We start from the raw sequence: 144,179 nt of genomic DNA, 5'->3' as shown, positions 1-144,179 counted from the left end.
TGAATTCCATTTTGGATGAGATAAATTTAATGTCAGGAATTCAAAGGATTTATAGTTAGTTTTGACCTTAGGACTAATTAATAATTCTGACTGAAAAATAGCTACAGCTCATCCAGGATGGCACATCAATGTGAGCTGTGGCAAGACGGTTTGCTGTGTCTGTCAGTGTAGTGCCAAGATCATGGAGGTGCTACCAGGAGACAGGCCAGTACATGAGGAGATGTGGAGGAGGCCGTGGGAGGGCAACAACCAAGCAGCATGACCGCTACCTCCTTCTTTGTGCAAGGAGGAACAGGAGTAGCACTGCCAGAGCCCTGCAAAATGAGCTCCAGCAGGCCACAAATGAGGATGTGTCTGCTCAAACATTCAGAAACAGACTCCATGAGGGTGGTATGAGGGCCAGACGTCCACAGGTGGGAGTTGTGCTTACAGCCCAACACTGTGCAGGATGTTTGGCATTTGCCAGAGAACACCGATTGGCAAATTCGACACTGGCGCCCTGTGCTCTTCACATGAAAGCAGGTTCACACTGAGTACATGTGACAGACGTGACAGAGTTTGGAGACGCCGTGGAGAACGTTCTGCTGTCTGCAACATCCTCCAGCATGACCGGTTTGGCAGTGGGTCAGTAATGGTGTGGGGTTTCTTCGGAGGGCCACACAGCCCTCCATGTACTCACCAGAGGTAGCCTGACTGCCATTAGGTACTGAGATGAGATCCTCAGACCCCTTGTGGGACCATATGCTGGTGCGGTTGGCCCTGGGTTCCTCCTAATGCAAGAGAATGCTAGACCTCATGTGGCTGGAGTGTGTCAGCAGTTCCTGCAACACAAAGGCATTGATGTTGTGGACTGGCCCACCCGTTCCCCAGACCTGAATCTAGTTGACCACATCTGGGACATCATGTCTCACTCCATCCACCAACGCCAAGTTGCATCTCAGACTGTCCAGGAGTTGGCGGATGTTTTAGTCCAGGTCTGGGAGGAGATCCCTCAGGAGAACATCCGCCGCCTCATCAAGAGCATCCCCAGGCCAGGCCACACACACTACTGAGCCTCATTTGGACTTGTTTAAAGGACATTACATCAAAGTTGGATAAGCCTGTAGTGTGTTTTTCCACTTTCATTTCGAGTATAACTCCAAATCCAGACCTCCATGGGTTGATACATTTGATTTTCATTGATCATTTTTGTGTGATTTTGTTGTCAGGAAATTCAACTATGGAGGGAAAAAATATTTAATAAAAATATTTCATTCATTCAGATCTACAACGTGTTACTTTAGTGTTCCCTTTATTTTTTTGAGCAGTATATATATATATATATATATATATATATATATATATAAATAAATAAAACTCCTCCCTCAACCACCCCTCCCATCTCCCCAGGGTTGGGCGGGTGGCTGTTCATCTCTCAAACTTGGGCTCTCTACCAGAGTCCTGGGAGCTTGAGGGTCCTACATGCGTAGGACTTAGTTGTTCCTAGGACTGCACTTTTCTGGACAGAGATGTCTGATGTTTTACCAGGTATCTGTTGGAGCCACTTCTCCAGTGTGGGGGACACAGTCCCCAGTGCTCCGATCAATATGGGTGCTACTGTTGCTTTCACCCTCCAGGCCTTCTCCAGTTCTTCCTTGAGGCCTTGGTACTTCTTCATTTTCTCATGCTCCTTTTTCCTGATATTTCCATCATTGGGGATGGATACATCGATCACTACGGCTTTCCTCTGCTGCTTATCCATGATCACTGTGTCCGGTTTATCTGTCTGGATCTGGAAGTCCCAGAGGATCTTAGCTTGGATGTTTTATTTTGGACAGTGGCTTTGATGCTCACTAGCCCCCTTCATTGCACTTAGTGTATCGTCACTGTACACTGGACTTGGGATGGAAGCCTCCATGCATGGTGAGCAGCTTCCGTGTTTTAACATCTGAGGTCTGAGCTTCCTTCTTTAGCCAGCATATTAACCCAGCAGGGTATCTGATCCCTGGCAGGGCATCGCTGTTAACTGCCCATATCTTGTTTTTGCCATTGAACTGACTTCTCAGTACTAGCTTCACTCGTTGCAGGTATTTAGCTGTGGCAACTTTCCTTGTGGCTTCTTCATGGTTACCCTTTGCCTGTGGTATGCCCAGGTACTTGTAGTTTTTCTCCACATCTGTTATCCTGCCCTCTAGGTGTCCAATTCCATGGGGGGAACGAAGCATAAGGTTATTACACACAGTTTCTGTTTTCAGGCAGTGCACAACAGGAATTTAGAAAAAGGTCCTCTATTTAATTGTAAACTAACAATTACAGATGGTACTCACAAGGGTCACCACTGCAAATGTTGACATAAAATAATTCATCTAACATATATTCACTGTAAATACATGTGGAATTTGGTGAAATTGGCTTTGAATGCCTTGTGTCATTCTGCATTACACCATTTCTTCTCTTAGTTCATTTTTATTTTTGACCTTCATGTGCAAACAAAGATCCATTAAATTTTCCTGTTACAATGAGCAGTTGAGGTTACAAAAAGCATGTTGTGGATAAATTAAATGCCTCTGTCAACAATGCTATTTTTACATGGGCCGCCGTTTCGATTAAAATGTCATTGCCTCTGTTCATTTTCTTTGATGTTTCTGTTGAACTTTACACACTTGACTTGTTCTGTCCATGAAATATGAATTATTCTCACTGGCTTCACACAAGACCTTGTGCATCTATTCACACATGTGACCGCTCCGCTCACTCACAGATGTACATATTCCTCACTGTGAGCGGTGGGATGGACCACACCTGGAAAAATTAATTTTCATGATGGCAGTCAGCAAAACAATCAAATATGTGAGATATGTCTGTGGAAGAAGTTGTATGGAAAGTAAGCCCTCAGGGTCATAAAAAAATTGACCTATTCTTAATACATGGCTGAACAACAAAATTGTCTTTTTGCTATAGAAACAATGCTGACATGATCGTCATCATCTGAGAAAAATCAGAGTTTTTCCTGCAAACTTTGCTTGTCCTGTTTCATACAATTCACTGGCTCCAAATAATTGTGATGTTTGATGTTTAACACAGTCCACGAGAAACATCATTTAAGACCGAAAAATGTAAGTATGAAAATCTGAATTAGGAATAAGGACACATTTAATGATGGTGAATAAATGGTGCAGCACCTCAGACAGGATGACAAAAAAAGCTACGCCCCCCCCAAAAGGACAGCTTGAAGAAAAAGCCGTGGCAGATACTGGCTGGAAAGTCGTCTTTAGATTGGCACAGGTAAGTGTTCCTGCAGCAGAGGAGCCGTGTCAATTAAGGTTCATAGAGGACCACTGTCTGTCGGCGAGAAGCTCATTAACACCAAGGTCAGTTTCATCAGGCCTCCAAGCTGTCATTATTTTCATATTACCAGGGTTGCTGGAAATAAAGAGGGGTACCGAGTATGCATTCACATACATGCAGGTTCTGTGTTATCGATGCAAATATGGATGCAGTTCATACAGAGAGCGAAAATATATTTCTTTAGAAACCATTGCCAAACCTTCCCCAGAAGAGCACAAATTTGTACACAAAATGTGTGTGCTGTTTCCCAGAAAAGGCTTTCAAAATGCATAGCAGGATGCTGGAGCTTGTTAAAATGAATAATACAACTCTGTCTGTGCAAAACAATTTTATCAATAGCTGCACATGGAAATGAAACTCCCCTTTTTCTTTTTTCTTTAATGACTTAATAACAGCTTGCGATTTCAAGCAGTTCCACCTAATATCCCAGTTTCCTTTGTGACAATGAAACTTAACAATGTTTCATCATAATCTTACATTTTCTCTCCAAATACCAAATCTACAATACAGTCAGTGGTTTAAAGCTGGGATAGGTGATGTTGGGAAGCTAGCAAGATGTGAAAGTGGCACCTTGTGTTGGCTCCTCCCTGCGTTATGTTTTTACTGGCATTTATCTGTTTGTGTTCAAGATAGCTGAAAAAGTTATGGACAGATTTTAATTAAAATTTTATGAGTTGTTGGAAATGTGAAAAGGAGGAACTGATTTAATATTGGTGGTGGTCAAGATCATCATTTGGATCCAGTAACTTTATAAAGGCCTTGGCGGAGGTTTGCGCTCTCTGAGTGTTTTTCTAGTTGGCAGCTTTTTCCACCAACAGTTTTCTCTTTCTCGGTCGGGGAAATCCTTCCTGCATTTTCTAAGCCATGTTTGCCTTCTCAGTTTCTTCTCTACTTTGTATTTTCATCCTAATAGCTTTTTATATGCAGGGCATGCGCTCCTGGAGGGGGAGGAGGAGAGCAGGGAGAAGCTGCTTACGAAATATAGGAAATGAACAATTCTATTTGAGCCCAAACGTTTGGATTGGTCAGAGTTTTTACAGACTTATACTAAACTGAGGGGTCTAACTATATTTCTTATCGTTCATGATTACAAAATGCATAGACTACTATCAGGAAGAGGAACCACTTCACCCAGAGTGAAAAAAAAAAGTCTGAGCAACATTACCTGCCCCAGCTTTAAAAGGTTGATAAACCAATTATTCAGTTTAATTTGATTTATAAAGCCCATTTGATACATGGGTGACACTCTTACCTGGTGTAAATATAAGATTCTAATCTGGCTTGATGCTGCTGTAATGGAACAATGCTACACAATCCGTCCACACCAAGAACCAAGACTAGAAACAGGCCAGGGTCCAAACCAAAATTACATGGTTAGAGTGGTGGACCCCTGAACCACCCAGATAAAAACATTCCCATGGAAACAACCAATGCTATCCAAGCAGGAAAAGCTCCCGACGTGAAAGATGCCCATGAAGAAAATACTGAAGTTAAAAATGTCAAAATCGAAAATCAAACTAGAAAAGCACCCAGAGAGCGTAAACCTCCGCCAAGCACAATGTTAAAGAATCCTATAAACAGTTCCTCGATCCAATCGGTGATCCGGATCGCCACAACAATTTGATTAGTTCTTCCTTTTCAAATTTCCAACAACTCCTGAAAACTTCATGAAAATCCAGAACTATAAAGGTGACAAAAAGGATACTGTCCTACATGTCAAACACAATCTTGATTCATTCAAGTCTTTAACCCAACCCCATACCAATTTAGGAGTAAACAGAAAAGTGAAGCTGAATAGTCTTTGCAGAAGCACAGGACGCTTATCACTCAATGTATGTTGGTTGCATGTGTCTTCCTCTAACTCTTTTACGTCTCTCCAACATTATTGGAAAGCACTGATGGGAAATGCAAATAAACAAACAAACATCCAAACAAATCACCACCACTTCACCTAAACCCTAGCTCTCAACTCAGATGTCAAGAGCCAAAAGACAAGAAGCTTTGCAATCCAACGTCCCGGTGCATTTCTAAAGCTCAATATCTTTTCAGAAGACAGATATTCAGAGTCTGAGCGTCACCTGCCTGCATCCCTTTGCTCTCTTCACTTTTTCTGTGAATTGTCATTCAACTTCTTTTCCTCCATCTTCTTTCCCAACCTCTTTTGTCATTCTGTAGGTATTCCTGAACAGTCTGTGCCTACAGGCAGCCGTTCCACTTGTTTATCCCCTTCTCTTTCAATAAAACATTGTGGAGGACAAATTCAAACTGTAGTTGACTTTTGCAGCCAAATCCACTTTATTTATTGAGCGTACAGGTCTTTTTTTCTGTCTTAATCTGAACAAGGAGAGTACAAACTTGAAAACAGAGTTCACACGCTGATGTGTACAAATAAACATTCAATTTTTGTGTTTTTTTTGTATTTAGTTTTTCCATGTAGCATGATGGCTGGGGTGTCATCAGAATCTTGAAATCATTAGGAATTAATTGACACTAAATATACGTGATTGCTGCGGAAAAGCTAAAATATCCACACAAAGTTTAACTGTTTGGCATATTTACTGTCAAACAGTTACTAAAAATAACTTTCAGATATCAATTTGTTCTTCTGAAATTAATTGTAACTTGCTGCCTTCACTCTGACATACCGGATATCATGGAGTCCCCAGATGTTTGTAATTATTTCTGAATGGAAGTAACCTGATCATGGTGGATACCCTTCACCTAAACATGACTGAACTTGTTTGAAGTGTTGCTTCGAGATAACATGATGGCGAAGGTACATAAAGCTACACTACCTTTATAGGTGGGTTTAATTATATCACATCGTTTCCACACAAACAATTGAAATACTGAGTGGTCTCCAGTGTGCAAAGATTGCATTTGAACTAGATGCTTTCTTGTGACCACAGTAAAACCAATATTCTTTTTCTTCAATTTCCCCTTTGTAGTTTGCATTTCATTGTTATTTTCATGTTTCTACTGCACAGGAGCTGCAGGAGGGAAGGAGTCTGGCAAAATGGCAAAATGTGTTTTGGTAAACTAGTATGGATTTTTATGTAACTTTACTCTGCGTGTCTGAAGCACCGTGTGGGAGTCTGCATGCTGGTAAAAGCTGTTCCTTCATGCTTTTTTTTTTTTTTTTTTAGCTGACCTGTATCTTCATTTCCAATCGCATGCCAGTTTTGTGGCTTATGTTCAAGCATTTAAAGTATTGATATCACCACAAAAACAGTTCTTAATCATTTGACATTTTCAACATGCAAATTATAGCAACTCCCACTGTGTGATTTATGCTTCATGTCATGACTCTTATGCTCTCATGTTAAAGATTAAATGGTACATCAAGGCCACAAAGAGTCAGTTTTATATTGTAACATGTCAAATTATTATTCATATTGGCTGAGAAAATGCATGTTCGATAGGGAAAACTTGACAAAAGAGAAAGCAAGTGACTAAAAACATCACTTCTTTTAAATATTATTTTTATTAATGTTCAAAGTAGAACAGTCCTATTGTTGAGGGTTTAATTCCACAGCTGTTGGGAACATGGTTGTTCTCAAGTGGAGTAAACAGAACATAAAAAGCCAAAATAAAATTCTATGTTCAGTCAAACAAAATGTTGGTAACTACAAACAGATGCAGTTATTGCTATTACAGTAATTAAACAGGCAGTCAAAGTTGCTGGTCAAACACTCAGCCATGTTCCTAAACAGAAATGTTTTTTTATTCTCTGTAGCATTGAAGAGGAGGTTGTGTTTGCAGCTTTTAGTGTTGCTGACAGTGAAGGGAGCTGAGCAGGAGCACCAGTTAGTTATCTCCAGTGGAGAAGGACTGTGAAGCAGAAAGTACCCTTTGTCTGCTGTTTACAAGTCTGTTGTCAAAATGTCTCACTTCTGTTTCATGGGCTTGAGAACGATTTTTCCCTTTTCCTCTTTTTTTTTGTGTCAATTTAATTATTTGTTTTTAAATAGATTTTGATAATTGAAGAGTTGGAAATGACAGGAAGACAACATGATAGTGATGACCTTTAAATCAGTAAAAATGTGAAAAACATTGAGGTTATCCATTGTTTCGAGTGTTACTTCGGGAATAGCAGACATTTAAATGTTAAGTTTAAATTAATAATTTGTATGAATTAGAGATATTTTGGACATTTGTGGCTTATAGGAGAAACTATGGTTACCCCTTTTGATGTAGATCAGGTTACCGCTGAGGAGAACAACCTGTTACTGTCAATGTGCAATCTATAAATTACTGATTTCATTGCACCACCCATACTACCTCTGTTCTTGTTCACAGTTCCGTTCCCTCCCTAGACTATCCCAACATAAGCCTTCAATGGTCCAGAATCCAGCTGCTATTATCACCAAAACTACTTCCTTCCACCACATCACCCCAATCCCACAGCAGCTGCACTGGCTCATGGTTAAATCAAGAATAGATTTCTAAATCCTCCTGTGCACATTCAAAGCCATCCACAACCTCCTCCTCCCCCCCTTTATCTGTCAGATCTTCAGCACAGTGCCAGTTCCTCCCGCTCACTCTGGTCATCCTCCTCCATCCACCTCACTGTTCCCAGTTTTCTAAAATTAAAATGGGCATGTTTTAAAATATACAGTAATAGCGGGAACTGGAATAAAAAAACCTAACTTTATGAGAGAAATTATATTCATTATGTCCTTTTGAATGCTACTGTCGTGTTATTTTCACCATATTAAAAATAAATGCCTGCATAGCTAGATTTACATGTGGGAAGCAAATCCCATGAGGTGTATGTCACCAGATTACTGAAAAGGTATATATACATATATATATATATATATATATATATATGTATATATATGTATGTATATATGTATGTGTGTGTGTGTGTGTGTGTGTGTGTGTGTGTGTGTATATAACCACAGCATCTTTCTTATTTATGAAGTTTCTGACAGTTTTTCAGCCTTACATTCAGATGGCCGCAGGATGACCTGTTTCATATATTACACCACCCAGTCATGGGGGAGTTGGGGTTCACAAACACCATGCTGTTTTGGGGATTATGGTTTAAAAAGTTTGAGAACCTCTCCTCCAAATTTCAGCAAATTCTTTCCTTAAAAACCTTTTTCTGTGTAGGAAACGTGTATGGGTTTGTTTTATTTCCTTTTGTGTGTGTGTGTGTGTGTGTGTGTGTGTGTGTGTGTGTGTGTGTGTGTGTGTTTCATGATGCATTATTTAAATGTCTGGACTCTGGTCGTCCTCCTGGTAATGCACCATGTTTGTGTCTTTTGTAAAATATTCTGAAATATTAATAGTCTGCTTTCATCAACAGAAAAGTGGAATGTAAAAAAAGCAATTTGACATAAATGCACTTTTGTCCTCTTATTAATTTCTTGAAACTAAAAGAAGCAGGTCACCATGTAATTGCTGATATTTTAGAGGCTGACAAGGACAGCACAGCTAGTTGTGACTTTCTTTGTTAAAATCATGAAAGAACTTTCAAAACAGAAAGGTTTTATCTTTTTTTTTAACAAAGATCTGCTAAGCTATTACAAAACAAGTTTATGCATTTACTTTCTGAAACTATTAAGAATTAGATATTATCATTATTTATTTTGACATCTTAGGTTCAAATTATATTTCCATCGCCCCTTCCTGAGTCCCACCCAGAGTTGCAGAACTAAACGCAATTCCGCTTTTAAACAGAACACAAATTGTTTTTCATGTTTATTCACAACCCACGGGGTCAGTAGACTCCAATAATCTTCTGTTCTTCCAAGGACAATTTGAGGGATATCATGAATAAAAATGATCTTAATAATATTGCAGTGAAAGGACCCATGGCAACTATGAATACCATTAGAGTGTGATCAGAGGCCGTTAGCATCACATTTATATGGCCAGAGTGACAGTATGGGACCTGCATGAGTAACTCCAGAGACTCACTGTTGACACTCTGCCTCTGCTTTTTTCATTCTCTCCCTCACAATAGGTATGGTTACATGATTTTTAATTTGGAATAAATCATTCAGAATTAAATACCAAATTATAGGTATTGCAGTTCACATGGAAATAATAATTCTGAATTGAGGTTTACATGGAAACGTGCTTTTCTGCTTGAGACTGGTGGGTTATGAAGGGTTCTGATTAGTCAGGGGGGGCGGATGTGACATACTTATGTTGTCTGGAAATAAACAAAGTTCACTTCCTGCTTGTTGTCTTTTCAGTTGTAAAATGGGGAAACTACATAATAAATACCAATGTTGCCGCTATTTTAATTATAATTTTCAAGCACCAGCTCGACATGAGTGTACTACTTTACTTCTTTTCAGCAGCTGAGAAGGAGAAAAAAAGATAGATTATTGAAGATGGGAGGCAAAAGAGCGTGGGGAATATATGCGTTGGGACAAGGCAAGGAGCATGCACAGAATGACAGGAATTAACATAGAGCAGAATAAAGGCTTACATGACAGAGAAATGATTTAGTTCAGATTTAAACTGCAAATAAACCAGCCACTTACTTCGGAATTAAGTTTAACTCCAAATTGACTTTTTTTTTTTATTTGGAATTAGGTGTTTACATGGTGATTCTTCGCCTTTTTAAAGCAGAATTAATGTTTATTTCGAATTAAAGAAAATTAAAACTCCCATGTAAACATGGCCAGTTCTTTCTATACTAGACAGTACAGATTATATATTAAGCAGATAAAAAAGAGAAAAAACTTTGGATAACTCGAGGCATCATTTCATGTTTTTCAGCTGGATGAAAAGTACACCTTACAGCCCTGAAAAAAATACAGTTTATAAGGTTGATGATATTGCAACAAAGCTATAAGAGAAAGTCAATGTGTCTTTGAAAGTATCTTTACTGTAATATAAGTTGTATGGAGCCGCCGCTGCATTTCACTTCCCTCCAGTACCCTTGACCTAGATGTTGAAGCTTCACAGGGGAGTAGAGAATTAAAACTGAGGGAAAAATACAATTATGAGCAGCAGGAAAAAAACATTAGGTGATCAAATATAGTATTTTCCTTGAACTGTAGGGTAAAGGTATGACTGTACTCATACTATTACCATAAAGAATGCTGTATTCTAACTGAAATGTTCCAGCTGCAAAATCTCCCTGGAAAGGGAAGGTTACCACAAAGGTTCCTAGAATCTAGAATATTGCAAAATCCGTGTCACAGTGGCTTATTTTTGACATTCTGGCAAGGTGAAGTTTAACTGGGAGCTGTTAATATACAGCACACTGCTTGGTGTTTTAAAGCTAGCATTTTATTTCTGTAAATATAAGATACAAGTAATCCTGGAATGAAGGCTTTACGTGCTTGTATTTTTCTGTTTCGTATAATTTGCTTAACTAGAAGTAAATCACTATGAAATTAACTTAATAATTAAGAAAATAAGGATCAAAAAGATAAAAATACAAATAAAGAAGTTCATGAAAATGATCAGTTGAGTGAAAATAAAGGAAAAAGTATGCATAAAATTAAAAACAGGAACACGTTCTTCCGCTGGAGCGGCAGCCTCCCCATTGTGGAGCTTATAGACCAGTCTGCAGATGCTTTTCCAAAGCTGCAGGGCATTTCTTTCCTGCTTACAGACACTTATCAGCCAGGCAGAATATTTATTTCATGACAATTACTTTGTTTTTTTAGCCTACAAAATAAAAAGAAAAGGGGAGCATCAGTGATGTTTTCTCTGCTGCCTCAAACTAACTGAATGAACCATTTATGTCCACTGGTATATGCAGGACTGTGCAGAAGAGACACAGAGTCAGTGATTTTTTTTTTTTTCCTTCTTTTGTTTTATGACACCAAAACACACATGCTGAAATGAGAGTGGAATGTAGCTGTACTGGAATGTTAATCTGAATAAGTGACTAGTAACTGATTACTTTAATTGCCAAAATTATGTCCAACATATGTTGTAACCCCCAAAAATAATACATCAATTTGCGATATATTACATCCCACACTGTTGTCACTGTAACGTTTTTTCTGTAAGACCACTTCCTCTTTCTTTACAGCATCCCAGATTACAATAACTGTCAAAGCCAGCTGGAGAAAAGGTCTTTCACATTAGTGTACATTTTGGCATATATTCTAGAAAAAAAGATGTGTAATTAATGGCAATCTTCATGGTCATGCAGCTCTGAAGCATCCAGCTTAACCCCAGTCAGAGACAAACATAAAAGCCAGTTGAACACAGGTTGCAGATTGGTGTCTGGTTAAACGGCTTGCATAAATTATTTAGTAATTAGCTACATGTAATTACTTTCTGGCACCTAGGATTACACTGTCTTTGTTATACATTAGCCGTCTCAATTATAACAGTGTTGGTTAAGCCTGTACTTGTTGTAGCTTATCTTTTCATTTTTTTTCTCTCATTACCACCCATATCACCCCTTCACACTTCTACATGATCATCTCTTTCTTCGCTCGGTTTTCAAAAGGACTGGGGGTTGGAGAATTGGTTGATCATCGACCAAGACAAATGATGCATGCCTCTGAACACAAAGACAAGACCTTTCGCATGAAAAATACATATTCATGGTCATAATGAACAATAGTTATACTATTTTAATTTAAAAAATAGTCAAAAAACTTATTAACCGCCTTAACCTCTTAAGTATGGCTAAAATAACATTAAGTGCCAAATATGTGGGAGACAACTTCTAATGTACAATGACAGAGCACTGACTAAAGCATGTGACATCATTTGTCCCAAATCAATTTAAATCACATTTTATTTATAAAGCACTTTTCATGTTAGAAACATAGCACAAAGTGCTTTACAGATTTCGTAAGAATATTATTTTAAATATCTAAAATGGTCATTTTGACTAGGAATACCAGAATTAAAGATATCTGAAATACATTTCCAGCCAAGATAATTAATGTCAAAAGCGGCCACTTAAAAATTCTAAAGATTTGTGGATACCTGAAACTTTGTTCTTACTGGTACAATTTTATTCTTAGATATCCTGAAACTCAGTTTCTGCAAGCAAAAATGTAAAAGAAGATATTGTTAATTACAATTCTGACAAATATGAATATAATTTTGTCCAGGGAAAATCTAATGTTGAAATCTACCTAAAGAAACTACTAGAGGAGTGTGCTTTGAATAAATGTCAAATCAGCTTGCCGTACAACATGGCAGGATAGCCCAGCTCTCATAAAACAAAAAGTTTATCTCGAACAAAATATTAGCCAGCCGGCTAGCATTTATCCAACGTTAGCTAGCTGGCTAACAGGACTAATGTGTTGACAACTAGTAACTTACCTTTATCCTTTGCCCGTTTTTCTTCATCCGTTTTCTTTTTCTTCTGTTTTTCCACCCCGTTACGATAACTTCTTTTTGAATCCATGATGGTGTTTGTTTGCTTTTTAATCCTCTTGCTAACAGGAATGAATGGTAGCTGTCAATCATTCCCATCATACCTGCCTAGTCCGCCCATAGCAAGAAACAGCTCTGGTGTAATCCATACAAATTGAAAATGGTTTATTATCTATATTTGTCCACTACTGCCCACATTATAGTTGCAGTGCCACAACCAAGCTACAAGTGGCAAAGGTAGCCTGGAATCAACTGAGACGTGTACTATCTGGGTCTAGAGCTTATCTTTGATCATCACAGTGATACAGATGAAGATATGTCTAAAGATAACAGAGGAACACCATCTTGAGGTCACTCCTGAGTATGATATTTCTGATTATGATGCAAATGACAAAACTACTGCTTAAATCTGCACACTGCAGTGCTGCACCTCAGAACTTCCTGGTGTTTTGTTTTTATTTTCTTTACTATTTTTCCTGAGGGTTTTGTATTATGTATCCCTACTTATACGCAGCACAACCTGCTTATGTGAGGCTCTATCTATGGATTCCTACCGGCAAATTCCCCTTGAGATTACCAAGACGCCTGAGAATACCTGGACCAAACCACCGCCGGCCACCCAGGTGTCCCATGCAAGGAAACAAAAAAAACAAAAACAGGGCTATAAAACTGCAATCCACCTTTAGCTAAACAAAGCACCATTTAAAGCTCTGTTAACCAGTCTAGTTAACTGCCCACCAATTACCCATTATTCTGTTTACCAAGAGAGTTTACCATTGTGCTGATCACGGCCATGTAGATTGCCCCAGATACTAACGCTAAAAGTGCTTAGGTCTTGGGCAACAGCAATCAACACTCATCTGTCAGAAAATCTGCCGTGTGTGTTCACTGCAGTAGGAGACTTCAATAAAACCAGCTACAAAACTGTGCTTCCCAAGTTTGAGCAGCACGTTAAATGTGCACTTTGAGGAAAAAACGCATTTTATCATGTTTACACCACCATCAGGCAGAGCTACAGGGCCAGCACTCTTCCTCACCTCAGAGCATCAGATCAGCTGCCAATAATTGTGACGCCTTTATGTAATCCTCTTTGTAGACAGTCCACACAGATGTGAAGAAGGAAGCCAAAAACAGCTACAGGACTGTTTTGAAACTACTGACTGGAATGTGTTTTGCACAGGACAATCTGGAAGACTACATCTCCACTGCTCTGTTCGACATGAAGTGTTGTGTTGAAAATGTGACTGTAACTAAAACGCTTTCTGAATCAAAACCCTTGGTTTAACAGGGAGGTGAAGATGCTGCTCAAGGAGAAAACCGAAAAACATCCTATAAACCTGCAAACACATCGTTGTGCACCACAGCCAAAGCAAACCTAAAAGAGACTTTTACAAAAGCTAAAACTGCTTTCAAACAAAAAATACAGAGTGAGTTTGGAGAGGAATTTAAACTGTCTAACATAAAAACTATAAAGACAGAAGTTAAGACTTCATTAGAATAGAGGAGGAATGGCTGAGGAATTAAATGGTTTTTATGCTCAATTGGCCACCCAACAAGGACACAATCAAACCTGTTCACTCCCTTCACTCTCTGCTCCTCTTCCCCTTGGTACCAGCGGCAAACAGGTTTTTAGGGCACATTCACACCAGCTTTTTTGATTCGAATCCAAGTCCATTTGCTTGGAAAGTCCACTTTGTTTGGGGAAATGTGAATGAGCCCAACGCATTCTGATTCGCACTGACTCGGTCCACCTAAAAATGCAGATCTCAGTCTGTTTCAAGTGGACCAAAAACAGGAAACAGACTAAATAAAAAGTCCCTCTGCATTTGGCGTATTATTGCATTGTCGGTAAATATATAGCGACCATGTTAAGGGACCTTTGCCTCGTCTGTTGTTCCAACATTAGTCATACGTTGTCACTGTTGCAGTGTATTTCTACAGTATACTAGACAAAATAAAAAACCCAACACAGCGATAATTTTGTCTCTGTTACAAAGCCCCAGCTCGCCAGTGAAAAGGGGGAGAGGTTTGTAAGCATTAAACCCACAAATAAGTTCTTTTTAAATAAAAAGGTGTTTATTTGCGGGCATAAATATTGTTGCCTGTTACAAACAGGCAGGAATAAAGAACCAACACAAAATTGTAACAGACTTCACGTAACACCCTGAACTACAAAAGGGTGACAAACTTTTCACAACAAAACCACTGTTATTTAAGACAGGTTACAAAACATCCCTACTGGGCTCACAAACACAACGATACAAGGTACAAATCCGTACTACACCACAAAACCATTTTCCAGGCTGACAACCAAGACAAAGTGAGGCAAACTGAGCCATCAACACTCAGCTGCCCTGAATGATTGCCAGCCTGCACCTTAAATAGGGCTGACAAGCTGGTCCAGCTGAAGATGACGAGGCAGCAAATCCCGGAAAGAACAGTGCAGCCAGTAGTAGGATGGAAACAAGGCAATCAACCAATAGTCTTGTGGAGATAACACAGTTAGATTTGCATCACGAGCAATGGGACGTAACAGTCTCTATGCTTAACTAGCAACAGAGTTTTATTCTTCGGGTCTAGTCCTCTCTTTTGCTAAATACTAGTACAGCGCTACTTTTGGTGGGAATGGGGATATTTTATACGAAATGTTTGGCGCGTTTGACCAAAGTGCAGCTGAATGCAATCTCGGTCTGAATGGATACACCCCCCCCACCCAACAACTGTTTCGAGTCCACAATTGGACCGAGTGTAGAGGACTATCCTGATGTGAATGTGCCCTTAAACTCAGCATTTCTGAGGCAATAAAAGTCTTCCAAAATATTAATGCAGAGAAAGCGACAGGATCAGATGGATAACCTATCTGGATGAGGTGCTTTGAAAAGTAAACAAATTAAGTCAAGCATCTGTTCTCTGACAGATCAGCATTAATATGCACATCATTCCAGTGGATTAACTGATGACGCTGTCACGGCATTGTTTCATACACTACTGACTCGTCTAGAAAAACCAGACATGATTACAGATCTGCTTTTAACACAGTGGTACCTCAGAAGCTGATAGACAAGCTGTTTCATGTTGGTTTGGACTGGTACATCTGCATGTGGGTATTGCATTATTGGCTTGGTACTTCTTCCTCATCTTTCATCTTCATCAGCAACGTTCCCCACAGAGTTGCATCCTGAGACCTCTCCTCTATACCTAATACACCTCTGACTGTGTGGCTTCCAATAGTAATACTGCAATTATAAAGTTTTCAGAGAGCACAGCTGTCATTGGATTGATCAGGGACAATGACGGGATCGTTTAGAGGGGGAGAGGGTAAATCACAGAACAGTCAGCTGTCAACAACATGTAACTCAACACAACAAAACCAAAACAATTTCTTAACAGATTATGCCAATATTAACCAAAAGTGAGGCTGAGGATTCTTGTTTTAAATGTCTGAGAGTCCATATCTCTGAGGATGCCAAATGGACCAATAAAACATCCATAATACCAATGAAAGCACAGAAGATATTTTTCTTCCCAAGAACCTTGAGAGAGATAAACATTAAGGAAGCTGCTACTGGTGTCTTTCCATTGATGCAGCATAGAGAGTGTGCTTACCTATGCTATTGCAGCCTGGTATGGAAGCTCTTCAGCTGAAATGGAAAATATCTTATAAAACATCATCAGAACAGCAAAAAAAAATCCTGCATGTCCAGCTACCCACCACACAGCAGATTTATCACTGCAGATGCATCAGGAAAGCACGCAGCATCATCAAGGACTCCTGTCATCCTGGCCACAGCTTGTTTATAACCCTGCCCTCCAGACCACGTCACCAAACAATTATCCACAAGCAGCCACAATGCTGAAAGATAGTTTTTATTATTTTAAACTTTGTGTTTTAAACTTTTTTTTTAAGTATGATGGCAGTCTTTCATCCTTAAAACTTTTCCTAATTTATTATAATGTATATGCTCGTTGTTAAGAAAAAAAAAAAATTGTTATACTGCTGACTCTTTTCTTAATCTGAATGTGCATTGTAATTTAGCTGTTATCTTATCTGCACTGGATAGAGTTTTTCTAATTTTATTAATGAGAAATTAATAATTTTGAACTCTCCAAGCTAGACCCGAGCACCAACAAATGGGGACGACAGTGCCAGAGCCCTCTAGGATGGTGGGTAATCATGACAGACACCAAGTCTGCTTAAGAATCGGTCAAGCGCAACAAATGTTTGCAAGCCATTTGATGCTGTCAAGGTGAGCATGACACAAAATTTATTTTCAGTAACTGTAGACATGAAATGTCTGACATGTGTTGTGTAAACACATGCTCATTGTTAATGCACACCAATATCTGGTTCTAAATGTAACATGAACTATCACAATGTGCTGTCAATGAATGCCATGGAGACTCACAGTCATCACATGTAGCATTTTTATGATGTTAATGTCATATTGCTGATCAGTTATGTTTGTTTTTTGTTTAGATAGCTAGATAGATAGCTAGATTTCATGTATGTCTTTGTTTTTTAATATATATTTTAACATTTACTTAAGACCAGTGGTGGCCATATTACTTTAAGAATAATTATAGTTAGATTTTACTTATTGCAAAAAATAATGGAGTCAGTATTATAGCATATAAGAGTAAATAATGACTTGTAAAAAGTAATTATTCTGTTGTGTTTTTAATAAATGCTAAGACATCCATCCATCCATCCATCCATTTGTTTTCTTAACTGCTTAGTCTATTTCAGGGTCATGGGAAGTTGGAGCGTATCCCAGTAATCATCGGGTGAGATGCAGGGTAGTTTTTGCCTAAAGTTTCTAACAGACAGACAAACAGTAAAAACACAACCCCCGCCTCCCCCTTGGTGAAGATAATTATGTTACTAACAGACAGACAAAAAGGCAGACAAAGCAATGCAGCAGAATACCTAACCTTGGCCTTTGCGGACCTAAATGTTGGATGAAAAAACCTGGAATTAAAATACATAAAGTCAACCTTTTTAGCATGATTAATTTGTCTAGTAGTTCACTTTAGTCCAATGTCAGTCAATATATTTGGATTATTCCACTGCATTTTTCAATGTGTTTTTATGGAACCCAGTTCTTAAATGCAGCATGGATGCATTTGCACGTTGACTCATCTTTTCTCTTCAGCTGCACTGTATTTGAACACTGAGACCTTGAAGCCAGGGCTTGGATCTCATATCACTAGACCCAGGGATATTCACAGAGACTTCAGGCCAAACAGAGATGGCTGATAATCAGAGGGGCTTTGGAATGGATTGGGAACTGCAGAACCAGTAGGCCCCATAGAGGAGATAAGCTGGGATTTTATGAGTTAGCTCGGCAATCCAACACACCCCAAAGGGATCCATGAATTTACAGAATTCTTGTTTGTGTGTGCAAAGGCAAGCATATGTCTGTGTGTAAAAGTGTGTCTGACTTTGCAATGTGCGAACATTTTAAGGTTTGTCAAGTCTGTCGTTGGTATGACCCGAGGCATGTGAATATACTTTGTAAGCTGCATGCTGTGATGAAGGAGCTGGGGCACGAGATTTGGGGTGCCATAAAAATCACTCATTTTTGGCATATTGGCAACTTGTTCACACTGTCATTTGACAATCTTTGTGTCATGGGAGTATATACCCCATTTTCAGCTGCTATCACCCCTTCTACCACTTCTGTCTCTACTCACACAATATTTCCAGTGCCTGAAACCTCCTTTCTTTTCGTATATATTGGTTTCTGCTTTTAGATTGTAGACTGACTTATTTTCTTCAGTGTTAGATGTCAATATTGGTCAAAAGAGGCAATTTTGGGAAAAATAAGGGAGGGAAATTTTTTAAGTTAAAGGGCAACAAAAGAGATGTGGCATAGCTTCCACCCTGCAGTGGCACTTTGATTAGTCTTGAAATACAGTCGGAAGCTGTTTGTGACTCCTAACTTAACTTTAAGGAATGGTTTTAGGAATGTGCACGGAGCCCTTTAAGACATAGTTGTCTTCAGTTTCTACTGTCAGGTAAATATTACATCCCTGATGTTATATATCTCAATACTAAACCATGACTGTCTCGTCTTTAACCTTCCAGTGTAGAGAATACATTTCAAATCAGACCAGCATGGAGGACTTATTCCCACAAGTAAAAGATGCTGAGAACAAATAAACATAAGGATTTTGAGGGCTTTTTATGATAGTTGTATATACTGAGAACATAAAGTTACACATTAACTGAAATAGTCCAAAAACAAACGGAGAATAGATACATGATAGAATATAAATGTCTGGTCAGTCAATCAATTCATAGTGAAGAGACAGAAAAATCAGAGGTTTATAGCAGCTCATCGACTATCTAGTTTTTTTTTTGTTTTCTTTTGTTTTTTCCTGATATCTCACTTGTTACTTACAACAAAATTTGATGCAAACAGTCTGGAAAGTCCCCTCAACATCATTCCCCAGATGATGAATTCCTTAATTTTTATAATGCTCTAAATCATGCCAGTGTTTTAGGTTTGTAATATTTATCAATTTATTCTCCCTGTACATTTTTTATTCATGAATTTAGTAATGCAATGAACATGAGGAATACCATTTCATAAATTTTACTTTAATATAATAATGCATTTAGACTGTCCTTCAATCAGTTTTATTTGTTTGCTCTGCAATTCAATTCAATTCAATTCAACTTTATTTATATAGCGTCAAATCACGGCAATGCCATCTCAAGACACTTTACAGACAGAGGGGAAAACATAATGAAGGCCAATTCATAATAGCCTATATAAGGAAACCAACAGATTGAGTTGAGTCCAACTCAATCTCCCCTTCCTGAGCAAGCACACTGGCAACAGTGGGAAGGAAAAAACTCCCTTTTAACAGGAAGGAAACCTCCGGCAGAACCCGGCTCAGGACAGGCAGCCATCTGCCTCTGCTGTGTGGGGGGGGGGGGGGGGGGGGCAGAGGACAGAAAGACAACAGACAACAGGAACTGCTACTCCCGGCCAGGGAGACCTGCTGAGACAGGAGACATACATGTTAATGATGCAACACTGTTATGGGGGGGGGGGGGGGGGGATAAAAGAGAGAGATAAAGAGAAAAAGAAAGAAGCTCAGTGTATCAGGAAATGTCCCTCAGCAGTCTAAACCTATAGCAGCATAACTAAGGGATGCTAACCATCCCTAGCTATAGGACTTATCAAAAAGATAAGTCTTCAGCCTAGTCTTAAAGGTGGGGAGGGTGTCTGCTTCCCTAACACTAACTGGGAGCTTATTCCATTAGAGAGGGGCCTGATAACCAAAGGCTCTGCCTCCTGCTCGGCTCTTTGAGACTCTAGGAACCACAAGTAAGCCTGCAGTCTGCGAATGAAGTACTCTGCTTGGTATATAAGGAACTATGAGGTCTTTAATATATAGTGGTGCCTGGCTGTGGAGGGCTTTATATGTAAGGAGAAGGATTTTAAATTCTATTCTAGATTCAACAGGCAGCCAATGAAGAGAGGCTAAAACTGGAGAAATATGATCTCTCCTGCTGGTTCTGGTCAGGACTCTGGCTGCAGAATTCTGGATCAGCTGAAGGCTTTTCAGGGCATATTTAGGACAGCCCAGTAATAGAGAGTTACAGTAATCTAGTCTCGAAGTAACAAAAGCGTGAACCAGTTTTTCTGCATCACTCTGAGACAGAATGTCCCTAATTTTGGCTATATTACATAAATGAAAGAAGGCTGTTTTAGTAACCTGCTTAATATGTGGGCCAAAGGACAGGTCAGGGTCAAATATCACTCCAAGGTTTCTCACTGTAGCACTGGAAGCTAAAGTAATGCCATTCAGGTTTATTACAAAACTGGCAAATTTAGCTCTGAGTTTTTCAGATCCAACGAGAATTACTTCAGTCTTATCTGAGTTTAAGAGGAGAGTACACATAACAGTATAACAGTCTAAAAAATACAAAATTACTTGATCCTTCAGTGGGAAACATTACCTTTTTCATTAAATATTAAGAATAACACTAGCCAGGGAAATTAATAGCAATAAATCATAATATATTTTCAGTTCTAATTTTAAGTTCTAATGCAGATATTGCAAGCTTTGGTTTCATATTATTTCTCTAAAACCAATAAAGTGTTTACATATTTGCACATAAATAGTTACACATTTATATGTTTAGCTTTCTTTATTTTTTTTTGCCGGCTTTACAACTTGCTCTTCTGTTCACATGTTTGTATCAGATTTTGTAAAAACAATCTGAACAATGCAGATCTGACTTTTTTAAAAATCTCATTGAGCCACTTTCAAATGTGTTCCTAACTCAGATAAATGTGTGTCAAAGAAAGCACAGTCTGAAAACACACACATTTCTTCCGTCTTCCAACATTTATCTTTGTGGACGGGTTGCTGGTGAGAGTCGGACTTTATTTTTACCTTTTGTTCTGTCTTATTTTTGAGGGCGTGGCAAATGTTTTACTCATCCCGTGCCGCTGTCACCACCACCACGAAGCTCTGTAAGAGCTTCCAATCAAACTTTGTTCTCACCATCTCGGCAGGCAGTGCAGCCAGTGAGAGATTTTTTTTTCGTTGCTGTTTATGCGATTCAGCAAAAGTGAACTTGGGCTGACAGTCTGGACGGTGGATGAAATCCAATTGGAGGATGTTGATCTTGTTTATGCAGAAATCTTTCAATCAAATAGACAAAGCCTCGAAGTGGCAAAAAAAAAAAAAAAAAAACAGACGAGGAGGTAGTCTAGTGGTGTTGTTGATGTAAATTAAAAACTGTTTAGAGCATGGTGCTTAAAATAAACCTTCAAACAGAATCGCTGTGCTGTTGTTTCCTTTTGTTTACGTAAATAAAAACAAAACCAACACAACAGGATCACATACTGGAATAAAGAAAACTAATGCTATAAAAGAGAGGATGGGATGTATTCACGGTTAATTAATGTGTTATAACGCGGGTTGCGTTGTAGGTTATGCATCAGAGCGTCGGGTTGGGACCAGATTTCAATGGGTGATGTCTGCGGGTAACCAGTTAGGGTTAGTCGTCATCCTAATGGGTTCTGGAAGGTGCAGCTTGGTAAAATTAGACCCATGTAGGACTGCACAGATGACCTCTGTATACATGCCTCTTACAGTATCAGCCACGTCTGCAGAACAAACATTGTTAACCTTTGCGCTCTCATTTTCTTAGTCTCTTTATTTCATTCATCAATTGGGCACAATTCTGTCACAAGTCTGCAAGTACTTCCAGATTACATGATTACAACATACAAGCGAAGCATCTGCATTTGCATCTGTAAACAGCACAGAATGCTTGTCATTGTGTTATCTTCTGAGCAGATGTGTTATTTCAGGATACCATTCACACTTTATCACACTGAAATGATAATATGAACAAATTCGCAAAAAAATCTGATTGGAGCATGAAGACCTGATCGGTATAGCCATGTTGTTATGTCAGCTGTGGTCAGAATGATCAGTCTTTTTTTAAATTGGTTTTATTATTATTATTTTTTTATTTTAAAACTTTTGTTTTATTTATTTATTTATTTTTAATAAAAACAAAGAATGATCGGTCTTTGGAAAGGTATATTTTTAGAGGTCGTTAGCTACCCAAAAGAAAATGAGAAGTGGTTTAGGGTGTTGAAATGTGTCTTATAATGTATGTATGTAATGGAGTTGGCACCACTTGCTTGTAATATGTATCACAGATTTTTCCATTAAAGGCACATTAATGACCAACCAGGACAGAATATCTCACTCTAGAAACTTTGTTGGCTCAGTAAAATGACATATTCTTCAATCTGTAAAGATAAGTGTGCAAAAGAACATTTGAATCAAATGCCAACTTAAAAGGATTTTGTGTCCTTCCTTACTAACCTAGACTGCATTTATGATTTAAAAATCTCCTAATTTAACACGTGGAGTACTCAAATTCCCCTCCAAATGACCTTGATCCTGGTTAACAGTATAACTTACTTAAATCAAAGAAAAAGTTCAGTAAATAAATAAATAAAAAAACAAGGAATAAAGTATGGACATATATGAAAGTATGACATGACACAGTTGGGCTGCAGTTAGTTAGGGTTAAAGTTAATTTGATACTGAATCAGTTTGAAAGAATAATTATTTCTGTGGATTCTTCATTTCTTTCTTGATCATTCCCCAAAGCAAAAGAAAAACACTGGATCATCTTTTTTGACAGCAAGGAGATAACATGTTATAGTGATTGAGATTCATACGAACAAATATGTGAGCAGCTCTCCTTTTTCTGTTAGTTTTTTTGTTATGAACTTTGGCAATGAAGTGATCATAAGCTTTCATAATATACTCAATTTATGTAGCATCAGTGTGATGAGGTTGTTTTAGTTAAAGTAGCACAGTACTAAAAGCACTGTAAATATAACAGTAATCAAATTCTCATTGTTGCATTTTATTTTTTCCCAAATCTTAACAAATTTCTCCAACTAATTTTAAGCTAAAATATTATGACAACAGGAATACAGAGAAAACTACAAGGCCAAAGTTTCATATGCTGCTGTTTCTCATCTTTTAAAGATCGATACATCTTTATTGTCATCCTGCTGAAGCTCAGCCAGTAAAAAAGGTAAATAGAATATAATCCCATTTTTTTTTCCACAGTTGTGTGTCATTAAAGATTTAAAAAAAACATCTTCAGGTGCACCTTCTGTTTAAAGTAGATGGCACAGTGCAATACATTTGTCTGCAAATGCATTAAGAAAAAGTCCTGATTTGTGTGTAGTATTTGCTAAAGTAGATACAAACTCTTTACTTTGATGGGTAGTCAATATTTCAGCTCAGAACTTCACCTCACTGATATCATGACAATTATTTTGATCTCATAAAAACAAATTTAATCAGACATGACAGTTTAATGTTATCTTGACACATTAAGTTAAAAGAGCTTTCATTAGCTTTAATTATTCATGTCATGTTTGTGGGACATTACATTTCCTTGGTAAATGTCATCACGAAAACATTTTTAACCATTTTCAACTTTATATTGATGTCATAAACTGCCAAATGACACAGAAGATGACAAGTTGGAAACACTCATAATGACAACTTTATCTTCATGTCAAGTGTCATATCATGTTTATGACCGAGTTAAGTCTGATTCACTGAAAAACACAAACAAAAAAAACAAAAAAAACATGCATGCTTCTCGTTCCCTGTGGTTCTAAGCAAGTGGACTACTTCTTCCACATTCATGAGGAGGAAAAAAAACTGGGTAGGCTGAACTAGATAAACAGGATGAAATCAGATCACAATGGCCTTGATGTCTAACTCAGGGATTTAGAGGGGAACCAAGGGACAGGATAAGAGAGGACACTGACAGCTTGTACCCTTGATGGCCAAATCCCGACCCCTGTTGTCCTTCCAAGTTAGGGAGCATTTCCAGCTGACAGACACTGTGATGTGTGTGTGTGTGTGTCTGTGTGTGTGCAGTGTTTGGCACATGGATTGTTGTATCCTTGTAATCCCTCTTACTCTTGATATTTAAACAGTTCTGTTATTTTTTACAGTACAACTTTTAAATACACATTTTATAATTCCCTTCCTGTTATCCTTTTTAGGTGTCACGTCCTTGAACCTTTGTTTTTTGTTTTTTTTTAAAAATTATTTTCCATTTTACTTTGCAGGAAAAGCTCTCTTCATCTGTCCATCTGTGCTGGGAATAGCAGTAGACGGATCTGAAATGATTTCTATTCTGTGTCTGGAGTGTTTGGCAGCAGGTTAGAATGCTGGTTTGGCCTACTTGATCTCCATGTTTATAGGCCATTTGACTTTTCACTGTTAACTACAAAATACACTGTTTCTGCAAATATTATACATTCAGTTATGGCTTCTTCTATCATATAAATCTGAGATATAAACACTAACAAATATATCTTTTGACCAGAACAGATTAGTTTACTGGGGAAATCAATCACATGGCTGCTTTTCTTGGTTTCCTTTTCAGAGAAAACCAGAGCCCATTTCTCCAAAACAAATAATACTACTGTTCATATTTAACACAGTTGTCATGGTAACGGATTCTTTGGTATTTTCTTGGCCAAACGCAGGCACTTTTTTTTTCTTTTCTGTCATGATTAACTGTGGATATTCTCAATAGCTGTATTTCCATTACATTTTTTTCTACAAAATAAAAGAAATATTTGTAAGTTTGGACATAGAACAGCAGGGATTTGCAGGGGGTTCCAGTGAACAGAGTTTAGTGCATAAGCTCCAGTTATCGTAAAATCTTCTTTGGCTGACGTGATGAATTGCAACTAATGTAAGCTAGCCACGTCGCGCTATTTTGGTTTTTTTTTACTTGCTATGAGGAATTTGCTACGGCTTCCTGAAACTTTTCTACCTCATTTTCTTTTCTAAAACTCTGAAATTTGCTGATGTTTGTTCTATAGCATGCCATCTTTACCAGAAATGTACTGGTCACGACCCCCCCACGTCACGTCCGGGGACATATAAATGTGAAGAAAGTCTTTCCATTACACTTTTGCAACATATTTCCATGTTGAAATGTCTGAAAAACCACCTCATGTGAGCATACAAACTTTTAAGTGATACTTCTTTTGAAATGAAGGTGTTTCCATTAGTGTTTTTTTTATTGTGATATTTAGTTTTTTTTTTGTGCAATTCTAGGTGTAATGAAAACGCAGCTCGGATAAATACTCGATAGAAACGACACCTTCATTGAACATGTAGAAAATCCTGATTGCTGGACACAGGATAGTGTATATCCTGCAGAAGATTTTTCCAGCCACTTCTGTCACAGGTCATGTGCAACTTAATGTGAATGGTGCCTCCTTGCCTGCTTGCCCCACTGCTTCATTCTGTCCTGTGCTGAAGCTCAGGGTCTCCTGGAGTGCACCAGGGCCTCTTTTTTTAACCCAATCCACCACAGACTCTTTTCTTTTGACTGGAAAAGAAGCATCGTTGTTGTGAGAAATACTCCTGGGATTACTCCCCTGATGACCTCCTGGTGGCTCAACAAACTTAATGATTGATAAACACGAGTGGTGTGTGATCCTTGTCCTAGCTTATTTCTTGGGACTTTGACTTTAACTCAATGAGTCATGCACTGCATTTGGTTTTGCCTTGTACATGTTGGGGAACCTATCCCACCTTCGTTCTCTTACCTCATCCAGTGGAGGAGTAGGTCAGACTTGGAGACTTGTAGTCTTCACGTTAATTAAATAATCACTTTTACAAATACAGCAGTTCTATTTACTATCAAAATGTCACATAAACAATCTCTAGTCATAGCCATTAAGATGAAGATTTTTATTCTTCACTGACACACTTTAAAAAAAAAAAAAAAAAAAAAAAAAAAAAACCCACTATAAGGCCTATTTCTAATATATTAGCTGAAACTTTATTCAGAAAAGATCATCAGACATATTTTGCTCTAAAACAAACAGGCAGACAGAGCTGCTTGAAGCTGTATACAACTTCAGAATGGCAAAGAGGAAGTCGTGGTGCAGATTCTGCAATGTCAAAGGATCTTTTTGCAGGATTTGGACAATTCTTGCACATCTGTGGCATCAGAAAGCTGAAATGAAAAAGATGAATGAAGGTACTTTCTTCCTACATCACATTTTTTGGGGGAAATCAAACTCATTTTACAGTATTTAACTCAAATCCAAGACTGACATCCTAGCTGGAAGTAAACTAGATTTCCCCCTTTTTTCTAAGTTTCACATTCTGTATTAATTTCAACAAACTCTATTCATTTTGTCACATCAGCAGCTTTAATGAAATCATTCTGCACTGTGATGCTTCTCCAATGGCATAGTGCTTCCAGGATCTCAAACCACATTCACCTACTGACATTCATGTATCACATCTTTTCCCCAGGTAGCACATTTTCTGCATACCTTTGTGTTTGTTCTATGTTTGAGATCTGCTGGAATCTGTACAGAGAAAAAAAATAGGATTAAACTGCCTCCCTTAACAACGTTGACGTCAAAAGATTGCAGGGAATAAATAAAAGAGAGACACAGATTTTAGCAAATCAAATGATTGTTAGAATAAAGCTATGCTTCAGTTTAATTGTTTCTTTCAACACGGGGTGAGATTAAATTCTGCTCCATTAGTCTGAGGTCTGACAGTAATTCAACCACTTCTAATCTAATGTAACAGTTGAAGGCATTGTACCAGCAGAGAATTAGTGCTGTCAGGACAAGAGAAGGACTTTAACCAGAGGACGACTTATCTTTGTTGCTGCACACGAGGCAGGCAGTATGGAGACAGTTAAAATGCCCAAAGCATCTGTAACCCGACTCTACCAAGTACATGCTGCCTTTTCACAGTCAGTTAATATGTTTTATGATATAACATGTGCAACATGTCATAATGAAATCATCCCTGTGCTGCTGGATTGAACGCAGCACTTAATATGAGAAATTACTATATCCAACTGATTTCGAAAGCTCTTTCTATACATCTCCACCTAAGTTCTTTTCTTAAAGGGACCTCCCCCCACCACCTTTTTTTTTTCTTTTTTTAAGAGAAGTAGTTATATTATTGAGAACACTAAAGTTTTGGGCAACACAAAACTGGCGACACTTGTGATTGCTTGAGGAAATAAAATAATCCCAATTTTGCATCCTGAGTGTGGATGCAGATTGTTATAATGTTTCATTTGCACATCCTCAGTAAGTCATAGACTAACCTTCTTTTTTTCTATGGCCAACATGTAACAGGAGCAAAATAATAAAAAAATATTGGAAAAGGATATATAATTTTTATTTAACTAATCTTACTTTACAAGCACTTGGTCCATTTATGTTGTAAGCCAATGCTAATATGTTACCTAACACAGATAATTCAGGTGTTTTAATGAGGTTGAACATTGTTATTAGAGTCATTGATTCTCCCTCCTCTTTTTGCTCATCACCCTATGAGCTCGCTTGGCCCTTCTATCCCTCTCCTTGACCACTTATTCACTCCAGGTCTCTATATCTCACACAGCTAATGTGACATTTATCTGTAATTAGACCCTTACGTATTTTAATAGAAAATGATATCCCTTAAGGTCTCCCTGTCATTTGCATGGGCAGGTCTGATGATAATCGGATCCTAGAAAAAACATTCTCGATGACATGGGCTGTCATCCCAAATTAGCAGGCGCAAAATTCTTATCAGGGGAGTGACCTTCCAGAACACTGCTGTGGCTTGGGCTGCTTGTGGAAAGAAAGGGTTCTGAATAGATAGATTTTATTTTGTTTATTTTTATTAACTCTGTTAACCTTATTAAGAAAGATAGGAATTAAATCGATGATCGTAACATGTGCAGGATGTGCACGGATAAATATGGAGAAACGGATTAAGTTTAGTTAGTACTTATTAGGGAAATATGGCAATAATGGTGAAACATAGCATGGAAAGGCCATTTTTCCACTGCATTTGTGGAATACTTAATCATGGAGGATGCTTATTAGATTACACAAGTTGGTAACAAATTGTCAGAAGTAACTAAGTAATATCTGCCACAGAAGTGACCTGAAATTTAATGAATTCTTATTAAGTATGCATGTAACTGAATGAAGAATCTTCAGTGATAATGAGCTCCTGGTAAAAAGACAGAAAGATAACATAATTGAATAATGGTCATGGTTATAGAACATAAACATATTGTAATTGTGAGTATGTGTACTCTCAGCCTCTTTTTTTATTGTTAAAATGCACCCATATATGAATAAACATCCTCTTGATCTATTTATTTCATGTTGAACACGACAGTTTGTCTCATATAAATATGATTATATAATTGGGAATTAACAAAAATAATAAGAATACATATAATAATTTCTGGAGTAGTTTAGAAAGATGTTACTATTTACTGCATGCGACCACGTCCACATTTCTCGTAGACACAATTTTATATCTTCCACAAAGTGCCACATATTGTATCCCTTCCTCAATCTCTCTCTTCCTATCAGGGGAACTCTTTGCTCAGGAATGAGATTAGATGAGTAGGATGTTGAGTGCAGCAGATTGGGAGTAAAATGTGAGACAAAGAAATTGCATTTCATATTGAATTGGGATTAAGGGACAAAACGAAGTCCCCTCTATACCTCTCATTGTTTGGACTCCCTGCTGTGTGTCCTGAAAGCCCATGGCAAACTGAAAGGCCTTATAGGTTGGACAAATAACCTCAAGTTTTAGACAAAATACAAGTTAAATAATGAAAAAAAAGAGTTTATTTGTTTTATACAAGAGCAAAATGAGTCACATTGTAAGACTGTTTTAGCTAATCTGGTCAGCTACCAGTTGGTTTCCATAAAAAAGTCAATTTCCTTTATTTCTATAACTATTTTATTATTCATAGCATATATGTATCTACCGCATATTTGTGACCATTTCTTCTGAAAAACTTTACAGGATAATTTTGCGTTAACTTGCATGTGACCAGTGCTTTAATGCTCACATTCTTTGCCAGTGGCCAGGCTGAGCAGACACTGCAGCTGTCATCATATGAGTGGACTTTTCTAAAGAGCTCAGACTCTCTCCTTTGCCAAATTGGATAATTTTTTCTTTTACAATTGATTCAAGGTTGTTTATGACAGGTGGAAATGCTTGACGATTTTAAAGTAACCATGACACATTTTATTGATATTTCAAGAACTGTACAATGGTAGGTGGAATGGAGAAAATTCTAATTAAATACGCTGCAATCAAAGGTTTTGACACACTCAATGTATTTATAGTTAAACTATCTAACCTTTTGACAAGTACTGCTGGTGCCTTGCAGGAATGGGACATGATTACGCATTCTACTTTACTCATCAGAATACATGCTTTATTCAAGCTACATTGAGTCTGATGGATAATTCTCATTTTAATCCACAAGAACTAAAAAAAATAATTATGTAATCCAAATGGATTTTCTGCAAAGTTTCCCAGCAACCAATGCAAGCTACCAGATTTTTCCTTCCAGACATTAAAATCTGCCCGATACATAACCTGTCTTCATACACGGTATGTCTGAACATTTTTAAAAGCACAGATGATGATCGCTGTTTTACAGCTGGCTGGTTCATTGGACAAAAATTATGGCATTTCAAGGTCAAAGACTTCTGTTGCTTTAGACTGGTATCTAAGCTAAGCTAACAACTGCTATTTCAATCTGATAAAATATGTTTGTTCCATAAGGTGTCTAATCAGATTCACTCTAATCACTCCAATCTAATTTCTGAAATAGTTGGCTAAGACATCGAACCCAGTAACCGGCAGCTAAAGCTAGATCTCCTGACTTGTATTTTAACTCACCTGATAGGACATGAACACTGCACTGACAGCTACTTGAAGTTGGTGTCTAATGAGCCCTCCTGATTGCCTCTTTGACAACATTCTTCTTCTTTTAGTAATAGACAGAAAAAATTGCTCTCTTTTCTTGTTGTCACTCTCAGCTGCATAGCAAATGGACAATGTCTTCAACAACCTGAATAAGTTGCTGTAGCATCACACACCAGCAAGTATCCAATGTGGCGGTGGCTACATTTTAAATGTGGTGAGGCGCATATGTAATGCCAGCTGCAATGTAAGTAAGGTTGAAAAAACTTGATAAAAAGTACAGAGAAATTGTAATTGTACACAATTTGCCAATGTAAATGTATTGTATTTATTATATTGTAGTTTAGGAGAGCAACCAGTTTCAATTGGAAGGTTTATGGATTAATTTCCTGCTTCTGCTCTTCACATGTGAAAGAGTCTTTGGGCAAGATGACCCCCACTTGCCCTCATCTGTGTTCCTCACTTGTAGTTACTATGAAAAACCATCTGAATGCAATTAAATAACAGTTCACACCAGTTAAAAATAGAAAATACCACTCTACACTGAAGAAGAGGAGGAATAGTAAATAGTCTTATATTCTTTGGTTGTTATGCAGATGCCAAGGTTCATGTTGTCGGCTGAAGCTACAAACACTTGACTGCGACTAACATGGACAGTCTTTCAGCTCAGAGTGGAGACTGCTTGGATAAGGTGTGAGGTGATGTGACCCTTTGCCTTACACTTTTCCGTACTTCACACTCATGTTTCTAACCTGTTCTGTCGTCTAAAGGGACACATACCTGTAGAATCGTTCAGTGCTGCACAATGCATCTTATTTTTAGAGTGCAATAAACAAATTGTTGCCAGGCTTTTAGTCTTTTGTTTTTTTGGGGGGGGTTTTTTGAGCGAAAAGAAAAGTTAAACCTGTGACCTGCATTGTTCTGTCACCTCTTGATACAGCTGTAATTACCAGAGCAGCGTCTGTGAGGCTCCTTTTCCTGTATCACATACGCCATGAGTGCCAAGAGACGAGCAGAGGAAGGAAGAGAAAAAAAAAAAAAAAGCTTTGTATGTTGTTTAGTGCAACATTCATCGTTCTTTGTAAAAGTGGAAATTTTGCACTGCTCAGGTTGCATCTGAGCTGTGAAGTACTATCGAGGTCTCTTTCTGGCATGCTGAGAGAACTTTCAGCTCCTCTTGTTTGTAAAAACACAAAGGAGATAATTGTGTATATTATGTCAGCCAGGGACAAGTCAAACACTCTTTTCATCCTGGGAGAGGACGTGGAGGCAGTAAGCATGCAGAGATACCTGGGCGTTCACTTTAACAGCAGGCTACACAATAAGAATGGAACACTGAGGCTATCTACAAGAAGGAACAGGTCAGCTTTTACTTCTTGATGAAGTTTATGTGCTTTGATGTTTTCAGTTTGTGCCTGTAATTGAGAGCAGAATCCGAATAACAACCAAATGTGAGCCAGTGACTCAAAGAAACTAAAGCTGATAAAGAAGGATAGGTCTTTGTTGGAGACTACGGAGAGCGATGGAACTGATTATACAAAGAATAACTTTTCAAAAGCTGTTAAACAAAATAGATATTACTGCAGATCCTTCGCACAGTACAATGATCAAACAATTAAATGTGTTCAGTCAGATCCTTCTTTAGCTCCACTGCAACAAAACAGGAGTACAGGAGGTCACTCCTACACATAGCTGCAAATATATACAACAGTAAGAAGGGGATTTGTTTTAAAGGAGGGCCTCAGTGACATGATTATGTTCCTTTCTATTTCTTACTACATGCTTGTGCACTTCTTGGTTTTGCAAACTTAAACAAATTGATGAGGATAATAAACATATCGGTTGTCATGGTGTAGACCACGCCTTCTAGTGAGCAGCTGAACCAGAATGGTGAGTGTCCAAATACATTTATAGAGCAGGTGAAATGGCATGTACCATGTGTAGAGACCTTGAAGGGGTGTTTCCTGTTCATGTTAATGTGACTGATTTTTATTGAATAATATATTTTTATATGTATATATTGAGCCATGTTGGAATGTTTATAGCCTTGGCTAAATTTTACCGGCAGGTTGACGTACGTAGTATAGTTTGTATCTAGGCATTGTATTAATTGCAAAGTGAATGTCAATTAATGTTGGTTTGTCTTGTAGGAGGGGCCTCCAATATAAAGCTGGAGAAGAAGCTTCAGGCGCAAGAGAGCATTTTTGTTGTGATTGAGCAGTCATTGAATATTGCTTGTCCAACTGCTAGCTGGTGCATGGCTGACTCATGCATTTTATTTTTGTAACTAATAAAGACAAGACAAAGTTGAAGAGCTGAGCTTCTGCAATTTTCTCCTACCACTATAGCCAACCTCACACCGGTAGTTACTATTTGTATAATAATTTCGGTCACGGGCTGCACGGTGGCGCAGTGGTTAGCACTGTGGCCTCACAGCAAGAAGGTTGCTGGTTCGATCTCTGTGTGTGGCCCTGCGATGGACTAGCGAGCTGTCCAGGGTGTACCCTGCCTGTCGCCCAAAGCCGGCTGGGATAGGCTCCAGCTTCCCCGCGACCCTGAATTGGAATAAGCGGTTCGGAAAATGAATGAATGAATGAATTTCGGTCACAGTCTAAGAAAAATGTTCGATGGGATTTTTTTTCTGATGATTGACAGGCTACCTTCAGTACCCTCACTAAACCCAAAAGAATATGAGCAACTTAGAGTCAAGCATCTGATCTACGGGCACTTTGCCTTGTAGTTTGGTCAATGATTAAAGTGCCAACTGCAACTCATGACTGCCTGCTTTTACCAATCAATCACCCAGAATCTTTATCGTATCGTATCCCCTAATTCTTTCCTCCCCAACATGCCTCTCAGATGTCTTCTTGACCTTATTATAAACATCTTGACCTTTTCACTCGCTGGCCTCTCCAGTTATAGACAAGGGCACATTACTGGTAAGTGATCAGTCGAACAGAATGGCTGACAAACACTCAGATGGACAGGACAGAGGGTGGTAGAGTGTTGTGGGCGGGATTTCAGCTAAAAAAGGCTCCTGAATGTCAGAGATGAGGGAAGGTACATGGGAAAATAGCAAGAAACACAGACAAGTCAAGGCACCCCTGGATGTTGTTCAGTGTCCAGATGACCCCTCTCACTTTTTCACTGCAGAAAGATGGACCTGCCAGAAACTCAGTCCGTCATGCTGACTCCAACAGCTGAGCAACATCTGTTCATTAGGCTTGACAGATGAAAGGGAGATGTGAAAACACAAATGTGAAGAGATCCAACATATATCTCCCATGTGTGTGTTTGGGCTTCTTATCATACGTGTAGCAACCCTGTTCTGCTGTTGTGCTCTCATTCCCTTGAACATGTGATCCACGCACCAGGCTGCACAGATCGGTAGAGAGAGGGAACTGGGACTGGTGATCGAGGCGTTTGCCTCATCCGTCACGCTTCTTTCAGCTCTATTGTACTGTGCTGAAGGTCTTTCTGTCCATTACATTGTTCCCCCCTCCCTCCTTTTCTCAACCTCTAAAATGTCACAGAAAAAAAACGGGCTCAAAACATTGACATGGATGAGAAACAATAAATAAAGAAGCATACATTAGCCTCCCTCTCTCCTCCCATATACACACACTGTTCCTCTTGCACTTGTGTGTTTGTAGGAGACAAGACAAGGAGAGGTCAGGCACTCCAGGGATTGGTCCAGCTTGACTTCACTGCACATTCTTTCCACAAGTAAAACTCATTTTTTATTTTAAAACAATATACCTTTTGTAAAGCCAAACATGACCAATAAAAATACACTCAATGTTACACAAATACATAAGTCAGATACATGTCACGACTGAACTTTTGGTTTTAAACTTTATATAAAATTCATTGTGGTTGCTTGTGAACTGTAGGCACGTATCAACAAGGGTGTGAGAGTAGCCGCGAGTGGAATGATCCTGATTTTATCACCCTGGGAAGTGGGTCAAGCCACCCTGGTCTTTGACAAATACTGTTGCTGAGAAGATGGATTAGTCAGCAGGCCCAGGACTTAGACAGAAAAGAAAATGAAGTCATCACTTTACCATCCTGAAATTCAAACACTACGCTGAGTCCACTCCTGTCCCGTCCTTATCTCCTTCTCAGCAGCAACATTGGTGGCTGTGTGCCTGTTTACCAGATGAGCTATTTCTGCAGAAAACAGGTGTTGCAACATATTTTTAAAGTGTCTGTGTGTTCTCGGCATTTGGTGCGGTTTGATAAGGGTTTATCTTGGAAGGAACGAAAATACCATGATCTAGGCCAGTCAAGTACAATAATGACTCTAGATTTAAAAAAATTCATTAAAATGGAATTATATTTGTATCTTTTTAAGGAGGACAGAGAATTGTGGTCTTCAGCTAGAACTAATTGGTGATGTTCCTTACCATTGCACAAAATGATTAATGATCCTCTGTATTCGACATTAATAGACCGTTATTTTTGCAGTAATGCTGAACAAATATTTCCTTATAATGCTTTTGTGAATTTGGTCTTTACCTTGTTGTGTTTCAGCAGAGCCTATACTGCAGCTCACAGCAGTCTTAGTTGTTTGCATAAGCATTAAATTTAAGATTTTGAATTAAAATATTTAGTTTAACATTTAAAATGATACATTTTACAGACTATCTAAAGATCTCAATTTGTATTATTTTATTTGCAAAATATAAGTCAGTGTGTATTTTTACATTTCAATTCAACTGTTCAGGTTTATGTGTTACTGAAATTATTCTGTGTTGGGTTCTTAACGTTGAATGATTCAGGTGACCTACAGAAGAAAACCAACAGTTTTGGTCCCAAGGGCTTCAACATGCGGAAGTCTCCTTGGGCAACATTCTGAACCATGTTGCTCCCAATGGCAGGTGAGCACTTTGCATGGCAGCTCTGATGCTAATGGTGTGTGAATGGGTGAATGAACACATTGCGCAGCATTTTGCTGAACCCAGCCAAGGTTAAGAGGTGTGATATGACTTATGACCCTTTAACTAAATACTCTGCCTGGATGCATTCTTTGCAGCCAGAGGGGGAAAAAAAAAAAAAGCCGCAGTCATGCTGAAGTGCTGCTCACCATGTCGCTGCTCACTTGTATTTTCATATGTTTTCTGGAGCACTATTCTGTCTTCTGTTTTAGAGGACACATCCTTTGTGTAGGTTTAGTTGTGCCGCATTCTTGTCGATAATGACCCAGAGTACTTGCTGTGTGACTCTTCCTTTTGAAAGTATGTGTCACTCTGTGCGCACAACAAAACATCAGTAACTGTTTCTGACCGTTACCTACCTGATCACCTGCATCGTCGAATGTTGTCATGGATAAGAAGGTGGGAAATATGAAGGAACACATCTGTCAGCGCAGCTTCTCCTTTCAGACTTTGCTTATTTTTGCATGCTTCAGATATCATGAACACAATCCACTGCCTTCCATTACTATTCCTAATTTTATTTTCTGCTTGAGCGGTTTGCTTTTGGTCTTTCTACATAAACACAAGTGAGGCTCTCCTCTAGATAACAAACTGGTATTTCAGAGCATTTAACATTTTTATGCTTAGTCTTTCTTCTGCACGGTTGGCATGCATTCTCCCATGCTGAGAAAGAGAGAAAACTACAACACATCCAAATTTAGTCTTACATGTCACTTTTCAGTGTATGTAAAATAGCATTAATGCAACAGAAGAGACAGGATAGGCAAGAGGAGAGAGTACAAAACAAGTCATCTTTTTCATTCATTCTTCAGTAAGTATTTTATTTTAGAATGCTGACAGATGCTGCATTGTTATCCAGATCTAATCATTTACAATAACTAGCTGCTTCATAGATGGTTTGTTATCTGCTTGGAGCTGCTCAGGAGCAATGAGTCTTATAAACATTCCAATAGTTTTTTTTTTTACCAGTGTACCATTTTTTTAGATAATGCCTGTTTGGGCATTCTTGTTGAGATTCACAAGCAACAATCAAACAGGAATAGACAAAGCAACATCCACCACCATAACCTTACCACTAGATCTAGAGAGTGTCCTATTTTCAGTATTTGTTTACATTGGGGGATCCTGCATTTTATGATTTCTATCACTGTTCATAAAGACTTAGGGTGAAATGACAGATATTATCACTATGTAGATAGTTGGTGAGATGATGCTTTATGAATTATGCATTATGATGTAGAACATGGTAGGTATAATGCAGAACAACACATTTTGTGCTGCATTTACTGATGCCTGGACATCTAACATTTACCCAGGTGAAGATCAGTTAATTTATAGTGTGGCTTGCTGTCTTTGAAGATGCAGTGCAGTAAAACAGGCATATTTCAAGCATAGTTGTGAATGGTGATTCATCATGATTCATAAATTTGTAAACTGTGATTAATTTCATTGGATGTTTAATTGACGGCTCTCTTATTAACTCTTGTTCTGTGTTAAAAAAAACAAAAAACAAGCAATTTAACACCTTATTCATTTATATCATGTACAGCTTCAGCAGCCTGCAATCATTCCAACACAGAGACCTTTGAGCATTCACATAATGATATTTGTTTTTTTTCTTTTCAACGGAAAGATTCATAATTGTGATATTAATCAATATAGAAAACTAAAACAATCAGAAACAAATACATGGCTAAAACAAATGTAGAGGACAAAGAAAGAGAAAGTTGTTCAAACATATATGTATGTACTTCAATGCCCAGATGTTGGTAAAACGGTATTGTTGGCAAGATAAACCAGCTAACCCCCCATGCTAAAGAGGCTTCCTGTCTTTTGTAATTTGGTAATCGTGAACTTTGTGTGTATGCTGAACAGCTCTTCTCCATTCAGAATAAAGAGCAACCTGAGTTACTCGCCAGTCATCTCTCCTTATTCATATACACAATGCAGAGTAATGAGTTGAAGGGTCAGTGTTGGAGGTGTTGATTAAAAATGCCTTATTGTTAAAGCATCACCAAATACAGCGTCTGCACTTCTCACACCCAGAGGTTATTTGACAAAGTTGGATTTAATGCTTGCAGAATGAAAGGGGTTGCTTTTTGTCTTCATCATATGGAAACTGAAACCCAGGTTGATGGTTTGGGTATAGCAATAAAATGAGAAGATCTGGCAGGTCTGAGGTGGGGATTACAGGGAACTTTGTAACATCACAGAAGCTCTGTTACAATCTCAGCTTGAAAGCATATTTCAGTAAATGAAGGCTGATGGTATTCCTATTATCTGCCATGATGTTGTTTAGCTGCTAATGCTTGGCGTAGAAGTAGCTGGAGGTGGCCGAGGGTGGATGCTGACAGATTTGGCAGTAGATGTGGGATTTAACACTGACATGACTTCAGTAACTGAGCATTACCAGTCGGAAATCTTGAAAAACATTTATATTAGACTGATCAGTTTTCTATTCTTTATGCACAACCTCTCCCTGTAATCCTTTTGATTGAGATATAAACATTAGTGTTAAGGACATTTACATGTTTGGTTAAAGGGTGCTGCTGCTGTTTTTCAGGGAAAGTTTTAATTAAAAATAAAAAAAAATTGTAAAAAAATTAAGAAAAGCATAGTTTCTTAGTTAGATGTGATGACATCTTGGACAGTCCATGGGGGGGGGGCAAGCATCAGAGACAGAGATAAGTGAGGGAATAATCAGTTTCAGAGACAACATCAGAGGTAAGATGAGAGTGTGCCACCCCCGGCACCCACTGGCAAGAATTAGTGATGTACCACCAGAAAGCCTTCCGAGTGAGGTGAATGCACCAATAAGTACAATCCCTACCGTGACCATCACTGAAACCAATGAGCTGATATATATATATATATACACAGTACAGTAACAGTGATCCTGGAGCAGCTTGGCCGACATCACATCAAGGGCAAGAAGGAGGCATCATGCAAGGGGATGTTAGAAACCAAGATCAAGGCAAGTTGAAGGGAAGTTAATCAACTGTCAGAACTCCAGAAGTGCACAACCATGAAAAGGGTGACAAGGAGGTACAGCCAGGTGTCCATACCTGAGGCCCTGGAAACTGCCAAACAAAGACTCCAAGCTTTGGCTGTGCGACTGAGGCCTAAAGAATAAACTAGCTGTTCTCAACTAACCCAGCTTCATTCCATTCTAGATTGCGCCATCTGTTGGCAGCAGATTGTAGTAGCTCTGACTTGCTATCTTGATTTTTTTTAAAGTACAAAGTATTCTTGCATAGATATTACCTCAAATTAGGTATTTTTTTTCTGAGGATTTCATGCCGGTTCGGAGGGTGTGCTGCAAGGAGGATTTTTTTTTGCATGTTTTTGCTCTTTCAAGGCTTGTTATGAGTCTCCATGGCAACGAAAGACTTGTTTACAATCAGGATCAACTGATTAACCTCTCCCAAATCAGAATGATCAGCGAAATAACACATCAAATCCCGATGGAGTTGAAAAGAAAGAGTAGAGGATGTAGAGCGGGATTCAGCGAGCGGAAAAAGCGATGGAGATTTAAACCATTTCTCCCGACCGTCGTCATGGGTAATGTGAGATCGCTAGCTAACAAAACGGACGAGCTCGAGAGTGCAGTATTATGTGCTTCACCAAGACATGGCTGCATGAACACATCCCTATACCTGGCTTTAAAACGGTCCATGCAGACCGTAGTAGACAACACAGCGGAAAGCTAAAGGGTGGTGGAATTGCAGTGCTGGTTAACCAGTGTTGGGGTCATCCTGGACATGTTACTGTCAAGGAGAAGATATGCACAAGGGACATCGAACTGTTAGCTTTGAGCTTCCGTCCATATTATTTACCCAGAGAGTTTACCTGTGTTATTCTGGTAGCGGTTTATATAATACCTGGTACCGCACCAGACATAGCCTGTGACGTCATCAGCTCTGTTGTTGCCCAGCTGCAAACACAGTGTCCAGACTCATTCATGGCGATCTCCAGAGACTTCAACAACATCTCCCTCTCTGCAACTCTTCCAACATTCCAGCAGTTTGTCAGCTGCTCCACCAGAGAAAATAAAATCTTATACTTATTTTATGCAAATGTGAATAATGGATACAGTTGTTCTGCCCTGCCTCCTTTACGGAGATCTGACCATAATCTGGTTCTTTTCACCTCCACCTACAAGCCCATCGTTCAGCAGCAACCAGTCATCACAAAGACTATCAAAATCTGGTCTGCTGAAGCTAAAGATGCTCTTAAAGGAGGCTTTGAGGCTACAGACTGGAACGTCCTCTATGAACCTCATGGAGACGACATCAACGCCATGACTGATTGTGTGACAGATTACATAAACTTCTGTGTTGACAGCATCATCCCAACAAGAACAGTGAGGTGCTTCCCCAATAACAAACGTCACCAGTGACCTGAAAAAGCTGCTGAACATCAAAAAGAAAGCTTTCAGGGATGGAGACAGGGAGTTATTGAGGGCAACACAAAAACAACTTAAAACACAAACTAAGAAGTGCAAGGAGGACTACAGGGGGAAGTTAGAAAGTCAGCTCCAGCAGAATAACGTGAGGGATGTGTGGTCCGGAATGAAGAAGATCACCGGCTTCAAGTTAAAGGAGGACCAGCCTGATGGAGGTCTGGACAGAGCTAATGAGCTGAACATATTCTTCAACAGGTTCAGTTCACCCCCTACCTCCAGCCCAACAGACCACACACCCTCCATAAGCCCACTGCTTTCCTGCCACGCCTCCAATCTGTCACCTTGCAGCTCAGTCATGGACCAGAACACAGCTTAATCTCCCTCCACATCAGGACATCCTGAGACCTCCACCTTGTTTCTCTCCTGCAATCAGGTCATTAAGCAACTTGAGAAACTGAACCAGAACAAGGCTGCAGGTCCAGATGGTGTCAGTCCCAGAGTTCTCAAGATCTGCTCAAAACAACTATGTCCGATTCTCCAGCACCTTTTCAACACCAGTCTGAGACAAAATAGAGTCCCATTGCTGTGGAAAACCTCCTGCCTTGTTCCAGTGCCTAAAAAAACACAACCAGCTGAACCAAGTGACTACAGACCAGTTGCCCTGACATCTCACATCATGAAAATCCTGGGGAGACTCTTACTGGCTCACCTTAACAAGCAAGTAAACACCTTTCAGGACCCATTACAGTTTGCATATCGTAATGGACTTGGGGTTGAAGATGCCATCATATACCTGCTCCAGAGAGCACACTCATCTGGACCATTCAGGCAGCACTCTGAGGGTCATGTTGTTTGATTTCTCAAGTGCTTTTAATGCCATTCAGCCTGCTTTGTTATGTGAGAAGCTCAATAATTTCCAGGTGGATACCTCCACAACCACCTGGATCTATGACTACTTCACAAACAGACCACAGTTTGTGAGACTGAAAGGTTGTGTGTCTGAGATGGAGGTCAGCAGCACTGGTGCACCACAAGAAACTGTACTCTCGCCATTCCTATTCACACTGTACACCTCAGACTTCCAGTACAACTCTGAGTCCTGTCATCTGCAGAAATACTCTGATGACTCTGCAGTTGTGGGGTGTATCAAGGATGGACAAGAAGCAGAGTACAGAGAACTGGTCAGTCAGTTTGTTAAATGGTGCGGTGACAATCATCTTATATTAAATACCAGCAAAACAAAAGAGATGATTGTTGACTTCAGGAGGAACAAGAATAAACAAAGCACTGTTTCCATCCTGGGAGAGGAGGTGGAGGTGGTGGAGGAATACAAGTATCTTGGAGTTCAGCTGAACAACAAACTGGACTGGAAATGCAACACTGACTACATGTACAAGAAAGGTCAGAGCAGATTGTACTTCTTAAGGAAGTTGAGATCGTTTAACGTCTGCACCAAGATGTTGCATATCTTCTATAAGTCTGTTGTGGAAAGTGCATTCAGCTTTGCAGCCATCTGCTGGGGTAGTAGCATCAGAACCAGAGACTTGAAAAGAATCAACAAACTGATCAAGAAAACTGGTTCTGTGCTTGGAGTAACTCTGGAGCCACTGGAGCTGATTGTCCAAAGAAGAGTGCTGCACAAGCTTATGAAGATGATGGAGGATTCTTCACACCCTCTCCACAACACAGTCATGAAGCAACAAAGTGTGTTAAGCGAGAGGCTTCTTCAGGTCCCATTCAAGACTGAAAGATACAGAAGATCATTCCTGCCAGCAGCCATCAGCCTCCAGAACAAGACCTCCTCAAATTAATTATTATTATATACTACAACATTGAATTTCCCTTTGGGGATTAATAAAGTATTTTTCATTTCATTTCATTCATAACAGATGTGGAGATGAATGGCAACCATAAAGAAGCCACAAGGGAAGCTGCCACAGCGAAATACCTGCAACAAGTGAGGTGAGAAAAGTCAGTTCAATGGCAAGAACAAGATCCGGGCAATTAACAGCTATGCCTTGCCAGTGATCAGATACCCTGCTGGGATAATAAACTGGCCAAAGGAGGGAGCTCTGACCACGGATGACAAAACACGGAAGCTGCTCATCATGCATGGAGGGTTCCACCCAAAGTCAAGTGTCCAGCAACTATACACTAAGTGCAAAGAAGGAGGCCAGGGTATAGTGAGCATCAAGGCCACTCCACGAATACATCAGGAAGAGGGCACCAAGGGATGAAGCACTTAGTGAATGTCTCAGACAATGGAGTCTGGAGCAACACGAGATGGAAGAAACATCATGGGAGGAAAAGCATCTGCATGGGATGTACCACTGGCAGATTATTGAAGTGGCTGATATAAACAAGTCCTATCAATGACTGGAGAGGGCTAGACTGAAAGACAGCACAGAGGCACAAATCATGGCAGCACAGGAGCAGGCCCTGAGCACAAGAGTGATCGAGGCCAAGATCTACCATACCAGGCAGGATCCCAGGTGCAGACTCTGCAAAGTAGCCCCTGAAACAATCCAGCACCTCACAGGAGGGTGCAAGATACTGGCAGCAAAGAAAACTAGGAGAGCTAAACCCAAATAATGAGCAGAGTGTACAGGAATATCGGTGCAGGATATGGATTGGAGACCACTAAGTCAATGTCCCATTCACTTTCAGCGACCCCAATGATGATGATGACCATAGTGTTCCCTTTCCCAGATGCAGGTCACTGGGGCCCCCCTTGAGAGTCAGGCCCGGGATGGGGAATGTGAACGAGCGTCTGGTCGCTGGGCCTTCACCCATGGGGCCCGGTCGGGCTGAGCCCAAGGGTAACATGGGCCCCACCTCCCATCTGCGGGGGGAGCCGTGGGGGTTGGGTGCAATGTGAGCTGGGCAGCAGAAAGAGGCGGGGACCCTGGCGGTCCAATCCTCGACTGCAGAAACTGGCTCTAGGGACATGCAATGTCACCTCTCTGGCGGGGGAAGAGCCTGAGCTTGTGTGCAAGGTTGAGTGGTTAGATATAGTCAGACTATATTATATATATAAATATATATATATATATATATATATATATATATATATATATATATATATATATATATATATATATATATGTATGTATGTATGTATGTATGTATGTATGTATGTATGTATGTATGTATGTATGTATGTATATATATATATATATATATATATATATATATATATATATATATATATATATATATATATATATATATATATATATATACACATACACAGTGGGGCTCCAAAGTTTGGGCACCCCTGGTAAAAATTTATTTTAATGTGCCAAAAAGAAGCTAACAAAAGATGGAACATCTCTAAAAGGCGTCAAATTACAGATTAGACATTCTTATAACATGTCAAAAGAAGTTCAATCTTATTTCCATCATTTTAACTTTTAAAATAACAGAAAACAAAAAATGGCCTCTGCAAAAGTTTGGGCACCCTGCATAGTTAGTACCTTCTATTCCCCCATTTGGCAAGTATGACAGCTTGTAAACACTTTTCATAGCCAGCCAATAGTCTTTCGAATCTTGTTTGAGGTATCTTCACCCATTCTTTCTTGCAAAAGTCTTCCAAATCTTTGTGATTTCTGGGCCATCTGTGACACACTGCTCTTTTAAGGTCTACCCATAGACTTTCAATTATGTTGAGGTCAGGAGATTGTGAAGGCCATGGCAAAACATTCAGTTCATGCCTCTTGATGTAATCCACCCTGAGGTGTTTGAGGTGTTTTTTAGGATCATTATCCATTTGTAGAAGCCATCCTCTCTTTAACTGCAGCTTTTTCACAGATGGCATTAGGTTAGCATCCAAAATTTGCTCAAATCCCATTGGATCCATTTTTTCTTCTACTCATGACATGTTCCCTGTGCCACTGGCTGCAATGCAACCCCAAAGCATAATTGATCCACCCCCAAACTTAACAGTTAGATAGGTTCGTTTCATTAAATTATATGCCCTTTCTTCTCCAAACGTGCCTGTGCTCATTCCGGCCAAAAAGTTCAATTTTAACCTAGTCCACAGAACTTGTTTCCAAATTGCATCAGGCTTGTCTATATGTTCCTTTGCAAACTTTAAATGCAGATTTTTGTGGTAAGGACGTAAAAGAAGTTTCCTTCTGATGACTGTTCCATGAATGCCATATTTGTACATGTACCTCTTTATAGTGGAAAAGTGTACCACAATTCCAGTATCAGCCAGATCTTCCTGGAGGGATTGTGCAGTCAAACTTGGGTTTTGACTTGTTTTTCTTACAATCTTGCGAGCTGTTCTGTCTGATATTTTTCTTGGTCTTCCAGATCTTGCTTTAATTTCCACTATTCCCAATGACCACCATTTCTTGATTACACTCGAAACAGAGGATATTAGCATCTGAAAACACTTTGTTATTTTCTTACACCCTTCTCCTGCTTTGTGAGCATCAACTATTTTCAGTTTCAGTGTTCTTGACAGCTGCTTAGAGGAACCCATGGTGCCGATTGTGGAGGCAACGTCAGATTAGTCTGAGCATTTAAAACCTTTGAGATTGACATCACCTGGTCTTTCCAGACACTAACTGTAAACAATCCAGGACACTGTCAGGTCTCTGTTGTCAATTTGGGGGCGTACAAGGTACTAACTCTGTAGGTAGCCCAAACTTTTACAGAGGCCATATTTTGTTTTCTGTTATTTTGAAGGTTTAAATGATGGAAATAGGATGTAACTTTTTTTGACTTGTTATAAGAATGTCTAAACTGTACTTTGATGCCCTTTCGAGATTTTACATCTTTTTAAAGCTCCTTATTTGCACATTAAAACTTTTTTTTACCAGGGGTGCCCAAACTTTGGAGCCCCACTGTGTATATATATATATATATATATATATATATATATATATATATATATATATATATATATATATATATATATATATATATATCAGTTATTATATAGTTATTGCAGGTACTAATTTACAAATCATAATTTGGGAATTTCTCAGTGAAAGAATTTGCACTTGAGCTGCAGGTCACAGCTGTTGACAGTATCCACTAAAAACCACTTTATCTTTCTTATTTATGAATTTTTCGACAGATTTTAAGCCGTACATTCAGATGGCAACGGGATGACCCGTTTTATATATTACACCACCCAGTCTTGAGGGAGTAGGGGTTCACAAACACCATGCTGTTTTGGGGATTTTGGTTTAACCCTTGAACTATGTTGAAAAAAAAATCACATTGATTATGTTGCAGGTCATTGCAGGTGTCAGGGTTGTCCAATCAGATGATTCAAGATTTTTTGTCAAATGTCTCCAGAGATATTGTTGCTGGAAAGATCTTCATTCCACAGACTTACTATACAGGGGGGAGAAAGTTTATCCCCAAGACAAAGGTGTGTCTTGGGGATAAACTGTGTCTGTGTATGACTGTCTATTCTAAAGCAATGAAAACATAAATAAGCAATCACATTTAAGTACATTAAAGAGACTTCGTTTTACTTTAATCAGTGACTTACCCACACTAAAGTATCTGGGTCAAAATAACCCCCAACATCATCTTTGTATACAAACACTGCACAGATGTTCAACAACACATCAAAGTCTCCAAATTTCACTCAAAGGTTCATGAGCCCAGATGAAGAAAAGTCACAAATTTTCATGAAGAAAAAGAAAGGTTAACCAGTAGTTTGTTCATCACAACAACTGAAATGGGTCAAATTGACCCTTAACATAATGCAAAGGTTAAAAAGATTAAGAGCCTCTGCTCCAAATTTTAGCCAATTCTTCCCTTAAAATTTAATTTTTGTTTTGGAAACGTGTATGGATTTTTAAATTTTCTGTTGTGTGTATGTGTGTGTGTGTCTGCGTGTGTGTTTCAGTATGAATTATTTAAATGTCTGGAGTCTGGTCGTCCTCATGGTAATGCACCATGTTTGTGTCTTTTGTAAAATATTATGAAACATTAATAGTCTGCTTTCATCAGCAGAAAAGTGGACTGTAAAAAAAGCAATTTGACACAAATGCACTTTTTTCCTCATTAATTTCTTGAAACTAAAAGAAGCAGGTCACCATGTAATTGCTGATATTTTAGAAGCTGAAAAGGACAGCGCAGCTAGTTGTGACTTTCTTTGTTAAAATCATTTTAAAAAAAACTTTCAAAACAGGTTTAATTTTTTATACAAATTTTGCAGATATTTTTTGTTTTTACAAATATCTGCTAAACTATTATAAAACAAGTTTATGCATTTACTTTCTGAGACTATTAAGAAAGACCCATCATTTATTTTGACATTTTAACTTCAAATCATATTTCCATCATCCCTTCCTGAGTCCCATCCAGAGTTGCAGAACTTAATGCAATTCCACTTTTAAACAGAACAAAAAATTGTTTTTCATGTTTATTCACAACCCACGGGGTCAGTAGACTCCAATAATCTTCTGTTTTTTCCAAGGACAATTTGAGGGATATCATGAATAAAAATGTCTTAAATAGATAAATGTTGAATTGTTTTTAGTTCTTAGTTATATACGTACAGATTTCTGCAGTATTTGTCAAAAAATCTAACAGCATATCAAAGAAGAAAGATCAGAGATACTTCTGATTGATGGATGGCAACGTTTCAGCTCTGATCTCAATGTTTTATATCAACTTCTGGGTTGTCTGTCAGCCCCAGCCCTTTTCCTTTAGCTTTTATGTTTTTTTCTTCTTTGTTGTTACATCTAACCTTTACTAGTAAGTCATAGGTTACTTTTTTATGAAAAGTGTTTACACAAGTCTACAGGTATTATATGGTATTTGGTCTATTTATTCAGTTGCAGAAGCAAAATCACAACATGCAACACTGGTGTATGGACTGCAACAGGCCATTGCAACTATTTGATTTGAATCAGTGAAGAAAGACTTTGTGGGTGGTTTGCACTTTATATGGAGTACAAACCTTGCAAATGCATTCTGATGGTGAGGATAGATATGGTGGCAGAGGGCAAGAGGGGCACCATAAATCAACATCTATCTGAACTGCCACATTTACTTTGGAACGATGTCTCTTCAGCACCCTCAAGGCAATGAAGGCAGACCTCACAGCACTTCTCGAGCTATATGACACTGGCTGTGAGTCCATGTTTCACACCAACAGGGGAAATATTCTTTTATTTTTCTGCTATAATTCTTTTTTTTTGTTGTTGTTTCTTGCCCTTTCGACTGTTTTTTCCATATCGCTGACTTCTTAACTTCAAGGGTTCAGTTTGTTATTAATATGCAACCAGCAACATAGTCTGCTTTTACTCCAACACATGCCCTATCAAGGTATATATCTGATATATTCTCTTATTTATTTAAAAGGGACAATGCATATTAATGAACATAAAATGTTATTGTGTATTAGCCAGTCACTACTTTCCATTTGTCTCTAGTGGAGTCAAAGACAAAGATCATCCACACAATCCAACACCATGTGAGTTTTAATTTGAATATTGTAAATGTGTTACGGTGTCTAATATTAGCCGGGATACTTTCGCAAATTTCAGTTCCTATTACTGATAGCACCTATTGACTGCATGCTGTACATCTATCAGGTACGACACAGTCATTTCCAAAACAGGCTCGAGCATTTACATACTGGGTTTCAACTTGATTAATACATTCAAATATGGTGGAAAGAGTCCATACATATATGTCAGTTTAAATTTATTTACATATTTCACCATTTTAATATTGCATTTGTGAAGCGGTGATAAAAGGAATATGGTTTTCCATTAAAGTCTGATTCAGTCCACCTGGGCATTTCTAATTGCGTCCTTCTTTCACAACGCTTCTTCAACTCTTCATTCTCTTCTTCTCTGCCAGATTATCGACTGCTTCAGTGCCAAGTTGAAGTACAATGTTCTTTTCATGGTTTTCCCAAGGTCATGTAGTACACATCCCTGGATCATTCTCCTTACACTGCCCAAGACAGACCTCTTTTGCACCTCCTGATATGTCATGGTTTGGACTTCTGTGTCACCTGTGTCTCGTTTTGTTCAGTGTATTTATATCCCTCACTTGTTGTTTTTACTTTGCTGGTTCATTGTGTTTGCTTCCAGAGTTCCATCTGATCGTCATTAAACAGTCTTGCTTCTGCATCCCTGCCTCTCAACTCTGCATTTGGGTCCTCACCCCAGCAACATCTTGACAGACGCGCCCTGTTTTTACACCACCTATCCACGCCTATCGATTGTTCTTAGTACGTGACATCTGCCTGCCTGTGTTTCAACCACTGCTTGTTTTTGACTTCATCATTCATACTTTCCTTTGGCTCTCTTCCGGTCCCAAAAGATCATGTCAAACCCCAGAAGCCCTCTACCCACCACATCCCATACAAATAATGTGTTTCTTTGTGAACTACTTCTGTATGTGGCTGAATTTCTATGTCTAACCTGCTAAATGACTGACTTGACAATGACGTCTTCTTCAAAGAAACATTTATGAGTTCGATTTCCATCTTATAATAGATTGAACTTGTAGGGTCACTAGTTTACAGGACATAACTTTGGAATATATGAAGGAACATGAACAAATATAGATAGGATCATTTCATTTGGAGGAGTCATTGACCCTGAACTATGGTCGCTCTGACGAACTCAAAACAACATTATTTTGTCCCTTTCATTTCTATATAATGACATTATCATTATCCCATAAAACATTTTTTCCATTTTAAATAAAAAAGCAACGAATAATTGATTAAAAAAGAACATACGGGAAGTGACAGGTCCTGATTGACATGTCTTGAGATGTGAAAATGATTGATGGTATGGCTGTGAGCTTTTTCAGTGTTCAATTCACCGTCATTCTGGCTTGTTCCTCAATTAAATGGACAAATGAACCCTAAAGGAATCCTGATATTAAAAGCACATACCACATTACTATACACTTGTAACATACACTTCAGTAAAACACTAATTTTGAGAAAAAGCTGACAGTCATCAATATTCAAAACAACCAATTATGCACAAAGTCCTTCTTTGCAACTCATTTGTTATACTTATTTCACATTGACATTTTTGCTTATTTGACAGAAACTTAGTGTTGGTTCTCTATTAGATGTTTTTTCCCCTTTAAATTAGAATACATACATCTAATGACGGATAAAACTGCAGTAAATCTGAATTGCAAAAGCAAAGGGTAAAGATCTCACTTGTGAGATCCAGTCTCATTTGGCCTTTGGGAGTTAAGCAAACATTTAAGGCTCTTAAACTTATAGCAACCTGTGCAGCTTTTTGTTAGGCAGTATAGCTGTTCCGAGGACTGCACTCTTCTAGATGGAGATGTCTGGTGTATCTGTTGGAGCCACTTCTCCAGCGTAGACGACATATATAAACTTTCATGGCTAACTTTAAGACTGTGGTACAAAGACGGATCTGAGTCCAGAGGAGTCGATTAGAGGTGAAAGCCCCCTAAAGAACTGGATTGGGGTAAAACAGACATCCCCAGATTAGTTGCTGTATTTTGGAAAAGTACACTTGAGTGCTTAACTGCTTTACTTGATTAGCAATTAATCAATATTGCTTCAGTATCTCTCTCTGTCATCCATGAAAGTTGTCATGTTTTTAACATTGTGCTATTTGCTGTGACGGTGCAAACGAACAAATGGAAAGTGACATCTCCTCTACTTGTCATGTACTGTATATAAGCAAGTTGAACGTGTTGAGTGTCATTCAGGATGACTCGTGTTGTCTTTGCCCAGCAGCTGTTATCGTATAAGATGGCAGATTCATGAAACATTCATACGGATTATATTTCAACACCAGCATGTGATGGCTCTTTTGACTATTTGAATTGCATCTCAAATTTTCAAGCTTTGCCAAGGTGGTGTTGGCTTTTTAACAGTTGCATTTTTTAAAGTAAGGTTGTCCCAGTTAGTTACTAACTTGTTCGTGATTGATAGTTCATGAATTGATAGTTCTTGAATTGATAGTTCGTGATTGATAGTTCGTGAATTCAAAGGTTCTTAATTACCTTTGAATTCACTTTATTTGATTACTCACTGACCAAAAATAAATTCTACTATAGTAGATGTTTATCAGACAATAATATTACAAAATTTAAACAATCAATTGAATCAATTTTTTCACATCTACCATGTGTTAGCATGACTGAGAGTCCCCCTTTAAGCTTTACTCCTGCTCAGATTGATCAACATGCTGATACTATAACAGCTTCAATACGTACAACCTTGGATAATGTTGCTCCCCTAAAGAAGAAGAAACTGGGTAAGATTATGTAGGCGCACTGGTTTAATTCCCAGCTTCGAGCTCTAAAACAGGCGTCAAGGCGTTTGGAAAACCGATGGCGTTCATCAGGATTAGAGGGATCTCGCTTAACCTGGAAAGAAAGTTTAATTGTATACAAAAAAGCCTTACGTACGGCAAGAACAGCTTATTATTCATCATTGATAGAGGAAAACAAAAACAACCCTCGGTTTCTTTTCAGCACTGTAGCTAGGCTTACTAGGAGCCGGAGCGCTGTGGAGCCATGTATTCCTTTCTCACTTAGCTGTGATGATTTCATGTATTTTTTCAGGAATAAAATTGACACCATTAGAGATCAAATTCACAATACTCTTCCTTCTACCTAAAATGTTGAGCCTGTTGTGGTCTCCGAAGCATCCTTAGAACCAGGATCTGACTTGTGTCTAAATAGTTTCTGTCCTGTCCAACCCTCTGAATTAACTAAAATAATAGCTTCATCTAAACCATCCACCTGTATCTTAGACCCTCTCCCAACAAGCCTATTTAAGGACATTTTCCCTTTAATTAATACATCACTACTAAATCTTATCAATATGTCTTTAGTGACAGGATATGTACCACAATCATTTAAAACTGCTGTAATCAAGCCTTTACTTAAAAAGCAATCTCTGGATCCAGAGGTGATAGCAAATTATAGACCTATATCTAATCTCCTGTTTATGTCCAAAATTCTGGAGAAAATAGTTTCAGCTCAGCTACATGCCCACCTAAGCAGAAATAATTTATTTGAAGAGTTTCAGCCAGGATTTAGAGCTCATCATAGCACTGAGACGGCATTGGTGAAAGTTACTAATGATCTTCTTATGGCCTCAGACAAAGGATTTCTGTCCGTACTTATCTTGCTTGATCTTAGTGCTGCATTTGACACAGTCGATCATAACATTCTGTTACAGAGACTAGAACAGGTGATTGGAATTACAGGTACATCGTTAAGCTGGTTTAAATCATATTTATCTGATAGACTTCAGTTCGTTCATGTAAATGACAAGTCCTCCTCACAAACTACAGTAAGTCATGGAGTTCCTCAAGGTTCTGTACTTGGACCAGTACTCTTCACGCTATATATGCTCCCTTAGGCAAAATTATTAGACAGCATGGAATAAACTTTCATTGTTATGCAGATGATACTCAAATATACTTATCCTTTAAACCAGATGAAACAAATCAGCCCAATAGGCTACAAAATTGTCTCATAGACATAAAGACTTGGATGTCTAGAAATTTTCTCCTCTTAAACTCAGATAAGACTGAAATAATTCTCGTTGGATCTGAAAAACTCAGAGCTAAATTTTCCAGTTTTGTAATGAACCTGGATGGTATTACTTTAGCTTCCAGTGCTACAGTGAGAAACCTTGGAGTAATATTTGACTCGGACCTGTCCTTTGGCTCACATATTAAGCAGGTTACTAAAACAGCCTTCTTTCATTTACGTAAGAAAGAAAAACTGGTTCATGCTTTTGTTACTTCGAGACTAGATAACTGTAACTCTCTATTACTGGGCTGTCCTAAATATGCCCTGAAAAGCCTTCAGCTGATCCAGAATTCTGCAGCCAGAGTCCTGACCAGAACCAGCAGGAGAGATCATATTTCTCCAGTTTTAGCCTCTCTTCATTGGCTGCCTGTTGAATCTAGAATAGAATTTAAAATCCTTTGCCTGACATATAAAGCTCTTCACAACCAGGCACCACTAAATATCAAAGACCTCATAGTTCCTTATATACCAACCAATCGCAGACTGCAGGCTTACTTGTGGTTCCTAGAGTCTCAAAGAGCCGAGCAGGAGGCATAGCCTTTGGTTATCAGGCCCCTCTCTTATGGAATAAGCTTCCAGTTAGTGTTAGGGAAGCAGACACCCTCCCCACCTTTAAGACTAGGCTGAAGACTTATCTTTTTGCTGAGGGACATTTCCTGATACACTGAGCTTCTTTCTTTTTCTCTTCCCCCCCCCGGCCGGGTTCTGCCGGAGGTTTCCTTCCTGTTAAAAGGGAGTTTTTTCCTTCCCACTTTTGCCAGTGTGCTTGCTCAGGATGGGAGATTGAGTTGGACTCAACTCAATCTGTTGGTTTCCTTATATAGGCTATTATGAATTGGCCTTCTTTATGTTTTCCCCTCTGTCTGTAAAGCATCTTGAGATGGCATTGCCATAATTTGACGCTATATAAATAAAGTTGAATTGAATTGAATTGAATTGATAGCATTCTTTCTTTCTTTCTTAACTCTTATCAGGTACCTCTATTAATTGCTGCATTTTGACACACACAGTTTTTGTTAACGATGTAAAAAGAGCATAATTTGTCCAAATTCTGGCATGGACAGTTGGAGCCTTATGACCCCAAATTCCAATGAAATTAGAACATTTTTAGGTCATATTCAGTTGTTGATGTTAAAAATACAAGATAATATCCAAACTGATAAACTTCATAATTTTCTTTGCAAATAATCACTTATGTTGAATTTGAGGACTGCAACATATTCCAAAAAAGCTGGGAACAATGAAATATTGGTAAAGTTTAGAAATGCACCTGCTTGGAACACTGCACAAGTGAACAGTTTATTTGGTAAACAGGTGTAGCAACCTCCCAAGGCCGAATTAACCCACGAATCAGATAAGAACTCAGGAAGTTCTTATCTGAGGAGGTCCATCCACACATCTCCAAAACAGAGCTCAATGAAAGCCCTAAAAATCAGATCCATCTTAATCCTGGTAGACAGACCTCCACTTTAAACCAGGAACCCTGCTGGTTTTATCTTGTTCCTGGTAGGAAATGTCTACACAGACAGACTGTGGCACCCTTTTGAAGGTGGACCCTGGTAAGAGCCTGTTGTCCATCACCCCAGGAGGTCCCTTTGTATCCACAGCACATAAAGACCAAATTCCAGAGCAGAACCTTTAAGCTCTGAATTCAAAACTATATAAAATACTGGATGTATCCTCAGCACACCTGGATAAATGGACTCGTCTTCCTTTCTAAATTAATCCAAGACTTTAACCGTTTTCCAGATGTGAAGTTAGTAAGTTAGTTAATTTCTGTGATTCCTTGGATGGAGCAATGGCGCCATCTAGCAGACACCCTCGAACAGGTTGAGATATGCATTTCAGGTTGATTAAATACCCAGTGATTAACATTATATGCTGTTGTTATTGACGACTCCGACTCAAAGTAAGAACTTGTGTGGAAATGATTTCTTGACTCACCAGGTCCGTGGAAAGTGAAAATCATTGATGAAGTGTATTGAAATGTCTTGATGAAATGTCTTGTACCTGTTAAAAAACCTTTTCCCCTTTTGACAGCAGCAAAACTGTTTTAAGGTTCATGTTTATAAGGATCATTCATACTTCTTCTCATCTATAAATGGATTTTAGACATGTTTTGAGGTTGGAAAAATGTTAAGTTTAATTCCCCAAGAACTTAGTATTTTGACCAAACCTTTAGACCCCATGTCCTGACCCCTGCGCTCTGATTGAATAATCTAAAGTCTGCCCCAGAGTGCTGGCAAATTTAACTGCGGGTCTTCCCGGAACTCGCTCTCTTGTTTTTTCTGCTCTTGTTTTTTTCGTCTTGTTTTGTTCTTCTCTGGTCTTACTTTTTCTCTCTTGTTTTGTTTTCTCTTCGTTTTTGTTTGATGTTTGCATTAGTCGTGTTTTTGTCCGTCTGGCGTCATGTTCATTTTTATTAAGTAAGTATTAAGCTCGCTCGACTGCTTAACGCCAGAAAACTCATCCAATTCTTGCTGAACAATTTTTGCTTCTGACACACCATCGAAGCTCTCCCAGCCCACAAAGACTGTGACCAGTAACGTACGGACGACCCAAACGTTACTGCTCCAGCTGATCCTAGGACTTTTCCGGCACCCGTGACCCGTGGATTCTAATCGGAGTTGGTTCCAGCTTCAGACGTCAAACCAGGCAGTTCAAGGCGAGCTCTTGACTTCTGTGGAGGTTCCCTTTGGACAAGTATCAGGACGACCACTGAATCCTTGCCCACTGGACCCAAGGTTCGGGTTCTCGACCACCAAGGCGCTGACGTAAGGCCGACCCATCATTCCACTGTCTCTGATCCAGCTGGTGTCTTAGCAGAAGCTGCCCTTTTGAAATCCATTCCCCCGGTCTCTGCCTGATAGTCTACCCTGACATAGTTAGTTAACTTCATTAGACTTGCCATCTTTCCAACCTTCCTAGTTATGTAAGTTATGTAAGCTGCTTACATAACTTTACCTTTAATAGTTTTATTTTACATTTTTGTTGTTGGCTCGGCTCGAGCTTCCATACTCTCTCTCTCTCTCTCTCTCTCTCATCTTGGCTAATTCAGTATTTGATGCTTGCTGATGCTATTTCTAGTTTACATTATTAATTTCATTTGTGTCTGATGATTTTAACCGGTGTGGTTTTTAATAAAGTGTGTTATATTTTAAGAAGTTGTGGTAGCATGATCGATCTTTGAGAAGTGATTTGTTCCCTCTGATGAGAACTTACAGTAAGTGTATTTTGAGACTGATGGTTATCTGTTCTTAGACAAATATCATTGTCATATTACGGTATTCCCTGCCTGACCGTATAACAAATTTAGGGCTGGGTGGTGCCCCAAGATTGTCTGCTTGTCTAAGGACACAGCAAATGAATAATTAAAACACCCACTGTCGCTCCAACATTGGATCACAGGTTAAAATTTATGAGAATATGCTACACAGGTTAGTGTCATGATAAAAGGCTCAGTTTTTTTTTTCTAAGCAAGAACTGGGCGAGGTTTGCAAATAATTCAACAGTTTCAGAGCAATTGTTGTCAATGTACAGTTACAGGAAATTTATGGACAACACAAAACAAATAAATAACCACTTACTCCTACGATTTTAGGATCTCCAACTACCCTGAATAAATAAAAACCAAAACAAAACAAATCAAACCAGGAACATTCTTGCTGAGATGCCTACGGTCTCTTAGTATGATATTCACCAACAGTGGGTTAAAGGTTATTAGTGACTTGAATGCAACCCCGTTCAGATGAATTTGCATGAGCAGTTTGATGATTTATTTCACTTCTGCTGAATGAAACTGAATCTTTAACTGGATAAATATTTAATTTTTTGTGCATTTTTTATTTTCTAAGTTTCTAAATTAACATTGAATCTTAAAACTACATTTTGGAAGAAAGAATGAATTGAAACAATGAAAACTGATTGCAATTGACTTTAGCTATTATTGGACACGAGTAGAAAAATTATAGAAAAAAAAATCCAGTGTCTTCATGACAGGAGCGTAATCAGATCTTGGGGTGTTACAGTATGTTGTGGTAATTAACTATCGTGCTGTGAATGTGTTGTGTGTTTTCCTAAGTCTGTTCAGTCTTCTGTGAAGCACCGTGACCTGTGTGTGCCCTCCCAGCAGGTAGGCATGTGTCTTGCCTCTGTTATCTCAGTAGTTATCCGTGGCAGCAGGTGCTCTCTCTGACATTTGTGGGGCGGGTCTTCAGCCTTTGTCTTCCAAGCCCTGGGGGAGTGCAGCAACCATGACTTCACTGCACCTGATACCACGTACTGCATATGCATTGGTCCATTAGTCTTCTACCCACCCCCTTGGTGTCACTGCACCAGTGCAGGACAGTTATTATGTAAATGGCTGTAATGATTTGCATGCAAAGAAGCAGAAGAACTTTGTCTCTATTTGGTATGAAAGAAAGTTCCTGAAAAAAAGTTAAACATCAGAGTGCTACAGTAATGTAATTTCTACTTTGATGTTTATGCTCAACACTCCTCAGAGGCAAACTGGGCAGTGTGGGAAGGAAGAAGGAACACAGATGTTATTTGATATGTCTTAGCCTATAAAACATGAAAAATCTTATGCTGTGACTCAGAGAGTACATTTAATCCATAACACGGATTTGATCCTCCTTGAAAAAAAAAAAAAAAAAAAAAAAAACGAGAAAAAAAAAAGCTAAAAAACTTTTGGCTTGTCATTTTCCCCCATTTAACAGACACAAACAGTCCATGAGACAAGTTAAAATTTCTCTTCTCACTACATAGATAAGACATTGTGTGTGTCATGAGACAGATTCAAAACATGGTTAAATCATTGCTTACGATAAATAAAATCAGAGTTTAAAATGTTAGTCAATCATTAATTTTCTTCACCGCTTAGTCCAATGAAGAGTTGTGAGGAAGCTGCAGCCTATCCCAGCAATCATCTGCCGAGAGGCAGATACACCCTGGACAGATCACCAGTCTATCCCAGGAGTTTAAAATGTGTTAAAATAAATTCACAGGAAAACATTTCTGTTACGACCAGCCTAAAACCAAATATGCATCTCTTTTTAAGACAATGGTTCCCAAACTGGGGGGTGGGGCAAATAAAACTTGAGGTTTTGGCTCTGAACAAACTGGTAAAAGCATCATTGGTAAATTGATGATGAATTAAACAAGAAAGACTTCAAGTACAAAAAAAAGAGAAGAAAATATGATGGGGGATATCTGTCCCTAGGCTTGACCAGGTAATCAAAAGAGAGAGAGAAAGAGAAAAAGAAAGAAGCTCAGTGTATCAGGAAATGTCCCTCAGCAGTCTAAACCTATAGCAGCATAACTAAGGGATGCTAACCATCCCTAGTTATAGGACTTATCAAAAAGATAAGTCTTCAGCCTAGTCTTAAAGGTGGGGAGGGTGTCTGCTTCCCTAACACTAACTGGAAGCTTATTCCATAAGAGAGGGGCCTGATAACCAAAGGCTATGCCTCCTGCTCGGCTCTTTGAGACTCTAGGAACCACAAGTAAGCCTGCAGTCTGCGATTGGTTGTTATATAAGGAACTATGAGGTCTTTGATATATAGTGGTGCTTGGTTGTGAAGAGCTTTATATGTCAGGCAAAGGATTTTAAATTATATTCTAGATTCAACAGGCAGCCAATGAAGAGGGGCTAAAACCGGAGAAATATGATCTGTCCTGCTGGTTCTGGTCAGGACTCTGGCTGCAGAATTCTGGATCAGCTGAAGGCTTTTCAGGGCATATTTAGGACAGCCCAGTAATAGAGAGTTACAGTTATCTAGTCTCGAAGTAACAAAAGCATGAACCAGTTTTTCTTTCTTACGTAAATGAAAGAAGGCTGTTTTAGTAACCTGCTTAATATGTGAGCCAAAGGACAGGTCCGAGTCAAATATTACTCCAAGGTTTCTCACTGTAGCACTGGAAGCTAAAGTAATACCATCCAGGTTCATTACAAAACTGGAAAATTTAGCTCTGAGTTTTTCAGATCCAACGAGAATTATTTCAGTCTTATCTGAGTTTAAGAGGAGAAAATTTCTAGACATCCAAGTCTTTATGTCTATGAGACAATTTTGTAGCCTATTGGGCTGATTTGTTTCATCTGGTTTAAAGGATAAGTATATTTGAGTATCATCTGCATAACAATGAAAGTTTATTCCATGCTGTCTGATAATTTTGCCTAAAGGGAGCATATATAGCGTGAAGAGTACTGGTCCAAGTACAGAACCTTGAGGAACTCCATGACTTACTGTAGTTTGTGAGGAGGACTTGTCATTTACATGAACGAACTGAAGTCTATCAGATAAATATGATTTAAACCAGCTTAACGATGTACCTGTAATTCCAATCACCTGTTCTAGTCTCTGTAACAGAATGTTATGATCGACTGTGTCAAATGCAGCACTAAGATCAAGCAAGATAAGTACGGACAGAAATCCTTTGTCTGAGGCCATAAGAAGATCATTAGTAACTTTCACCAATGCCGTCTCAGTGCTATGATGAGCTCTAAATCCTGACTGAAACTCTTGTAATTTTATGTCTTGACATAAAATGACTGAGGTGGTAATTGGCAGCCCCAATTGTAGCTGGGGCTGAAGCTTAGGAGGAATAGCAGTCGTCCTTCAACTGGAAAGTTGGGGGGTTGATTCCAGGCTTCTCCTGACTAAAATGCCGAAGTGTCCTGGGACAAAATACTGAACCCCAAGCTGCCCTCCAATGTGCCTATTGGGGTATATGTGTGTTGTATGAGTGTGCGTGTGAATGGGTGAATGTTACAAGTAGTGTAAAGTGCTTTGAGTGGCCTGCATGACTAGAAAAGCGCTATATAAGTACAAGTCAGTTTACTAAATAACCTTGTTAGTGCTTCAACATGAGTAGGTTAAAAAGAACTTTTCCAAAATGGAGACATATTGGTTTATTTCCAGCTAGATGGTTCATGCTTTATTTTATGCTTGGCCATTGTGTGGAGTTGCACATTCTCCCTTTGTTTGTTAGGGTTTTTTTTCTGAATAACATACATTTTAGGTTAATTGGTCATATTATGTAGCGATATGACCCCCTCCTCCAAGAAGACCCCTGAAGATAAGTATGCAAAATTAATAAATATATAAAATGTTTGAAATACGATATATATTATGTATGTTATGATACTCAATCTTTAATTCACAACTGAGAACAGTTCTCTCCTCATTTTTTTCTTTTTACTTTAGATAAGTTCATTTTAAATATGTGACTGAATTACAACACTACTGTTATGCAGACAGTAATTTTCACATTGTATGGGAAGTGTCAAAGAGCAGTGAATATGCTTAAGATGTAGATGATAGGAAAAGGCTGCATAATGCAGCTGTGCCTGCTACACCTACACAAATCTTTTAGAAGAAATGGAAGATAAAGTCAATTTACTTCTTCACTTGAAAATTAGTTTAACATGGTTATCAAAGCTTTTTAAATCTTTTCATATATGGAAATGGACTCATTGTTTGGGAGGAAATAACAGAAAATTCAGAATCAGTATCTTTTCAATGTTTCCTTTTCTATTGTATTCCATTTTTCTAGATTGTTGTATTTTGTTTTTCTGTCTTCCTACTTATCTCCACATCTTATTTCCCAGCCTGCTGTTGTTTCTATACTAGCAAAACTGATCTGTTCAAAATAGTATCTAGTTTGATGTTGACATGTTTTATTTACTGTTATTAACTGAATCCTATCAATAGAGTTGTAACAACAAACCTTTACTTTAAAACTAATTCAGTGACCATGACAATCTTTTACAGTGGGTATACTATAAGATTCTGGTATCCCTGACCCCAATGCTATAAACAGTCACATAGATTTTAATAGGGATGTGTCACTTTAAAAAGAAAGAGTTGTGAGAGTTGGTTGAGCAACGTGAAATAACACCCACAAATACTTTCCTGCTATAATCTGCCTAAAGTAGAGAGAAATAAAAGACAGTAGGAGCATTCATCACCCGCTGTTTTTAATAAATCGACTCACATTTACTTAAAAATATATGCTGTGAAATGAATGTTGGCCACAGTTTTATTTATCTTCATGAAACAGCTAAAATATCTCACAAACCTCTGAGTAAAATAAAAGTGGAAGGTGGATTTTATCGGCGATGAAGACATAATAAATTTGATCAGATTGGATGTTAGTGTCTTTAATTTCAGCATCTGTCTATCAATTTAGACCTGAGGCTGATTCTTTCTGAAAGTGTCTTCCATCTCTTTCCATCAAACATGTGTGACTACTGAGCCCTGCACTGTAATACCTTCTGCAATAAGTTTCTACAGCCAGTGTAGACAGTTTTGTTAGTATCCCAAATGTGAAAAGGATAAAGGAAAAAGCAGATGAGGAATTCTGTTTCACTCTTGCTTTAACTCTACTTACTTTTAAAACAAACTTCTAGCCCTTATATGCTTCCTTGCAAACGGTATCCACCTTATTCCTTCCCTTATTGCCCCAATCTTTTCTGCCAATCCGGCATTTTACCATTCTCTTTGGTCTGTTCACCTCCTTCCCGCTTGCACCCCCGTCTCTCCATCCGTGCCAGCTCCTCTGACATCCTGCATTACTCTAGCAGCTATGGCTGGTGCTGCTGGACTGCTTCCCAGCACCGGACATCCTCCAAGGGGAGAGTCCATGTGTCACAGCAGATTAATGCCTTGCTCGCTAACTGAACAACTCCCACTGGTCTACAACCTTAGTGTACCGTGGCATGGCCCAGATAGAGAGGTGATGCTATCCCAACTCATTGTCACTCAGGTGGTCCGGCCACGAAAAACCGTGATCTGTACATTTAATCTCCCAGACAGTGTAAAAATGAAGTAGCGGGATGCTGTTGTGCAAAAAGACTGACAGATCTGTGAGTGGCAGAGTAGTGAGTGGGAGGTAATCAAGCTAAGTGGCTATTTATGAAGAAAGAAAATGGTGAGGTCACTACTTATGTGATTTAACTGCAAATGCAATGTAAACCTTGTGTCTTTAGGAGATGAATATGAGAAACTTCTTTAAAGAAATATACCCTGCTTTTACAGTCTATCCCATTTTTATGTGCATGCCTGTCTCTGCAATATGAGCATATGAGCAATGTGCCTCCATATTTAAAGCTGCTCATTTTTTATGTTGACGCTAAGTAGTTCAAAGATAGAAGAGAGGAAGGGATGCAGGGAAAGAAAGATGGATATACAATGTACATTAGTTTATTATCTGTATAGCGAGATCTGCTTGTCTGCGCCACCCAGTCCCTTCACATTTTAGTTTTTGAAAAACAGAGTTTAAACACCTGTGCTCCGTCTAAATCACTTGTGAAATTACGAGCCCAGCAGAGTCTGTCTCTTCAAGTCCCTCATTAACTCGAAAGGGAAGTGACATGGAAAACATGAAAATCCTCATATCTAAAAAGCCACGACAATAATAAAATAATAGGAGGTCATCTATAATCGTCTCTCTCCTCCAGATGATGATGTCTTTTCAAACTCAATTACACATTAGCGGGACAATTTCTTCCTTTATCTATCACACTTCATCAACTAGGGCTTGGATGGAAACCCTATCCTCCTCATTAGCAATAACTCCATCACTCACTAATAATAGCCTATCAACAGTGTCTCAATGACCAAAGTTACAGCACGGGAGAATGAAATATTAACTTATGATATTAACCCAGGGTCATGTTTTAACATTGCGGAATTAGATCAGATTCAGTCAAATACAGTCATAAATCAAAAAGAAAGGGGTCTTTAAGGCAGACAGAGTGGGTCAAAAGAAATTACGAGAGCTGGGTTTTATTGAAGACATAAAGTCATTGAGAATTCTCAGGAAGACAAGGTTTAAGTGCAACTGAAAACATCAATTGGGCTTAGCATAAGAATAAGAGCAAAAAAAAAAAAAAAAAAAAAAAGGAGTAATTTAAGGATGGTTTAACACACAGACAGAGTGCAGGGAGAGAAAAGGTGGAAATAAGACAGGCGTCCTGGTTTATATGGACTACCATTACCATAAATGGATGCTGACTGCCTGCAGTCAGGACCAATACACTATCTATAAAGGTTCATTTCTCTCAAATTTACTTTGCCTCTGGTGTGACGGGTCTGGTCGCTAGTCTCAGCAGCCTAAATCAGTTGACTTTCACATTGCTCTTCAGGCTTTCCCACCACAGGCAGAGGTGCATGCGGTGTCACATCACCACCTCTTGTCCACTCCTATTACCTGCAAAGATGTCATGGCTAATGGCTGGCTTGAGGTTAAAGACGAGGGTCTGCTGTTTTATATTCATGTCAAAATGGTGGGATATTGGGGGAATTTGTTCAATAGAACCTCCGCATGAGGAAGATTTCCTTCGGCTGCTCTAATGACCATTATAAAGTGAGGTGAGAACTATTATCGGTCTCTTACATGCTGAAACACAGACATACACACTGATGCACACACAGTAAATCTCCATGTCTGCCAAGAAAGCACTTAGGCAAGACAGGCAAAGGGAATTTTTATACTAATTGATTAGTACTTTGCATATGCATTGTGTTTCTTTTTAAAGGGGCCAGAACCAAAGTCAAACAGTCACTTGAGAATCAACCTCCATCAGTGCCTCTCCTCACATAAGCCACTAATGTGTCCTCAAGGGACTGTACTCTTTAAAGCAACTGACTGTGCGCTCTGGATTTATTTAATAAAATAGAGTAAAATCCTGACACTATGATGTTGCACACTTTCTTCAGCTGAGTCATTAGCTCTTTGATGAAGCCCGTATTTTCTAGCAGACTGGTCTGATGCTCAATAATGCAAATGAGTTCTTTAATCTAGGACTCCCTTAAACTGGTAATTCAATGAATGATTTAGAGTTTTATGAGAAACAGTAACACTTTGTATGCAAAATACAACCTGACCGGTTTGATGTGATGTGCTTCTTTAATATTTCATATTAATAAGATCATATATCAAGCTGCTGTTTTATAATTGTCATTAGCTCAACAGCACAGAACTGTAAGGTTTTTTTTTCTTTCTGTTTTGGCTTTGGAAGATCAAAATTATTCTTTGTTTTTTGTTTTTTTTTCTTCTTACAAACAGTGCTTTTCATGCATTTACAGGGAATTATCTACTACTTGAGCTCACCTTGTACTCCATTACGAGGTCAGGGCCCTGCACCTGTTTCTCCAGGTGTGAAGGAAGACCCTGATAATGCGCTCTTAATGAGTTGCCATACGGAGCAGGCAGTCCATGCTGCTGCATATTTCACAGTTACGTAAAGGTTGGTCATTATCATCCATCTTATCATATGCTAAGATTTAGAGACTATGATTATTGATAAGCTTTCTTTGTTAGGCAACAATAAATGTCTAATAAAAAAAAAATGTGTTCATCTCTAAATGTGAGTAATGACTGTGAAGCCACATGGTCTGAGCTGAAATGAAGAATTACATGCTATTATAATCATTGTTTGGTTGCAGCTGTGTGGGAAATGAATAGCTTCATATGTAACATATTAAATGTTGCACAAGGGGTTAACAGCAGCAAGGTAATTGATGATGCTTCCTACTTGTGTTTGAAAACAACATGATTAGTGTCAGTTTAGCTGAATCCACTGAAAATACACAAAAAAAAAAAAAAAAAAAAAAAAACAGAAAAAGGATTTTTTGCTACTTACTAACTCTGGTGTTTTCCATCCTAAGGATAGTTATGGACAGACTTTCTGCAACATCTGCTCAGTCTGCCCTTCATGTCAATCACTCTGGCTTGGTTTAACATCCCTTGACCTTAATGTCCTTTTTAGTCCAACTTATCGCTGGACTAAATTTGGCCCAGTCTGAGACACCAGAGCTCCTCAAGAACACTGTCGCTATACTAATCCTGAGCAGAAAATCAATCCATGAATTAATTGTCAAGCATGTCTTGCAGATCAGTTTCGCCGTAAAACCACAGCAACCAATGTGCACAGGAGGCAACATGTCTTTTTATATCAGCCTGCAGCAAAATTGGAAGGGTTTAACCTGTTCCCCCAGCTATAGACTTAAGTCTAAAGCCAATATATCCTGGGTGACATTGATGTAATATGATGTGGCATTCATGCAGGCTTTTTTAAAAAATATTATTTACAGCCTAATATGCAAAACATTGTGAAGGAAAAAAAAGTATTAATTTGTGCTTTCATGTTTTCTTTATTACTAATTTATAAAATGAATATGACTTTTTTTCAGTTTAAGTTCTGGTCTCCTACCAGAGGCCTGGGAACTTGAGGGTTTAGTGCAGTATGTGTTCTAAAAACTGTGCTCCTTTGGACACACACATGTCTGATGTCCTTCGTGGGATCTTTTGGATTCACTCTCTGAGTTTGGAGGTCACCCAAAGTCATCCAACTACTGCTGCCACCACTGTTCCCTAAATCTTACTGACTTTCTCTCTCAGACCTTAGTATTTCTGGGGGTATTTTGTCTTTCTTCATCTCCATATTGCTACCACTTGTGACGCTACATCTCACACGGTTACCCTCATCCGTTGAGTTGCTTTGGCATCAGCAGTTTATCTGTCATGGTGTTTTGTACATTTTTGCAAGAGCATTAAAGCCTCTGGGGACTGAGATGTACAAAGTTCACAACTTTGGTTTCCAGCTTGATATGACCGGATAATGACACACTTTCCATGATAGATTAAGAAACAGACTGATGGAGGTGTGGACCCAAATGCAGAGTTGGGAGGCAGGGATGCAGAATCAAGATGTTTTTAATATCCAAGAACAGAACTGAAGGCAAACTGTCACGAAGAAACAAATACAATAGATCAGCAACAAGAACTGTAACGAGTGCCTATAAATACAGACAGACACAGGTGGAATGACTTAACTAAAGGAGTCCAGGTGAACCTCATGAACAGGAAAGCAAAACAGGAAACAGAACACAGGGGACTAAACAAGGAAAAGTACAAAATAAAACAGGAAACCAGAACTTAGAAACCACATGAAATATCACATCATGAAAACCCCTTTTTCTCTCTCTGTTTTGGCTTCTGATATTTTTACCCCTGACTCACCTTTTAGTTTATTCAACTTATTTCACAATATATCCATATTTAAATATTATCAGTATTAATATTTAACTGTATCTTTTATCTTATTGCTCTCATCCTATGATTTCATTTTTGTAATTTTGTTGCAATTGCTTTGATTGTTGAATTTATTTCCTTTATATTTTTTTCCCCTGCAAAGCATTTTGTGTTGTTTGTGCATGCTTCAGAAGGTGCTAGATAAAGTTAAGTTGAGCTTAGTCGAGTATCAAAGAAACATTTTGGGATAAAAACATTCAGACTCAGCTGTTGGAGGATATAAGGAAAAGAATGTAAAGTATCCAAGAAGAAACATCAGAATAAATTTTAAAGATGGAGAGAGTTTAACAAAACAACGATCATGTGATGCGCACAGTTTTGTTAGTCATGACTGATTAGCTGTCTTGGTCCGTGTCACATTAAATTTTCTTGCCTCTGTTCTTGATGAAAAAAGTCATGATCCGCGTCTGTGGGATGATAACAAACTTGTGCATGACTGTCTATGTACAAGCACCAAACAGGTATTCTCTAGAGATGCTTTTGCTGTTGTCTAAACTCATACATTCTCTTCCAGACTGTAACAAAGGGTTCAGAAGGGAACCTGGACAACCCTCTCCCCACTTTTCAACTCCTTCTACATGGGTTCCTTGCAGGTCATACGGGACATTTATGGGAAAAGGAATGTATAACTATGTTGTCTGTTGTTTTTGTCCTAGCAGACTTTGCTAAAAGGATTTTAATGTCATAAAGTCACAATGTAAACTTTAAAGGAATACAATCACAAAAAAAGGTGATGAAATCTTTTTAGGTGTGTCTGCAATGCTCTAAGGTTCCCACCCCTATCTGTGCATCTTTTATTTAGACTTCAACAATGGATCTACGTAATACCCGAGTTTCCCAAAATATCTCAACATGAGTGCCTCAGTGTGAACCTTTTTACCTCTAATCCGTTTCTTGCTATCTGAAACTGCTTCCACACAACATTCAAAGCTGTCATAGATATGACAAAAATCCCCTGCAGAAAAACAAATGCTCCTGGATATCAGTAGTAGGACGTTGTTTTGTTGACCTGGAATTTAGGAGACTGGGGGCATTAAAAATACTTCTGTCTGCAAAACTGTTCAGATTTATAAAGTCATGCACAGCAGGGAACTTTTCAAAAATCTTGATCAATATTTTTACAATTATTCATTCATTCATTTTCTATACTGTTTAGTCCAATTCAGCGTCACGGGGCAGCGAGAGCCTATCCCAGCAATGAGTAGGCAAGATGCATGGTACACCCCGGAAGACGCATGGTACACCCCGGAAGGGGCATGGTACGCCCCGAAAGAGGCATGGTACGCCTTGGAAGAGGCATGGTACGCCCTGGAAGAGGCATGGTACGCCCCGGAAGAGGCATGGTACACCCCGGAAGGGGCATGGTACGCCTTGGAAGAGGCATGGTACGCCCCGGAAGGGGCATGGTACACCCCGGAAGGGGCATGGTACGCCTTGGAAGAGGCATGGTACGCCTTGGAAGAGGCATGGTACGCCTTGGAAGAGGCATGGTACACCCCGGAAGAGGCATGGTACGCCCCGGAAGGGGCATGGTACGCCTTGGAAGAGGCATGGTATGCCCCGGAAGGGGCATGGTACGCCTTGGAAGAGGCATGGTACGCCCCGGAAGAGGCATGGTACACCCCGGAAGGGGCATGGTACGCCTTGGAAGAGGCATGGTACGCCCCGGAAGAGGCATGGTACACCCCGGAAGGGGCATGGTACGCCTTGGAAGAGGCATGGTACGCCCCGGAAGGGGCATGGTACGCCCCGGAAGAGGCATGGTACGCCTTGGAAGAGGCTTGGTATGCCCTGGAAGAGGCATGGTACATCCTCAGGTGGCCAGTCCATGCAAAGCAATATTTTTACACTTTCCACAAAGGTGCTTGCTTTTTGTTGCCAGTTGTGTATTTATAAATTATACATATTGCACATTGTATTGAAATCTCCTCCTGTGTAAAGCGCCAGCCTTAAAGTTTTCCAGATATTTAAAGTTGCATAAGGAGATGCATAAGACTTAGACATTCTCTCTCCACTATGGTCAATCATTTGCTATGTGTCTTACTTTCTCCCATGAGGTTAAACCAAGCTGCTTGTGTTTTTTCTCCACATATCCCCCTCCATGAAGGCTTTCCCTTTGTTTAGCTGCTTTTTTAGGTCATTGGTTATCTCAGGTTTGTTACTGGGAAAGCGCATCACAGGTCTTGGGACAATGGTGTCCACACAGAAGTCATAAACAATCACACACAAAAATCATGGTACTGAAGTTACTGCTACATGATTTACAGAGTTCATTCCTATGGTGGCGCTTAAGTGCCACAGAAATACAAAAGCAACACCACAAATTTAAAACCAAAAACACTCTACAATTAGCTGGAACACAACTCAGACGTTACATTACTTTCTTTTATGTTGCACCAAGTTGGCAACAGTGATAGCTACCCTTCAGAAAGTGAGAGGGGACAGAAGTTATGACCTCAAACTGGCAATAACTCAATATTTTTTGTCACAGTTGACATTACTTATTGTAGAGCATACAGAAATTAATTATTATGCACAATCAGTGCTTTACTAACTTTCTAGACCTTTTCTCACCTTTCATCCATTAAGTGAAAAATAAAACAAGGCTGCTACTCTGATGCAGCTTTTGTTGTGAATATTTCTGCTGCAGCTACTTGTGTTGTGCTTTTTTATAATTGTGAAGTGTTGTGGCTTTTGTTTTGTTTCGACACTTCAGGGACACCGTATGTTACAATGTGTGACTTCAAAAGGTGGGAGCAACCACTCAGAGCATCCTCAGCTTAGAGCAAATTCACACCAGCCTTTTTGATTGAAATCGTAGTGCATTTGTTCAGAAAGTCAGCTTTGTTTCGGAAATGTGAATGCGCCAAACAAAGGCGCCATTGAACGTGCCAAACGTGCCAAAAGCGCCAGCGATCGTGTTAAGAGTTTTCTGCCCCATCTGTTGTTCATACTGCGTCCAATGTTGCAATGTATTTCTCCAGTATACTTGAATAAGACCAAATATAAAACCCAAAGCAGCAATAGTTTCCTGCTCCATGTTTAACTTAAGAGGAGGAAACAGAGTCTTTTTCTTCATGTGGGTCTTGTTTTCTCTTTTGCTAAATACTGGTGCAGCGCCACCTTTGGTGGGAATGGGGATATATTATTCTAATGGTTTGGCACGTTTGACCAAAGTGCAACGTAAACACGATCTTGGTCTGCATGGATACACCCACCTACAGCTGAGCTGAGCCCCCAATCAGACCAAGCCTAGTGGACTATCCTGACGTGAATGCACCATAATGGTCTATATGGGTTGATGCTCACTGATGTGTTTGCTGGTAGAAGTGAGAAAAAACAGAAGTTGTATTCATTTTGTACATTTGCATATGATAAGACCTGCATCTTGTTTTTGTATTTTTGGTTATGTTGCAGGGAGGGAAATGTCTTTCAAGTCCTCTGAGATTGCAATAAAAGTGTTGGGATGCTGTGTTTGTAACCTAGCAACAATGGATCTGATGACACCAAAGACCCTGTCTACAAAGGTACCAGGTATGCTATGGTATTGTCTTGAAAAAGTCCACAGTATTTTAAAATTTGAGACAGAATGGATGGGTCTGTAGAGTCTCTTTTGTTTTCCCACCTTGTGGTGGATTCTGGAGATGCGTGCCAAAAGTTCAGCTTGACTTTAGCCCTGCTCATAAAAGCAGATTTTATAACTGAAACAGACATCTGACCGGTCACATACTCCCTCACTTCATCTTTCATTCACATAAGGTCAAAGTGTTCTTTACCCTATATATTAGCCTTCCTCTGCTCTGACCTTCAACCTCCAGTTCCCTGTATCATGTGTTCACTTGTCTGCCATTCTGACCCTGCTGTCTCCTCACACTGCTCATCTCTTCATTTGCACCCTGACCCCATCCTCTTCAGCTCAAGCTTATCTCTGGTGACAGCACCCGATTGACATTAATGATACCACAGAATAGAAAGGTTAATGAAGACCAACTGTTCCCTGTCCAATCCTCAATACCATCTGCTCTGCAACATCAACCAATTGAGTCTGAACTAACACAAAAATAAAGAATGCAGTGTGAAAATATATATTTGGCTTGAATAGGCACCCTTCTAAGTCTATTAAAGTACAACCCTACATCCCCTCTGCATCTCATGCAGCCTTTCTCTGTTTAAACTTTGCATTTTAGAAATGCTTGTCACATATTATCATTGCATATCCTGATTAGAAAAAACAACAGCTGCAAAATATTTATTCAAAAGACAGTATCATATTTTTCAGGAAATATAAGCCATATAAGCCTTATGGTGTTTTATTTTCACTTTGCACGGGATGTGATCCAAAGGTAGAAATTACAAATATTGCATATTATTTCCACATCCCTGCTATATTTTCTTCTGATTAGCAAATTTATAAAGGGGGTAGTCCATTGCAAATAATACTGATAAAGGAAACCAATAACTTTGATGAAAACATCATCAGCGTCTATTTGAAATGTATTTACCAAGTTTATACCAAGCAGTGTTGATCACTTTGAGCATTTTTCTCCTGCTGTGCAGACAGATTTCAATTTGTGCCAGAAAAGGAGAGAAATTGCGGTGGGATGTGGGTAAATATTTGTTGAAACTCTGTTACTTAGCTCCCAGGTTACTTATGCCATCCAAACAAGGAGACTCAGTGCAAAACTCTGGCAAGCTAAGAAGTAACTTAGGTTGCAGTAAAATACATAAACAAAATGATGACAAACATCTAAATATGGAGACTTGAGGGGATTTGAAACTCTCTTTATCTTTGCTTTCATTCTCCCTCTGTCTTTATCTCCACTGGGATTCTCTGCTTTGATCTCTGAACCTGTAAAATTCATACGCAGAGGCGCTGTTGACAGTAGGAGAAAAGGGAAGTGTTGTGCAAAGGCAGAGTGAGGGGGTGAGTGGAGGATTAGATATGCAGAGCATGGACGTTAAGGGCAGAGGAGGCAGATATAGCTGGAGGCATCCTATCTGGATATGGGTAGCTTTAGAGCAGCTTCTAAACTAAACAAGCATGTTCCAAATGATGAAATGATTGAAAGAAAACTTGTAAGTGCATCAGGACCAGGTCTAATCCACAGTACATTACAGATGCACACATTCCGATGGACACTTTTTTCTGATCAATAGATGTGTTGTAATATAATGTTATTAAATATCTCTGAAAGCTCTGAAATGAGAGTATCCTTGCTTCTCTGCCAATTATCTTTTCTCCTTTTTTAAATAAATGTATTTATTTAGTAGAAAGTAGTAGTTTTTTTTTTGAGGAATAAGCAAAATGGCAATACATTCATGGGAAGGAATTATGCTGTGATGAAGGAGGTCTGAAAAAGAAAAGGAAACATTCCAACTAGATAAATGGCATTAATCCATTCGCCGATATGCTATCTGTACTGAAATTTGGTTTAAATGTTACCTTTCCTCCAAAGCTCAAAGCTCATGAACAGTTTTAAACTGATCTGCATAAAATGCACTGATTAACAAGCCAGTGCTACTTCCAAATACTGATCCCCTGCAGAATCGAACCCCTTTTTTTTGTCCCGATTATCAAAGTAAACCTATCACATAACGTCCAAAAACATTTAGCTACATGTTTGTTTTACATCAGCAGCAGGTCTCATCAGATGCTGTGATTCTTTACAATCAATATTACACAAGTTTAACATTTAAAAAAGAAAACGCAGCATGCCCAGATGTCAACTTTACATTTTCTGTTGAATAAATGGAATGAATTAGAGACAAAAGGAATGAAAAAGTGTCCATTTCTGTTGCGATATCCTATACTGGTATATCCTAAGCTGTAACTGCCAAGTTGTTTCATTTTTGTATCTTTTTTTTTTTTTCATTTATGTAGTCTAACTGAAAATTAAAATATTCTTTTTTTGTCACAATCAAAAGTTCTGCATTAAATTCTGGAAATCTATCAATCCAAGATCAATAGTTTTTTTTTTTCAGCAGGACATGTTTGCTATTTTGAAGTATTTCAATCAAGAATTATTATTTTTAAAAACTTAAACATTTTGTAAGCATAAATAAATTATTTATAAGCTTTTATTAAAAGTTTTAGCCTTTTAACACAATTTAAAGGCAATTTTTTAGTAAAAAGAAAAAACTGAAAATTAAACTTTTTGTTGTTTCTACAGATTTTCAAACTTTATGAGAAAGAGGATTTTTTACAGTGATTGCAGGGCCTACATCAGCCACAATGGAGCAATAACTCCACAAGATAACTGTCTTCTTTTTCTACATGTTTAAATAAATCAAATGAACTTTGTATTAGCTGGCAAGTGCCTGCTTGAAGGGGGAAAAAAAACTGAATTTTTGTAAAGTCGCTTACAATCCCTGCATGAAAGGTTAATGTCAACCAGGGATGCCTCTTTGTCATTTGCTGGGTATATCTAAACAATGTTGACAAGAAAAAGAGTCACTTTTTAACATTCTTTGTCTTGTTTTCAGTCTCAATATACCAACTTATAAAACACAAACAAAACAAAGCACCCAAGCAGAGTCTGGGTCTGCCCAGAATAGCATTTGTTTTTCAAAAAGGTCGCATGCAAACGACACATTCAGTCATTTCAGCTGGTTGGCTTTTGGCAGAAACTGAGGCATACAGTTTCACCAGAAAATCCATTGAGCATGCTGTGCCAGAGAATGCCGAAATGATCACTATTGAAAAGCATCATTGCTTGCCTATTCTGCCATGCTCACATTGTTTCTTAGCCTTTCTTTCCTATTGCCAGGGGATTAAGTGCCTTATATCCAATGCCAAGGCCTTTCGAAACAAAAAAAAAAAACAAACAAAAAAAAACATTCACAAGCAGAAAAAGCAATCAGCCAAATGCAGTTAGCACACAAAGAAATGTGAATGCATGTCTATAGACTGTGAAAAGACATTTTAAGAGTCAGTGTGCTTGTTAGAGCAATCCGAGGCATGAATATTCATTTGCCCAATTTTCCTACTGTGCCTGTTTTTTATTAATTTTTCATATTGTGTTCCTGTTGTGCAGACACAATAAAAAAATAAACTACATCTCTTACAATCCTATTCAATCTGTCTGTTGCAGTTGCACGACTCCATATATATTTGATTATAACCATTTAGGTAAATGATGCACAGTCATAACCGTCCATAGAAACATCCTTTAAAAGATCCCGAGGTTCGCCAGCAGAATGCATTAAGATGCTTTTCTCTCTGTTGTTGTTTTTATCTGTGAATAATTTCAAACTCTGCGCTCAGAAAAACAAAAGGTTATTGTGATTCCTCAAATGGGAGATGATGATCTACGGTTATCTCTTAAACGAAAGAAGATGTTTTGTGGACACATTTGTTGAGATCACTTGAGTTTCAAGTCTTCTGATAACTCCCACAAAATTTATGAAAGCATCAAGTTTAGATCAGAAACATATACAATTATAAATGTATTTTTTTCCCCAAATGTCTCATTTTCTTACCAGAATTTGAGTTTATCTTGCAGCTTTTTAGATGTTCAAGTAAAAAGTCACCATGTAATTACTTGTAGTCTTTATTGAAAGCTTTCTTTGCCTGGTATCTTTCTTCTACACAAGTATGAAGACCATGCGGCAACAAGTTAATATATACCCCCCCACTCCTGTTTTTTTTTACATAACCTCTTCTGATTGATATTAGGTGAAGCTGACAAAGTCAATGAAGGAACCTTTTCAAACACATGACATTGATGTTATTGGGAGAAAAGTGTCAAGTTATGCAGTAATTACTGTTAAATACCAGTGTGGCTCTTATTTATGAACTTGCACATTAACATTTGCATGCAAGTAGAAGTAAAATTGGTAAGTCCATTAAGATGATCCACCTTCCCCGCATTTGGTGGATGGAGTTGACTATTGCTAAGGAAAATGGTTTTAAAAACATCCAGAGGTACAAAAAATGTTCAGCTTCTCGCATCAGATCTATTAACATTTAATTTTCTGTGTGCTCGCCAAGCTTCTTGTAGCCTTTAATTAATTTTCCAACCTAATTAAATTGATTTTAGTGAAGTATCTTTATGGCTGCGTTTGCAAAAGACAAATACTTAATATTAAAATGCAGCTTTTTAAGCTGTTCTTTTAACAGCAGAAGAGTGACAGAGGAAGATGAACAATGACACAGATAGGTTTACACTAGCTTATAGGATTGTCTTAAGTTTATGCCAGCAAACCATAAAGTATAGTATTTTGGACAGACATACAGATCTGCATCCAGTAGCCTGAGGGCAGCAGCAAGACCTTGAAATGTAACTTGCTTTGTTCTTTTAGACAGCCACTGTCAGCGCAACAGAAATCAAGTATCTGTTGAAATGAAAGTTTATGTCTTTGCTGAAGGCAAGAACGTACCTTTTAGCAGACGTCTAACCTGAGCAGTCTATCACTTTGAGCATTGAGCCGTCATCCTGAGGTAAAGTGCAAGTCTCCACCATCTTCAGAAGGTTTATTTTATCAACCAAATTTCAGCAAACTGGATTTAATCTCTGAATTTTTTCTACCATTTAACTAAGAAGCACATTAATTTTCCAGCCTTAATTAACTTAAATTGATTTTAGTGAAGTATCTTTATACTTCACACAGTATAATACATGACTTTAAATTAACCGTGCATTTATTCATTGGAATTTGGCAAACATGCATCAATATTTAAAACAGTTCATCTGATTTCAATATACTAAAGGAGAAAATATGTGTTGAAATAAAATGTGTGTAGCTCAGATCATCGCCCATCCAAGGAAGCGCCACTGTAGCATTCCACAAACACTGGGAAGTTGTGGTGTTTGTGGTACAAACAAAACACAATTCAAACCACAAGCAATTATAGGGAAATGTATTATCATCATGAAAACAGTTCTATTAAGAGAATTTCTGCTGATTACTATGATGTGTGTCTCTTTATTGTGGGACAACCCGCCCCGAAAGTGGCGAAAGAGCTGCAAATCTACAGATCATACAATCACTGATCATCATGAAAACACAAAACTAAGAAATAAACAGAGAAAAAGCTCTACTGATATGTTTTCTTGTGCCTGTCTTTGTTGGAAACGAAGGTCCTGCTAGTTTCCATGTGGATGAGTACATATTAGGGTTCTAATGACCAGTCATTCATGAACCAGGAGGATCTGAGAGCTGATTCTTTGTAGTGAACATGCAGAGAGAGAGCCGACTCTTCAGAAGTGGCGTGGCCTCATATTGATCGACACGCTATGTTATCGATTCCATCTGAGGAAAGACTCGAATAATACTGCTATGTAAAGAAGGAAGACAGGAAGTGTAGTGCTACGGACTGGGTAGACAGAGACGGCTGGAAACCAGATTGAAATAATCAGTGTTTCAGCAAGAAATTAGTAAATTTAAAGTGTCATAATGTTCAGATTTTGCTCTTTATTTTCTTGAAGTGGTCCTGTGTTCAGTTGCCTCTTTGAAGATATATGAAAGAAGAACTGCCCATCAATACAGGCTTTTTTTTTTTCATGCTCATGATATCTGAGGTAAATCTTCAGGTTAAATCTTCAGGTTATTCCTTGATTTCTCAGACTGGCAGATCATAGAAAGTCTAATCAAAACTGGGTGAAGCGTTTTTAACATATCTGCCTGTGAAACACCTCTATTAAACATCTGTAAACATGCTCTGGTTCACTATTTGGTTTTGGTTTTTACTCTGATGTTTATCAGATATTACTTCAATAGTTCCTATTTAAATTAGGCTGTTATCTTCTGCTTTTCATTGAAAGTAAAAATAATTTTCTTTAAGGAGGCGATAACTTTTAAACTCTCCGCTGTGCTCCAGGTGAATTTTCTCAGACACAGTATAGCTTATCTTGATTCTGACGCTTCTGTAGTAATCCCTCATGTCTTTTTTTTTAGCCTAAGATTATGCGTATAAACCCTCGCAGGGGGCATCTCACTTCAGACTGTAGGAAAATATGTCTAGTGAAGGAGAAGTTAACTGGCCTTGAGAGCAGCAACACACAACACACACAAACACACACTGGCCATTTGGAAATCCAATGAAAGCTTTTTATTTGCGAAAACTTTTTTCTTCTGTCACTCTTATTTTTTCTATTCAGCAAATATTAATGAATCTTAAACAGATAAAAAAATATCCATTGACTGAAAACGTGTACCTTTTTTATATTCTATCACTGATTAGTCAGTTTAATAAACATTGTCTGTTAAATATGTCATGTATTCTAGGATGAGTGTTAAACAGATATAATGATGCATGATAAATACCAGGCTGCATTAATGTCAAATCAGTTTGTATATCTAACCAGATTGTCTAGTATATGTACACATTTCTTTTATGTTAATTAGACAGTTGTAGTCAACGTGCTTTGAGTTTATGGAAACTTAAGATTTTCCTGTTCTGCTTATAAGTGGTTTTGAATGTGTCAAACATCTTCCTTTCATAGTCTGTTATGAATGAACAGAACATAGACTGAACTAACAAAGATCACACATCTTCATATATTCTGCTACTTTTTATGATAAACTATAAGAAATATTTCAACTTAAGCAATGAATCATCAGAAGCATCTACAATGATACTGATCAAAATTCTAAGGACACTTTTTTAAAGATGAGACACCACATGCAGTTTCCTTTAGCTTATTATCTATAAGTGTCACCATTTGTTTGCAATAAACAGAATTAAGACAGAGATGGTCAGTGTATGTGGAATTTAAACAGACATCTGTTTTTTATTTGTTATTTTATTTCACAGAATGGTTACCCCCAAGTAAACATCCGTAAAGATGACAGATGGCATACTTGACAACACTTCTGATAACTAAATTTCACAAAGGACAGTAACAGTAGAAGCTGATTTCACAGCAACATGTGAAGTACTCTGTTATGCACAGAAATTATAGGGCCACAGACATCCTGTCTGATTCATATTACATTAGACCAAAAGCAAAGAACATCACAATAATATATCTGGACAAAACAATGAATCGGTTCTGCATTAAAATAAAATCACACACGCTTTACACCATCAATTTATTATACAAAGTAAAAGTCAAACTGAATAATGTCCTGCATGTTATTTATGCTTACCAATAGGTTAAGCATCCCTGTATAGGAAAAGAGTCTCATTAATGCAAACGTAAACAGAGACAAATGAAGCCAGATAAAGCAGAGAAAGTTTGAGCAAGCCGGAGTGAGACCACAAAAATCTAATTATTATAGCAGTGGAGAAAAGAAAAAAAACTACATACTCCAAGAAATCTGTGATTTTTTAAATTTACTTACAATTCAAAGAATTAAAAAAAAAAAAAAAAAAAAAAAATTATATATATATATATATATATATATATATATATATATATATACATATATACATACATACATACATATTCTCCATTCATTGAATTATTCATTGATTTCTTCATTAATTAAAATTATCATTAACTAAAATTAACATATGGTGATTTTCGCAATTTCCAGGTGTTGCTGGTGGCTTAACGGTCATGCCTGACCTCTCTGTAACAACACAAGCAGCAAACACTCAAATGAGTTATTATTCATTTACATAAAATCTTAAAATGTGTGTGTGTGTGTGTGTGTGTGTGTGTGTGGAATTGGCAGAACTGGTGGCGTAATTGTTGATGCAGGTCAGTATCTGCTGCATGTAGGGAGAGGGAAAAAAAACCTTAACCCAGGCCAACTCAGTTTCAACTCATGAGAGTTTAAGCAGCATTTCAGAGTTTCCCTGCTCCAACACAGCTTATTAAAATGAAATAGATCCAACAGCCTACAAAGTTCTGCACAATGACTCATCAATCCGAGTCTGGTGAGTTGAAGCAGCAAAACCCCTCGAGGGTTGGAATGGCTCTGCCTAAACTTATTGCCCAGGTGAACCAAGCTCAGGTGCTCAAATGAAAATGTGTCTCCCCCTCAGGATCCAGCAACCTGTGTGGAGATGACAGAATAATACAATCACAGTAGTAAACAAGGCTAAAGCATCACATCCACATGAAGATATATTGCATATCTTAGTAGTTTCATGATGGTTTTTGTAGTGGGAATGACAAGAAATGCATGTAAGGATTCCTGAAATTTTTTTTTTATCATGTTTTTATTCATTTTGTTTTGAAAGCGACTGCTTCTTTAAGTAGTTGTGGGAGTTAGACCCTTCATTCATATTCAGCGTGCTTTGATTGTAAGATTCTTTAAAAGGGAGTGAAAATATTGTAGTGCGAGCATCTGCCTCCGAAGACGCATAAAATGAAGACTGGGTCACATCTTCACAATGAATCTAAACCATCAGAGACTATTTAAATTTTGAGAATATCAGATGCTCCTGATGCTTATTTCACAAAGCCGTGCTGTCTGTCAGCCTTTGCGGAGGCCTCTTGGGAACAAGGTCTCTGTTTTGGAGAAAAGAGACATATGGGAACATTCACTTCCAAGCATCCTTACGCATGCAGTTTCCTCCGTCTCTGCAGTGATGTCTGGCTTGTCACTGGTGGTATTATACATTCGAATCAGCTTATGTACTGCAGGTGTGCCTTAATACTCAGCCGATCTTGTCTGTCACACCAGGATTAGAAGTTATTTTGATTAGGCACGCTCTGGGTAAGTTGAGAGATAATAGTCTGCAGATGCCCTTTGCCTACTTCTTATGATCTAAAGTTGAGTGACTTGTGGAACGTTAAGTATTGCCATATTGCGAGGGCCTTCAGCTAATATTATTTAGAGGTGCAATGGAATCTAATGGCTTCCCATTGCCTACAGTACAGACTTTTTATTGGTTCTGTTTTACTGTAAACCTCTCATCACATTTCTGTTTACTGTAGCTCAAGTGAAGTGTCTCAGAGAGAAATATTCTAATGATTCTTTTCGCCACAGAAAGAAAACAATTATTTTTCCAGTACTTTCAAATAAACAGGAATTTAAATGTGCTGTTCCACAGGGAAATACGTGCGTCCCAGATGAAGTCATTATCACTATTTTTGCCTTCGTTCAGCCATCTTGGCTGTACCGTCCTCCATCTGTCAACACATGACCTCTGACTTTGTTGCCCTTTGCTCACTTTGCTCTTACAACCATCTGCTTTTCACAAAGCCTTATGTACCACACCCACTCACACGCCTACTGTGAATCCCGTTCCCTCATTATCCTCTGACTGGTCCTCTTTCACCAGTCGTTTGTTAGATTGCTGTGCCCTCAACTGCCTTAATAAAAAGATCTTCCTTTTGTGACTTGTGTTTTTTTTCTTTCTTCTCTACCAACAAGTAGAAAGAAACTGAATCATGGTTGTGCTAAAGTTTTGTCCTCTCTCTTGCTTCTCAAACATAAGTTGTTCAAAGGAAGTCTGGCCTGTTCAGACTTGGAAGGCAGCTTTCTATATTTGGGTTTTGTTATTAAGGCACTTTGGTGTCACTGAAGACATCCTATTATCAGAAGTTAGGCTTCTGAAAATGCTGGCTGTCACTTGAAGGGTTAAGTCTTGGTTTACAGGAGATACACTCATTGGTGGAAATTGAGATCCTGTTTCTTGTGAGGTTGTAATTGCAACCTTTCCAGTATCTTGATTCCACATTTGAAACTGTGCTGCTTTGTGAAAGGCACAGAAGCTGCACCTTGCAGGAAATTCTGTTCTCAGCCTCCTGTTTTGCCGCTGCCCATACTCAAGTTCCTAACCATGAAAATATTCTGGTATAAATTAAATTATGTATGCTTTCGGTCAGTTGTAGATGCCAGCATGCTTTTAGTTCTATTTACTAAACATATTTTAGTGAAGGATGTCCAGATTGACATTTTTCCCTCTACAGCTACCAATCTGAATCAGTGAATGGGAAGTATAAGCCTCTGTCAACAGTTTGCATTCACCTGAGTTTTTTTTTTTCATCAAATATCTGAGGTCATGAGGATGAGGTGACTTCTGAAGCTCCAGAAAAGGACAAAAACACAGATATCCTGACAAATTCTTTTCATGACCCTGTAAGCAAAACCATTTAGGAGATTTTAAATGACACATTAGTCCACAGAAAAGTAAAAGTAAGTAATTACGTTACAACAAAGACAAAAAAAAAAAAAAAAAAAAAGATCCACTCAAGCTAAAACTTCTTTCTTCCATTTTGTACCATAATATGCAGAGTTTCTGTCACGCTACTGATGGTGATTGAAATTCTATCAATCACCTCGTGATAAAGTGGACGCTAACAACATATTAATATTGACAGCTGTAAAGGACTAAAATAATTTATGAAAGGGAAGCATTCAGAAATTATTTAGTGAAACTGCCACTGATGGTTTTGAACAATAACAGGATGTGATTGGGGCATATGGATTTTGGACAATGTATAAAGAACTGGGTGTAAAAATTCCCCATGAAGCTGCTATACCTAAAATAATCTTTAGTGTGCTTATATTATATATATATATATATATATATATATATATATATATATATATATATATATATATATATATATATAGAGAGAGAGAGAGAGAGAGAGAGAGAGAGAGAGAGAGAAAGATAAAGTGAGGTGGTAATATAAAGCAGACTTTAATGTGTCAATCATGATTAACGCATCTAATCCCGATTTTCTTCTTCACAACATGGGACATTTGTCACTGCATGTATTTTTGGTACACAGATTATGTTGATGCTCAATTTATAGCTCAGCTAATAATTTAGCGACTTTGTCACTATATTTAGAGAGTTTTAAGACCCGTTGAGTGGATCGACAAATCTAGGGACATTTCCTTGGTGTTACAGGAGATGTCTGAAGACTGACATGAAAGCTTGTGTAGTTTCGAAATCTCTTAAGGGCAAAAGAGGGCCGGGTGCATGGTTCGAAGCTCCCTCACTTTAAAAGCCACTGGTTCAAATGTAATTTGGCACAATTTCTTCCAAAATGTGTTTTCTTTCCCTTTTTCACTCAACTTTAATTCCATCCATGTTTTTAAATGGTACACTATAAAAACACATGGAAGCAAATGTGTTGTGCATGTAACATGTAATTGCGCAAACATAGAAACATCCCATACTCAAGCCTGAAAATCTGCATCCCAAAAAGGCTTTAAGGATAAAAACTGCATGGTTATGTGGCAGACAGAGTCATCAGTGGGTCCCTGCACTCAAATTACAGTTATTTTCATGTTAATTTGATTATTGATTATTTGTACTTAGTACAGCTAATGTTCAAAGTGTTTTGAAAAGTGTCTGTGTTTTTCTAATGAAGAAAAGTTGATTTATTGTTCAGAAATTTAATGTTATCCAGCATGATGTAGCGCCAGACGTCTACCAGCAGAGGGCGCGTTCGCAGCACTCTTCAGCAAAAAGGGAACTCTCGCGATGTTAAGTGAATGAAAACACATAAGTGCGAAGCAGTTGTGTGTGGCGAACTGGCATTAAAACATGTTTTTGTTGCTCTTTGCAGGTAAGAAGGGAGATTGGGAACAGTGTGATTGTTCGGTGAAAATGTTTAATGTGTGCTTATTATTAAGGTTTGATGTGTTATGTTATATAAACGTTTCTTTCAGCTAACAGCCGGTTGCATGCTAATAATGGCTAGTTAGTCGCAAGCCTGGTTGCTTAGTAACCGATCGCGGTGTTAAAGTGAATGAGAACACATAAGCGCGAAGCAGTTGTGTGTGGCGAACTGGCATTAAAACATGTTTTTGTTGCTCTTTGCAGATAAAAATAAAATAGTTTAAAAAAAATAAATTCGTAGTGGAGGACATCCCTTTGTACCACGCTACAGTTACATTTAGAAAACAACCAGTTATGATGGAAAATACTCAGTAAATGAGGTTAGCCTGCCGTGAAACATAGATATCCAACATGCTAAAGCAGCTGCTGTAGCAGTGTTTTTTTTTTATTGCTTTTAACCTTTTTTATGCCTGGATTGAGAAATTAGACATGCAGTCAACTTCACCCATTTCAAAATTTATTTTGATGCTGACCAGCAGTAGATGAGATTATAGAAATGCGTCTTTTACGTCTCATCATCCTCTGTCTTCAGCTTTTATTGTCATTGTCATAGAGAAAAAGGAATATTGACTCACGTTGAATCTCATAGGACCTCAGACATAAGCTTGAGTGGGCCAACACACTTTGTGAGACACCTGCTGGATTTTCACCTCGAGTCTTGTCAAAGGATAACTCAAGCAGCTGCTTTTCTGTCTTTACCCATAAGACTACTTGAGGCTGTTGAGGTAGTTGTAGCAAAAAGATCACGTAGACACCACCAAGCATCAGGATAAAATCAGAAGTATCAGGTGAAGTTCAGGTTTACTGAAGCAATGTGAGAGCTCACTACCTTTTTCGCTACATCCACAGAGAATTTATCTGATCAGATGGGAAACATCCTGGCAGTACCTACATCTTTTCAGTTGTGATTGACATTCCAAAGAAGGGTGCAAGCCTTGCTTTTTTCTTCTTTACTTATACTTCACAACACTGACTTCACAATGTTGACCGACGGCAGTAGCAGTGTTAGTGTAGTGTACGCATCTGGATAGCATTAGCTTGCAGTGAAGATGTAAAATGAAGATTTAACATGCTTGTTAAATGGACAATCCACATCTAATTTCCAGCATGTCAAATTCTGCCATTTTGTTAAAAATCTTGACATCAACACGTGTTGTACTTGTTGAAGTTAGTTTTACATTTTGGCTGTGGTAACATTAGTCAGTAACTTCAAACACGACAAACAGGATTGTTTTCTGAAAAATACACACACACACAAAAAAAAAAGAGAAGACTATGACTGTGTTTTGAATCATCTTGGGATTGCAGTTGTTTTCATTTTTTTTTTTTAAATTAATATTCTTATTTTTTTTATTGCTTATGAGTTAAATTATTATTTATTTATTTATTTATTTATTAACTTGGTTCCTTGTTTCGGCAACACTGACCTTGTAGCAGTATATAAACCTGTATTAGAAGACAGCAGAACTGATAATTATGTTAGTTAAATAAGCAGTACTAGAAACATTTAGTTCAAGAAGAATGTTGTACAAAATGAGCAACTGCATGAACATTTGCTCCAATAACTGTCATGTAATTGTGCAACAATTCAGATATGAAAGGGTTTTGAAGTACTGACTAAAGCCATGCAGTAGTTGCTTGATTTTAGGTGTTTGGTGAGTGTGTCAATCACAAGGCTGGTCTTTAGATGGGGCAATGCTGGGCTTGCAGCTTGATTGTCCTAATAGCAGACCATTCAGACCGTAAAGTCCAGACTATTGCTCATGAAAATACTGCCAGGTGCAAGAAACAGACAAATTAAAAAAAAAAAAAAAAAACGATATTCAGGTTAACAGGAATTTGTTGTATAGTTTTGTTTTCCATTATTCATTTTTAGAATTAATTACCATCTGCATTATTAAATGCAGCAATTATTTTCCTTTCACAAACAGGATAGGAATATTATCCAGTTAAAGTAAACTTTGTTTCATAAAAAAAAAACCAACCTTCTACATAAATATCATTACCCATCCTTTCTAAGTTCTCTCAGGCTGTTGGCTCAGTCTCGCACAAATGTAGAGCAAAAAAAATATAAATAAATTTTGGCCTTGTAGAGAAATACCACAAGAAAAGGTAACAGGATTTTCTTTTGTAACGTGAACTAACCACTAATATATTTAAACACATAATTATTAGACCTCTGTTGTTTTAGCAAATCAGTGATCTCCTTGCTTATCTCTTCCTCTTGAAGAGTTCCACCAAGTTCCATCAATTACAGTCATGGTTAATGTCTTAGGCTCATTTTCAAGCTCACATTTGAAATGGATAAAAGACAAAAATATCCAGGTCATCATAAGATGATGCAAAGCTAAACAAAAAAAAATATTTTACTGCATATAAGATACACATGATTCAGCATCAGTTTGTGTGGTGAGCTTTACAAAACCTTATCATTAGCTGTCTGACCTCCCTCATCATGGAGGATGTTGCCACAGTGCATAGGCTATGCAACTCATTTAATTTAATACTTGAATTCTTGCAGCTTCTTTGCAAATACAAGAATGCTTAAAATATCTGCCATATGAATCACATAGTTTCCCATGTGGCTCTGAAACCTTTGATCACATGAAGTTTCTTTTTGTCTTTTTTTCTGGTTGCTTTTTCTTTATCTGAATACTGGATGTGTGAAACGTGAGATGCGTTCAGAATCAGTTTGCTTTGAGAGCTTTTATGAATGCTTTTCAAGTCAATTCCAGAGCCCGCTTTCATTCGGTGTTAATGAAGTATGAACACACTTGTTTCAACTCATGCATGATCCCCTTTTGTAATGATTGCATCGTCTGATGTGCCTCCGTATCCTCCAGATGTAGGAAATATGCAGCTCAGAGGAGCAGATCATTTTACAACTCAGCTGTATTTCTGATCCCCAAACTAATAGCACGGTTCAGCTGCTTTACATTAGGAAACAACAGCTGCCACAACACATACGACAGCGATGTGACAGGTGCCACCTTACATTTCCATTTTTATTTTGATAGTCAAAGCCATGCTTCTAATCAGTTTATTAGAGTGGTAAAAAGCCTTCATTCACTGGGCTGATTGAGCAGAAGGGCCAACCTGCGTTCAATGTCAGCTGTTATTGGAAGCGGCGCAGTTTCAAGGAAGAGTGCATTCTGTGTTGTGCTGTTTATGACTTTAGTCACATAATTGCTGCTGCGGTTTACTAGAAATTTCCCCCCAGCACTCCCCCCTTGTTCCCTGCGAATCATCGTCATTATTAGGGGGGGAAAAAAAAAATTCTTTCAGTTTATACTTATTTGTGTCTTGTGGACTCAATCAAATTAAAATCAAAATACTTTTCTGCAGTTGGCTTCCATTACACCTAATAAGAGCTCTCATATCCAGACTTACATTTATGCATTCAGTCCATTTTAGCAGACTCCCAAAGAGGCCCAACAGACCATCTGCTGTTTAGATAGACTCTGACCTCTATGCTTCTCCAAGCTGGATTGCACCACCAGAGTATACTCAGCCACACAGCCTGCCTGGTTTTTAATCTCTGAGCAGAAGACAAGGAGGTTATTATCACATGCCATTAGAAGGGATGGGACCTCTGGCAATTCCCCAACAAATGTGTTGTTTCATTCTATGCACCCTCTCTCCATCAGTTGTGGGGCACATTATGTGATTAATACATTGTCTTGCTGTTGCAGTGTAGCGCCCTTGCTGTCAATACATCCAGGGGTTTTCCAGGCACTTGCTGTAAAAAAAATCTGACAGGAACTGACATAAATGCCCATTGTGTTAAAATGTGTAAAATGATTGTCACTGGAATGATATGTTTATCTCTCAATTCAACATTATTATAATGTTTTCATGGAAATTTTGATTTGCATCGCACTTCTGAAGAGCAACTTCTGCGATTACATATAAACATTTTTTATTTTGCTTTTTGCTGGAAAATGCTAAACGATCAATGTCTATAGATTCTACTGCAGGTAAATGAACAAAACAAAATAAATATATAATGTGGTGCTATGGCCTGTACTTTAGGACAATGCATTTTGCAATAAAGTGCACAAAAACTGCATTACAAGCAGAAAATGAAATATGGGTTACTCTAGAAGTGGGGCAAAATAAAGATTCTGAGAAAAATTTCAAGCATTGCCCTTGTGCTTAACGCAGTTTGAGGCCATGTCAGTCTGAGTGTGTTTAGTTGACAATTCTGTGCAATCAAGTTTGATACTCGAGATCTACCATAATATGATAATATTATATATATATATATATATATATATATATATATATATATATATATATATATATATATATATTAAAATTGTAATCATAACTTTTCAATGCAACACACATGAGTCAAATAGCTGAATTCCCTCTTCTGCTTGTCATTCAGAGTCCTGAAAATGGTCCATTCATTTGATACAGGTGTGTTGGACAAGGATTGTGTCTAAAAGTTGCAGTTGGTATAACTCAAGGACAGAATTTAGGGATCCATGTCCTATGTGATAGTTTCTAGTCAGGGATTGTAGCTAATGCCAAAGCTTCACTCCTAAAAGACCCTCAAAGAAATGATTCCTTTTTAAATTTAAAAATCCGAAAATTAGGGAAACTGTCGTAAGTAGGCGTTCTGTTTCATTTATTTGATCCAAATAAAATGACCTTAACAAATGAGCACAAGGAAGGTTGTAAAACCTCATTAAAAATATGCCACCATTCATATCAAGCGTGAAATAATAGCCACTAATACAGCTTGGAAACAAGAAGGGTTTCATTTGTGTTTGTGCTGATTGTTGGTGCTTGACTTCTTTGTTTTTTTTTCCTTCTTTTTTCAGGCTGGTATTGATTGCAATTAAACATTTAGCTTTGATTCTACTGAACACTCACTCGGTGCTGACATCCTATTTTGAATGTAATCCTATTGGTGACCCCTACAAATAAAGATGTGAGAAAAGTATTTTATCTTTTTTTTTTTTTTTTTTTTTTTTTTTGATCCCGTCAAAAACAGCTGCAGTTTCGTCCTAATGAAGATAACCCCCCCCCCCCCCCCCCCCCCCCCTTGCCAGTATCAGTCTGGATCACGTTTGGTGCCTAAAGAAACGCTCTACTCTGACCTGGATTCTCTTCCTCCCACAGCAGAGGCATTTGCGGGCTACATTTGCATTCCTACCTTTTTTTTTTTTTTTTTTACCTCTGATGTAATTAATTTAGAAAATAGGAAGGTGATGTATAAACCACTTAAGGGAAAACGTATGTGTCCTACTAATAAGTAATTAACCCAGAAAGAAAATAAGTACCTCTCCCTGAGCCGTCACCTTATCGTGGTGGAGGGGTTTGTGCGTCCCGAAGATCCTAGCAGCTATGTTGTCGGGGGCTTTATGCCCCTGGTAGGGTCACCCATGGCAAACAGGTGTCTAGGGGAGGGACCAGACCAAGCACGGCTCATAGACCCCTATGATGACGACCAACCTGGGCATGAATGTTCCCTTGCCCGGACGCGGGTTACCGGGACCCCCCTCTGGAGCCAGGCCTGGAGGCGGGGTACGAGAGCGAGCGTCTGGTGGCCGGGCCTTCGCCCATGGGGCCCGGTCGGGCTCAGCCCGAAAGGGTTACATGGGCCCCACCTCCCGTGGGCTCACCATCTGCGGGAGGAGCCGTAGGGGTCGGGTGCAATGTGAGCTGGGCGGCAGCAAGGGGCGGGGACCCTGGCGGTCCGATCCCCGGCTGCAGAAGCTGGCTCTAGGGACGTGGAACGTCACCTCTCTGGTGGGGAAGGAGCCTGAGCTTGTGCGCGAGGTTGAGCGGTTCCGACTAGATATAGTTGGACTCACCTCGACGCATGGCTTGGGCTCTGGAACCAGTACCCTCGAGAGGGGCTGGACCTTCTTCCACTCTGGAGTTGCTCATGGTGAGAGGCGCCGAGCAGGTGTGGGCATTCTCATCAGCCCCCAGCTTGGTGCCTGCACGTTGGGGTTTACCCCGGTGGATGAAAGGGTAGTTTCCCTCCGCCTCCGGGTGGGGGGACGGGTCCTGACTGTTGTATGTGCTTATGCACCGAACAGCAGTTCAGAGTACCCACCCTTTCTGGGGTCCTTGGAGGGAGTGCTGGAGGGTGCTCCTTCTGGGGACTCCATTGTTCTGCTGGGGGACTTCAATGCTCACGTGGGCAATGACAGTGAGACCTGGAGGGGAGTGATTGGGAGGCATGGTCCCCCCCCTCTGAACCCAAATGGTGTTTTGTTATTGGACTTCTGTGCTTGTCATGGATTGTCTATAACGAACACCATGTTCCAGCATAAGAGTGTCCATATGTACACCTGGCATCAGGATTCCCTGGGCCGCAGTTCAATGATCGACTTTGTAGTCGTATTGTCGGACCTGCGGCCACATGCCTTGGACACTCGGGTTAAGAGGGGGGCGGAGCTGTCAACTGATCACCACCTGGTGGTGAGTTGGCTCAGATGGTGGGGGAGGAAGCCGGTCAGAGCTGGCAGGCCCAAACGTGTTGTGAGGGTCTGCTGGGAACGTCTGGCTGAGTCCCCTGTCAGAGCGAGCTTCAACTCCCACCTTCAGCAGAGCTTCGAACATGTCCCGGGTGAGGCGGGGGACATTGAGTCCGAATGGGCTGTGTTCCGTGCCTCTATTGCTGAGGCGGCCAGCCGGAGCTGTGGCTGCAAGGTCGTTGGTGCCTGTCGTGGCGGTAATCCCAGGACTCGTTGGTGGACACCAGCAGTGAGGGATGCCGTCAAGCTGAAGAAGGAGTCCTATCGGGCCTTCTTGGCCTGTGGGACTCTGGAGGCAGCTGATGGGTACCGACGGGCTAAGCGGCATGCGGCTTCGGCCGTTGCCGAGGCAAAAACTCGGGCATGGGAGGAGTTCGGCGAGGCCATGGAGAAAGACTTCCGGACGGCTTCGAGGAGATTCTGGTCCACCATCCGGCGGCTCAGGGGGGGGAAGTAGTGCTCCATCAATACTGTGTACAGTGGAGATGGGGTGCTGCTGACCTCAACTCGGGACGTTGTGGGTCGGTGGAGGGAATACTTCGAAGACCTCCTCAATCCTACCAACACGTCTTCCCATGAGGGAGCAGAGCTGGTGGACTCAGGGGTGGACTCTCCTATCTCTGGCGCTGAAGTCGCTGAGGTGGTCAAAAAGCTCCTTGGCGGCAAGGCCCCGGGGGTGGATGAGATCCGCCCGGAGTTCCTTAAGGCTCTGGATGCTATGGGGCTGTCCTGGCTGACACGCCTCTGCAGCATCGCGTGGACATCGGGGGCAGTACCGCTGGATTGGCAGACTGGGGTGGTGGTCCCCCTTTTTAAGAAGGGGGACCGGAGGGTGTGTTCCAATTACAGGGGAATCACACTCCTCAGCCTCCCTGGTAAGGTCTATTCAGGGGTCCTGGAGAGGAGGGTCCGCCGGATAGTCGAATCCCGGATTGAGGAGGAGCAGTGTGGTTTTCGTCCTGGTCGCGGAACAGTGGACCAGCTCTATACCCTCTCTGGGGTCCTGGAGGGGGCATGGAAGTTTGCCCAACCAGTCTACATGTGCTTTGTGGACCTGGAGAAGGCATTCGACCGTGTCCTCCGGGGGCTCCTGTGGGGGGTACTCCGGGAGTATGGGGTACCGGACCCCCTTGTACGAGCTGTCCGGTCCCTGTACGACAGGTGTCAGAGCTTGGTCCGCATTGCCGGTAGTAAGTCGGATTCGTTTCCGGTGAGGGTTGGACTCCGCCAAGGCTGCCCTTTATCACCGATTCTGTTCATAACTTATATGGACAGAATTTCTAGGCGCAGCCGAGGGGTTGAGGGGATCCGACTTGGTGGCCTCAGGATTGGGTCCCTGCTTTTTGCGGATGACGTGGTCCTGTTGGCTTCATCTGGTCGTGATCTCCAGCTCTCGCTTGAGCGATTCGCGGCCGAGTGTGAAGCGGCTGGGATGAGAATCAGCACCTCAAAATCTGAGACCATGGTCCTCAGCCGGAATAGGGTGGATTGCCCTCTCCGGGTCGGGAGTCAGGTCCTGCCTCAAGTGGAGGAGTTTAAATATCTCGGAGTCTTGTTCACGAGTGAGGGAAGGATGGAGCGTGAGATCGACAGACGGATCGGTGCGGCGTCTGCAGTAATGCGGGCTCTGCGCCGGTCTGTCGTGGTGAAGAAGGAGCTGAGCCAGAAGGCGAAGCTCTCGATTTATCAGTCGATCTACATTCCTACCCTCACCTATGGTCATGAGCTGTGGGTCGTGACCGAAAGAACGAGATCTCGTATACAGGCGGCTGAAATGAGTTTCCTCCGCAGGGTGGCCGGGCTCTCCCTTAGAGATAGGGTGAGGAGCTCAGTCATCCGGGAGGGGCTCAGAGTAGAGCCGCTACTCCTTCGCATCGAGAGGAACCAGTTGAGGTGGCTCGGGCATCTGGTCAGGATGCCTCCTGGACGCCTCCCTGGTGAGGTGTTCCAGGCACGTCCCTCGGGGAGGAGACCCCGGGGAAGACCCAGGACACGCTGGAGGGATTACATCTCTCGGCTGGCCTGGGAACGCCTCGGGATCCCCCCCGCAGAGTTGGCAAATGTGGCTGGGGACAGGGAAGTCTGGGCTTCCCTGCTTAGGCTGCTGCCCCCGCGACCCGACCCCGGATAAGCGGCAGAAGATGGATGGATGGATGGATGGAAGAAAATAAGTAAACATTTATTCTGCCTACAGAGGAGTTTTAATGCTAGTTTATAGTAGCATGTTGAAGAATGACGATTTTCATTGAGTGCCTTGCATGCTGCTTAGAATCCTTCAGAGAGGGGAAAAGTGCAATTCAACTACCTAGAGACTCTTAGAATGATGGGCAGACAAGTATTTTATTTTATCAGATATTCTGATCAAATGAGCAGACAGGACAGCTTTAGCTGTTGCTGCATTGGCTTCTCATCAGAGAGTTTATTCAACATTTCTAAAACAGTCATAGTAAAATATCTTGTTTTCTTTCAGTAGTAATGATAAACTGTCATTCACTTGCTGCCGCTCTAATATCTAAACTTGTAAAGTAACTTTTTAAACTTTGAACATAAATGCTGTGAACATCAGTAAACCTAGTTTGTGATGCCATGTTGTTTAAAGGAGCTTGCAGGCTAAATAAAAAAAAAATAATAATAATTACAAGCTGGAATGAAGCTGACAAACAAAACCGCCAAATGTTGCTAGTTTTATAAGAAGAACAATGAATCATAACTTAACAGTGTGAGTAGGGACACTATTTGTAAAGACTTCACTGCATTGCACAGAATTTTTTAAAATATATTTTATGTTATTTATTTATTTTTAAATTTTTTTAGCACATAACACTAAGCTAATGGAATGAGCAGACAGGACAACATTAGCCCAAAAACAAGACGTAAACTGAATAAAATAAAGGTGTATTGTCAGCACATAATGAAATACAGATGGTTATCAATGCAGTGGCTAAATTATTAACACAAAATGTGACCACATCTTTTTTTTTTGTGCAGCATACATGCTTATGTTGGTATGTCTGTTAGGTTATGCCAGTGTTTCTTAATTCCATCCTCAGGCTCCCCTGCTCTGCATGTTTTATAGGCAACCCTACTTTAACACATCAGAACAAAATAAAGGGCTCGTTAACAGGCTGCAAAGAACTTGATGAGGAAGTTCAATAATCTGACTCAGGTGCTTTGGAGGAGGATCATGTCTAAAACAGGCAGGTCATGGTGGGCCTGAGGACCAGAATTGAGAAACACTGGGTTATACAGTAGCTTGATTGTACAGGGGGAAAAAAAGTTGCCATTTTATGCTTCCCCTTTATTAGTTAGCTTGCATAAAAAGCTGTCTTTAAATGCTTATACAACATTTATAAAAAAATAACTGTTTTGATGTCTACCAGTCTAGTTTTTGACCACATCACAGCACTGAGATGGTTGTACTGGGACTGGTTTAAGTCCTAATTAAAAAGCAGAGACTTCTTTGTCTTTATATGTAAAATTGGAACAAAGATCCTCAAAGTGTCATCTTTCATGGGGCCACTGCTGGCCACGGAAATAAAAATAGCTTTTGAAGCCAAGGAGGAAAGATTAAAAATCCATATTTAGCTTCAAACAGCTAAATTAAAAGCAAAAAATGAACAACAAATTTTTAACATTTTAAGATTATATAACAGAAGAACTAATGTCTCGGCACAATTATTAAAAAAAAAAAAAAAAAAGTTGCTAAAATCACCATATGTTAAGTTTAGTTAATGATGAAATCAATGAATAATTCAATGAATAGGGAAAAAAATACTTTAGCTCTATTAGAGAATCTATTAAAAAAAAAAAAAAAATATATATATATATATATATATATATATATATATATATATATATATATATATATATATATATATATATATTCTTTAATAGATCTTTTGTCGCTTGCTAAGACTATTGCTTACATCATCAAGGTCTGGTCTACCTACTGTTTCCAGAATCAGAAATAAAAATTCAGCGCTCGGCTTTTATGCCCCTTACATGCAGAACAAATTTCCCGGAAACTGCAGGTGTGCAAAAACTGAGTAAAAATCTCACACTGGAAATTTTTATTTCACTTATTTTATTGCATTGCATCTTAGCTTTTTCTGTCTTTACTTAATTCTTTTATTTCTCTTTGGAAGTACGTTTTTAATGTGCTTTTTAATGTTCTCTGCCCCCCACCCCCACCCCTCCATAATGTTTTTAATGTTTTATGTAAAGCACCTTGAATTGACTTGCTATAGGAATAAGTGTCAGGCCTTGTCTTTTCTGGCTTCAAGCGAGATTGATGAAAAAAAATGACAAACAATTTGAGGATGACAACTTAAAGGGCTGTATTTCATCCCAGATATCATAATAGTTAAAGTGAGCAACACTGCTCATCTTGTTACAGTGCACTGCTCTGCTGACACCCTGGCATTCACATGGATGCTACTTTGACAGCTGACACCTACATAGACAGTTTTGCATAACAGTAAACCCACAATATGGTTATAGCAGTCCATTACAGCAGCAGAACCCCAATGAGGACAAATGTATTTGGGAAAAAAAAGAAACAAAACTGCTTAGGAAGGGCTTGAAGAAGCTGGAAAAGAGGCTGAGTTGTTTTGTTTTTTTTCACAGTCTTTAAACTACACAAATGTTCTTTGTCCTCTCAATGCTCAGAACTCTTTTGGCAGGATGAAATGAACTTAAAGTGCCTTCTGTAGAACAATGTGTCTTGAATAAAAGCATCTTTTTCTTCTTAACAATGAAATGAAACCTATTAACTGGATGCGTGCAGTTTGGAAAGCTATTTGTTCCTGTTCGTGTTCCTTCTTTGAGTCTAAAAACAGGCCGAACACAACTCTACCGTCACAAACTTTGACAAGAACACTGACACAAACATGAGCCATTAAGATCATTAAACCTATGAACCAGCTGTGCAACTTGCTGCAGAGTAAGAATCTCTCTCTCTCTCCTGCATCAATGAGCATTGACGTTTAACTGTTTACTGTGAATGATTGACTTGTGTGTTTGTTTGGTTTGGCTATCTGAAGGAAAATGTTTCCTTTGAGTTTCCAGATGCGACTCCAAAACACGTCATGCTAATGTGCCTGGGGGTTTGACTCCGATTCATGGAGCCTATTTGGTTTAATTGTGATGGACAGTTCGACACCTTATGTTAGGCAACACAATCAGGCTTAATTCAATATGTTTTAGAGTTTGGACTCGAGTGCAAGACAAAAACATCCAGGTACTCTTGAAGCCCCTGGTGGAGATTGATACACAGTAGAGCCCCTTGGTTTTCCAGAGACCTAGACAGCATACTTAATTTAGGGAATACATTTGGGCAACAGAAATGTCCTGTATCTGATTTTGTTTTATGGGAATGGTATCTGGTGTTGTGAAGTGGCCTCTGTCAGTGGTATAACACAAATCCATTTAAAATGCAATTAATCTAAAATTCTGCAGGCAACAAAATAATGTGTCTGTCAACAGCAGCAATCAGAGAAAGCACACTGGACTATGAAGGCTGTGCTTCTCAGATATAATAGTTAATTAACCTATAAGCCTAAGTTACCATTTAAATACTCTGCAAATAGAAGTCAGTCCTCCAAACACAGACTGGTGGTTTAACCACAGACCATGCTACATCTTTCTGCTGTAAACATGAAGAAAGAGACTAATTTCAGTAGAGAAGTATGCTGAAGACCCTCACACAAAGACCAAGGCCTGCCCTTTGACTCATCTCAACCACTGCAACAGAAATGGTATTTCATTAAAACTTTAAAAACCTTTTAGAAAGCCTCTGTCAAGCCAACAGAAATATCTGAAAAAAAGAGCTTGAAACCAAACATCATCAGACAAAAAGTAATTTACCTTGAGTATAACACAACCTTAATGACATTAAATGGATGTCAGTTCAGTGTATAGTAAGAAGTTTTTTTTTACGAAAGGCTGGACAACCATCTGGTGGGCAATTGGCACAGCAGATGAGAGACTGTTCATTGTTCAAGAGGTCTCAAGGATGAGAGACTCACTCCTAAAGACAGTAATGCACATGTTCTGGACAGAAAAAAAAGGTGTTGCCCATTTCCTGGTAGGACAGCCATCACTAATACAGGAAAGTGACTTCAAGGACATTAGACATGTCCAGCTTGAAAGGTGTGAACATTCAAAAATAGCTCATAAGCCCAAGATTCCCCTCCAGTCAGTTAGAATTTCAGAGACCTTTCATATCGTATATGTAAAGTGTATAGAATAGTACAGTAAAATGTCTCTTACTCTAAATAAAGAGCTGAGTCACCTTCAATTTTTGAGTATGTCATAGTCTTTCAGTCAGATAAAATACAGATATTAGATCCATTGTAAAAGGAAGTTACAGCAGGAAGAAGTGCTTTCCTCTGGCACTCTCTTCTAGGTTTCAGCTGAGGTCTATTAGTGAACACATTCTCCCTGCTGAGTAGCATTCTGCAGTAAAGGTGAGAATGGTCCAGATGAGTTATGAGTTTTGACAGTCTTCCTTTTAACCACCACATCTAATGTGTTAACAGGAGTGCCCAGTACGGAGATAGCCAACCTGAGTTTCCTAGCATCCTTCCTCTTCAGGCCCCAGCCCAGCATACAACAGCATACATTTCTGTTCTTTAGAATAGTTAAAATATGGCGTTACAAAACTGAACTGACCTCAATTTCTTAAAGATGCAAACTGCATTTTGGCATCAAACAAATGTCCAGATGTAATCCCTTCTGCGTCCTCTTCTCAACCGAGTAACACTTAATGTTGAATTCAGCAAGCGCAACATGACGCCTACTAAAGTTTACACCGAGTGCCCTGGTCTTGGCATTAATCATGATGCTGTTCCTCACACAACCTAACAAAGCAGTTCACTGCCTCTCTGAAAAAAGCCACCTCTCCATCAGTTATATAACCCACAACAGCAGAATCTTTACGAGACACCTGGAAATGGTTGGTCTTTGTGTTGACTTTGAAATAAGGAATGGAATCACTATCGTTCCCAGAAGAGCTCCTGTGTTGCTCATAACTGTCCATCGCACTCCTGATATTTCATGTCGAACCAATCTCGTTTGCTATCTCTCAGATTGGCAGTGTTCTATGATCTAGAGCTGGACCCACCTACACTTCCCTTAACTCTCCCTCGAGACAAGAGGTGGAATAAGAAAATAAAAAAGAACTCTGCACTGCTTGTTGATGTGTAGGTCGTAGAGTGCATCTTCTGTAGCTTGTAGATGATTGCGTCATCCACACCCACATAGTAGGCACACTGTGTAGTACAGCTTGGAGCTCGTCAGGGGTCTAAACACGAGGTTTTGAAAAGCTCTGGCCCAAAACACGTTCAGATGGAAAAAGACTCTAGCACTCCAGGGTGGAAATGATGGAAATGGTGGAAATGGTCTGGTCAGCATCCTTTTCATTTGGATTTCCTTTCTGAATAAATCCATGAAGCACCTCAGCTGCACGAGGATCAGAGTGAGGCTTTGGTTTTGGATAGTGTGTCTCAGGAAGAGGAGGAAGTTACGAGCAGAGTTAAAACAGTTAAAACTAGCTGCACTTGCTACTAGCAGTTTGCCCCTGAGGAAAATGATGATCAGCCATCATAAGTACATTGATTGAAAGACATCAGAACAAACTGGTTTGTCATGAAGTACAGACTTAAGTTCAAGAGTGTTCATTAGCATTCTGTTCCCGTCTGCTCATCTATCCCAATGATGGGTCTTTAACAGTGGTGTAGTGGTCCCTCAGGAAGTGGGTATACTCTCAATTTTTCACCCTTAAAAAAAACTGATAAAAATAAAAAAAACAGATGAAGTAGCCTAGAAAAACTCTATTTCAGAAATAGTGACTTGTGATACTACTTTGATTTGTTTACTACAATCATCCATCAGTATATTTGCTCATTGCCACATAATTTCTGCTCTTCAGTTTCAGGGAGGAAGACTCATGAAATGGCTAAACCAATACTGGCACACAGACTAGTGAGAGACAGGCTCATAGACATTTATACATATATGTTTATTATGTCTATGTTCAGGCTAAAGTTAATGCAGCTGATGGCTAACTGCACCAGTGTAGCATAGCTAACCTCAGCGGAGCAGCTGGGCAACGTAGCTACATGTGTAGGGATGTCTGTAACTGTAAAAGCAGCATCACTGGGGGTATACTCAATGCTGACCGAAAAAAGAAGTGAGCATACTCTGTATACTGAACTATATAACTATACCACTGGTCTGTAACACATTTCACATTTTGGTTGAAATTTTAACCTGTGAAGGTTTTTATACACCTAATCAAAAGCTACGTTTACATGGACCAGTACTTCGTCCATCTGTCTGAATTCAATCTGACCAGCTGACATGTTGACATGTTCAGTGGATATGGTGATCAGATCACTTCTATGTACATGATGAACAGATTTGATATGGTAATTAATGCTGAGGACATGTGCAATGCATAGTTTGGAAATAGGGTTTATTTTATTTTTGACCGTTGCAATTCTCAATAAATCTGATCTCTTTCAGTTTTCAGGGTTTATTTGAGTACATTTGATGAAATCTGTTGGTTTCCTCAGTGATGCAGTTTTTTTTTTACTTTAATTGACTTTATCTAAATACAATTATGGCAAACTGGGCTAATTTGGAGTGCAACGAAATGAATTGAATTATATGATAGTGAGACTAAAGTAAATAAAATAAAAATCAGTTTTAAATGGATTGGATTTGACTATCTTTAAAAGAGTCTTGAGATGACTTTTGTTTTAAATTGGCACTAAACAAGAAAAAAAAAGTAATTACATTGAAATGAATGTCGATAAAGAGTTCTGTGCCAGGTCATTTAGGACATGGATGCCACAGTTTTAATTAGGATTTCTAATCTTGTGTTTTACCAAATGCTCTAGTGCATTTTGTAGGGCTATGAATAATGGTAAGTGTGCATTTGCGTCTTAATTTCACACTTATTTTCTGCTAGCTGTGTTCACGTTATTGTATATTGTGCATGGACTGTGTAAACTACACTTTTAATTGTGTTCATTATGGCATGGACAAGTCGAGTTGCATGGAGAACTTTGCTTCAAGGCCTGCAAAAGCTTCACAATGCAAGGAAAAAATATACAAACACTTTTTCTCTGTACGATCATCAGCAGAATTATTATGATATTTCCACATTTGGCAAAGTCGCACATCAGATACAGCATCACATCACGGTAATGCAAGCACAGCTGCAGCTACTCACGATGAATAATGTGTTTGATCAACTTAAGCTAATGTCATTACTGCAGAGCTGTCCAGCACAGTGACACCTTCCACAAACGGGTGTTTTATAGGAGTCCTTCTTTTATTAAAATGGTGATTAACTGATCAGTTTCTCATTGGATACCACAAAACAGTAACAAATATAACACTAATATGAATAAAATAAGTATCTATTCTTTGTTTCTTTCTTTCTCTTCATAATATATCTTACAGTCCAGAGTCACATTATCATTCACAGAAATCTCTGTTGCAAGTCAGAAATGTACTGATGGCATTTATTTCTATTCAAGCCTTTACTGACTTTGACTCAATAAGAATTAAAAAAAAAAAAAAAAAATCATCCAATTTAAGAAGCACAAACATTTCTTTAAGGAAGATGACTTATTTGTATTCTAGACTCCCGCAACGTCTCCTCACGTGTGGCTGAGCTCAACTGAACGAACGAGTGAGAAAGGAAGGAGGAGGGAAGCGAAAGGGAGGGAGTGCATGAGCGGGGAAGGATGAATCTAATGCATTGCAGCAGAGAACTGTGACAGAACAGGCATTTATTTGAGCAGAGACTGCTGCTCTAGGAGGCAGGACGAGGCAGCAGCAACGGCAGCAGGAACACCCGGCACTGCTCCATCACTCAGTGCCTCCACCACAGCTGGAGACAAGGTGGACACGAAGAGGCGGAGGCATGAGGGATACACACTGGAAGCTTAACACCTTTCCAATGCCATCAACAATATGATTGCTGGAATACTGTTTTGTATTTTTCAGGCTCTGGCTTGCACCTTCAGTTTACTTCTGGTACTCTTTCACGCCTTCCTCTGGTTTGATTTGAAGGAATATTCATGCCAACGGAAAGCATGGCTTGAATAAGAATCAGTGCGGGTCTCTTTCCAGGTCAGACATTAGTGCCATTAGAAGACTCAAGAGGCAATCTGCACATTAAATGAATCTCTTAAGTACTCCTTGATCATGTGATCGAATATGTTTTTCACACCGCTCTGCATCTCATCAGGTGGAAAGAAGTCTGTGGGATTACTGCCTATGAGAAGTTGCTCTGCTAATAGGCCTCAGCCCTTCTTTTTTTCCCCTCTGAACGGCATGACATAGATGAGCAAAACCAACTTTGCTGCATAGAACAAAAACAATTGAGAATTTCCTTTTGCTTCAGTTTCACTGTTGGACAATACTAAGCATTGAAGTTGTCCAGAATACAATTTTGAACTCACTGGTGAGTAAAACAAGTTTCAAACTTTATTAGAAAACTGGCAGTTTTGTTGTTGTGTTGCTCTTTTTGATTAATTACAGCCCTCTGTCCACCATTGCTCTTGCCTGTCAATAAGACCTTCAGTTGTGTTTTTGCACTCCAAACACAAGCATTTATCTCATCACTTTTGTAGTCCAACCAAGACGGATGCATGTAATTTACATTCATGTGGAAATGACAGATTCATTTTTGTGTCGTCAGGCTTTTGCTCTTGCAATTACTGCTGAGCTGCAGTGTTGTCATGCAAGAGCAACCATACTACCTGCTTAGAGGGGTAAAAGTTGCCATGTGTGGACATCTGCATAATTAATTATAGTTTGCTTCAGAGAGCTTGTGTAGAGCAGTCATGTCCCAGTCTATACTGGAAACATCAGTCGAGCTTGCCCATCAAACTTCTCTGCTGTTTGTGCCTTCACACCGTCTGTTAGCATGTATAAACTTTCAGTGCTGTGCATTACATTCAGACTGTGGAAACACATATTCCAGATATTTTTGGAACAGATAAAAACTGCCCAAGGTTATTCTCCACTTTAAATATCAACATAATCTACGTTGATGTTGGTGATGAAATATAAATTCTCATTTATTGCTGTAGTTATGAAATACATTCATAACTTTGCCCTTCGAGAGATTAACATGGTCTATTCTGGAAAAAACATTCATCTTTTCTTCCTCATTAATTACATAAAGTAATTATGTGGTTTCTATCCAAACAACTTGACGCCAATCTCAGGTCCTAGCTACATCAGCTATTATTGCACATTACTATATTTGTGAAGTACTAAAGAGGCCAAAAATCAAGTACAACATACGCCGGTGGCCTTTTCCCTCTGGAGCAGAAGTACTAGCGATAGTTTTCTTCTATTTACCTCAGTTGCACTGCTCTATTACCCACAGGCCTGTTGAGATAAGAGGGAGCATGGCACACACATTTAGATGATGCCATTGTCTGTTTGTATGCAATCAAGGCCTCTGAGATGTTGGACAAGTGCTGTTCCCCTGAAAGAGCATGTTGTGCTGAGCCAGTGTGCACAACCCTTGTTGCCACTTTTGATTCTCAAAACAGTGAGGTGATGATGGTGGGGGGGGGGGGGGGGGGGGGTAATTGCGACTGATTAAGATAACAGAAAACATATTCACTCATGCATAATAAAATTACATAAATCATACGAATCACAGTAAACATGCTTCATTTGTACCGGCGGATAACGAGCTGCTATCAACATAGGAAAGCAAGAGTTTGATTCATTCATTCATGATTAATAATTAAATATGTAAGTCATATCATATTACGTTAAACAGCATGTTCGCCTGAATTAAATTCATTGATGACTGACAGTGTGGCCCAAAACACCAATCAGTACATAAGTTTTGTTGCTCTGTTTGCACTTTAAAACCAGTCTGATCCCATTACCATATACTCCCCATACTATTTAAAAAATATTTTTATTATTGCGCAACATTGGTACAGTTTTCTTCTTACAAAAAGAAACTGCTCCAAACGAGCATCCCTATGGGGGAACGGAGCATGCCAACAGTGAACAATAAACTGTCAGCCATTCTTTTGAAGCTTAATCCAGCACAAATCCCACACCAAAAACATTAGTCTCAGCAGCAAGCATATGTGCCATATATTATTGAACAAGGAAAACAATAGGAACAGCATCAAAAACGAGTGAGAAAAAGAAGTACACTAGAGAACCTCTAGAGTGATATATAACTGACTTTTACCTAAATCTTCTCTTGTGTACTCATGTAACAACATTGATCCACAGAAATGACACACATTTCCCAAAGTTACAGATGTGCTATTATTAACCTATATTCTTATGATACTGATACTACTTATGACTAAATGTACTATTTAATGCAGTAATATTTAATTGATGTTATAGTGATATAATTCAATCATCTATAGATGAATAATTTGTAACATGACTTTTTTTGCGGTATGACAATAAAAAACAGAATTCAAACTAAAAAAACTTAGAAAACACTGCAGATTTTCTCTCATGAAATATGTTTTCTTTCTATTTATCTATTTAAAGTAGCAGAACATTTTGCCAGTGATTTGAATGAATGAATATGCTCATTGTTCCCATTGTAAGGAATGACTGATAAATATGTGGGAGTGCCACAGAAATGAATAAACCTGGAAAACAAAAAAAAAGAGCCCAAAAACCAAATCATGAGGAAATAAATTGTGATAATAAAAAAAGGAAATAAATTTGCAAAAGAACAAGAAATATGTGAAAGATGTTTAATTAATGACAAAATAAAAAACAAAGTTTATATTTTTATTTGATCTAAATGTCTATATTATTCATATATATATATATATATATATATATATATATATATATATATATATATATATATATATATATATATATATATATATTGTCCAGCCTACAAAACAATATGTTTGTTAGTTTTAACCAAGAAATTCAGTGCTGCTCCTGTATAAATAGAATGACAGAATTATAGCAAAATCTAAACAAACAAAATGTATTCAGGTCAGTAAGTGCTGATATGTTAAACTGCGTGGTCTAATCCTGTAATTAAATTAGACATATGTCATAGTTTAGGCTCATTAAATCAAACTAAAACCAAAGAGAACTTATATTTAAGGAAATAGTTTCCAGAAAACATTACATTTATTATGCATGGTTAAGCAGTGTGAAATTTCATCCTATGATGACGATCGCCCCAAGCTACCATACTGCTGTGATAAATATGCAACGCATTGTGGGAAACAGTTTGATTTAACACAGAAAACCTTCTGCAAAATGACCAAAATGGCTAATTTGAAACTAAAGTAAATGAGGCATGTTCCGAATCTTAACATTCTGGCTGGACAGGTCCTCTCTGTGCTAATGAATAAAGGTCTTCTTCCTGAGCATCCTTTGTACCTGCTGCCATCTGGGGTAGACATGTGAGAGCGTGGGCATGTCTGCACAGGTCAGGTCAGCTCTAATTAGTATTTCATCATAATTACAGTGAAGCAGCAGACTGACAGCTCCATTTATATAGGCTGCAGTACAACAGTTAGATAGTCGCTGAATGAACGAAAATACCACCCTATCGTTGTGGGAGGTATCACTTCATACAGCTAAAGGCAGGAAGAAATGTAGACAGCCTCTAAGAGATAGTTTTATAGCAGCTGCTAATGGAAAACATACTGTGAAAAGGAACCAATTACAGTATATTTGTCAGAGAAAGAAAATGCCACATCACTAATATGGAAATTATAGACCCATAATGTTTATGCATCACTTAAAACGAGACACATAAAGTATCCTCACCTTCTCAAACCTGTATTTTTTTCTTCATTTTTGAACAGTGACACACTGCATTGCTGAAGCTGATGAGGGACAAATAAGAATTAAACATAAATTATCAAATAAACTGAAACAACAACAAACAACTCAAATACATACTGCACGTTAAATCCAGTCTGTACACAGTCAGCTTACATGTGTGTTTAAACAACCAGAATAAGCCAGCTGCATTGTTGTTCCTCTGATCAAAGCTAGTATTTTACATCATAAAATATCCTATTTAACTTTAGCATAAAAAAACACTCCTGCTTATTATATTTTAAGTAATTTTAGAAAATGTTTGTTGAGAGTGAAGTCAAATGCCTTAATTCATAAAAGGTGTCAAGGGACTCTTTTAGTTAAGAGATAAATGAGATGTTAATACAAGTGGTTCACCTATAGACTGTACATTTTTCAGACTCTTATAAATGTGTCAGGTAATGATGAAGCAGCCCGTTCATGCAATGTTTATAGAAAATGTGACAAGCCTATGTGGATATCCAATTTTGGTAACTGGAGTTAAGTACAAATCTGGCACTGAGAGCTGGAATCCTGATGGGGGAATGAATACATTGTTAGTGGGAGGAATACATTAGCAGCAGATGAAGTTTGGACCGGCCACCATAATGTCCAATCACATTAATTCGTCTCACCCACCATAAAAACAGCTGACAGGTTCATAATGGGGAAGTTGCATTTTAGACCAGCATCTCTAGCTGAAGGAAGTTCCATATTCCAGGAAGTGAAAACAACTGAAGGACAAACATGATCAGTTCATGGGAGCAAGTGAATCATGTTTGCAATGCTTTGATGTCTCCGTCACATTTTACATTTTATTTTATCTAATTGTTCATCCATTTGAACAAAAGTTTTCTGTAGTGAAATGAGGATAAATTAATTATTTTGCAAATGTCAAATTTGAAACAACATTGTTTAGCGAACAGATGAGGAAGGGGACAGATTGCCCCCCCCTTTTCCAGGTGGTGGAGGATCACAGATAGAAGGTGGTAGATGCTTCTCATGACACTCTTCTGGAGACAAGCACAAGGTAGATGACTGTAGATGGCACAAAATTCTGGGTGGAGATGGGGGGGTGAAGGCAAGGACAGAACAGAAGATTTATACGGAGTCAGGATCAGACTGACTGCTCTAAAAGTTATCAGCAAGAAATCCAGAGTTTCAATGACACTATTAATCCTGTAAAGCTCCCCGTATCATAGCTTTTGTATCATTTTTTTGGTAAAATCTCGTCTCAAAACCCAGTTTTCCAAAATACAAGACTTGTCTTTTGTGGAAACAGTAACACAAAGATGCTCTGCAAAAATGTGGACATATCACACAGTCATGAAAGGTGAACATACAAAAAGTATTTTTGTTCTCTTTTTTTATTTTTACATGTAATTAAAGGGGAGAAAGCATTTACATTTCAGTGAATAAATAAATACATTCTTACCACTGGCTTTAAAGGGTTAAAACAAAAGAGTTTTACTGAATGTAGCAGGATAAAAATAAAATCAAATAAAATAGAAAAAAAAAAAACACCTGAGAATGAAGGCAGACAGAAGCAAGACAAAGGACATTTATTTCTGACACAATTCAACACCAGCGTGATTCAAGGTGCTTCACAGAAATATTAAAACATTAGAAAATAAGAATAATTTACAATTAAAAAACAAATATTAGATAAAAACATTATGACAAATATGATGAAGTTCAACAAATGTAAGCTTAAAAGAAACGATTTGGGTTTGGACTTTGAAGTAAAAACTATTCAGTGCAGCTGAGAACCGGGGGGGCTTTAAGCTGGTCAGCTGATCTGAGGCTCTCTGTGAGTTTGTTCCAGACATGCAGAGCATAGAATCTGAAACAGCTTCTCCAGTGGTAGTACTGACTCTGGGGACTGATAAAAGACCAGATCCAGATGACCTGAATGGTCTGCTTGGTTCATACTGGGTCAAAAGATCACTGGTGTATTTTGGGCCAAAACCATCCAGAGCTTTTTAGACCAGAAACAGAACTTTAAAGTCTATCCTCTGATAGACAAGCAGCCAGTATGAAGACCCAAGAGATGGACTGGTGTGGTTTATGTGTTTGGTTTTAGTGAGAACTGGAGCAGCAGAGTTCTAACTTATTTCTGAGGTAGACCTGTGAAGACCCTGGGACAATAACCAGGCCGACTGAAGATGAAAGCCTGAAATAGTTTTTCCAGGTCCTGCTGTGACATCATACTTTTTTCCCTTGATCTATTTTTAAGATGATTTGTGATTTCTTCAATGTGTTATTCAAAATGTAGGTCTGAGTCCATCCCGACAGGCAGGTCCCTGGCCTGGTTGGGGGTTTTTAGGGGTGTAGAATGAAGCTCTGTGGTGACCTTTAAAAGTTTTTCTTTTTCTCAAAAGACAATCACCTCAGTTTAGTTTTTGATTAACTGAAGAAATTTTCGGCACATCCAGCCATTAACATTTTTACTGCATTTACCAAGAACAGATCTGTTCACTTCTCTGTTCAAGAACCAACAAGTGAATGAATCTTTTTTATTTTTGTTTTATCAAAGTCATCTGTTTAAATCTCAGAGTAATTCAGGTTTTGCATACATTAAAGTGGAACTATTATGTGCATTTCAGGCTAATTTATTTTTATTTCTGAGCCCAGAAGGGCTGGGATTGATCGAGCTATTGTCACAAATGGCTTTATTTACTTCAGACCGACCCTCTCCGTAGGCTGTCAGATCAGCCTGTGGGCAAAACGAGTGGATTGAGACTCTTCCGGATTAAGCCCCGCCTCCCGCCACTGCACTACATCGGGAGCGCGCACCGCACCTGCTTTCGCCGTCATTGTAACATCTCATAAACAGAAGCATTAGGCTAATATGAACTCAATAAAAAAAACAAAATACAATGTCAACACATAGCAAACAGCTCTACATGTTGGAACCTGAATCAGAGCCTGAAAACAAAGTGGAAAACAGCAACCCACAGCAACGAATGCAACAGGATGTCTCTCTTTGGTAAACTCACCAGCCATCGTTGGAAATAACATTATCCGACGTTTTCCACCCACCTGATGTATTTGTACATGCCCTTGTTAACCAGTAGAAGGTAACCAATCACCGAACCTTATCCCCCGGGACGTCACAAGGATTTCCAAGTAGAAAAAACTCTCTAAAACGATGCGTTTTTCGTCGCCATGGAAACCGAACAGAGAGTGCTGGAACTCAAACCCAAACATGCGTTTAGGTGATAAAAAACAGTGTGGTTCACATGTCTGATGAGGATTCAACACTGTAACACTGTAGAAAGCTCAGAAAACTTGAAATACCATAATAGCACCTCTTTAAGGATCTCTGCAATTGTTTGAATTCTTTTGAATTTTGAGAAGCCATGTGATGGACTGGTGACCTGTCTATGGTGTACCCTGCCTCTCACCCAGTGATTGCTGGGAAAAGCTCTAGCATCCCTCGACCCTTAAAACTGTTAAGAAAATGAATGGATGGATGGAATTTTGGGGGGAAAAAAAAGTGTCTTTTTTTTTTTTTCTTTTACTTTCATACAATTCAATTCTCATATATTTAATATTAAGCCCCAAACTCTAGACACTTACATAATAACTTCTTTTTAGTATATAATTTTGGTAGACACTTGCGCACAAATTAGATATATTACACTGTAGCTTGGAGCAAAAAAACAAAAAAAACCAACAACATATATTTACCAAAACAAAATCAACCTCCCAGTGTACAGCAAATGTTGATTTAATTCTATCACTGCTTGATGAGATAACAAATGAACCATAGCCAAATTGGATGAAGGGGTGTCGTGCCATTGCAGCATTTCTAAAAACCTCTGGCAGTCTGTCATATCTTGGCTTCTGGCACAGCTACAGTGAAGAACTGGAGCCAGCTCTCTCATCTCCAGAGCTAAAAATGACTAAATATGTTTTGCTGTAACAGATTAAATAATAAATATATTCTCCACTTGCACAATAGACTCCCCATGCCACAACAAATTGGAATTTTTGTAACATACACACAGAAAAAAAAAAAAAAAGAAAACAACAAAGTGTGATAATCTTTTAAAGAGAAACACATACACACACACACGAGATTGCACAGGCATGACGATATTGCGAGTTTGAAAATGTTTTTGACAGAGTTATATGTGTTAATGAATTCTGTGATATGTGTTATTTCAGTCCCTTCTGCAGCAGAATGTCGCAAACATCGCCAGCTTGTCTTGCATGAGGTCAGACTCCCAGCCAACAGCCACGTGTAAGTACTGTAAGATATTGTAATGAGGCTTAGAAAGTCATTCATTTCTCAGTAGAGGACTGCTAACAGCTTGAAACATATGGAGGGAAAATCACAAACTAGTGTTGCTGGCAATTCAGTAGTGATTATTAAGGAACACCTGTTTGGCTGGCTGGCAAGGCGACTCAGGGTCCTGCTGAATAGCAGCAGGCTAATGAAGGTCTTCTCAGCTTAATTGTTTGGGCTATAAATAGTGACACGGAGAGGGATAGAATGCAGCACCACTTTAATCCATTCTTTTTTTTTACCATGCAGCCAGTCAATGAGCTATTAGAGGTTTGTTGTTGTGGGTTATGAAGAGAGCAGAGGGGGCTCTCATGTAATTGCCCACATTAGCAATTACGGAACAGCCATTAACAGTAAACTGTAGGACGAAACTTCAACACGTCCGTAGACATGAGTAAAACTAATAATCTGCCGTAAACATCGTTGCTGTTAGGTACCATCATAAGGAATAAAACTGCATTTAATTACTAAGGTGAACAGCAGCTTTTAGATTGCAGCCAAACTTAAGTAAAGGTCTTCCTCATCAGCAATTCAAATTGTGGGCACAGTGATTCCTTTATTTCGCTGGCCCACCCCAGCTCCAGAGTTTGCATTGTGTTTGCTCTGACAGAACTGCATTTTGGATCAATTAAATGCAGCACACATTGCTAATTGCTGTATTACCCACAACTAAATCTTTAAACGGCTTCCTGACAGAAAAACTTGTTTATAATAAAGCAGGACTGTCTGACTTTCTGTTAGATCGTGTTTGAAGCATTGCCACTGTGAATGCCCTGATGTCCGGGGTCACTTTCACTGATGTCGAAATGAATGTAGCTGGCACCAATTTTCCAGATCAACCTGTTTTTATAAGCCTTAAAGATTTACAACAGACATGAAAAGCAAGTATTTGATATAATGACACGATGATAAGGGATCTTGTAGACTTGAGAAAAATGCGTTCATTAGAGTTCCTTCAATGTAAAGTCAAAGCACTAAGATATGTGGACATGTGAGATGATAAAAATCCACAAATGAAACCCTAAATAACAGGTTAACTCGCATCAGGATGGTCAGCCTCAGAGCTGAATGCTGCATATGGAGTACAGGAAATCACTTGTTATATTTAATTCCTGAATTTCTGTTTATATTCTGAGAGAATAAATAATCATCTTAACTCAAGTCCAAAACCAGAAAACAGTCAGTCCAAGGCAGCCTGACGGCCAAACCGAGCTAATGTCACCTTGTCTCTGCCTCAACTGGGAGATGAGGAAGCCAGCACGACCCACAGTATTGTAAGCAAACATGATTATAATATTATATGCATGGTTTTTGCTTGCTTGGACTGAGACCAATTGCCCACTGATGTACCAAGAAGTTAGGGTCACACATTACTGAGCAAACCACTCTTCTGATCAACAATCACAAAAAGGAACCTGAGTTCTCACATGATAAATGTTACTTCATTAACTATTTTTATATTTACCAATCATAACTGAAACGGATCATTTTCAGTTATGAAATCATAATTGAAGTGGTTATGGCCATTGTGTCCTTAACTGAACCTGCTTTGCTCAGAAAGTCTGATTTGTTTGTGGAAATCAGAATGTGCAACTTAACTATGATGCCTGACAAAAAGTATAACTCCCATTTTGGCTTCAAGTTAAATAAAGAGTACAACTTATGTATACATGATCTAACTTATGGAAAGTAAAGCAACTTAATTTGTAAATCACATTTAATAGACAATACAATTCAGTGCTTCACATAAAACTTTAAAAGCACTGCAGCAAGATGCAGAAGAAGCTGTAATAAGTACATTAAAAGAAGCTTTAAAAATAAATACGTAAATGACAAAAGGCCAAATAGCTAAATTAAAAAAAAGGATAAAATGTAAGAATTAAAAGTTCAGACATGAAAAATTAAGAGCTGCCTTGATAAAAGGTGGCAAATAGAAAAGTTTTTAGCCTTGATTAAAAACTGCTGAGTTTCAGTGATTGACCAAGTTTTCTTCTCTTACAGTAATTCTTAATTCAGCACCTACTCAGGCGTGCGAAAGCAGACATGGCTGGAAGCTGTAAATCATAGTTACAAAGTCTAGCAGATTATTTAAGATGAGCATCTGAAGTAAAAGTATAAATAGTTTTTAATTAATTTTGCTGACAACATGAGAAAGTTTGACATTTACTATTTATAAGGCCAATCAAAGCAAAGACCATTGTAATTATAATCCAATCGAAATAAATTCACTGCATTATCCAGATAAATCTAATTTATGACTGTTTCATGGGCAAATTCAAGATAAGTGTTCATTCAGTCAACAAATTGTTAAATCTTCTCTTTAATTTGATTTTTCACATATGTGTGAGTGTATGTGTATGTATGTATATGTATGTGTATGTGTGTGTATGTGTATGTGTATGTATGTGAGTATGTATATGTGTATATATGTATATATATATATGTGTGTGTGTATGTATGTGTATATGTATGTATGTATGTATATATGTATATATATAATGTATGTGCGAGTGTATATACATATATATGTAGGTGGGTATGTATGTGCATATACATGTATGCATTGATCTCTTTCTTTTGTTTTTTTTTTGTTTTTTTTATGTTCTCTTTCTGCCCCTTTCCTGTCCTTTCCGGTCGGGTCCAGCAGCATAAACTCTGTAATACAAGCTATTATCCAAAACAAATTGAAAAATAAAATAAGAATCAAGAAATACAAGGGGATCATTACATCTACAAAAGTTCCCCTTGGCAAAATAAATTTGCTCAGCAGAACACAGCATCCAGAACATCAGTCTGCTTGCTTAAATGCTGGACAAGACAAAAAAATAAAATAAAATAAAAAAAAATTGATTTTTCGTCCTGAGTGTGAACATAGCCGTAGGCATGACAAGAATTATAGATTATTGTTACCATATTACTAATAAACATGTTTAAATTTTTATCGTCATTCACCCTTTTCTTCCCTAACTACTTCCTTCTTATGATTTCCCTGTCGGTGAGGTACTTCATCTCCCTTTTAAAAGTAAACAGATGAACCAGAAGAGCTTTCATCAGACCTCGCTCACATGTGACAAAGTTTTGGCATAATCTTGTCTCTTCACACGGCGGAATCATTGTAAAGAAAACAGCGCAACCCAACATTGGTACGTCTTTAATATTATTTCTGAGCTTATATTTTCACCATATTTATTAAAGGTTTTTGAGAAACAAATAGAAAACTACTCAATGATGCACTGTAACAAAATCAAGGACCAGTTGAATGAGTACTAAACAAATACTCTCTTATGTCTAATCCAATATGAAACACACATTAAAATAACATGAGCTGTAAAAACAGAAGCAATGCATGCCTTGTTGGTGAATGCTGTGCTGTGTTGGCCCTGACCCTGAACATTCTACAACAATCTTTTTACTCAGGCTTTGATGCTGTGTTGTATTATGCATGCACTTAAAACATGCATGGCTGTACGAAGCCAGTTTGCATTTCCTTTGATGTTTCCTTCTCCTTTACAAGCTCTTGCAGCCTGTGTTTTATCATCACCCAGATATGAAGCTTGCACATGCTTAACTATGTTAATATACAACATCACAACATTTTGAAATAGACGACATTATCAAAACACACTGAATATTAAAGGCACAGATTTACTTAGTCGTAATATAAAAGGGGGCTGGTGTATTTGCAGAAACTAATACCAGACATTGCCAGGCATTTTTGTGCACGCAGCAAGAAAATGGATCATGAAGCCACAAAAAAAACTGTTACATAAAAAAAGGAATCAAAAAAAAAAAAAAAAAAAAAAGTTCACAAGAAAGAAATGATAAGGGAAAAAAGAAATGTTGCTGTGCATCGATACATGAAGTCATTTTCTTTCCATTATACCAAAACAGATTCGGGGGAAAAAAAGAAAATTCTTTCAAATTTGATGAAAATATTTACCAGCAGCAGGCAGGATGCTCTCTGTCCTGTTTCTTTCCCACACGGTATGTACATGCGTTTGAGCACTTTGGCTGTTGTTGCCATGTAGAATAAAGGAGTTGCTGGCAGGCAGTCAAGCTGGGAGTTGGAATTGGATTTAAAAAGCTTTCTGCCTCCTCTTCAAGCATTTCTGTCAAATGCAAGAGTTTGCAAAAGTAACATAGAACGGGAATCTAAATATCTCCAGTATCTGCGTGGGAGAAAGCATATACATGGGAAATTGCAAATTGTGCCACAAGGTATTCCCTGTCACCGGTGAAAAAATGTGCCATGTTAAGCAAAATGTCTCAGAAAACGCAAAATGTGATGCATGAAGACAAATTCAAGCACAATTTTTACTGTCTCTGAAAACATTTTAAGCATCTTCTTATGCTTATTAAGGGGGAAAAAAATCTGTCTTTCTTATTTTGTATAGTTTCTGCCAACATGTGTTGTAATTGTTAAATTGTTTTTACTAATATCAGCTACGTGTTAAATGTATGTGGTTACCAGACAGGATTATTTCCAGTTTTAAAAATATAACAAAATAGGTTAATTATTCTTCTGAAATTTCCACAAATCTGCAGAAGATAATTGGCTATTACCTGACGTTAAGCAAACTAAAAGGTAACTTCACAATATGCAGTAAATAGCATTAAGTAAATTAAAACAGATTTACATAAAGGCTTGTTTAGATTAAAGACCTAAAACAATGTTCCATTCTTGGGGGTCTCAGCAATAAGTCCTTTTTTTATTTTATACATAAATGTAAGGAACAGTGTGCATGAGCCTTTTAGTATATAACACTCGGATTCTTCCTCTGTGTAGAATTGACTCTTTTCTCAAAATACATGTTTTACTGAGGAATAAAAACAAAGCAGCAGATGAGAGGTAGAGCATGTACAGCACATTTCTGCAATAGCCTTGACTAATGAAGCTTTAATCTGCACCCGTTTTCACAAGGAATCTAGAGCCAAGCTTACACCAGGAAATCCCAGGGGTGTCACTGCTCAGCCAAAGACGGCCTCGTCTCGTGACAAACAGAAAAACTGAGCTCTCTCCCAGTCTGTGAACATGAATATTGTTGTACAGTACTTGTGTGTGTGCATGACGCCTTTCTTAATATGTCAGAACAGGGTTCTAGCAGTACACATATCTGTACTCTGATTTTTCGGTTCAGAAAGTTTGGTTCAGAACAGAGCCTTACCGAGTCCACACATACAAAAGTAACTGCTTCTGTTGCTACAGCGTCTGGCTAGCAGCAGATTTAAGGAAAAATCAGAGCTTCAAGACCCTCTTGCATCATTAAAACCATTTGCTTGGAAGGACTTTAGAATGTAAATGGACAAAAACAAGTGGATAAGATAAAATCCGTCCAGAGGTCTTGTTTTGAGCTGCCCTAAAGCCCCGCCCCCTTCACATGTGACTGGAAGCTTGTTGTCGCTTAAAACTCATATTTTATGAACTGTGCTCAAACCACAGAATCACTGTCTCCCCCCCTGCAGCATTTAAGTTGTTGTTTTTTTTTTACAGTAACATAAACAACGATTTCTTTAAATGACATTTTCTGACAACGTTTTTATTTGACATTAAAAAATACTGTAAAGTAAATAAAACATGGAAACTGGACGAGTTTTTACTTTGCAGACTATCTGAAATGTGCTTAAGTAAACAATTTCTTTACTAACCAAACGTCACAGTTGTGCAATTAAATGCATGTTCATTTTTTTTTTTTTTACAGCACACATGCAACTAAAGTTTCACTTTGAAAACAAACACTAAATTGTGGAATAAAATAATATTTGTTCAATTTTGACTGAATTAGTTGTATTTTTCTTCCAAAAAAGCAAAACAAAACAAAAAAACCCATTGCTACTTCCCTTATAATAAGTGCAGACATTGAGCAGTAAAATAGAGGGAGCTAATCTTTATGCCACATTTTTATTTATTTCAGAATCTTTTATTGGAGAGAATTTACTGCAAGCATTTTTACTTTTAGACTTTTTTTCATTTTAAATGTCATTAAACATGCAGTTTTATGTTTTGCATGTATTCCTTCATTGTACCAAAAAAAAAAGTACAGAGCTGTGACATGAAAACCAAGGCATACACCAAATAACAATGCTGTTGGAATCCTCTAACATAAAAAAAATAAATAAAAAATATATACTTTTTGAGTATTCTTGGCAAGATAAAGAAAATAGTTTCGGATTTTGTTCTTATGCTGAGTGCTTCATCATTTTCTACCTTAAGAAACTATATATTTTTTTAAAAAAAGTAAATGAGTCTTTTTTTAAATGATAAAACTCAGTGATAAAATTTCAGTCATGATGATCACCTTTTGTGTGAGTACATAGGGATTACAGATGCTTAAACAAAGACACAAAATTACTTTTATTTATTTATTTTTACATTGTGTTTTTTACAGTTTACAATCATCCACATACCTCCTCTTTCACAATCTCTAAATCTTAAGTATGGTTTGACATTTCAAGGTCTCAAAAGTAAATCGACAGGCATTAAAGAGATCACCCGCTGCTTGTTCTCTCACCACAACTGTCTTAAGTCCACCATATAGTCCAAGAGTGTTTCTGACACCCTGCAGCATGTGTCACTGCCTGTGGAACAGACCTCAAGGCCAAGTGATGAAGGGTTGCTTTAAGTCTGGATGGCAAGCTTACCTCTCATCTATGATATCAAGTCTTCTTCTTTTAGCTGAGATAGAACTCTTTGACATCATGACCCATGCCTCTTTTTCACCTAAGCCTCTGACATCCCAAAATGAATGATGTGTCAATGAAACAGCATTTTGCTTCAATGCCTCTTTGTAAAAGAAAATGGTCAAATTAGTGCTAAAGGCAGACTGACAGCAGGTGTTGGGCTCACAAAGCAACGTCAGAGGCCCAATGATGTCTCATGAATACAACATCTGACGATTAACTTGTAGCAGTGCTACAATGTTGTCTGGCTTGACAGCAATGAGATGCAAAGTACACACAATGCGTTTGCTTCTGAGATGACACAGGGACAAATGCCACTGAAACAACCACAGGTTGCAGGGTCCTGCATATTAAATCCAGGTGGAACTGATATCATGCACCTCTGGAAGAAATTGTCAGCTGTGAAACAGAAAATAGTAGGAACTCTAATAACGATTATAAGCAATTATAACCACCACCACTACACTGTCACAAAACAAATAAATAAATTAATGAAAAAAATAATAACAGCAAAAACACACAATAAATTAAGAAACACACACACACACACATCGGTTGGATTTGGTTGGATAAAGACTGAGATCCTGTTTGTGGTCAGGAAAGTCCTGCAGCCAAGCATGACACTCTGGGGGAATGTCCCAGTTTCTTTTATACGTGCTAGGTGATGTTTTTCTTTTTTTTTTCTACCATCCATCAAGGTCTCTAGGGTGATTGGATCATGTGATTAGATTGTCTCTTGGTCTCCTTTCTTTGGAGATTTGATCGGCCCATTCAACTGGGAGGAGAGGTCCAAAGTAGATCCAGAACTGGTGGGGGGCATTATACATCCCTTGTGGTTGGGAAATGCCTCAGGAGGAGCCTGACAGTGTGGCTTTAGAGTAAATGTCTGGCTTTCCCTCCTGGACTGATGGCTGCATTATCCAGCGTCTAATAGGGAACAGAGTAGATGAATGGAAAACTTAATGTCCAAATGTGGAAAACTGAGCTTTTCAAGCTTTAAATTACAACAAATCTCCAAGCAGATGTGTGTCAGAGAGCAGGAAACCATCAGGAAGAACAAGGTACATCTCCAGGATGGTCACAAAAGCCTAAGCTCAACATTTTGAAATCTAAATTATTACTTTTGAAATTGGGTACAACTGGGTATAAGTTTCCAATATAATCATCATTTTTCACTTCGTATCATTAATATTGTTGTTATTCTATTGATGTAGCAATTTTTAATTGAAATAAATATAAAAAAAATCATAATTTAAAAAAATAAAATAAAATAATTAAATTATATAATATTTATTGCAAGCCAATATGTCTTCCTTGCAAACAGTTCATGTTTTTTGTTTTCATTAATTGAATCTCTTCTATTCTGAAAGCAATAACCATGACACAACAATACTGACATGTCACTTATCTCCTTTTGCAAAAACCACTGAGCCAAAGAGCTGCATGCTCTGTGTGTGGTACTTTTCATTACCTAAATGTTATGGAAGTTCTCTGTTAATAGCACGCAGATCACATAAAACACACATCGCCAACAGCAAGTTGAATTTTGAATGAAAACAAAATGGGATGCAGAGTAAGAAAAGGATGTCATACATTTTGTATTCAGCTTTGGCAAGCTAACATCTCTGCTCAGTTTGCTTTTCTCTTTTCTAAATACCTGCCTCAAAGGAAAAGTGCAATATTCAATATTCAATATTCCTTTCTAATTTCTCCCCAAAAATGACTTTATGCCCGATTTTAAGTTTTCCTTTACAGCCGAAAAGTCTGGGGTTTCTTTATCAGACAAGGCATTTCAGGGGACTTTTCATTTTCTGATCTATGTGCATTATTTTTCACACAAGCAAAGACAAAGGCATCAGACTGCAGAGATTCTTCTCTTTCTACTCTTTAGCTGACACAGACACAGTTACATCAAAAGCTCTGTTTTTTAATGCTTTAATGTAGATTATGTCAAATATGTGCCTTAGGCTCTAAAACAACTTAAACTAGGACAGTCCCCTACCAAGACCAAAGTCCTTAAAAAAAGGAAAAAAACAGAGAAAAAGAAGGGTTGGGGGACTTTACATCAGGTGCTTTTGCATCTTTGTGCTCAGTTTCTAACAGACGAGTAAGACAGAAAACCTCATCTCAAGTCAACAAAAAAATTCCTGAAAAGCCTAACACATTTTCAGAACCATGTCAGGTGACCAAGACAGGGACCAGCAATGAGACCGCACGCAGATGTGTATGTGAAAAGGATGTTAAATATTCATGTGGATATGAATTTTTAAGGGTTTGACAAAGGTTATTCAGCAACTGACCTGATCATACATTTTAACTTACTCCACAGTCCGAGTGGCTTTACCATCTTTTCTTATCAGGATAAAGAGGGGCACTAGTCCTTATTTGACCTTTAAAAGGAACAGCAGTCTAACTGGGAAATAAATTGATGCTCATCCAGATCACTTCTTAAAAATTAAAGCTGGCAATAAAACTCTAGACACAGTGTTGGCACTGTTCTAAGTTTGCACCAAACTTATTTATACATGTGTGTAATATTCAAGCCAACATCCAACTGGGAAAGGTTTTTTGCAGAACCTGGACAAGTGTTATTCCATCCATCCATCCATCCATCCATCCATCCATCCGTCCAGTTAATTCATAAAGCATGTTTTAAAGGAAATGTCTCGAAGGTGTGGCACATGAACAGTGTAGCTTCCATTAAAATAATAAAGCAATTAAGAACATAAATTGATTAAAATGAAACTAATACATTAAATAAAAAGACACCGACACACACAAACTTTGTGTCTTGTTCATGTGTCCACAAAAACAAGGACAAACTTCTCGCTTCTCTGAAACAAGCCTCAGCTACGCTACAACACTGTACCTTGTTGTAGTGAAGCTGAAGAAGCCTCTGACTGAACACACTCCCTCTTTAAATCACTATTTTGCATAGAGGGTATGAACTGGTATTAAAGTATTGTAGTAGATGGGTATACTTGCCTCTTGCCCAATGATTGCCAGGATAGGTTCCAGCTTCCCTGCGACTCTGAATTGAACTAAGTGGTACTCTATGCACAAACAGCTCCAGGGGCTCTGGAGCATTCTCAGTTTTTAGTATTGGTTTGTACACTTTCCTTGAGTTGAAAACTGGTGTACCAACAAATGACTGCAAAACAAAGTCCAACCTAACATTGAACAGAATAAGAGATAAATAGAGTAGGAGGATTTAAACTGAAGAAGATTTTCTGTCTCAGTGGTTCATCATGTCTTCTCTGCGAGTGTTACAAATCTTTCAAAAATTATATAAAACATAGCAGGCTTAGCTAAGTGAGAAGTGATGAAATTTTTACCTTTACATGCATGCTCTACCTTAGTTTTATAGCAACATAAAAACCATATATATATATATATAGATATATCTATATCTATCTATCTATCTATCTATCTATCTATCTATCTATCTATCTATATATATATATATATATATATTTTTTTTTTTTTTTTTTTTTTAAGCATTTTGTATTTAAATAGCATAATTGCAGCAAAAAAGGCATCTTTACTGCACAGAGAGAAAATCTTAATTATAGTATTCTGATGTCTGATACTGGTGGAAAGCTTGTATTTGCCGTTTAGATATTACTTACAAACAGCTTTTGTTATTTAATTTGATTATATTTTCAACTTTCTTTCTTTGTCTTCACTCCCTCCTATGCCGTGCTTTGATCTTTGTGGAAAAACTGAGGGAGGTAGGGTGGCTGTGGAATAAGAGTGGTGGGGGACATTTTCACAGCTGGTACAGACTGACATGAGCAGTGGACCAGTGGGTGATGTTTGGGGAATGCAACAGCAATATCCAGCTGAACGAAATGTCAGCAACAGGCAGCAACACAACACTCCCTCATATCGGCCCTGATCCCAGAAGGCAATGTAATAGGGCTGCGGCATTTAGGAAGAAGAAAAAAAAGTATAAGAAAAGAAAAGAAAAAAATGGTGGAACGTATTGAACAACAAAGATGTATTCGTGTGATTTGATGTGGTAACTGTAGTCAAACTGGTCGCCATGCAGTATGATGGCATTTTAATTACTCTTGTTATGTACCAGTTCTTCATTAAAAGGGAAGACAAGTTTCTGCCTGGCTTCTGTGTTCTCCATGGAGGGTTTTTATTCCTCTTTCTGCCTGTAATAAGACACAAAGGCACCATCAACAATGAAGAAAATTCACATGACAGTGATGAATGACTTGTTGAAATGCATGAGCAACTCTTGACTCCACAGATGATGTGTGTGTGTGTGTGTGTGTGTGTGTGTGTGTGTGTGTGTGTGTGTGTGTGTGTGTATCATAAAGACACTGATCATGTTGCATCCAATCCACTTGTGGGAGACAAACCTAATCACAGAAAAATATAAGCAGTTAAACAATGCATGTAAATGTTAATTATGTATTTTTTTTAATATTTTTTAATGAAAAAACAAAGTAGGATTTCAGCTAACTGGATGTAATAGACTACTAAGTCACTCAGCATGTTAGCATGACTGAGTATGGTCATATTTATAATTGAGCAAACGTTTAAACATGTTTCAAATAATAAAGAAGCAAAAAGAGACAATATATGAATAGGACCTGCAGTCACCATCAGTGGCTGTGCTTTCCCTGCCAATGTAATTGATGGCAAGCAGAATGTCTCCAAGGCTTCATGCACCCATGTGTGACAGAAGGAGAGAAACAGTGTTGTCTGTGGGAAAATATTTCTGTTTATCAGTCAGCACAGCTAGCCACAATAAAAGCTTTCTGTTACATACTGTACATAAATGGCCCACCGCTATGCCTTCTTCATTCTGATTGCATTCTCCTGCACTGTCCCATGTCATCCCTTTTGACTGAGGGGCTTGACAGATAGATCACAGAGATGCACAATCATTGCATGGTAGGAACTCGGATGGAGTGCACCCATTATTCTAAAGCAAAGCTGTCTGGCAGGGCAAGGCCTGTGAGCCACATGGTGCCATGATAGATGGGGACCATTAATCAAGGTAGGACGGGGCCCTGAGATTGATGTGCAGAAATTCAAATGCTCAAGCAGCATTTGGAAGATTAAGGCTGCATGGGCAAGAAAAAGAGGTTACCTTTCTTTTGTAAAAAAAAACCAAAAAAAACAGGTGTGGATAGGGAATGAACGCATAGCAGGGGCATAATTTATGTTACAGAAGCAGCATCTAATTAAATAAAATCTTAACGTTACTCGTAGAATGTGAGAAAACATGGGTTACGACAACATTAATGAGTATTTTTCGTCAGTTATTTGAGTCTGATTTTTTTACAAACATTCTGGTGACCATTAGTTTTTCAACAACCTTTCAGAACATTATAATAAACAGAATACTCTTAAACATCTTTCTGCATCAATTTTGACAAAAGTCAATAGTAAATGGCACAGAATGTGAATATCTGTGGAAGCCAAGGTCAATCTGGGTACATTGAGATGAGATAGTGAGGCTGATTTTTGTGTCATTCAGTTTGTAACATTTGAAAATCAAAAGTTGAACTATCTTTTTTCTTCAGCAATTTATGCATTATTGGAACATCTATCTCTCAAGGCTTTTAATTCACAGAGTCTGCTTTTGATCTTGTCTTACAATCCTGTCTACAGAAACTTAAACTGGCTTTTAATGCAGAGAAGAAAGTCATGGTTGGTTCCGGTGCTACTGAAGAATATCCTATCAATTCTAATAGCTCAGAGCAAACCAGCAGAGTTGGTCTAGTTTTAAATATCTGGGCTTTCTCATTGATCACATTCTTTTTATTAAAGCTCACATATTTACTCCACAAACTCAACGTAAGGATTTGCTTCTATTGTAGAAATAACTAATTTTTCAGAAACTTTTTGCATTGGCAACCTTCAACGGTTGTTTGACTGAGGGGACATTCTGTGTTTGAATGCATCAACGGAATGTCTCCAATCCTTGAACACTGTTTACAATTGTGCTCTGAGGTTTGTGACTGGCTGTGCTTGCCTTACGCTACACTCTGAGCTGTATATCAAAGCTGGCTGGCCGTCTTTGAGTGTATACTCACCGGATGACGCTGATTTACAAGGTTCTCCTTGGTCTGGTTCCAGCATATTCAAGCTCCTTCTTTCAAAGGACTAAAAGCCGTTATGCCCTTCGTTCCTGTGGTATTATTCATTGGATCATTCTTCGGGTTTGGACAGAATTGGGGAAAAGAGAATTCAGTTATGCTGCTCCATCTACCTGAAATACACCAATGAAGGTTTTGGACCTTTAGCACTCGTGGTGTTCTGTTCTGTATTAAATTGAACAGTTCTTATGTTTTTAAATTAATCAGCTTCTGTGGTTTAATTGCCAATCTTTTTTGTTCTTTGTGGATTATTTTTAATTCTCTGTTTGTAAAGTGCTTAAACTACTTGTACTGTCTATTGTGAGTTGTGCTGCTGACCACTTGGCCGGTGGTCAAGTGGTCAGCAGCACCTAAATTACCTAAATATGATTCTAAATATTCATAAATTAATAAATAAACTAAATATGAACAAATTTGGGACCATGTCAACTTTTATCTACCAATAAGCACCAAGAAGAAGTAAAACCAATGTGTTTTACAATTTTATGATTGCTGTTCTTGTCACGCCATGTGATTTATTAGTCAGCAAGTGCATGACCAGCAGCCTACTTAAATTTGATGTGTTGGAAGCGGTATATGAATGGCATAAGAAAATAGGTGACTTTGACAAAATGGCAACCAAACTGGGAGTTAGCACAAAATGTGTTGGTTAGCATTAACCAAATTAGCACCATGAAAGATCAGTGATGGAATGGAAAGTGAAGTGGTGGTCCTTGCAGTCCAACTCCTCTGAAGAGTTACTAAAGAACAAAATGTTGTAAGCATATATAGTATGGAAGCATAGCGCTGTCATCCTCATGAAAAAAAGTTTGGGCCTTATTACGTTATAACGTGATAGTTTATGGTAAAAACGTGAAACGTATCACATTATAATGTAATAAGTTTATTGTAAAAATACGAAATGTATCACGTTATAACGTGATAGTTTATTGTAAAAACATGAAACATATCACGTATCTGAAAACGTTTTTTACTTTAGATGAGGAAATTGTGTCCAGGGTGGAAAGGAGATCACAAATGGCTCATTTACAGGACTTGATAGTTTTTCTTCATACTTGGGTTGAGACATTGTGAAATTATGGTGCTTTGGAACACTTTGGATGATATTTTAATAAATATGCGTAGTTTAGGGACAGTTTTAAAAGGAATTGGTCTGTACAGAAGGAAAAATGAGTCCGATCCCCGTGGCATAATTTCTGATTGAAACTTGAGCGAGAAGAGAATTGCTATGAATGCAAACTACATCATCTTAGCTGCATTCAAATGCCATCTATCCATCCCTCCTCTATAGCTTATTGGGGTTCTGATCGCGGGGGCCGCAGCCTAAGCAGGAAAGCCTAGACTTCCTTCTCCCCAGACACATTTGCCAACTCTGCAGGGGGGTCTCAAGGTGCTCCTGGGCAGTCGAGAGATATAATCCCTCCAGCGTTCAAGTGGTTATACGTTTTTACAATAAAACTTACCATGTTATAATGTGATACGTTTCATGTTTTTACAATAAAACTATCACGCTATAACGTGATAGTTTCACATTTTTACAATAAACTATCACGTTATAACGTGATACGTTTCACGTTTTTACAATAAAACTATATTATATATAAGGCCCAAACTTTTTTTTTTTTTTTTTTTTTAATGAGGATGACAGCTCTACACTTCCGTAATATAGTAATAGTAGTTTTTAATGGTTTTAAACATCCTCAGCAAATTGTGTGCTGCTTATGAGGCTGCAGCTATGTGTTTATAATGAAATATTTACCATAAATAATGGGAATGTTCTTAAAGCTTGCATAGATTTACATATTTGCTGCTTTTGGTTCAGATAAGATGTCTTTATGAGTTTCTTTAATTTCATGTCCCAAAACATAAAAGTCTTTCCAATGAGACAGGGCTTTCTACCTATTTATTTCCATACCTTTAATTTATGAGAGAATGTAGCATGAACATCTCTGGGAAAAAAACAACAAAAAAAACCAGATTCAGACAAGTGCTACGGTAAAATATCCATGTCATATATGACATTATGACTGTCCAATGGCTTTTTCATTTGTTTTCATGGCTGATATTAGTGAAATGTGTTTGTTATGTCACAATTCCCATGTGTGTTAGGGTATTTTTAAAGACAGGAACACCACTAAAACATGCCAATTAAATCATTCTTCTCTGCAAGAAGCAGCATGTTTACCCTCAGTTTGCCTAAGGTTATGCAGATCCGAAATTAAAGTGACTTTAAGCTGCTGTCTACCATAGATTGAGTGTGTAAGATGGTAAAACATGAAAGGATGGGGATGAATTGTACTCTACTCGCTGCAACTATACTTCTGATTAGCATGACTTTGAGATTATATTGCTTTCATCCTCTGACTGGACAGCAGGCGAGTTGGTAATAATGGGGGTAGAGAAGGGGGAGTGACCGGGCACATTTCCATTCTGAACAAAAACAAGCAAACAAAGAAAAACTTCAAATTGTCATTATCGATATATCATTGTAAAAACAAATCTCATTAAGGTGAATAACGTGCATCTGAAGTAGGCACCATGTAGCCTTTGAAAGGTTGGTGCCCTCTTCTGTATGGTGGTTTGGTCTCTTCTTGCCTTCTTACCATACTCTAGTAGGAATTCATAGCACTGTAACTGTCATGGTTTGTAGTTTTTGTGTGGTTTTATTTTGTAATATTTCCTGTTTAACTCCTTTGTTTTTTATAGGCTGTTTTGATTCCTGTTCATCAGCTCACCTGGTTTGATTTTCTGATTCATTTCACCTGTTCCTCATTACTCCCTCTGTGTATTTATAGTTGTTAGTTCTCAGTTTCCTTCATCAGATCATCCTGTTGTGTCTCTCCATTCAGTCTTTGGTTTCAGTCACTGTATCATGACAGATCTTTTTGGATTAAACTTTATTCATGTATAAGGGATCTGTGTAGTACATGTCTCACCTGTCTCAGTGCCATATGTGCCCCTAGGGTGTACTGTGTGTATACATGTAGCAACCTACTTACTCCTTGTGTGTCGATAGAAATGGATGTAAGCTAAATGTGAACCTGTATCACTTCAACTAAATCTATTTACAAAATGTAATGTTGCACTATCACTACCAGAATCTTTTCCTCTCGTAAACCCATGATCTCCTACAAGTTGAGAACACCTTTTAAATAACTGACAGACTGGCAAACCCAGCTTTCCTGTTCTAGTTTTGTAGAAAACAAGAAACCTTCAGTGCTATGGATTTTATGAATCAGCAGTTATTTTGCACAGTTACTCAGTTTATTCATTCATTTTCTGAACCACTTAATCCAATTCAGGGTTGTGGGGAAGCTGGAGCCTATCCCAGCTGGCTTTTGGGCAACAGGCAGGGTACACCCTGGACAGCTCACCAGTCCATTGCAGGGCCACACAGAGAGATGAACAACCACTCATGCTCACACTCATTCCTAGGGGCAATTTAGAGTGGCCAATTAACCTAACATGCATGTCTTTGGATGGTGGGAGGAATTCAGAATACCCAGAGAGAACCCATGCATGCACGGGGAGAACATGCAAACTCCACACAGAAAGGCCACTGACCAAACCACCCCCCCAGCCAAGGATCGAACCAGTGACCTTCTTGCTGTGAGGCCACAGTGCTAACCATTGTGCCACCGTGCAGCCCACTCAGTTTAGAAAAAACAAAACCCTGAGCTGCTGGTTGTTATTTTATCACTGAGAAATTCATTAACCTCTTTATTTTGTTAGTTTGTTTTTTTACTTTTGCTGATTTCAAATTACAAGCTGAAAAGGAGATGGAAGTATGTAGATATACTGTGGCTTTTTCTAGAATGTTCTGCTCCAAAATTGTGCTGCTTTCTCAAAAACCTTCCCCATTCTTCATAGAGATGTCCTAGATTTGTTCCTGTCCCAGTGATGGACTGTCCTGGTTTTTGAAGTCTATACAGGAGCGTGTTATGTGCATTGCTAATATATACCTATAATTATTTATGACACAGACAAATACAAAAGAAAAGAAAAGCAAAACAAAAAAAGATGTCATAGATTTATGCAACTTCTTGAGAGTGAAGCAACAGTCAGATTTAGAACCATAATTCCAGCTTTAATTGTGTTTTTGTTCTTTTTCTTCTTTGATGTTGTACTGGAAAATACAGTACGTTTTAGCAATTTGCTTTCAAAACATGCAAATTATATGATAACAAAAAGAAACAAATTATGCTACAATGAAACACTATTTATCCCTCAAGAGTGTGAGCATGCTTAAGAGGAATATGTGCAATTTTTCTTGCCCAGAATAATACCATGAGATGACTGGACGCTGCAAAAATTTAAACTAAAAAAAGAAAGTGTTTTCAACCACATCTTTTTGGATTATTGGAGATTTCAGCTGGAAAAATCAAAACATTGCTATAAAGCAAGCTACATTTGATTCTTCTTGAAAGAAAAAAAAAAAAAGTAATAATAATGCATATACTTACTGCACAAAACAAAACCCTCTCAAAGTTCCAGACGCTACGGAGAAAGTTAAGTTACTGGTACTTCTTTCTTTTATTGTTTCCACTTGTGAACCTACAAGATTGTGACCTTGATGTGGATAGTAAATTACAAATGTAGATTCAATTCTCTTCTATGATAATTTTAATCAACTGCTTATCCTCTACTTATACTAATGCTAGGAAGATAGCCACCGTCAGTACTGGTGGTACTTTAAGTTATTGTGGTATTTTGAAAAAGAAGCAGTTCAGTCCAGTTTGTATAGTGTATTCTACTGGAGTGATGCTTTTACTCTTGGTTCCTTCATAACTTGTGGTATGTTCTTCATCTCGTTCATTCATCTTCATGCCGCTTATCCGCGGTCGGGTCGCGGGGGCAGCAGCCTAAGCAGGGAAGCCCAGGCTTCCCTCTCCCCAGCCACATTTGCCAACTCTGCGGGGGGATCCCGAGGTGTTCCCAGGCCAGCCAAGAGATATAATCCCTCCAGCGTGTCCTGGGTCTTCCTCGGGGTCTCCTCCCAGAGGGACGTGCCTGGAACACCTCACCAGGGAGGCATCCAGGAGGCATCCTGACCAGATGCCTGAGTCACCTCAACTGGTTCCTCTCGATGCGGAGGAGCAGCGGCTCTACTCTGAGCCCCTCCTGAATGACCAAGCTCCTCACCCTACCTCTAAGGGAGAGCCCGGCCACCCTGCGGAGGAAACTCTTTTCAGCCGCCTTTATATGAGATCTCGTTCTTTCGGTCACAACCCACGGCTCATGACCATAGGTGAGGGTAGGAATGTAGATCAACTAGTAAATCGAGAGCTTTGCCTTCTAGCTCAGCTCCTTCTTCACCACTACAGACCGGCGCAGAGTTCGCATTACTGCAGACGCCGCACGGATCTGTCTGTCGATCTCGCGCTCCTTCCTTCCCTCACTCGTGAACAAGACCCCAAGATACTGAAACTCCTCCACTTGAGGCAGGACCTGACTCCTGACCCGGAGAGAGAGATCCACCCTATTCCGGCTGAGGACCATGGTCTCAGATTTGGAGGTACTGATTCTCATCCCAGCTGCTTCACACTCGGCCGCGAATCGCTTAAGCGAGAGCTGGATATCACAACCAGATGAAGCCAAAAGGACCACATCATCAGCAAAAAGCAGGGACCCAATCCTGCCGGATCCCCTGAACACCTGGGCTGCGCCTAAAAATTCGATCCATATAAGTTATGAACAGAATCTGTGATAAAGGGCAGTCTTGGCGAAGTCCAACCCTCACCGGAAATGAATCCGACTTACTACAGGCAATATGAACCAAGCTTTGACACCTGTCGTACAGGGACCGGACAGCTTGCGCAAGGGGGTCCGGTACCCCATACTCCTGGAATACCCCCCACAGGAGCCCCCGGGGGGACACGGTCGAATGCCTTCTCCAGGTCCACAAAGCACATGTTGACTGGTTGTGCAAAGTCCCATGCCCCCTCCAGGACCCCAAAGAGGGTATAGAGCTGGTTCACTGTTCCGCGACCAGGACGAAAACTGCACTGCTCCTCCTCAATCCGAGATTTGACTATCCAGCGGACCCTCCTCTCCAGGAACCCTGAATAGACCTTACCAGAGAGGCTGAGGAGTGTGATTCCCCTGTAATTTGGAACACACCCTCGGGTCACCCTTCTTTAAAAGGGGGACCACCACCCCAGTCTGCCAATCCAGCGGCACTGTCCCCGATGTCCACGCGATGCTGCAGAGGCGTGTCAGCAGGACCCAGAGCCTTAAGGAACTCCGGGCGGATCTCATCCATCCCCGGGGCCTTGCCGCCAAGGAGCTTTTTGACCACCTCAGCGACTTCAGCCCCAGAGATAGGAGAGTCTACCCCTGAGTCCCCCAGCACTGCTTCCTCATCAGAAGACGTGTTGGTAGGATTGAGGAGGTCTTTGAAGTATTCCTTCCACCGACCCACAATGTCCCGAGTTGAAGTCAGCAGCTCCCCACCTCCACTGTACACAGTGTCGATGGAGCACTACTTCCCCCTCCTGAGCTGCCGGATGGTGGACCAGAATCGCCTCGAAGCCGTCTGGAAGTCTTTCTCCGTGGCCTCGCCAAACTCCTCCCATGCCCGAGTTTTTGTCTTGGCGACAGCCAAAGCAGCAAGCTGCTTAGCCTGTTGGTACCCATCAGCTGCCTCCAGAGTCCCACAGGCCAAGAAGGCCCGATAAGACTCCTTCTTCAGCTTGACAGCATCCCTCACTGTTGGTTTCCACCAACGAGTTCTGGGATTACCGCCACGACAGGCACCAACAACCTTACAGCCACAAATCCAGCTGGCCGCCTCAGTAATAGAGGCACGGAACACAGCCCATTCGGACTCAATGTCCCACGCCTCACTTGGGACATGTTTGAAGCTCTGCTGAAGGTGAGAGTTGAAGCTCGCTCTGACGGGGGACTCAGCAGACCCTCACAACACGTTTGGGCCTGCCAGATCTGACCGGATTCCTCCCCCACCATCTGAGCCAACTCACCATCAGGTGATGATCAGCTGACAGCTCCGCCCCCCTCTTCACCCGAGTGTCCAAGGCATATGGCCGCAGGTCCGACAATACGACTACAAAATTGATCATCGAACTGCGGCCCAGGGAATCCTGATGCCAAGTGTACATATGGACACTCTTATGTTGGAACATGGTGTTCGTTATGGACAATCCATGACAAGCACAAAAGTCCAATAACAAAACACCAATTGGGGGGGGGGGCGACGGACCATGCCTCCCAAACACTCCCCTCCAGATCTCACTGTCATTGCCCACGTGAGCATTGAAGTCCCCCAGCAGAACTATGGAGTCCCCAGAAGGAGCACCCTCCAGCACTCCCTCCAAGGACTCCAGAAAGGGTGGGTACTCTGAACTGCCGTTCGGTGCATAAGCACAGACAACAGTCAGGACCTGTCCCCCCACCCAAAGGCGGAGGGAAACTACCCTTTCATCCACTGGGGTAAACCCCAACGTGCAGGCATCAAGCTGGGGGCTGATGAGAATGCCCACACCTGCTCGGCGCCTCTCAGCATGAGCAACTCCAGAGTGGAAGAAAGTCCAGCCCCTCTCAAGGGTACTGGTTCCAGAGCCCAAGCCATGCGTCGAGGTTAGTCCAACTATATCTACCTGGAACCGCTCAACCTCGCGCACAAGCTCAGGCTCCTTCCCCACCAGAGAGATGACATTCCACATCCCTGGAGCCAGCTTCTGCAGCCGGGTATCGGACCGCCAGGGTCCCCGCCTCTTGCTGCTGCCCAGCTCACACTGCACCCGACCCCTACGGCTCCTCCTGCAGATGGTGAGCCCACGGGAGGTGGGGCCCATGTAACCCTTTCGGGCTGATCCCGACTGGGCCCCATGGGTAAAGGCCCGGCCACCAGACGCTCCCTCTCATACCCCACCTCCAGGCCTGGCTCCAGAGGGGGGTCCCGGTAACCCGCATCCGGGCAAGGGAACATTTCTGCCCGGGTTTGTGTTCATCATAGGGGTCTGTGAGCTGTACTTGGTCTTGTCCCTCCCCTAATTTACCACCTGTTTGCCATGTGTGACCCTACCAGGGGCATAAAGCACCAGACAACATAGCTGATAGGATCTTTGGGACACACAAACCCCTCCACCACGATAAGGTGACGGCTCAGGGAGGGGGTATGTTCTTCTTGAATATGAAAGCATTCATTACCTTAAAGTGAAACGATTATGTGCATTTCAGGTTAATTTATTTTTATTTCTGATTCCAGAAGGGCTGGGATTGATTGAGTTATTGTCACAAATCGCTTTATTTACTTCAGACCGACCCTCTCTGTAGGCTGTCAGATCAGCCTGTGGGCAAAACGAGTGGATTGAGACTCTTCTGCATTAAGCCCTGCCTTCCACCACTGCACTACAGCAACACACAACAGCTTTCGCCGTCATCGTAACATCTCATAAACAGAAGGATTAGGCTAATATAAACTCAATAAAAAAAATAAATAAATAAAATAAAAAAATACAATGTCAACACATAGCATTCAGCCCTACATGTTCGAACCTGATTCAGACCTGAAAACAAAGTGGAAAACAGCAACCCACAGCAACAAATGCAGCAAGATGTCTCTTGGGTAAACTTGCCTGCCATCGTTTGAAATAACTCTATCCGACATTTTCCACCTGCCTGATGTATTTGTACATGCCCTTGTTAACCAGGAGAAGGTAACTGTCAGGGACCAAATGGTAAAGCCATGAGGACACAGATGTAATTTAAAAAAACCTGGGCTTTTATTGTTACAAAATAAATGCAAAAGTCCAAAGAAATGATTAAACTAACCAATCTTTAAAAAAAAAAGGGGTTAACTAAACATAACGACAGTTAAACAGTTCAACTCAACTAAAGAAAAACTGCCCCCCCCCCCCCCCCCCCCCACCCCCCACCCTCACAAAAACACATAAGGGTAACTCATATAGCACTTCGGCCAAACCAAATTACACAGAGAGGAAAAAACAAAATGACTAACAATAACCAAACAAAGCTCCAAGACCTAGCTAAGCTACCCCCCCCCCCCCCCCCCAGAAAACTTGAAATACCATAATAGGACCCCTTTAAGTTAAAGTATACCTTTTTGAAGTAAAAAAAATAAAATAAAAGGATCATCTCAGCAATAAAACCCTACAGCCAATTTAGTGCGGTTTTGAGTGCTCTACTTATCACATGTTGTAGAACTATTTAGACAGCTCTCTGTGCTTTTTCTTCAGGCAATATGAGTCATACTAGAAAAAAAAAAAAATCCTACAGCCTTTTACGGCAAATGTAGCTCAGCAATTCTGCAATTGCAGGAGTCCAGAGATTGTTTTCTTTCAAATATATATATATATATATATATATATATATATATATATATATATATATATATATATATATATATATATATATATATATATATATATAAAGCCCTCTATCATACGAGACATGAGGTGTTGCTGCAGGTCTCTGCCCTGATGTCATTGACATATTTGTAATATTTAAAGGCAAGTGGAAAAATTCTAATATATATATATATATATATATATATATATATATATATATATATATATATATATATATATATATATATATATATATATATATATATATATAAATATTGCTACGTCCCAGTGCTTGTGCATATATCTGACTGTGATCTCCACTAGACTTGGCTATGGCTTTTGTTTCCAACCAACACCTGGCTGCACTGCTCCTTCCAGGATCCACATCGTCATCATCACCTTCAGCTGGACCAGCTCGTCAGCCTATTTAAGGAGCAGGCTGGCAATCATTCAGGGCAGCTGAGTGTGGATGGCTGAGTTTGCCTCACTTTGGCTAGGTTGTCAGCCTGGGACAGTGGTTTTGTGCTGTAGTATGGCTCTTTGTAGTTGTTAGCCCAGTAGGGGTGATTTGTAAGCTGTCTTAAAAGCAATGGTTTAGTTATGGGTAGTTTGTCACCCTTAGTGTTGTTCAGGGTGTGACCCAAAGCCTGTTACAAACCTTTGTGTTTCTTCTTCCTGCCTGTTTGTCATGGGCAACAACAGTGTTGCCTGCAAATAAAAACCTCTTTTATTCTGAAAGGAACTTATTTGTGGGTTTAATGTTTACAAACCTTTTCCCCTTTTCACTGGCGAGCTGGGGTTTGTAACATTAAGTGGGGTCTCGTCCGGGATTGTGTAACCCGATCCTGTGACATAAAAGGTAAGGATTGATTGTGTTGTTGTGTTGGATTATGGTTGTACCAGTTGCATTGTGAAAATGGCTGAATTCTTTGATGTGGCTCATTTTTTGGCACAGCCCTCGCTGGAACAGCTAGATCAGTGATGAGTTGATGAGTTGGCTCAAATAGCTGCCCACTTATCAATCTCCTCTCCAAAGCCGATCCTGAAAAAGGATCTTAAGGCTCTGGTTGTGGGGAAGTTGGTTGAGCTGGAACTGCTCGTGTTGCCTTCCCTGTCTAAGGGTGAAGCTGCTGGTTTGTCTGATGTGCTACCTGTTGCTAGCCCCACTGCTGTGCAGGTGGATAGCCCTGTGGCTGAGTCCTCTAAGGATAAGCCTGAATTGGTGGCATCTGAGGTGGATGATGAGGTTGCTGGTGGGAGTAGGACTCCTTTCACGCTTCCTCGGTTCGATCCTCTCTTGGATGGTGGCTCTGGTGGGTCAAGAATCAATGCCCAGTTGAAACTTCGACTGGCTCGGTTGCAGTTGGAGGCACAAGAAAAAGCACAGGTAAGACAGTTTCAACTTGAAATCAAAAAGTTGGAAATTGAAGCTGAAAAAGCTGTTAAACTCCGCCAGCTGGAGCTAGATTCCCAGACCAGGGTGGGACAGATGCCTGCTGCATCTAGTGGTTCTGTTGGCTCTGTTCTTTCTGGCCCCTCACCAGAACAGACTTTTGATATTACCAAGTTTGTTGCTTTGGTTTCAGAATTCAGGAAGATGGAAGTGGACTGTTATTTCTCAGCTTTTGAACGCATAGCACAATCGTTAAAATGGCCTGCGGATGTTTGGTCCCTACTGCTACAATGTAAAATCCAAGGCAAAGCAACAAGAGGTTGTAGCAGCGCTCCCTCTTCAGGACAGCTTGAATTATGATGTGGTTAAAGCAACCATTTTGAAGGCCTATGAACTAGTTCCTGAGGCCTATCGCCAGAAGTTCAGGTCTTATAAAAAGAGCTCCACGCAAACCTACACAGAGTTTGCAAGAGAAAAGGGGACTTTGTTTGACAGATGGTGTGCATCATGTAATGTGAATAATTTTAAGTCTCTACGGGAGTTGATCCTGTTAGAAGAATTTAAGAATTGTCTATCCGAGTGCATTGTTGTGTACACTAATGAGCAGGAAGTAGACACTGTCTCTGCTGCTGCTGTACTAGCTGATGAGTATATACTCACGCACAAAACTACTTACCATGGTGGACAACAAAACCTTTTTCCCCTGGTTGTAGTTCAGCTCAAAAGTCACTAATAAAAGGAGAAACTGGTCGTAAAGAATGTTTCTACTGTCACAAACCTGGTCATATTATTGCTAACTGTTTAGCATTAAAGCAAAAGACTCAGCGTTCCTCACAAGTCCAGACTAAAGGTGTTGGACTCGTTAAGAATAAAGTAGACTTGGGTTCGGTCACCGAAGTTGGTTGCACCCCTGAACCATGTTTTGAACTGTTTGTATTTGAGGGAATGGTTTCACTTACTGGTAAGACGGAGGATCAACAGTTGATCTGTATCCTGAGGGATACTGGGGGGTCACAATCTGTCATCCTGGCTGACACACTACCATTTTCTGAGGAATCCTCTTGTGGGTATAGTGCTATACTGCAAGGTGTTGCGATGGGCTATGCTCCAAGACCTGTCCATCTTGTTCACTTGCAGTCGACGCTTGTGTCTGGGGTCTTTCCGATTGCTGTATGTTCTGCATTGCCAATAAAAGGGGTTACCCTACTGTTGGGAAATGATATACCCAGTGGGAAAGTCACTCCAGCCTTGGAAATCTTGAACAGTCCCAAGAGCATCCAACCAGGAAAGAACTCAACTAAAGCTAAGTCTTCACCTTCCTGTGTTCTCACTCGTGCTCAGAAACGTAAACAGAATGAGATCTTTGACTCCAACTTATCTGACAGTTTGTTTGTGCCCATTCTAGCAGGTGGAGGGGAGACAGAGGTAGGGGTGGAGAAAGCTGCAGTGCCTGACGGAAAAGCTCAGGATACACTGCAGCCCTCCATTGCTCTTCCGGTGTCTCGTGATCGTGTGTGTGCAGAGCAAAAGGCAGATCCAACATTACAGAAGTGTTACTCCAGTGTGGTAAGTACTGAAAAAGCCAAGCTAGAAACCATAGCTTTCTATCTAGCTGATGGAATGTTGACGTGCAGGTGGTGTCCAAAGGTCATCCCTCATGCTGACTGGAATGTTGTTGAACAAACTGTAATACCAAAACCATTTCGACAAAATATTATATCATTAGCACATGAAAGTCAGTGGTCAGGACATTTGGGTGTAACCAAACCATACAACCTCATTCTGAAGCATTTTTACTGGCCTGGTTTAAAATCTGATATAACAAGATATTGCCGTGGCTGCCATACTTGCCAAATAACTGGTAAACCCAATCAGTCTATTCCCCGTGCTCCACTTCAACCCATCCCTGTGCTGGGAGAGCCATTTGAACGGATAATAGACTGTGTTGGCCCTTTGCCTCGAACTAAAGCTGGTAACCAGTTCTTACTCACACTAATGTGTGTCGCTACCAAGTACCCAGAAGCAATTCCGTTGCGTAGAATCACTGGAAGCACCATAACAAAAGCTTTAACTAAGTTTTTTTTTCTACATTTGGTTTACCGCGTGTTCTCCAATCTGACCGAGGTTCAAATTTCACTTCCAAACTGTTAAAACAGGTGTTGACTGAGTTGCACATTCAACATGCAGTATCGAGTGCTTATCACCCTGAGTCACAAGGTGCCTTAGAACGCTGGCATCAGACGTTAAAGTCTATGCTTCGCAAGTACTGTGTGGAGAATGAAAAGGATTGGGATGAAGGCATCCCTTTTGTGTTGTTCGCAGCTCATGAAGCTACTCAGGAATCCTTAGGATTTAGTCCCGCTGAGTTAGTATTTGGCCATACACTTCGTGGACCACTTCAGGTCTTGAAAGAGAAATTGCTTGACCATCAAACACCTCAGGACAAGAACGTCTTAGATTACGTGTCCCAGTTCCGTGAGCGGCTACACCGCACACGTGATTTTGCTTGGGAGTCTTTAAGTGACTCACAGAAATCGATGAAGCTCCGTTATGACCGTTCAGCTGTTTCGCGTCACTTCAAAGTTGGTGACAGAGTACTGGCTCTGCTACCAGTTCCTGGGTCGTCACTTTCTGCTAAGTTCTCAGGTCTTTATGATGTTCGTGATCGTCTAAGCGATACAGATTATGTAATAAGCACACCTGAAAGAAAGAGGAAAAGCAGGGTTTGTCATGTGAACATGCTGAAGCCTTATCACACTCAGGACCCTGTTCCTTCTGTGACCTCGCTTAGTCAGGATTCAGGTCATCTTAGTGGAACTGCTCTGATAGCATCTCATGACCCCGAACCTGCTCCTGATGATGGTCTTAAGTTTAGTTCAGCATCACTGCAATCCCCCAGGTTAACCAACTCAAAAATGATAGAGAAACTCCCTTCCATGCTTGAACATTTGACACAGGACCAACGTGATGACATTGTGTCCTTGGTACACTCATTCCCATCCTTGATCAATGACATCCCCACTCATACTTCAGTCATTGAACATGACATTGATGTAGCGGATGCCCGACCTATAAAACAGCATCCCCACCGAGCAAACCTTATAAAAAGAGAAATGATGAGGTCTGAAGTTCAGTACATGCTGCAAAATGGTCTTGCAAAATGCACCTCTAGTCCCTGGAGTTCTCCATGTAAAGTTGAAGTTAAGCCTGATGGATCCCCTCATTTCATAACAGATTACCAAAAGGTAAATGCTGTTACTGTTACTGACTCGTATCCACTACCTCGTATTGATGATTGTATAGATACGATTGGTGCTGCTCAATACGTCAGTAAACTAGACCTGCTTAAAGGATACTGGCAAGTTTCACTTACACAGGGAGCATCTGATATTTCAGCATTTGTGACTCCAGATCACTTTTTACAGAACACTGTAATGGCATTTGGCATGTGCAACGCTCCACCCACCTTCCAGCGGCTTGTAAACACACTCTTCTCTGGAATGCAAAATTGTAACGCCTATTTGGATGATCTCATTGTGTATACATCTACTTGGGAAGAACATGTGAAGGTTTTGAAAGAGGTGTTCACGCGACTTAGAAATGCCTCCCTAACCCTTAACTTGGCCAAGTGTGACCTTGGAAAAGCAACAGTTACTTACTTGGGCAGGCAAGTGGGACATGGACAGATTCGACCCATGGATGCAAAAATTGCTGCTATCACTGCTTTTCCAGTCCCACTGACCAGAAAAGAGCTACGGCAATTTCTCGGTATGGCTGGTTACCACAGAAACTTTAGACGTAACTTCTCCACCGTCGTAGAACCTTTAACCCGTTTGCTTAGTCCAAAGGCAACCTTTTCTTGGTCATCAGAGTGTCAGCATGCATTTGAAAATGTGAAGTCACTGTTATGTAGTGCACCTGTTCTCACCGCTCCTGATCTGGCAAAACCATTCAAACTCGAAGTTGATGCTAGTGCTGTCGGTGCTGGTGCTGTTCTCATACAGGAAGATGACAATGGATTTGATCACCCCGTTTGCTATTTTTCGCGTAAGTTCAACAAGCACCAACTCAACTACTCAACCATTGAGAAAGAAACACTGGCTTTATTTGCTCTGCAGCACTTTGAGGTGTACCTTGGATCTGCCTCTTTGCCAATTACTGTGTACACCGATCACAATCCTCTTGTTTCTCCACCGTATGTACAATCTCAATCAAAGACTCATGAGGTGGGCTCTAGTTGTTCAGGAATTTCAGCTGGAGATAAAACACAAAAAGGGTGCTGCCAACTTCATAGCCGATGCCCTCTCCAGATCATAAAACCATGGGGAAAAGGTGGATTCAGTGAGTATTTGTACATTTTTGCTTGTTTTGTCTGTGACGTATTTGTGGTATTCTACAAACCCTTACAAGGGGTTTGTGTCTTAAGGGGGGGAGTGTTACGTCCCAGTGCTTGTGCATATCTGACTGTGATCTCCACTAGACTTGGCTGACGGCTTTTGTTTCCAACCAACACCTGGCTGCACTCCTCCTCCTTGTTGTTCAGGGTGTGACCCAAAGCCTGTTACAAACCTTTGTGTTTCTTCTTCCTGCCTGTTTGTCATGGGCAACAACAGTGTTGCCTGCAAATAAAAACCTTTTTTATTCTGAAAGGAACTTATTTGTGGGTTTAATGTTTACAAACCTTTTCCCCTTTTCACTGGCGAGCTGGGGTTTCTAACTATATATATATATATATATATATATATATATATATATATATATATATATATATATATATATATACACATACAACAGGCTGTATATTATATATATATATTATATATATATACAACAGGCTATATATTATATATATATATTATATATATTATATATATATATTATATATATACTATATATATATATAGTTTATATTCTATATATATATATATATATATATATATATATATATATATATATATATATATATATATATATATATATATAATCAATAGCTTTTTATGTGTATTTGAAGATGTGAACAGGAAATAACATTTCTAGTAATGGGCTAAATGAACTGCAGATATGCATGTACATGTATGCATGTGATGTTTATTAGAGGTCTTTTTGTCAATAAGTCCAAATGAGAACCAGCAGAGGAAAAACTTTTTAAAAAATTGTTCTTGATATAATAACTCAGAGACTCACAATGCCAGAGCTTCCAAACATTTCCCTAAAATGACACAGAATCTCACATATTCACTGAAAGGATTTTTATGTTACTTTTCACAGCATTTGTTGCCCCATGTCTTTTTTCTTCTCAACTTCAGGTTATAACTCATGTTTCTTATAATGACAAACTTCTTCCTTTTAAATTACATCGACTTACAAAGTAGAATATAGCAACACCCTCTGAAAACGCCTTTCCCTCTGATTCATTTTCTCCATGCCGGTCTATAAAAACTTTTTTCAAAACATTGCTTCAGATTTGCTCTGCCAGCGAATGGAAACCTGGCTTTAGATGCTAGAGGATATGATAAAATGCCACTGTCGGACTCCTTGCAAATGAGAACAGATTGAGTGTGTTCAGCTGAGCATGACAAGGCTGTGTTTTAGTATTGTTCTTTGACGTTTATATGAAATAGCAAGCAAAGTATTACCATCTCCCCAAAAATTTGTTCTGTACCATCCGAAGTAAAATGTAAAGTTAAAGGAAAGTGTTTCTTGGATGTAAAATTATCTATATTTATACATAATGTATATCCCTTCTTTGCGCTTGAAGTTGCTGAAGGGATGAAGAGCACCAACGGATGAAGCACTACGTGAATGTCTCAGACAGTGGAGTCTGGAGGAACATGAGATGGAAGAACCATCATGGGAGGAAAAGCCCCTACATGGGATGTACCACCGGAAGATCACCAGATGGCAGATGTAAACAATTCCTATCAATGGCTGGAGAGGGCCCGACTGAAGAAAAGCACAGAGGCCCTAATCATGGCAGCACAGGAGCAGGCCCTGAGCACCAGAGTGATTGAGTCCCAGAGCTACCATACCAGGCAGAAGCCCGGGTAAAGACTATGCAAAGGAGCCCCTGAAACAATCCAGCACCTCACAGCAGGGTGCAAGATACCGACAGGCAAAGAATACATGGAGCGCCATAACCAAGTAGCTGGCATAGTGTACAGGAATATCTGTGCAGAATACGGACTGGAGACCCCTAAGTCCCAGTGGGAAACTCCCCCCAAGGTGGTGGCGAATGAGAGGGCTGAGATCCTCTGGGACTTCCAGATGCAGACAGATAAAATGGCGGTGGCCAACCAACCGGACATAGTGATCATGGATAAGCAGCAGAGGAAAGCCATAGTGATCGATGTATCCATCCCCAATAATGGAAATATCAGGAAAAAGGAGCATCAGACATTTCTGTCCAGAATAGTGCAGTTCTATAACAGCTAAGTTACTCTGTAGGACCCCCAAGCTCCCAGAACCCGAGCTTGAAAGATGAACAGCCACCTGCCCTACCCTGGGGAGATGGGAGGGGTGGGTGAGGGAGGATTTTTATATTTATATAATGTATATATATTATATAAGGAATTCTTTTCCTTTTTTCCACACATATGTTATTTAAAATACATTATGACATCCCTTCCAGTAGTCTGAACAGCAGCAAAACATGCATCCCATCAGCAACCGACCTTGACTGATACATTCCAGTTTATGCCATGGATCACCACTGTGCATAGCAATCACTCATTTACTGCCCTGTTGGTTGCTATCTGAAATTAAAAGAACCTGACCCACCTCCATTTCATAAAGCTGCTCATTAAAACTATTTCCAGCTGAGAGTATGCTATTATAAAGTAATTAATTGAATAGAGGAGCTCATCAAAGATTACAACCAGTTATATGAAAATACTGTTGTCAAACAAGCTCAAGCTATCTTCTAATTTCTTAGTGCCATCCTCTGTCTCAGTAGAGATGGACATTTCTAGGTGAAAAAGATTCCAATACTTACAGTTCAATGCCGGTGTGTTATCTGCAATACAATGACAAATATATGCATCTAGATAAAGAAAGAATGTGCTTCAGGAGACGTAAGCTGTGATTCTCATCTGGGCCTCCAGCTATAGCAAGAAGTAATACAGTGGAGGCAATAAAGAACAAGATAACTAGGAGGGACAGCTTTTGAATATGATTTAGAACTGCACTGGGCCTTGTCCAAGCAAAAAGCAGTCAGCTGGGTTTGACAAAATGAAATACATCAAGAAAACCATGAAAAAAATCCAGCTTTATCATTTTTATATTGTTCCTATGACAAGAAAGACCTTCAGCAACTCTAAACCCATCCACAGAAGCATCATGGCTGGCTTTCTTTCCCTCAGGGAAGACTTAAGCCATTAGACAAGAGGGAGGAAGAAGGGAAGATACAGACAGCTAGATACGTAGAGGAAGAGGTTATAAAGTGAAAGCAGTCGGTGCTTCTGATTAATATTTCCAAAGGGAAAGTGCAAGTAGAGGTACAAAGATCCATCTCTCACAAAAACAACCCTGAGGGGATGTGGGATAGTTACAGCTATTTTCCCTGCAATACTTTTATTTTTGTTTTGTTTTTTTGGTTTTGTCTTTTTTTTTTTTTCAACTTTCATTTATTGAATTAATGGATTAAATCTCTATAATAATAAGAAACATACAAGGTGCTCAGTAATCTATCTAGAGAAAATTAACCATCATCTTGCTTTATTCAAACACATACTTCAATGCACCAAACTATATCTGTTGTCTTGCTGAAACAACTGGTCAGGTATTAACTGAATTAAATGTTGATATCGGTTACTCATCACCTGTTTATTCATGTGGATATAGTAGTGTCATGAGCATTAGCTGTCATACATATTATTCAGGGTCGCAGGGAAGCTGGAGCCTATCCCAGCAGTCTTTGGGCGAAAGGCAGGGTATATCCTGGACAGCTCGCCAGTCCATCGCAGGCCCAACACAAAGACAAAAAGCCACTCACGCTCACACTCACTTCTATGGGCAATTTAGAGTAACCAATTAACCTAACATGCATGTCTTTGGATGGTGGGAGGAATTCAGAATACCCAGAGAGAACCCATGCATGCACAGGGAGAACATGCAAACTCCACACAGAAAGGCCACTGTCAAAGCCCCCCAGCCGAGGATCAAACCGGCAACCTTCTTGCTGTGAGTTCACAGAGTTGACAACCATGCCACCGTGCAATCCTCGTCCAATTAATATGTTACTGAAATGATCGGAGAATGGACCCAAAAGCAGCACAAGAGATCTGGGCAGGTTAACAATTTTTATTTTAGCCACTTGGTGAGGTTCAGTGCTGGAGTTGAACTCTGGTTCTCAATGAGCAGAGCAGAGCAGAGCAGAGTAACCTTCCTCTGGGCCGACAGAGTAGACACCTAGCACAACAAGATGACTGAAGATCCACAACTCACGGTTGGGGGTCCTCCAGGACAGAAACCCAGTAACCACTGGGGAGCAGGCTCCAAGGGCAAGGCAGGAAGCGGAAGTCAGGGACGGATCAGGTCGGTAACAGGCAGGCAATTGTGGTCGGAGTGCTGGAAGGTCAGGCATGAGAGCAATGACAATCTGGCAGTGGGTGAATGGTGGAAGCTGCATATATACGCAGGCTGAACTGATGGGGATTGTGAACAGGTGGCAGAGGCAGGTGAGAGCAGTAAACTGATTAGGGGTGTGGCAAGCAGCAATGCTGGAGGAAGCAAGGCTGATTGTGACAGTTACATTAATTTACAGAAAATTCAAAGGGCAATGTGGAGAATCCTGAACAAGTCTACTGAGACAGTTGCAGAGTCTGTACTCTTACAGTGCGTTCTCTTCAGCTACAGTTGTCTCCAGATCAAGTTTTAGCCAAGGACGTGATTAGAAATGTATGAGATGTCGTTTCTGTCTGAACCCTATGGGGATAGTCCAGCGTATGATCAAAAAATATAAAAAGCATCATATAACACTGACATTGGGAAACACCTGATATATGATAGAAAGTAGCATTTATCTTATCTAAAATGTTCTAGACAAATAGTTTGACTTAAATTAACTTAAACTTCAATCAAAGTCTGCAATGTGTCCCAGGTTCCAAAAATAAAAATGTTGTGCAAAAAGTAGTGTCAAGACTTAGCGTGTATCATCTCCAGAAATTCCTGCTTCTCTTTGATGTTGACTTCTTTGGAGACAGCGAGAATAGCAGCTAAGCACACTGCTCCAAAGACCCACATCCTGAAAGTTGCCTTTGGTCAGAACTAGACCAAACAGGATGATTTACAGCTGGTTTAGTGTACTCTGAGTACCATGTACATGCTTGAGTTAGAGTAACTGGTCGATATTACATGAAAACTATTACAGTCATATGTCAAGTGTCATTCAACAGGCTACACATAGTTCATGTTATCTAAAGTGCTGTATCAACATTTTTACATGGAGATTCAACATACAAAACATTAAATATTAGGACACAGCTGTCTTGTTTAAAATATAGCAACAGTAATCTCAATTTCAATTTATTTTTATTTAAAAGGGACAATGCCAGTGAATGGACGTCATATACAGTTTGCATATGTAAACAAGCCAGATTATAGCCATAGGCTAATTTCCATCTGTTGTTCCCAAACATATTTTCCCTAAAATTACAAAATAAAACAGTGTAAAAGCATATTATTCCATTATTAGACAATCATTATTATAAGAGTCATTGCATTCATTACATTAGTCAATACACCCAACTGATGTGCCTGAATACAACCATAACAGAGTGCAGTCAATATAAATAACATTCAAAATAGCAGTGTTATCGGTTATTCAAACAAGAAAGCTGTGTATTAGGACACAGCTGTCTTGTTTGAAATATCGCAACAGTAATTAGAAATTTCCCAAACTTTTACTAAACTGGATTGTCAGGATGCATGCCAATTGAAAAGGAAAGAAAATGTTTTTTTTTTTGTTTTTTTTTTAAGTAAATTTCATATGAGGGGTAACTGTGAGGCTTCATTGGCCCTTCATTGTATGATACCTGTGAGCATTAGCTCTCATGTGGTCATCGTAATGTCTGACAGTTTGTATCAAAGAAATCACAATGCTCTTACCTTTCTAATGGTATGTACCCTTTAAGTCCTGACCCATGCAAAAATGGTGAGAAAAAGATGTCTTTATTTGTCCCTCTGATGGGGTTCCGTGCTGTACAAGAATGTGGCGTAGTCGGGGCTCCGTCTAAGGTGGTTTATTGCACAATCCAACCTGCCAAAGTGCAGTGCAGCGAAAAATACAGTGAAGGAATATTTACAATATGTACAATATTTACACTGTATCCAACAAACCAATTCTCAAATCCTAGCTTTGCAATAATACTTCCACCTTCTAATTCTTCACACTCTTGTGCTCTGAATGAGCGCCTTAAATACTGAAAGGCCACTCCTTCCGAACATGAAGTGGTCCAGTTGAACAAATAAACTAGTTTTTCTGTTGATCTCTAATCTCTACACAAAAGATACAAACACAGAAAATCCAATAAATAATAAACATTTCAAAAACAAACCATGACGATTATCGAATCAACATGAAGAAAAATAATAAAGATACTTGACACCGTGCGGCAAGTCAGTGAGTCACGGGACTGTGATGTCACTGCCGCCTTCCTGCAAACACTGTCCTTTTTAAGCGCTGCTTCGGCGTTACCTCTGTTTAAACAAACCATTAGAGATATGGATTTACACAATGTAAGTAACACTTACATTCCCGGTAGCATTAGCCTAGATATTAAGTGTGCACCCCTAATCCTATGTGCTGTATGGTAAAGTCTGGATCTCTGCTACTCAGTGTTTAACTCTTTCTCCGCCATTGACGAGATATTCCGTCTTTCACATTACACTTCCCTGCCGATGATGAGATCTTACGGCAATCCGTGTTTTCCCGCTTAAAATGTGGGCGGGGCTGCGGCTGATTTAGTAAATAAACCCAAGTAACTGGTATCATATAGCAACACAGTAAACGACACTATCCCACTCATGATTGACAAAGCCGGCTCCACAGAAAACGTACTCCGCTACAGAGGCCCTCAAAATGATTATGGACTCCGACAGCTCAATCTTTGATTTGTCAGAGGAGACTGACAGTGACAGTGACAGTGAAGATGAGGATGAGAGAGGGATCGGATGCCATGATAAGAGAGAAATTGGACGCCGCAACGAGAAAGAAGTCGGGGGAAGTGAGAAACGACACGACGGGGGACACGGACATGGAAGATACCACGATCTCAGCCAGACCAAAGTAACTTTTAGGGGACAGGAAAAGACGAGCGTCAGGTGTGGAACAATACGAAGCGCACCTAGTCGTCGTCGTGATGACAATGGCAGTTCAGGTAATGACACGGAGTGGAAGGACTCAAGGCAGAGATCTCGATCTGGGCTCCCAAATGCCAGAGGCTCAAGAAGTAAGACATCGTTTTCTTTAGCATTTGAATAAATAAATGTATTCTGTTATTTCCGCTGATTTTTGCCTTGATTTGACTTATGTGGCTGAAACAGTGATACGGCTAATTTATATATTTTTACGGAATTAGGGAGTCATTTTGTGCTTCATGCACACACCTTCATCATGAAAAACATATGATATGATCAAAACAGCCTTCAAGAGGCAATCGACGTGGCTGCTGGAAAAGGAAAAAGAGCTGCTGCGCTCAGTGCGGCTTTTATTTAGTTGCGCTCTATGGCCAGACAGACAGACAGACAGAGAGATAGATATAATGTACACACACATGAATATTTATAGATAAATAGATTTTATTATTATTATTATTATTATTATTATTATTATAATATTTGGTTAACTGTGATCCTTTTTTAGTATTTGTAAATAAAAAATGTAAATAGCCAATTAGTTTTCTGCTGTCAATAAATGTTTATGAAAAAAGCTTTTTTCTGAGATTGTTTTTCAAAATGTTTTTTTTTTTTTTTTTTTTTTAAGAAAAAATGACCAATATCAAATCAAATCAAAGACACTTTATTCATCCCCGAGGGGAAATTCATAGTTCAACAGTTGATAACTCAAGAATGAATAAAGATAGAAAAATAGTTTATTCTTTATTTGAAATGTCAGATTCTCTTCTTTCTTTTGACAAATGCAGTGTTAATATATTTCAAAAACAACATTTTCAGTCGGTCCTCAAATATTGCTGGATATTATCAAAATTCCTGGCGCTGGCTAGCAACTAATTCCCAGTTGTCTGGCAGGGAAAGAGTTAAGCGTAGTTTCTGTCAAATAAGTGGGATATGTGTGAGTATGAGTGGGTGTGATGTTGGTTGGCGGGGTACGTGACAAGGCCTCCTTGTCACAGTCCCTTTAACAAAATGTTAAAAACACCATTTATTACCATGTGGTAAGTTAACATTATTAGTAATCTTTTGCTTTTTGGTTTCCATTGAGTTGCAGAAGACATGTATGATATTGTGTTCAACGTGATTGTGAAACATTTTACCAGAACATGATGCCAAATCTTTCAGAAACTGTGTATAAAATATGTTTTCCTGGGGTCTATAGGGCTAATGATGAATCTGAATATGCAGGAAGTAAGGTGAAAAAACAGTGGATGTCCCAACTATGAGCTGAAAGTAAAGTAATCTGACCATGAACCAAGAGTAAAACTGAATACAATAACTGTTTATCCTACTATTGTCATGAGCACACTGTAGACATGTTAAACCTTTACAGCATTATGCTGTAGTACTGCTGGACTGGAAGTAAGTTGTGGAAAGGACACATTTACTAACTTTAGAGGGGCACTTGATTGAATTACATGAGAACAAGTTCTACATAATCAGCCATAGCCACACATTATGCAAGCCTCAGTAATATATTTAGTGTCAGCTGTGTTAATACTCTGCCAAGAGAGTACACATGTGTAATTGCAGATGCGGCGATTTATGATAGTCATTCACTTTTATGATCTATCTGTGCTCTTTCTAAATACACTGGCCCTCTTCTCAGGCCTCTTTGTGAAATCGGGCCACTGTTCATCAGGCCTTACTGTGACCCTGTTGTGCTCTCTCAGCAATATCCAGTTAGTCCTCTACTTCTTTTTGTTTCATCATTTTGGGCCTGTGTCTGTAGAAAGTAAACAAAGCAGTATTGTAATAAGAAATGGCAAGCAGGGAGATAAGCAAGGGATGAGACCTCAGAGACTGTAACCTCCTTGCTCCCTCTTTCTACGTCTATTCCTGTGTGAAAGTGAGAACATGTGGACTGCCAAAGGGAGAGGTTGCAAAAATTGCTTTTGTTGAATTCAGTTCTACGCCTTTATTGCTTCCTGTAATTGCTTCTCCGAGAGGTAACTGGTCCTCTCTTGTCCTGTTTTTTTGTTTGTTTTTTTTGTTTTTTTTCACCATTGAAGCTACAAAAGATGGAGCCAACTGCAGCACATTCAGGAATCCCATGAACAATTACAAGCAGAATCACATTAATGAAGAAATTCTCAAGACAGACAAGGTTGTCTCTAAATCCATCATGCTTAATACGGGAACCATCGGTTTTCAGTGCTCCTGATTGAACTTGTTATTTATATATACAAGATAGAATGTACAATTTATTGTTAGTCTACAGCGAATACTGGAGAAAATCAGATAAATCCAATGGACCAAGGTCATTTCTTGAAAGATGCATGAGGTCATGTATGCTCACTCAGTTTGTGTTCTTTGTTATCAGTGCATATCTGCTGGGTCTGTATGCGGTGTGCAGATGCAACAAGCACCAACACTAAGGGTTAGAGGTTTGATCCTTTGTGGATGCAGCAGTACTAATGATGTGTGAACTCACTGCATGATAAATGCATTGCAACTTAAACACATAAACTTGTTAAGTAGCTTATGTTAAACAGGGAATTTAAAAGGGGTGCAGGGGTAAACCAGCGAGAGTGGCTTCATCATTGTCAAGTTGTATTCAGCAGGAAGAGTTTGCAGCTTGTAAATGTTTCATATGTTAAACATAGATGTCCATTGGAAATTAGCACTTATCAAAAAATGACGTTTTCCTGGAAGCTCTCATCTTCTGTGTTTTATAATTGCAATGTTGTAATTAAATAATGACAGTGTGCATGTTTATTCAAGTTACTTAAAGCAACTCCATCAGGCTGGACGTATGTAGACTTGGACACAGAGTCTTTGTGGTGGAGTGGTGCACCATTTCACAACAGGAAATCTTAGTGTGTAACCAGATCAACAGTGACCATGTTTACATGCACTGCTATATTCAGACTGCTGATCTTTGAAACTGATACTTTATAGTGTTTACATGAGTTGAATATAGCATGGGTGTTTAGGCGGTATTTTGGAAGTTGGAAAGCCAACCTATAATGTTTTTACCATCTAAAACAAATCATACACTTATTAATGTCAACATTGGCTTTAATGATCGTGGTGTTAGCAATGTGCAATGGTGTTTTCCAGTTGGAGTAATGACAACCAAATCCAGTTTATCATCTGCACCTGCATGTATAATTGTAAGTCCTTCATCAAAATGAATATATGGGGATTTTTTTTTTCTTCTAAATGATTTAAGTAAGCAGTAGAACTCCAGTTAATTGATGAGAAAAATGTGGTTATTATTATTAAAGTAGGTGCACTCTGTTTAATACCAGACTGGCTGGTCCTCTAAACTTAAAGTCTTAGTATGAAGTTGAGTTTATGTTGTTGTTGGATTAGCTCTGATAGAATGTTTTTCTCTAGCCGTCACCATCATGTACAATAAGAAGTGTAAATAATTATCATTCCATCTCTTCACCATTCTACAAACTGAAATAGGATTGAGACAGAAAACTGAAATGTCTGCTGAGGAGATGAGTCTCAAGGATAAAACAGGAAGCTTCCTGACCCTCACAAATCTGGGGTTCTGGTACAATATCCAAGTTATGCAATAACCTAAATGAATTAACTTGCCCATTAGAAAAGCATGGATTTCTAGACAACAGAGAAGGTGAAGCAACTTTATTAAGAAAGAGACCAAACGGATCCAGAGATAAAAGATATAACTCCTTTCACTAGTGGGTTTGATTTAGGTAACAAAGCTACGGGTTCCCAGAGATGACATTGAACATCTGCCCACAAGACAGTTTTGATGAGTAAAACTAGACACTTCATCTTTTTTCATGGCAATAATTAATATGAAAACAGATAAGTTTGAAGTAAATAGTTTGATGCTTCTTGTCAAGTTACACTGAGCCTTAAATTCTCTTTTGGCTTATTCTACTGCATCCTACATGAAAGCAAAACTGCGGAGCAAAATCACATCTTTGTTGAATCAATCTACAATGCAGCAGTTTGGGGAATTAACTTTCTTTAGACCTGCAAAGCGCTGCTTAGTGCTACAGTGGTTTGTCTTGTTCTTCCTGTGCATGCATGACTTCCCCCCGCTAAGCTAATTGGTGTTTCTATATTGACCTGAAAAATTGGGAATGAAGAATTCAAAATAGGGTAAAGCAGCTTTAGAAAATGGAAAGGTGAAAAGACCTGCAAGTTTTCTAATAGAAAGCGGAATCTGATATTTTTGTGATGATTTTTATTAAGATATTTAGCATGAATATCATCATATAAAGAACTATAATTAAGGAACGTCCCCCATACCCTAGGTCTCCAATTACATTGCAATCACTACGATATTTGCTTTCAACATTACTTTTGATTCACTCAATGAAAAGACTAATTTTGTATCCCTTCACCTGATGTCCCCCCTGCTCCCCCTTCAATGTCAAATCAAATAAAAATGTATTTGTATTGCTCCTTTCATACCTGAAGCAGTGTGAAGTGCTTCATGTACTATACATATATTAAAACAAAAAAAGAATACAAGTATACTGACACACATAATAATTCACACACACACACAAACAGACACACCCGTCAATCCCATGTTGCATAGCACAACTCTAAAAGCATACCTTCTGTCCCCTTAACCAACAACTAAATAAAGACTAAAACAAATGAATATCTGGCTTGGCACGCTATGAGGAAACAATATCCTGGGGATCCTTTCACACCAGGGAGCAATGCTACCCAAAACCGCAGAGGCCGTCACCATTGGTGTGGCCATGACTCAGGGTAGGCCCAGATACAGGATTACAGGCTATTCAGTTTTCATTTTCAGAAGCATTACATGGACTGACATGAACTTAACTGCTTGTTTATAATACATTAATGTATATTCATGCATCTGGCTTTTTGCCAGAGATCCAACTTCCGCAACAAAGTTGGTGCAGAACAGGATGGCTGCAGGTAAAAAGAAGAAGTGACACTCAACTAATGCCCCATTATTTGCTAAGATACAGCTTATAATAAAAGCTTTGTACAGTTGCAAATGTTGTTTTAACAACACTTGAAACAGTAATGCGAACATTATTTTGACAATCCCAACCCTGAAGATTTCTCTATTATACTTAAGCTGCCTGTTACACTGTTGGTGCCCCAGTTTTTCCTGCCAGGACCTGAATACATAATCTTTGTCTATCAAAGGTATGTGAACGGAATAGTGAACATTTCCATGCATGTTTCTCGCAGTTGTGTGCTGTTTGCAGCACCACAGGTCTTTGCCCTTTTGG

The sequence above is a fragment of the Telmatherina bonti genome (assembly GCF_933228915.1).
Source record: "Telmatherina bonti genome assembly, chromosome: 2".
Classification (NCBI taxonomy): domain Eukaryota; kingdom Metazoa; phylum Chordata; class Actinopteri; order Atheriniformes; family Telmatherinidae; genus Telmatherina; species Telmatherina bonti.
Note: the sequence above shows the minus strand (reverse complement) of the source record.